Source organism: Equus caballus, chromosome 27 (genome assembly GCF_041296265.1).
Source record: "Equus caballus isolate H_3958 breed thoroughbred chromosome 27, TB-T2T, whole genome shotgun sequence".
NCBI classification, from domain to species: Eukaryota; Metazoa; Chordata; class Mammalia; order Perissodactyla; family Equidae; genus Equus; species Equus caballus.
Window position 1 is genome coordinate 28,941,034 of NC_091710.1, and position 121,896 is coordinate 29,062,929.

The 121,896-nt window shown below is 42.9% G+C and overlaps 4 protein-coding genes, 1 non-coding gene and 1 pseudogene across 8 annotated transcripts; 4 read left to right on the forward strand and 2 right to left on the reverse strand.

Moving 5' to 3' along the window:
• The first annotated feature begins 19,140 nt into the window (after positions 1 to 19,140).
• On the forward strand, positions 19,141 to 19,613 carry LOC102148687 (protein BUD31 homolog pseudogene; annotated as a pseudogene).
• Positions 19,614 to 53,395: 33,782 nt separating this feature from the next.
• DUSP26 (dual specificity phosphatase 26) lies at positions 53,396 to 59,370 on the forward strand. Of its 2 annotated transcripts, XM_005606332.4 has the most exons (5): positions 53,396 to 53,780; positions 55,583 to 55,654; positions 55,761 to 56,056; positions 57,536 to 57,750; positions 58,491 to 59,370. In XM_005606332.4, exons 3-5 carry the CDS (start codon positions 55,836 to 55,838, stop codon positions 58,688 to 58,690), a joined length of 636 nt encoding a protein of 211 aa, XP_005606389.1. In that variant the 5' UTR covers positions 53,396 to 53,780; positions 55,583 to 55,654; positions 55,761 to 55,835; the 3' UTR covers positions 58,691 to 59,370. The 2 variants fall into 2 exon arrangements, with proteins under 2 accessions (XP_005606389.1, XP_001494278.1); XM_001494228.6 differs by lacking the exon at positions 55,583 to 55,654 and having other exon boundaries at positions 53,405 to 53,780.
• An 11,072-nt stretch (positions 59,371 to 70,442) lies between these two features.
• RNF122 (ring finger protein 122) lies at positions 70,443 to 84,516 on the forward strand. 2 transcript variants are annotated; one of them, XM_001494293.5, is made up of 6 exons: positions 70,443 to 71,283; positions 76,296 to 76,452; positions 81,419 to 81,464; positions 81,774 to 81,815; positions 83,062 to 83,144; positions 83,424 to 84,516. In XM_001494293.5, the coding sequence occupies exons 1-6, from the start codon at positions 71,259 to 71,261 to the stop codon at positions 83,536 to 83,538; spliced, it is 468 nt and encodes a 155-aa protein (XP_001494343.1). In that variant the 5' UTR covers positions 70,443 to 71,258; the 3' UTR covers positions 83,539 to 84,516. The 2 variants fall into 2 exon arrangements, with proteins under 2 accessions (XP_001494343.1, XP_005606390.1); XM_005606333.4 differs by having other exon boundaries at positions 70,809 to 71,283; positions 83,065 to 83,144.
• Positions 84,517 to 101,997: 17,481 nt separating this feature from the next.
• TTI2 (TELO2 interacting protein 2) lies at positions 101,998 to 113,372 on the forward strand. Of its 2 annotated transcripts, XR_002804454.2 has the most exons (8): positions 102,179 to 104,266; positions 105,397 to 105,583; positions 106,112 to 106,204; positions 107,547 to 107,734; positions 107,813 to 107,956; positions 110,195 to 110,357; positions 111,300 to 111,482; positions 113,175 to 113,372. XR_002804454.2 is itself a non-coding variant. In XM_005606334.4 (7 exons), the coding sequence occupies exons 1-7, from the start codon at positions 103,620 to 103,622 to the stop codon at positions 111,402 to 111,404; spliced, it is 1,527 nt and encodes a 508-aa protein (XP_005606391.1). In that variant the 5' UTR covers positions 101,998 to 103,619; the 3' UTR covers positions 111,405 to 111,502. The 2 variants fall into 2 exon arrangements, 1 of the variants encoding a protein (XP_005606391.1); XM_005606334.4 differs by lacking the exon at positions 113,175 to 113,372 and having other exon boundaries at positions 101,998 to 104,266; positions 111,300 to 111,502.
• Positions 102,755 to 102,858, reverse strand: LOC111770981 (small nucleolar RNA U13). The gene has a single exon (XR_002804482.1). It is a non-coding gene; the product is annotated as a small nucleolar RNA U13 (small nucleolar RNA).
• Positions 109,435 to 121,351, reverse strand: MAK16 (MAK16 homolog). Its single transcript, XM_001494394.7, has 10 exons — positions 120,890 to 121,351; positions 118,493 to 118,542; positions 118,291 to 118,400; positions 118,120 to 118,184; positions 117,766 to 117,917; positions 116,962 to 117,016; positions 113,977 to 114,051; positions 113,143 to 113,256; positions 112,311 to 112,376; positions 109,435 to 112,120 (listed from the first exon to the last, which is right to left on the reverse strand). Exons 1-10 carry the CDS (start codon positions 120,902 to 120,904, stop codon positions 111,926 to 111,928), a joined length of 897 nt encoding a protein of 298 aa, XP_001494444.1. The 5' UTR covers positions 120,905 to 121,351; the 3' UTR covers positions 109,435 to 111,925.
• Positions 121,352 to 121,896: the final 545 nt, after the last annotated feature.

Sequence of the window (121,896 nt, forward strand, 5' to 3'; positions counted from 1 at the left end):
CTATTTTGACTGTGGGCAGGAATTTAAAAAATTCTTACCTCTGATTTTGAAAGAGCCACACAGAAGCTTACAACGCTGCTGCCATATTTGCCTGCTCTAGAGACATAGTGAAAATGTAAAATGATTGTAATAGCAATAAGAGTGGTCTTTCTTTTCTTAATGAAATTCTAAAGAGCTACAGTCTCCTGTAATGCAAACAAGCATTTCTGCCTTGGCAGATTCATCACACACTCAGCCAACCATGGCAGAGCAGGGATTGAGGCCGGCAATGCTGCCACCTGCAGTATGGAAGGGAAATCGCTTTCCTCGGAGGGAAAGAATAGAAAAATCCAATGGCATGACAAATCAGTGCTGCTCAGTTTAGGTAAATAGCTCTGTTCTCTGGGAAACTCAGCAGGTTACTGAAGTAGGTGACTCTTCGACCTAGCTAAACTCATGGTGCTGTTTGGCTAACTTACTCCTTTACTTACATTGTTTCACTAACTTGCCACATTATACAGCAACTTGGCTTTCTGATTTCTTCCATTTCATTGACTCAAGATGAATTACTTAGTGTTGAAACACTGTAGAGTCAGAATTTGTAATAATGAGCCTCATGGCTTCATATGTCAGGACAGCCTGTGTCCAAGGGAGCCAGAGAGATAACAAGTGCATAGCAGATCTCCCTTTCTTCTGGGAATATAAATATGCACACGTCACGCATCTCCTCTCAAGTTTTATATATGTACATATCAAGGCTTACTAACTAGGAGACTATTTTCTTTTAAATGCAGACACAAAAAGTATTTAGTTAAATATAGACATGTCAGACCCTCTATTACACCCAAAATGTATGCAAAAGGACCTCAGAGCCATTAAGTGAAAAAGAGATGGGGCCAGATTTCAATTTATGACATAAGTAAAGTAGATCTTTAGCATTCTGTTCACCTTTTAGAGATGTATTTTCCCTTTCCTTCTGCTTTCCACACCTACAACATTTGATGAGCTTTAGATGTCCAATTTACCCTTTCAAGAGATTCAGTGAAGCATATTGCAAAGCCTGGGACCTCCCAGATGTGGGACCTTTTTCGGTTTCTCCTCGACCACCACCCACCATCACCCCAACAAAACTTACTATTCCAGTTTTCTACTCCTGAATGATCTGGTTAATTATTTCTGGCAAATTACATAAACTGAGAGCCATGTCACTGTGGCTAATTATTTAATATATTAACTACCCTCAATGTTTGCATGTTGACAGAGGCTTCTGTCAGCCCATAACTTAATTAAAAGCATGGATAACTGGCAGGATTTTAGGCACCATGAATGTTGACAGAGCCAGAAGGGGAATATTTAGACGGGTCAGATGAGGGAAATTTTCAGCATCAGCCTTTAAATCGTAGTATAGAGGGAGCAGCCAGCTGATCTATCCACGTCTAGGGGTTCCTAAACACACACACATATCTTTATGCTGTATACCCATGCATATATATATATACACACACCTACACCTCTACACGTGCAAAGACTTCCCCAAGGAGAGAAAATGCCAGCCACCTATAAACACAAACATCCTAAGTATCTCTAGACACTCTTCACACAAGAGAAGGGAAGCAGTGACTGGTCCAGAATTCACATGCTCTTTCCATGACACCATAGCCACCTTACACCCACACAGTGGCTCAGGTAGCAAAGTGGGCAGACTTTCAGGGAAACACATCATTCTTGGCATGAAACGTCAGGTGAGCGCCTTCATCATCTTGGGTTAATGTTCTATAACTGTTTCTCAGAAGTTCCATGCTGAAAGCAGGAGGTCGTCCCTATGTGTCAATGTGCCCTTTTTAAAAGACTTATCCCATCCAGTTGAAGCAACCCCTGTAAGAAAAGAAACCCAAACTTTAATAGGAAAACTATGCAGAAGGATCCCTTGCCGGATAATTTGTCCTTGCAACCATGGCAGAAATCAATTAAATGATATCTCTTATCAAAATCATATCATAGTGTGTAATTTCAGAATTGCTTTTCCGAGCTCAGAGATTGATATTATTGCCATATTAGCGCTTAATATTTTCCCCTGGTAAGTAAACATTTGCTCACCAATTTGGAATAGATAAGGATAGGATTCCTATATTGGTTACGCAGCTGAAATAAAATCGTGTGCTCTGAGCTTTAACCATGGAGTCTTTGGTGCTCGAGAAGAAAGCATCGCTCCGCATACAGAAATATTTCAGACAACAACAACATGAACAAGAAAAATGTAAAACCCAAGGTGTGGATCTGGGCAATAATCTGTAACATTGTCTACTTGCTTTTCACATTCTCTTTGGTTTTGCTGCTGAGTTCAATGAGAGCAGGAGAATCTATTTCAATATGTATATGGCATTTATTATACATCTGCATTTCATGTGGGAAACACAAAGAAAAAGGAATGGAATCCTTGACTTCAAAGCACTTAGACTTGGTCTGGTAACCTATTTCCCTGGTCCTCATCAGGCCAAAATGTAAAATTCCAAGAATCACCCCTCACAGTCATGGTACATGTTTGACTCATGGCACCTGCCAGAAAAATCACAGCCCACTGATAACATCTCTCCTTCAGGGGTGCCCCATATTTTTTAATTCAGCCTTGTCTGGAAAATGTAACAGAAGCCAAAGGCTACAAAACCTAATTAGCAGTATAATGAAAACCCTTGAAAAGAACTGGAAGACTCTTGAATGGGAGCTTTGAGAAGACAAAGTATTCAACTAGACATTCCATCTTGTTAGATTTGAAAAAAGCTTAGTGAACATTCATATATCACAAAATTTAAGTTAAATGTAGATTTATTCGCTATCTTGTCAACATAAAGTTGAGTTTCTGTCTAAGAATGTTTACTAAGAATGGCAAAAACCTTTCCTGTAATATTGAAAGATTTGTTTCAATGGTCCCAAGGACTGTTGACTTCTAATTCTGATACTATGAGTAGTTATAGGAAACTACATTTGTCAAAATATTTACTATAATAAACTGTTAGATCACTAAGGTTGTGAACTATTTTTGTCACAGAAGCCTTATTTTAACCACCTACCTTGTAACAATTTACTCAATCTCTATGACCTCATTGTTTTATTACTTAATTTGTATATAAGTGAATCAACATGCCTTGCTACTCAAAACAATAACATCTTTTTTTTTTTAGGCTTTTTATCCTGCAATCCTTTTTGAACAAATCTTTTGTATTCTACAAGTTTTGTCTCTAAAACAGAACTTCAAGTATTTATATTTTTTAATTTCTATATTTTTGTTGTTATTTTCATCATGGCCTATATTACTGCTTTGGTAATATTCCCTTTAGTCCTCAAACTAATGAAAAGATATCACTCATCCCAAAAGACTAGGTAAATTAAGAGGTACTTGTTGACCACTGAGCAGATACTGTCTGAACATTTGTAATGATAAAAGTAAATTTTCTTTTGAACTTCAGACTCATGTACCAAGAGTTAATTTAATCATACTCTTCAGTTTGTCACACACTATCATAATTATCTATAAAAGCCTTCCTTTTTTACTTTATATTTACTTTTATTTCCATCCCCCACAAAGCAAATATTCTAAAGTGCTTGATATATATCCTTCTGTCTGAATGTAATCTAGCAAAAGATATATCATCATTATGTGTGTTTACAGAGATAGTATTTTATTCTATCTCATTGAGCTTCTTCCTTTCTTCACTCAGCACCTGGTTTAAATTCTGTCCATGTCGCTTTATCCACATCCTTTTTATGTATATAGTCCTTATATATATAGTCATATATGTATATAGTTTTTTGCTTCTAAACACCATATAGTAATTTGGTTTAAAAACCAAAAAATTACTTTTGAGTGTTTATCTATGGTGATGTGCTTAGATGTTCCCAAATCCACATCTGGGAAAACTCTGCCCTAGACTGATGGGTGGTGAGGAGAAGGTGGGGTACCATTATGTGGCAGGTTAGCATTCACACCAAGGGAGAGCTGATTCCCTCCCTCTCTGCTGAACCACTTCCCAGTGTGAAATATCTCATCTGGAAAGATTGGTAAGTTACGCTTTTAACTTACTTCTAAGTGGTAAGCTAAGCTGTAGATAACACAAAACCCATCTCAAACTGACTCAAGCTAAAGGGAGACTTTATTAGCTCATCTAGCTGGCATTGGGTAATGTCATCAGAAACTAGTTTCTCTCCATCTCTTGGCTGTAGAGTCAGCTTCATCTGCAGGCTTCATGTGGTAGTTTCTGGCAACTGCAGGATAACATCTACCCAAGTCTAAGTGCAACAGAAAAAGAAAAGAGTGTCTCTTTCTTATAGTTCTGCATACCTCCCGGGGTTAACTATGACTGGACCAATCTGAGATTGCTGAACCAATCACTGTGGCAAGGGAATGAAGCTTGCCCATTGGCCAGACCTAGGTCATATGTTCTCATTGACCAATCACTGGACTAAGGAATTTTGTGGCTCTAAATGTCAAGTTTTGGTAACATATTCTACTCCTGACATGGGGTGAATCCCACTCAAACCATGTGATCTGAAAATAGAGAAGGTTTGTATTCTTGAGAATAGAAAAGGAAATTTGGTATACTACTGCCATTTAAAAAAAAAAAAAAAAGAGGAATGAATTCAAGGCAACCAAACCAAACCGAACAATTATCCACAAAAACTGAGTAATGAGTGGAAAGATGAAATTTCTTTAAGCAGAATAATGCCATTCAAAGCCACAGTTAGACAATCACCATGAGGTCTCCAGGCTTAATGCTTTATTCTAATATTCCAATAATTATCATAATCATAATCAGCATTCTAGTAATTACCATACTGATATGGAATAGATTTTGTGATACATTGTCTCCTTTTATGTATATTAGTCTTGACGATTCATTTTTACTTTAAACTTTGCCATGCACTGCTTTTTGGTCCCTCACAAAGGCTGACGATCACATTCTTCTTTCCTTTAAAATATATTTTTTTGGGCTTGATAAATAGAAGAAAAAATATGGATCACTTCTAATACCATAATCAAAAGTGTATTTTAAGTATTTAAAGCCAGGGGCCAGGCCCAGGGCCGAGGAGTTAAGTTGGCACACTCTGCTTCAGCGACCCAGGGTTTCACTGGTTCGGATCCTGGAAACAGACTTGGCGCTGCTCATCAGGCCATGCTGAGGTGGCGTCCCACATAGCACAACCAGAGGCACTCACAACTAGAATACACAGCTATGTACCAGAGGGCTTTGGGGAGAAGAAGAAGAGGAAGAAAAAGAAGATTGGCAACAGATGCTAGCTCAGGTGCCAATCTTTAAAAAAAAAATTAAAAATAAATAAAATAAAACCAAACTATGAAAGTAAACGTATGTCAGAGGAAGATATGTGGCAGAATGTTTTGGAGAGTGAAAAACATTTAAATGAAACTTCTTTTTATGACGCCAAAAAAGAGGGTTTATTTTCAATAAAGTACATCAGGGGCAAAGTTTGCAGACAGGAGGAATATTGGGAGAAGATATTTGCAATGTCTAAAACTGACAAGGGAATGTTTTCTAGAATACACAAACAACTTCTACAATTCAACAAAAAAAATTATAAACACCAATAAAAGAAATGAGCAAAAAGGGGCCAGCCTGGTGGCACAGCGGTTAAGTTTGCACATTCTGCTTCGGCAGCCCAGGGTTCACTGGTTCGGATCCTGGGTGCGGACATGGCATCGCTTGGCAACCCATGCTGTGGTAGGCATCCCACATATAAAGTAGAGGAAGATGGGCATGGATGTTAGCTCAGGGCCAGTCTTCCTCAGCAAAAAAAGGAGGATTGGCAGCACATGTTAGCTCAGGGCTAATCAAAAAAAAAAAAAAAGAAAGAAATGAGCAAAAGATATGAAAAGGTAGTTCACAGAAGAGGAAACTCTGAGGGCCCAATAAGTGTTTGAAGAGACATTAGTAATCAAAGAAATGGAATTCAGAAAAATAAAGTACCACTCTGACATCATTGGACAAGAATTTGTCAGCTGAGTGGTCAAAAGTTGGTGGTCAGGTGAGACGCAAGTACCAATGTGCCCTGTTAGTGGAGGTATAGGCACGTGTAGTTATTTGAAAGAGCAGTCAGGAAGTATTTAGTTAAGTTAAATATTTACCCTATGATCTAGCAAGTCAAGTTTTGGGTATATATACCCAAATAAAACTTCAAGTCCATAAGGGCACATGTATAAAGATGTTTTTTGCACTGTCGTTTGGGAAGGTGGTACAGTCAGCCCTCCATATGGGCAGTTTCCAAATCCAAAAATTCAACCAACCTTGGACCAAAAGGCCTATATGGTTGCATCTATACTGAACACATACGGACTTTTTTTTCTTGTCATTATTCCCTAAACAATATCATATAACAACTATTTACATAGCATTTACATTGTATTAGGTATTATGAGTAATCTAGAGATGATTTAAAGCATACAGAAGGATGTGTGTGGGTCAAAAGTAAATACTATTCCATTTTATATGAGGACTTGAGTATCCACAGATTTTGGTATCCACAGGGGTCTTGGCACCGATCCCCAGCAGATACGGAGGGATGACTGTATATCAACCAGGGTCCAATCAGGAGAAAGAAACCACACAATAACTTGAGCAGGAAAACTGAATATAACGAATGATTGGTTATGACAGGGTATTGGAGTAATGTGGCATTGGTTAGTGTGAAGGAAAGAGAACTCTAAAGAATATAGGAGTAGCAGACATAAGGAGTAGCCGTGCCCCTAGCACTGAGACAGAGTACCCAAGGAACAGTCTTACCCTCCTCCAGGGTTAGGGTCCAGACCTTGTTGGAGACGGCAGGGTTGTGACTCACTGGATGACAGAGAAGCCATTGTGGTGCCATGCCAGTGCAACTTGCTAGAAATCCATCCTCTAGAGTTTGTCAGAAATTCACCATCTAGGGTGCTGGGGAAAGCTGTACATGGGGAAGTGTCTCACTAGAAACACTCAGACTACAAAACTGCATGAAGGAGGGTGCTAGCGAATGCTGCTGGGGGCTACTGGCTGCTGTGCACTGCAGAGCAGGGCCCTGGAGAGGCTGGAAGCACTGCAGGTTGCAGCTGTAAGCACGCTGCTGTGAAAGGACTTGATCGTAGCAGGAGGTGGTCCTGGGGACAGCTGTTGACCTCTGGGTGCAGCTGACTACTCTGGACTGCAGAAGCCCTGTACCCGAGAAGCTGCCTGTGCTCAGAAGCCTGAAGAAAGGTCACATCAGAGCCAGGCAAGAAACCCCTTCCTCCTGGGACGTGTTCAATTTCCTCTGCTGACAAAGCCTAACGCTGTATCAGCGGACAACAGAAAAATAGTAAAAGGGCGCATATTTGTTTCCGCAAAGCAGGCAATAAATTGATAACAGGTACAGATCAGGAGTTGAAAATAATCTGAGCATCACCGTGGAAGTGGATAAAAACTACCACATGAAGTCTGCAGATGAAGCTGATGATAGAGCCAAGAGATGGAGAGGAACTGATACCTGATGACATTACCTCAAGCCAGCTTTCCCTGGGATTTTCAGGTAGATGAGCTAATAAAGGCTCCCTTTTGCTTAAGTCAGTTTGAGATGGGTTTTGTGTTATCTACAGCTTAGCTTACCACTTAGAAGTGAGTTAGAGGCCTCATTTAGCAATCTTTCCAAATGAGATATTTCACACTGGGAAGTGGTTCAGCGGAGAGGGAGGGAATCAGGTCTCCCTTGGCGTGAATGCTAACCTGCCACATAATGGTACCCCACCTTCTCCTCACCACCCATCAGTCTAGGGCAGAGTTTTCCCAGATGTGGATTTGGGAACACCTAAGCACATCACCATAGAGAAAAGCTAAACACTCCCTTTAAAGTTTTTCTTAGGGTTTTTAAACTTTTCTTCCTCTTCTCTATCTCCCCTTCCTTGTTTGAAAATAAAGAGTGAAAGAGCCATTGCCCAGAAGGGCATTAAATAAAATGAAACAGAAAAAGGGAAAGAGACGGAAATCAAAGGGAGAAATTTAGTGCAACCAGCAAAGGCTTCATTAGGCTCACAACAAAGACAAGCTCAATTTCTTTCTTATTGACATTAACGAGTTTGATGTGAGTCCAACATAAAAGCCAGGCAAATCTGCCTGCTCTTACTGGGGTCCCAGGATCTCTGCAGCTGCTTGCAAATTGCTTAATTCCACGAAAGGTCATCTTTCTTGATTGGTTTTCATTCCTTTCTATGTCCAACCAATCAAGTGCTGGCCAAGCAGATGGCTCCAAGCCAGTCCTGATCGGCCAGGTCAGCAGCTGCAGCCTCATCCCGGAACTCATCCGCCCTCCCCATCATGGAATCCTTCTTCCAGCAGCAGCTCTTTAACTAGAAACCATAGGGACCCAACTTATATTTCCTGAATACACGTTACTGAATAAACTCTGTGCGTAGCACTGTGGTAGGGGCTGAGAGTGGAACAAAGAAATGTAACCCCAGGAATACAATAAAAACAGCTTATACAATTTTTGAAAATAACAAACACAGTCAGTAGCAGGGCTGAGATTCAAACTCCTATCTTTATATCCAGAGTTGTTTATTTCATTAACATGATGTCTGTCTGGGATGCAAAAGGGGCAAGAAAAGTGGAACCAAGCAAAGAGACAGAAAGAGAGAGAGTGGGGAGGAAGAATCAAGCATAGGATTCTTTGTTGATGTTCTTCTATGTGGCAAGCATTAAACCAGACCTCTCAGGTTAGATTTTATCTTACTCACTCTCTACAACAATCTGAAAGGTGGCCATTATTAACTCTATTTTTACTGGTAAGGATTCCAAAATTCAAAGAGGTTAAACAATTTTCCCAAGGTTATAAGACTTATTAAGTGTCAGAGCTAGAATTAAAACACAATTCCATCCAACTTCAAGATCCATTCCCCTTCAATGCCAGGTAAGACCATCTCTTCCCACTCAAGTGCACCAGAGACCTTAGTGTTGTATTTACTTTATGACAAAGACGTTGTGTCGATTCTTTACTACGTTTTTTGAAATTTTACAAATGTTGGTGTAAATATGATTTAATCATAGAGAAATAGATATTTACTTAGAATCTACTTTATTCTGGACAGGCATTCAGTAATTCAACAAACATTTACTAAAAGCTCGGCACTCTGTTAGGTCCTAAAGATGCAAAGACAATTAAGACATGGCCCATTTCCTCAAGGAGCTTGGAGACTACTGGGGAGAGCAGACAGAGAAATAGACAATTACAAAATAGTGTGCTTACCGCCCCTTAGTGTAGAAGTCTATACAGGCTGCCAAAGGGCTCAGAGGGAGGGAAATTAGCCTAAACTGAGTGAAGGAGAAAGTCAGGGAGTATTTCTTGGAAGAGGTGATGTATGAATTGAGTCCTGTTGAAGTGGGTGGGTGGGAGAATGGGGAAAGTGGTCCAGGCAGAGGGAATAGCGTATGCTGAAGCCCAGAGAGAAGATACTGCTTGTCAGGAAATTCAACATTCAGTATAGTTTAAGCATAGCCTATTTATAGGGAACCATCAAGGGATGGTGGGCTGAGATGACATGACAGCTAAGGACTGATTTATTTTGAAAGACATGGAAAACCATTAAAGGTGTTAATCAGGGAAGAAGCAGAGTCAGACTTGCTTATGAGAGACTACTCAGTGATCACTCCCTGTGGGAAAGGGCCTGGAGGGAGCCAGACCTGAAAGTGAATATGGTCGAGGGATTGGATTCTCTGATGCCCCCGAGGCCCAGGCCAAGCCAACTCCTGCCTATGCTACAGTGGGCTTTCTAGATGACGGGGTAGGAGGCAGTAACTGAGAGGGAGAAAGACCTAGGATTGGTTCGAGCTCTGCCACTTGCTAACTGTGGGTCTTTAAGCAAGTTTCTTAACCTCCTAAGCCTTTGTTTTATAATCTGGCATATTGATATAAGGATAGTACCCATCAAATAGAGTTGTTGCAAGGATAAAATGAGAAAATGCACATAAAGCATTTTGCATAGTGATACTTGGTGAGAGTTCAATAAATATTAATTATTGTTATCATCAATATCAGCAGCAGCTTAAAAATGAGGAAATTATGAATTAAGGGAAGTGAAAATGAAGAAAGACGAATCTACAAAAGATGAAGATGGATTGCGTGTGAAGAATCAGAAAGAGGAACTAAGGATGACCTCGGGCTCCTGGCTTTGGCAGTGGAAGGGTGTAGATGAGTAGTGGTTGCAGAAGTAGCTGGTTGGCTACATATTACCATTTTACCCTTCTTGCTTGGTAACAGAGCTTCAGTTTTATCCAGGGTGGCAATATATTCCATTAATGTTCATATATCTCAGTATCACATTCAGCTTTAGCTGACTTTCCTCATTTCCTCCTTCCTGCTGCCTAGAATCCCACACAATTGCAGGATCTCTAGCAGCTGTCTTGGACCATGAGGTGATCCTGATGACAGAGACCATGTTCTACAATGTTGGGGCAGAAAGATAGAAGTAGCCTGGATGTGACAGCTAGGAAGCCACCATACCAGCCTTGATTGGCCTAGCTCTGAATTTCTTTTCTGTGAGAGCCCAATGTCTATTTTAACCCACTGTTATTTGGAGTTTTCTGTTATTCAGTCCTATTCCTAGCTAATATAGGGTGGATGATGATGCTATTCACAAATAGACACTATAAGAGGAGAGAATTTTGTCTGGTAAAGGTGGGAGAAAAGATGGCTTCAGTTTAAGAGAAGTTCTTCTTAAGGTACCTGTGGGACCAAGTGGAAGATAAATGTTCATGAAGTAATAACAGTCATAGAGTCATGGATAAACACTGTGAAGAGGATCAGGATATGGTACCCCAAGATATGCCACGTTGGCGTAAGGCTTATTTTGAGCTGAAGGCAATTGAGAATCAATGGATGCAAGAAGGGCTCTTTCTCCTTCTTTATCTGCCTAAAAGCAGAGCATGTATTTCCCTCATGAAGGTATCCCTCTCTCCTGAACCATGAAGAGGAGAGCAACTCTTTATCTCTGGAGATGAAGATGAGTCAGTATAAACAAATCTCACTAAAATAATCCCCGTCTTCCATTAGCTTCCCCCATGTATTTCCTAGCCACTTCCCCTGGATTTACCATCCCTTAAAGCCCAAACCCACTTTCCTTTGTTAAAAATGGTATATAAGCCCCTAAGTCAAACCACGTCTTTGAATTTCACTTCTTTTCTGTGAACTGCCAGGCAAAAAATTAAAATTTTATTAAATTTTATGCAATAAATTTTTTACTTTTTACTTATCTTTATAGGCGGCATTTTTATATCTAGTAATAGTACATAGAAATAGTTAACTATTGTCAACATGAGTAAGGATGAGCTAAGCCTTAGCAGTCCCAGATAATCATGTTCTAAGGCTAATTAATGAGTACACATTTAGTTCGCCATAAGACAATCAGCCTTTTTCTGACTAATTATCACTATATCAAGTTAATGAGGTAGAGCTCAGATTTAAGTCCAGGGCATCCCGCAGTCGCCACCTCCAAGAAAATGATATTTTCATTGTGATAGTACTAAAAGGTTTTTAAAGGAATTATTGGTGTGCCTGAGATTTCACTTTTTTAATAAAAAAAATCAGCCAAAGCTTTTTTAATTTCTAATTCCGGCCACTTTAAGATTGTAGAAATAGAGTCTAGTCAAATAATATTAGTGGTATCATACAAATCTTTGGTATTAAAGCTTCTGTTGGGCATGCACATGTTGCACCCACGCACACTCCACTAGTCAATCCAAGGTACAAGGCCAAAACCAAAGCCTGAACTCTGCTCAAGGAAACATGGCAGGGGTGGAGAAAATAAATAACGTGGACAAATAAAACACTCTATTTATTAATTATAATGACCCTGAGTAATTTGAAATGGAACGCACTAGACTATTCTGGATAAAGTTCTAATTGAAGGCAAAGGCCAAGAAACACTCAGAAAGCAACCTGGACCTCACCAGGTTGACGGTAAAGGTTTTTTCAGATTCTAGAAACTTAATTACTTTTGCAACATCCACATTTGTTATCTCTGATTAGTTACCACCACAATCAGCATACTCGTTCGCTGGGCCCACCGTAACAAAGTCCTACAAACTGGGTGGCTTCAACAGAAATGGACTGTCTCACAATTCTGGAAGCTAGAAGTCCAAAAAGAAGGGGTCAGCAGGGTTGGTTCCTTCTGAGGACCAAGGGAAGGGTTGTCTAGGCTCTCTCCTTGGCTTCTAAACAGCCACCATTACCCGGCATTCTCCCTACCGGGTGTCTGTTTCCAAACATTTTTATTAAGGACTTTATAAAAGGTTACGTTTTATTAAGGGAATGCCCTACTCCAGTACGACTGCGTCTTAACTAATGATATCTGCAACGACCCCATTTCCAAATAAGGTCATATTCTCAAGTACTGTGGGGTTGAACTTCAATATATGAATTTGGGGGAACGTAATTCAACCTGTATTAGGCAACACTAAAATCCTTAGCAGACCTGGCTTGTTTTCATGAAACAGCAAGGAATTGGAGAGCTGCTCTCCCACTCTACAGCCTTTCTTGTCTAGAAAGGAAATCCAAGTAGTGAATTTTAGCAGCTTACAAAGGAGAACCATGAGCTGAGTCCCCTTAGCACACTATACTGAGAACTGACGTCCCCTGCCCACTGATAAGACCAGTGCACAGGACGTATCCAAATGAACAAGTTCTGTAGAGACACCGATATCTAGGAGGATTCACGCTCAAGGCAAATTCATTATCTAAGCTGAGTACTTGTAATTTACCTAAGCTCCCTCACATAGAGACCACATAGAATTTGTGCTGCATATTTTTTTTTTTTTTTTTGAGGAAGATTAGGCCCGAGCTAACATCTGCCATCAATCTTCCTCTTTTTTCTGAGGGCGACTGGCCCTGAGCTAATATCCGTGCCCATCTTCCTCTACTTTATATGTGGGACACCTGCCACAGCATGGCTTAACAAACGGTGCATAGGTCCACACCCGGGATCCCAACCAGCGAACCCCAGGCCACTGAAGCAGAACATGCGAACTTAACTGCTGCGCCACCGGGCTGGCCCTGCATATTTCTGACTAAACATGTAGTAGGCTGGTTCTCCATCCTGAATAGGCTGAAAGTGGGAGGGCAGGCGGCTTAGAGTGCTGGGCAGCCTGTTCCCACTCCTGGTGGTTCCAGAAGGAGCCAGCAGCCAATAGGTAAGGCCTCTGCTTCAGGGCACCGTGAACGATTTCACTAGAACTCTGCCTGCTCTCAACACCTGTCTTCCTTCGACCTTTCTTATTTTAATAAAAGCCACATTCTATCCGGCACTGCAGGGAGCAATACCTCTTCTTCCTCTTCCCTGGGTGAATCCGTTGCTCTCTAGAAAGGTTACTCCTTTCATAGTGAGACAATGTTAGATACCAGCTGACGCCCGCTGCCCTTTCCTAAAGTAAATTATCATTGTGCGCTTAGATAGGATTTACTGTCTCCTAGCTCTTTCTCTGTCTCTCTCTCATCCTTTTGATTCTTTTCATTTTCTTTATAAACCCTTGCCCTTCTCCCATGCCCACCCCCATCCCTACCCTGCCTCCTTCCTACACTCTCTCTCTCTCACACACACACACACAAACACACACACGTTTACAGATCTCTTACCTATAAAGCCTCAACCTGGCAGCTCAGAAAAGGAAGGGGGACGCTGCTGCATACAGCTTTTGTGTTCCCATTAAAAGTTATGAACTGATTGTAATAGACACCACTGTCACATTCCAAGCCCTGGCTTGAAGCAGAGCTGGAGTACAGATCCCTTCCCACATCAAACCTTTTCTCAGCATCAAAAGGCCCCATGACTCAGCCGCAGACACAGGCACAGGCACAGGCAGAATCTCGGCTGGGTCTGCCTGGAAGGGGTTAACTAGGGAATGACCACGGGTTCTATTCAAGTTTCTTGCAGCTGAGCTAAGCTCCTGACCCAGTGATGTTCATCAGTATCCATGCCCTGGTACAATATTAAGAAAGTATCTCAAACATCACCTCAGTCAAAGACTGTGCTGGGTTTATAGACAGCAAAGACTGGACAGTGCCTCTTGCACCCAGAGGTAAGGGACTCGTCTAAAACTCTATTAAATATAATATGAGGCTGGGGAGGGAGCCGAGACTCTGATGAGCCCACTTGCACTCCTAGGGCCCTCATCTCAATCTGCTTCCAGGTAAACCCTGAGTCAAGCTATCAAGTTTCCTTTCCAAGGTTTTCTACCCCCTGACAAAATCTAGAGGGAGGTAAATATTGTCCTTGGTACTTCTCCCCACAGCTTTTGCTCAAAATCATCTTAGGGGCCTAGGCAACACTCCTAAGCTCCAGGAAGACACACACAACTGCCAACTGGATCTATCCATTTCAGCATCATATGGAACCACAAACACCAGGTGTCAAAAACTAAACTGACTCCCACCCCCCAACAACATCACCCCAGCTTCCACCCACCCGGCCTCAAGCTCCTGCTCCATCACCCCTCACACCTCACAGCTTACACCTCACACCCAATGGACCCTCTCCTAAATGCTTTGGACTGTCCCTTCTTTGTCCCACCACCTTTTTGAAGCCTTCCTCATTGCGTGTTTAGACGAGATCATGAGGCAGTGGGCAGGCACTTGAACTAGGGAGACCTGTGCTCAGACCTGAATCTTTCCACTAACCTGCCAAGTGGTTTGGAACAAGGCAATAACTTGCTATCCTTAGTTTCCTCACGTCTAAAATAGGATCCAATTCCACCTTTGCAAGATGGTGGGAGGATTGATGAGGCAGTCTATGTAGAGAGGTGCTCTCAATCTCCTTGACTTCTGAATTCAGTTCTAGTGCCCTTCACATTATATTTCATGGGAATAGTGCCCCCTGGGGGCCAGTGACCCTGTGTGCCTGACCCTTAAACAATAATATGGATTCTCAAACTTTAAGATTTATTCAAATTATTTCACTATTTTACTTAACCTATGATATTTAAGTGATTTTATGTAGAAAGAATATTATTTTAGATCTATATATCTAGAAAGATTGTATTGTAAAGTTTATACTAATATAATCTTAATATATATTCATTTACTCAATAAATATGGATTGAGGCCATAAGCTGTGCCAGGTACTGTTCTGATTCATAAAGGCACATCTTAATTTATTCTCATTTAATAAGAGAGATGTTGTTTAATTTATCCTAAATTGTTGACATATAAAAAATGTTTTCATTGACAAAAGTAAAATCCAAGCTGGCATCATATCACATGATTTGAAGACTGAATTTATACCAAAATATGTAGTCAAATCAACCCTATGTTAAGCCATTAAGTCTAGGCAAAAATTGCTTTTACTACCTAAACTTATGAATTCACTCATTTTGCATTAAAATATGAAGGGATTTAACATTTGTATATTTTATTTCTTATTGACAAGATGAGCAAAGTTTGTATTTGCAAGCACTTCTCTGCAAATGACCTATCTTGGGTATGGATGGCCTTTACTCACATTAAATGAAAAGGAAAACTAGTATATAAACACCACTCTGTTTTCTCTTTTTTTTATATTTTAGGCCAGAGACATTCAACGTGTCACTAAAACATTTGATCAGTGGAAGATAACTCAAACCAACGATAAAGATCTACCTGAAGGAAATTTGCAGAAATATTTTCGATTTCTACTCCTAACTTGTTATGTTTTAAAAATCTGTGCTCCTTACACTTCCTTTCTTCAAACCACAGCACATTATAAGAATATGTTGAACAATAATTGGCTGAGAGTAAGAACTGAAAGCATATGGAGATCATCATGGTAGCTCCTGGCATTCAGCTGAGCGGTAACCGTTCTCCAAATGAGGGAATCACAAGGCACTCATTTAGAACACACTCAGAAGATCTCATGTTGTTCCCTTTTTAAAGGACAAAAAAATACTCAAATACCATTATATGCATTTGTTCATAGAAACTGAAATCCCCTGCTGCTGCCTCTAGCGATGTGGTCACCCTGGACACCTTTGCAAACCAAGCACCTAGGAGCACTTAGCAGGTGGTAGATCTCACTGTTTCCTGTCGCCCATTCAGTAGATGTTTTGAGCACATCCTGTTGCCTAAGATAACATCCATTCCATCCATTCTAAAATCTAAATTGATATCATTGCTCCCGTCTAAAACCTTTCATTAGCTCTCCAGAGATTTGGGGATGAAACCCAAATGCCTTTGCAAGACATACACACCACCACACACCACCTAAGCACAGCCATTCCGTCCATGCTTTTTATAGACACCATTCCACTGTGCACTTCCCTACTTTTCCCAGAATGTGTCCCCTACTCTCTGCTGGGAAGTCTCACCCACTTTCCACTCAGCTAGCACCTTCACAACCTCCTAAAACTTCAAAGTTGACTCTTAGAAGGAACCTCCCTGACCAAAATGGCTGTCTTTCCTCCACTCCCACACATGCTTCATTTTCTGAAGATTCATTCACAACACCACTACGATTCTTGCCTTAACACGTAAGGTAACTGAGATGTGATGAGGGATGCCTCCCTTCTGACCTTCCCTTCACTCTCACTTAATTATAGAGCTCTTAATTATAACAACCAACCCGAGAACCGCAAAGGCTGAGATCCATAGAGATTGTTCTTACTGCTCGTCAGTGGAGTACTGGCCGTGGCTTCACTTCTTGTCTTCTGGAGTCCAGGTCAGAGGAACCGTCCCCATCTGAGACTTACTTATCCCTTAGCAGAAAGAGAGAAGCAGGAAAGCTGGAGAAATATTCTGATGGTTCCTAAAGCTTCTCCTGGGAACTGGCATACTGCCCTTTCCAACCATACTGGCCAAATCAAATCATATGGCTAAGCCCGATATAGGTGAGGTGGGGAAGCATACTCCTCCCATGGCAGGCATGGTAAATCTCATGACAACAGGCAGAAATGAATACTCATCTTACAGGAGGGAAAGAGAACATAATCAGGCGCAATAATGCAATCTGCTCCAGGCGAAGAGCTTTCCTCTTCCATCTTCACTAATAGAAATGATGTCCGTGTATGGTTGTGCCGTGCCAATAGGGCAGAGCCCCTCGGCACCCATCTCGGGGTATGCAGCAGCTCCAGGTTTCCTATTTTCTTGTGTTGAGCCCCAAGGACTTCCATCTATTTTTTCCAATCCCGCTTCAAAACTGCCGGCTCAATTTTATTTCATAGGGTTCTATTCCCTACTTCTCCCAAGACTTAGTGTGTAAAAGAATTCGTTGTTCTCATCAAGTTCCTTCTTTACACTCTCCACCAAAACAAACACACAAGCCCTTCTCCTATTCTTGCTCAGCGTGAAAGTCAACACAGCAGTGACAAAATGGCCAAAGTGAGAAACTGCTAAGGCTCAGTGAGCCCCCCAAAGGCCCCTCACTCATACCTGACAGCCTTTCTTAGCAAAAATGTGGGAGCTCCAGAATACCCTTTTGAAGATGGACTCTCTCACCCTCTTCAATCTCTCACTTCACCTATCTTCAGTCCTGTAGGGCCTGGGCCTTGCTTGCTCAGCAAGAACCCACAAGCCCACTGCAACCATGTGTCCTTCCAGCCCCCTTCTGGGCAGGATGCCAAACTTCTGGGCATGATGCCCAGCTGCTGGGATTTGTAATGATCCAGGACCTGGCCAGCCAGGATCTTATCTTATCTCACTCAAAGAACATCACGTCTTAAAGGAACACAGAGCCCCTCCACATGAGCTACTGTTCCTGGGAATGCGGGCCATACCAGGGACAGCCCCTCTTGGCAAGCACACAGCCTTTGTGCCCCCCTGCCTATATAAGCAGCCCCTTCTTGCGGTGCACAGCTCCGTGCAGCCGGCCAACACTGGATGCTCCCCATAAGTCACTCCCAATAAACCTGTAAGTCTCATTTGCCGTCTCCAGATCTTTTCTTTAGTCTCCACAACCCATCCCACACTGCTTATCCAACTGGATGTATGGCCAGACAAGTCCAAAGGCTTAAAATACAAAAACAGTTGAATTTGGTGTGAAGCTAATAAAACTTAATCTTCAGGGTTGTGTTATTTTCCTATGCTGCCGCAATAAATTACCACAAACTTGGCAGCTTAAAACAACAGATTTTTATTCTATCACAGTTCTGGAGCCAAAAGTCTGAAATCAGTATCACTGGGCTCAAATCAAGGTGTTGGCAGGGCCGCACTCCTTCCACGAGATCTAGGGGACAGCCGTTCCTTGCCTCTCCCAGTTTCCGGTGGCTCCCAGCTTCCTTGATTTGTGGCCATGTCACTCCAGTCTCTGCCTCCATAGTCAGATTGCCTTCTCCTCTTCTGCCAGTGTCGAATCTCCCTCTGCCTCCGTCTTATGAAGAAACAAGTGATGGCATTTAGAGCCGGTCCAGACAATCCAAGATAACCTCCCCATCTCAAGATCCTTAACTTAATGACATCTGCAAAGATCCTTTTCCCATTTAAGGTGACATTCACAGGCTCCAGGGATTAGGAGATGAGTGTCTTTTAGGGGGCCATTTTCAACCTACCACAAGGGCCCTCACCTGCTTAAGTTCTTCTCTATAACTGGGAGAGAGGGTTGCAAGAGGTTCTCCCAGCAGCTGGCACCTGCTCGGCCAGAAGCCATGAAGGAGCCTAAGAAGGGACACCACCAATGAGGGCTTATGAAGCTGAAAGGAACTTTTTTAAATGACCAACCATAGAGAACTCACTGGGATCAACTGTGCTAGAGAAAATGCTGAATTAATGTTCTACCCATATTATAGGAAATATGACATCGTTCTTGCTATATAAAGAGGCAATTAACCTAGCAAGAGCCAAATCTTGCAAACATTTTCAGTCCATCATTTAGTTAAATTCATAACAATAGTATTTATATTCTGGATTGGTGAATGATTTCAATTACAGTTTTGAGATGATCTGGGCTTTGTTGTGATCCTTGTTCTCCAGATGGTCCATAGGACACCATCTCCCAGTTACCCAATCAAACCCTAGCTGAGTTGCAACTGTGAAATCATTTGGCAGACGTAAACGAAGTCCCAAATCCTTGAGTTAATCAAGAGGAATAAGGTGCTGGTTGGGCATGACTCAATCAAGTGGAAGCCCTTTACATAGCCCACGGACCCTCACGGAGGTTCCGGGACTGCAGGCAGCCGAGGGGAAAGGACACAGAAAATGAGTTCTACATTCCCTGAGGCTCAGCTTAATTCAAGCAGCCTACACATAGAAAATGAAAAGAAGCCGGAACATTCCCCTGATGGCTGGGAGCTGACTGAGCCAACACTGGTGAGTTGGATCGGAAAATGCAGGAAGCTGAGAGAGAACTTCATGGAGGAAAGAGAAAAGCAGGATCTGTCTGGCCCATCTTGACCATCAGCAATCCTGCTACATCTTCAAACTGTTTCATAAGCAGAGAGCCATCAGCCGAGAACTGTATGAATATTGCCTGAAAGAAGGCTACGCAGATCCAAACCTGATTGCCAAGTGGAAAACACGTGGTCATGACAATTTGTGTTGCCTACAGTGTATTTGGATTCTGGGATGCAAACTTTGGAAGAAATTGCACCTCCCAGGTTTCCTAAAGCCAGCAGGAAGCAGGCAGACTGGTGGAGGGTGTGCCCTGTGGTTGCAGGGGCTGTTCTGGTTGAGGTGGCTGTCGCCGGGACTCTTACTCTGCCCTGGACTTTGAACTTCGACAGTGGCCGAGATGGCACAAAAGCTCTGCTCCCCTGAAACTGGTGTACGTTGAGGTCATCAGGATCTTCCTGGGTGCTCTGCACTCTGAACCCTCTGTAGTCTCTCCATGCCCGTTTCCTGGTTTCTCCCAACACACCCCCCCCCCCCAGCCCTCCCCAGCAGTAGTGGTGGACCTCTGCTGCCCCTGAACCAGATCCAGAACTTCAAGACAATTGGAACCTTCATCTCAATCCCATTTGAAAGACAAGGGGGTATCTCAGTTCCATATACTCATGACTACTTCCTTTTCCTAAACCCAATGTCATGGACATAAAATTGAAAAACTAAACAAATGAATAAATAGTCACTAGAAAGGAAACTGACTCCCGCCACCTTAGGGTACTTCACGTGCAGGAAGACAGCAATCAGGGGACTTTGAGCAAATGGCCTCAAATGTCAAAGGGAGGAAAAATGCAGCCTCGTGCTTTCAGATTCTCTCCACCAGGGGGCGAGTGGTGAGCCTTTGAAAAAACAAAAATCAAAGATTTTGCATACGTGACTTGTATTTCCTTCCAAGTACGAGCCGGAACTTTGCTCTCTAGGAATGTGAGGTTAAGCCCAGGAAAAAGGAAATAGAATTCAGCTCCAAGATTATGGAAGGATTTCTTTTGGCCAGACTCCTGCCTTCTATTTTCTCTCTGGAGCTATAACTGCTGAACCGGAAGCAGAGATTTTCCCCAACCCTTCCTGGTCAATAAACGGTTGTTAAGCTTTTCAGCAATAAGTCCCCTGTGTTCTTCATGTCCTTAAATGTGGGTGGGGGAACTACTGTCCACTCTTAAGAGGTAAAAGTTTACTGCTCTTATGAGCCTGAAATATTCATGCTTGAAACAGAAAGCATTGCCCAAAATCTTGACTTACACTTTACCACATAAAAATAGCATTGATTGCCTTGTATTGTAAGGTGCTTAACAATTTAAAAAATAAGAAGAGACATTGGAGTCAGAAATCCTGAACTTCCATGCTGGCTTCAACTCTTAAAATGTGAAACTTTGGTCAAGTTGCAGTGCGTAAGAGCTTCAGTTTCAATGTCTACAAAATGATACTAATGATTGTCTGGGAAACTAAGTGAGAAGATGCATATAAAATCCCAAGGCCTGGGATGCTCAACATCACAGTCATTAGGAAAATGCAAATCGAAATCACAATAAGATACTACTCAACATCCATTAGGATGGCTATTATCAAAAAAACAGAAAATAACAAACGTTGGTGAGAATGCGGAGAAATTGGAATCTTTGTGCATTGCTGGTGGGAATGTGAAATCGTGCAGCTGCTGTGAAAGGCACTTTGGCAGTTCTTCAAAAAGCTAAATATAGAATTTTCATATGATCTAACAATTCCAATTTCACTCCTAGGTATATACTCAAAGGAATTGAAAGCAAGAATTCAAGCAGATACTTGTACACCAATGTTCACAGCAGCACTATTCACAATAGCCAAAAGTGGGAACAACCCAAGTGTCCATCAACAGATGAATGGATAAACAAAATGTGGTATATCCATGTGATGGAATAGTATTTAGCCATAAAAAGGAATAAAGTTCTGACAAATATTATACATAAATGAACCTTGAAAACATTATACTAAGTGAAATAAGCCAGACACAAAAAGACAAATACTGTATGATTCCATTATCTGAGGTATCTATGAGGTACCTAGAATAGGCAAATTCATAGAGACAGAAAATAGATTAGAGGTTACCAGAAGCTGGGGGGAGGGGAGAAATGGGAAGTTATTGCTTAACAGTTATAGAGTCTTTTGGGGGGTAACAAAAAAAAGTCTTGGAAAAAGATACTAATGATGGTAGCACAACATGGTGAATGTAATTAACACTGCTAAATTTTACATAATTTTATGTTATGTATATTTTACCACAATAAATAAATTTTAAAAATAGTAGTAATTGGGTGGATTTAGAACAATTTAGCATGCCAAATGAAGAACAGATTTGTAAGTGGCATTTTCTAAGTGACTGCATTTGGTGATTAAATTTCCTTTTCCACAAAAAAAAAAATCCCAAGGCCTGCCACATAACTCATTCAAATCACATCTGTATTCAGCTCCCATGTGTTGAGTTTCTTCTGGCCCACTTGATCTTCCCAGAAATCCTGCGAGGAACCCAAGAAGCATGGCCAAGACACCTGCTGTCCCGGCACAGTATCCTCCAGAGTCCCCTCTAGATGCAAATAATCACTTAGTCTCAGGCAGAGAGGACAGGAGCAGAAAGAACACAGTGAAGGGAGAGACAGCAGAAGAGAACATTCAGTGAGCGAGTGCCCTGTGTGCCAAGTATGTTACATGTGTTCTTGACCCCTCCTTGAAGCCCGAATTCTACCTCTGTGTCTTTCCAGACCCCTCAGTCAGAATGAATTTATATGCAATGTTCTCAAGCCTCTTTAAGACAGTTCCACAATCTGCCCTCATGTAAGGCTTATGTTTGCACAGGTCTCATTTAGCATGTTCTGAGGACCTAAAAGGCAGGGGCCTTTCTCTTTCCCCTCCCCTGCCCCTCCCGTCGTCCCTCCTTCACTCCCACCCATCTGCAAGAGTCTTAGGAAACGTTTGCCAGACCCACCGACCAAGCTCTCTCCAATTTGACAGCAGACTGGCTTTGCCAAGTATTTTTCACCACAAGCAATTGCTTCTCATCTGTTTTATTTACTGTACTCTCAGCTGTTATCAATTCCTCTCCCTGCCACAAGAGATCCACACATCATCACCACAAAACCCCAAACATAAGCACACACTAACAAATCCTGAAAAGGATAAGAAGCACATGGCACAAAAGAGGAGACAATCTGAACGAAGGCACTGTGAAAACAGCCTGGATTCAGGCTTCAACTCAATATAGCACCAAACTTATAAAAAAGATTAATAACATACGGTCCCTGTTCCTCCAGGAGACAGCAATTGTCTTTGCACAAGAATCTTTCACTTAAAAGAGCCCCTAACTGTAGAATATATTCCCCCATTGGACAAGACAAAGTCAGGAACCAACTGGATTGATAGACTTTTCACACATTATCTCATTTAAATTTTACATCAGCCTAGCGAAGTCCTTCTCAGTCTGACTTCTGCTTACCTCTCTAGCCTCTCTCATCAGTCTCTACCTAGCACTCTATTCTCCAGCCTGGCAGAACCAGCTTCAATTGCCCAAACCTCTCCAATCCTCTATAAAGGGTGTTTCTTCTGCCTGGACTGTCTGCATCTGTCACCACCCCGACCCCCAACATTCTCCTAGCTGATGTCTACTCATCTCTCAGGTGCTATCTCAGAAGTCTCTTCCTCCTGAAAACTTTCCATTCCCCTCATGCTCCCAAACTAATTAGCTACCAGTCCTTCAAGATCCCATAGAACCCAATTATTATCTCCGTGGTGGAACTGATCAGACTCTTAAAATGAAAGTTGGTGTTAACTTGCCAGTTTCCTCCACTAAGCTGAAAGGTCCATAAGGATAGGGACCATTTGTATACCCAGAACCTCGCTTATTATAGGCACATGCTAATCACTCAACAAACATCTGTTCAATGGCTATGATAGATATTCTTTTCCTATATTTTAGAGAAGATGAAGTTGGAGCTAAGGAGGTGTGGGACTGTTTCCAGAGACACAGAGCTTGGAGGCCAGACACCTAGATTTGAGCCCCGATCCTTCCAGCTCAATAGCCCACATTATAAGCACATCCCTCTGCCAACATATGTGAAAATTTAAATTAATCAAGGACTATTCGAAATATCCCATTGGAATCCTCAGTTCTTCTTTTATTTTACCATAAGGCTCCACCAGAACTCCTCCTCACTATCCAGTGAAAATCTTTACAGTTCATACTTAATGAACATAAATCAAAGACAGGGCTGTATGTATAAGATGTGGGGCAAGGGAAGTTTAAGAAAAGGTGGCATTTCCTTTTCCTAATAATTTTTTTTTCCTCTTGCAATTGCATATGTTTTGAGGGCCCTAACATCAAATACTAAGGCCTGAGAACTTTGCTGGAAACCCTCCCTTTTTGCTGATATAGAAAAACAGCCAATACAATGGACTGGTTGAGTTACCCACCTAATTAGTCTGTGCCTGGAGCTCTGTAGGACCTTTGAGGTGACTATAACAGCCACAGTTACATTTCAGGATAAGGGCATTTTCATAAGAACTGGAAAAATTTCTAGGCATGGGGATTCTCAGCGATGCCTGCCAGAAAGCAGCCTTGCTTCAATGGAAGGAGCCCAAAGTGATGTTAGCCTTGCCCATTGCATACTTATATACTGCTGTGTAACAAACAATTCCAAAATTAAAAGCTTACAACAGCAAACTTTTATTATGTCACAGTTTCTGTGGGTCAGGAACTCACAAGTGCCTTAGCTGGATGGATGGCTCTGGCACAGAGTCTCTCAAGAGGTGGCAGTCGGGATGTTGGCTGGGGTTGCAGTCATCTGAAGGCTTGACTGGGCTGGAGGATCCACTTCTCAGCTGGCTCGCTCACCTGGCTGTTATCAAGAGGCCTCAGCTCCTTGCTGGCTTTTAGCAGGAGGCTTCAGATGCTCGCCATTTGGGTTCCTCCACAGAGTTGCGGGAGTGTCCTCACTACAATTCTGATACCAATTCCAATGTGTAGGTTCTTTCCTCACACCAATAAATTCTTCAACACCAGCTAGGTGTCCTACAATTCAACTGAATTCTGACACTACCTACCTGGATTTAGCATCAGATCACATAGGTTAAGAGCTTAGTCCTACAAGACTGTTCCCACTTCATATGCTAATGACAAGTCCAAGTTGTTACTTGTGCTTCGACCCACTGGCTATAAATCATAGGTTCCCACAACCCCCTCCTTGGGTTTGATTAATTTGCTAGAGTGGCTCACAGAACTCAGGAAACCAGTTTACTCACTAGATTACTGGTTTATTACAAAGGATATTAAAGGATACAAATCAATAGCCAGATGAAGAGATACACAGGCAACAAATGCGGGAAGGGGAGCAGAGCTTCCATGCTCTCTGAGTGTGCCACTCTCCCAGCACCTCCACGTGTTCACCAACCTGGAAGCTCTCCAAACCCCATACTTACAGGTTTTTACGAGGCTTCACTACTTAGACATAATTGATTAAATCATTGACCATTGGTGATTGAACTCCATCTCCACTCCCCCTCCTCTCCGTGGAGGTTTGGAGGTAGGACTAAAAGTCCCAACCCTCTAATTACCTCGTTGGTTCCCTTGGCCACCATCCCACCTCCTTACGTGACCCAGGGGCTTTCCAAAAGTCACTTCATTAAGAAAGCAAGACACCTTTATCATTGTCATCACAGGAATTTCCAAGGGTTTTAGGAGCTCTGTGCCAGGAACAGGGACAAGGACCAAATATATATATTCTTTATTATAAATCACAATATCACACTTACAGCATGGCAGCTGGTTTCCCTAAAGAAAGTCATCCAAAAGAGATAACAAGGAGGAAGCCACAGTGGCTTTTATGACCTAGTCTAAGAAGTCACACACCACCACTTCTACCACATTTTATTCATTAAAAATCAGTGAGCACAGCCCACATTCAAGGGGAGGAGATGAGGCTCCACTTTTTAAAGGCAGAAGTAGCAAAACAATTTATGAACATATTTTAATACCACTGTACCTATCAACTGAAGACAGAATTAATTTTAAAACACACACCTCTTCCTTCCTCTTGGGGGAGATGCCAGGGAAGTGAACTCTCAGGTAAATGTCCCAACATGGCCCAGGTTCTGAGTAGTTCCCGCACATCAGTTATTCTTGACTCTAATGTGTGTTTATGAATGGTGTGAGCCCTTTCTCAGCCCAAAGTATCAATTATTCACTAATGAGTAAAATACTTACTGAGCACCCTCTATGCCCCAAGTACCGAGCAGCTGGAGAAGGTGCAGAGATAAAAGATGGCTCTGAGTTGAGTGTAGGTGAGAAATAGTAACCAGGTATTGCACTGCAGTGGGCTAAGTACTATGATAGAATTATGTTTCTGGGGCACATAAAAGGGATAATTATATCGGATTGGAGAGCGAGAAGAGGGAGAGAAATACTTAGCAGGTGAGATAAAGTTGGAGATGAGTTTTAAATAATGAGTAAACACAGCTAAGCGAAAAAGAAGGGAGAACAAATGAAGAGATCCTGGACTGGTACAAAGGCAGGAAGATGAGAAAGAACATGGAATACATTGGAACTTGCCCATGGTTTCTTAGGACTGGTGTGCAACAGGATTCAGAATGGGAAACAGCAAAAAATGAGGTTAGACATGGGCCACTATGTTAAGGGGTTTAGATTTTCTCTAAAGCCAGTGGGGAGCCATCAAAGTACTTCAAGCAACGGGGACAAAAGGAAGCATGGACTTCAAAAAATCACTACTCAGCTGGCAATGAAGAAAATATACTTGGGGTGAATTCTAAAAGGAGAGTGGGAGAGCAGTGTGGAGACTCTTAGGGTAGTGCAAGTAAGCAATGAGGACCAACCCAAGAAGACAGTGATGGTAGAGGAGAGGCGTGATTTGAAAGATTGAGGATGAAGAATTGACATAATTTGGTTACCTATTGAATCAGGTGGTAGTGGGATAGGAACCAAGGACGCCAAGGAGTTTAGGCTTCAGTACGGGGCAACTGGAAGAAAGAGAGCCACACTCCTAATAAGATAGGAAGTGAAGAAAGAGTGGTGAGAAGAAAGAAATCAATGTGGTTTGACGTATACTGGGTTAGAGTGCTTGTAGGAAAAATACTAATCAAAAAGCCCCTCATTAGTTTGGGCTCATTGGGCAGAGACTAATTTGAGTTCATAGAAAAATAAATTACAGACTTTATGTGAAAAATTATGTTCTTGTTTTTGTTCTGTTTTGCTTTATTTTCTTTTTACTATTATTTTTATTTTGCTTTGTTTTTATTTTTACTGTCTCCTATTTGATCTGCCTTATTGAATCTCCTTTTGCCATACAAGAATTGTATCATTGTTTGGGTTGAAATGATTATTTCCCAAATGCTTAAAGGTACTAAAAAACTTCTTTTCCTGCATATTCTTTTAAATGTCCCTTTCTAGTTGACAGTAGAAAATTCCCTTTCTGATTCTAACCACAATGCATTCATACAATGAAATACTGTGCAATCATTTAAAATGGTTTGTATTAAAAAATATTTAATGAATGGGGAAATAATCATGAAATATTCCTAAGTGAAAAAGAGCAGGTTATAAAATAGTGCATATGATTCTAATTTTCATAAAAATAGGTGTATATCTACACTGAGGGAAAAATGGAAGGTAAAACAGCAAAATATCATTCTGTCGGTCTCCGAGTGTTGGAATTTTGGAATGATCTTTAATTTTCTTATTGTGCCTTTATGCATTTGCCAAATTCAAAACAATGAATATTTAATACACTAGAGTTTAAAAATTAATATTCTCTCCAAATGTTTTGTCTTATAAATACATTCTATACCTACAGTGTCAACCCTTAAAACTGAAAATAAACTCACCAAATCAGCAGAAGTTATCTTTGGATTGTGCGTATATGAGTAATATATTTTCTTTATAGTTTTTTTTTTTTGGCATTTTTTCCCATAATAGAAATGTTTATAATTAGAAACAGGTTTTTAGAAGGAAATAGATTTATTTCCTTCCTCTGTCTCAAAAAGTTCACTATCAGGAAAGGACCTGATGTCAGTCATTTGCAACTCAGTGTGAATTTGACATCCTCCCCAAGGGGTATTTACGTTGCCATTATGTTCTCTGATTAGGAGGAAATCTAAGTTCTATAAAGTTCATAAGTCATGTGGCTTAGCTGACCTACTGCCCCACCGGACTTTCATAAATCACTGTTCTGTCCTCAAAGGAGACGCCCTCTTCATGAATCGTCCCTCTCCTGCCAGGGACGAATAGCTCTGTGTCTGCAGTTTCCTCCTTTGATCCTATTTCCCTCATATTTTGGCTCTTCAGGGTTCAGTGTGAGGTTCCTTGGCCAGGAAAGCATGTGGGCTGCATGGAACCTCTGATAAGAAAAACCAGAGCAGCCTCCAGTGGCTGAAGAGGTGAATTCCTCTTAGGTCTCTTTCTTTTTCCCAACCCCGAGCCCCTTCTTTTTGCTTTTTTCTCCCAGTTCCCTTGCCCCTACAACAAGTCCCAGATTTTCCAAGGCAACCCAACTACAAACCTCCTGTCCCATGATCCCCTCATGTACACTTGTGTCTTCGTCAGACCGTGCGTTCTGATTCTTGCTTCAGAAAATGTGGTCACCAGAGAGGTCCTCCTTAAATTATCCCTAATACTTCTCTCGCTTTTTTTGTGCCTACTTGAATTAGAGAACACTCAAGCAAGACATTATACAAACACACATATATATATATGAAAAATAAATATAGGAATAAATGGACAAATAAAGTCCTTACAAGGGAGGAGTTAGTATATGCTTTTCATACAGTGGAATAATAATAATAGCTATTTGCTGAGTGCTTACTGTGAACCACTTGCCGTGGAAGTGACTTACGTACTTTAGCTCCTTCAATCCTCACAGCAAATCAAGTCACAGTATAAATGAGCCAACTGAGATTTAGGGACTTTAAGTAACCTGTCCAGATCACTCAGGCAGAAAGCCAGGGTTCACACCCAGGTATCTGATGCCAAAGCCCATGCCCTTAGTAAATATGTCCTACCTCCCTCGTGGGGTGATTTTGGAGGAGTCTAGGAAAGGCTTCCTAGCTCCACCATTCAACTTGAAAATAACCCCTTCAATTCACATCACACTTTATAGGGGAGTGTGTGTGTGCGCACGGGCACGCACGAAATCTACAAGCCTCACAACAGCCCTGTGAGGTCAACAGGGCAGGGGAGAGATACTCACCCCCATCTACACGTGAGGAGCTGAGGCTCAGTGAGAACGATTTGCCACAGGCAGTGAAAAAAGGCCTAGAACCAATACTCAGACCCTGGGTTCTTTGATTCACTCATGCTTTCCTATGCTCTGAAATTCCCTTACTAGATGCCAAACCTTTCATCCCATCGTTAGAAAGAAGTCCTAGATGCCAGTGAACGTGAAAGAAATGACTCATCATGAACAGCTGAGTTTTCTAGATAGCTGAGGGCTTGCTTCCCTATCACCCACTTCCACTGCTTCCCCCTCCATTTATCCCGCTTCCTCCCTTCTGTCCCCCTACTTGCTTTCAAACCATGTGGGATGGTCTATATATGGCTGCCTTTGCATGTGAGCTAATAGTCCCCACTCTGTCCACATGGCTATTCCAGCCACGGGGGCAGGTTCCCGGCAGAACACACTGCATAAGTTAGAGCAGCTGGGTGGGGGCAGGGGAAACAACTGGGTCTACGTTTCTCAAGAGCACAGGGGAGGCAATGAGGTTTCATTCTCTCCTCCAAAAGTTCACCCAGCACTATAGATGGCAAAGTTTCTTGTCTTCCTAGAAAAAGAGTTTGAATATCTCTACCACGTCCTGTGTGTGACAAGAATATCACGATAAGCCTAATAATAGCTAATATTTATTTTGCACTTATCATGTGCCAGACACTGTTCTAATTGCTTTACATATATGAATTCATTAACCAGTATCAACTCATACATCCAATTATTTTGCAATCACGGAAAACAGGGCTACTGGGGACTACTTGTCTCTACATTTTTTAGTTCTTGGATTTTTCTCATTTCCTGCACCTCCCATTGCTATTAACCTGCTAAATATCACCACTCTAGATTTCTGATTTGCCTCCTTTAGTCTCCTACAGATTTAAAGGGATAGACCAATCATGTTGGAACCACATCCAGAGCAAGGGAAATATGCTTTGATAAGGGCATGTAAGTAAAATATATTAACAATAATGCATGTGTGACGCCCAGATAGAAATAGAATCCAGGGGCTGGTCCGGTGGGGCAGCGGTTAAGTGGGCTCGTTGGCCCGGGGTTTGCCGGTTCGGATCCCGGGTGCAGACATGGCACCACTTGGCAAAAGCCATGCTGTGGTAGGTGTCCCACATATAAAGTGGAGGAAGATGGGCACGGATGTTAGCTCAGGGCCAGTCTTCCTCAGCAAAAGGAGGAGGACTGGCAGTAGTTAGCTCAGGGCTAATCTTTCTCAAAATAAAAAAAAGAAAGAAATAGAATCCATATATCTAGCTCATTCATTTTAAGCACCAGAAGCTTTATTTTTAACTTTTCATATTAAAATAATTTTATGTTTACAGAAAAGTTGCAAGAGTAGTACAAGGAACTTCCATATACCCTTCACTAACTCTAGCTGGAAGAATCCCAATGAGTTCATGCGATACACTTTCTCAGAACCACTAGTAAAAAACGCAGCCATTTATTGCTTAGTCTGTCACACATTCAACTTTTCCTCCCCCCATGGATAATTAAGATTTGGCTAAACTAATTTTTGTTACTTATTTTGAGCCTGGAATCAGAAGTACGGAAAAGCCCTAAAGATACCCCTGAGACCATTGACCTGACACACTATAGAAGTTAACTTAAACCATTTCAGATTGAAGAAAATTAATCTTGGCTTGAAACTGTATTAATTATTTACTCTTTGCAAATATTTATTGCTAGGAACATTTTGTAACAGACATAAGACTGTTAGAAGTCCTTTTAATCTACTCTTACCCTCTAATATGAAGGCACATCTGACCTCGAGGATGGAGAATACACTAATAAACTAAAGAAGAAAACTCTTAATTTCTCTCCAGTCTTCCCTTCTGCAGCCAAATTACAGGTAATATAAGCTTTTCTTCAGTGATCATATTTTCTAACCTCTGGAATCTGTATTGTTGAAATGAATGAAGGAGACTGACAGGTAGGGACTGTGTCTTACACACAATAGACTTTCAGAGCTCAATGCTGAATGAAACACGAGGCTGAATTAAACAGCAGGGGGGTTTGACCACTGGTGAGAAAAATGTCAAGATGATCTTCCTCAAGGTCTCTCTGGAGCACGCTCCCCTTCACGCAACTCAGCTCTGGGCATTCCTTTCAAATTTGTACTCATTCATTCATTCAAAATTTGTATGCCAGGCCATCTGTTCTCTTGTTAAAAAAAAAAAAAAAAAAACTGTCTTGCGACCATAACCTATGATTTGAGCACATACTCAAATCTTACCACTCCTACCCAGGTAAAAACACATAGACATGTTTAATAAAACATAAAATTATATTTTAAAAGCATATAGCCATTTCCAATGTGTTATAATATCAAGTACACAGTACCACTTATCAAGTGTTCTTGTCAAAAATGTTTGACTAATCACAGCCTTTGACATAACTCTAAGTTTACAGGAAATACATGAATAGAGAAAAACTTTAAATGACACTATGAAAAAACAGTCAAACAAGTCCAGTATGTGGGACATCCATTAAGACAACTGGCCTGGTGTGTCTAATAAGCTAACTTAATGGGGACGGGGGGAGACATGGTGGAGGAGTTATATTCTAAGTTCAAAAGGCATAAAAAACAGTGTAATTCATGAACCTTGGTTGGATCATTGGTTAAAAAAATAAGCTATAAAAATTTCTCCTCAGTTGGAGAAAATTGCGTATGGGCTGTGTATTAAAGATATTAAAGAATTATTGTCAATTTCCCTAGGTGTCATAATGGCACTGTGGTTATATATGAGAATGTGCTTATTTTTAGGAGATACATGCTAAAGTATTTGGGGTGAAAGTATTTTGGAGTCTGTGAATTAGTTATATATACAAAAATATATATAATTAATTTATGTATAATATAAATACATATAATAACAATATATATAATCACAGCAGGAAATAAAGAAATAAACCATACACATATTTATATAAATATAGGTTTATAATATACATACACATACACAAATAGAGAGAAAAAACAAATGTGGCAAAATGTTCACAATTGTAAATCTAGGTGGTGAATAGATAGCATGTGTTCCACCATATTTTCAAATTTTCTTTGAGTTTGACATTTTTAAGTATAAAATGTTGATGAGAAAAATACATAGCAATAGGAAAGGAAACCTCTATATACCAAAAACTAGAAGAGCGGTAAGAAGGAGCTGAAGCTAAGGGCCCCACAGTGGGGCCAAGACCAGAACTAGACCACACAGGCTGGGTTTTCAATGTCTGCGTAGAAACAAGAGCTGAGACCACAGGCACATCAGCTCCTGTGGAGAAATGGTAAAGGACCAGGAGCTGGGAGTCAACTTCCTGCCTGTGAACAGAAACTGCCACCTTATACCTGAAGCCAGAGTGAATTCTTCACCCCTGACTGTTGCTGTCAACAGAAGCAGCCATGTAAGATGAGAACCCTGAGTTTGCACAACATGTTGGTCCTGGACACAGTTGTGAACTTTCTTCTGAGAACAAAACCCTGAGACAGGGTCTTGGCTAAACTGAACTAAGCTACCATTCCACAATTCAACGGACTGAAACCCACTGTCCACAATTTTTTTTTTTTTTAAAGATTTTATTTTTTCCTTTTTCTCCCCAAAGCCCCCCGGTACATAGCTGTGTATTCTTCGTTGTGGGTTCCTCTAGTTGTGGCATGTGGGATGCTGCCTCAGCGTGGTCTGACGAGCAGTGCCTTGTCCGTGCCCAGGATTCGAACCGACGAAACACTGGGCCGCCTGCAGCAGAGCGCGCGAACTTAACCACTCGGCCACGGGGCCAGCCCCACTGTCCACAATTTTTAATAACATCAGAAGAAATTCATTGCAGCAGTGTTTATAGTAGCAAGACATTGAAAACAAGCCATATGCCCATCAGTGGAGTATTGGTTGAATATCCTATGGTATCACTACACAATAGAATAAGGAGTATATTTTATACTACAAATAAATGATCTCCAGGACATATTGTTAAGTTTAAGAAAAAAAATATTTTGGAGAAAGCATAATTAACAAGCTACAATTTATCAAAAAAAAAAAAGAAAAGATGGAGGAAGTAAATTTTTTTTCTTATATTAAACAATGGAAAAATAAACTATAATTTTTTAAATCATTAGACATAGTGGGAGGCGGCAAAATGGAGGACGATAGAAGCCAGACTTCCCTGAATGTGGTGGTTTTGAAAGTACATCCACAAGTTCTTTGATACACCTCCCTTCATGAGGTGGAAATTAATTCCCTCCCATTCAGTATAGACTGGACTTAATGACTCTCTTTAAAATGTATTCAATTTGTGGGATATCTCTTCCAATATTAGATTATAAAAAGACCATGACTTCCATTTCAGGTAATCTCTCTCTCTCTCTCTCTCTCCCTTCCACCACTTGCTCTAGGGGAAGCCAGCTCCCATATCTTGGGGACACTCAGGCTTGCATCAGATCACATCTAAATATTTCTTAAGAAAACTACAGAACATCAAGAATGAGAAATAAAATCACCTGCTTCCACATAGCTTAGTCACTGAGAACCTAAACCATCTGCTCTTACACAGCTTACTGTCTACATTAACATGACTTTACTTTTCCTTTTCTTCATTAGTGTAACTTTGCTATCCCAGGTGATTCTCTTCAAAGGAGGAAAAAGTTACAAATAACTTTATAGTTCATCATAGGAACTTGTAAAAAGGTCTGGCAACTCTAGAAAGTATCAACACATAGTTTATATCCCAAGATCCATTGAACTTTTCGTTTCGTTTCAAAATCCTCACCTGCTGTTTCCACAAATCCTAACCTATCATATCACTTACTCAGTTGTAATCAAGGCCCCAAATGGAAAGATCCACCTTGAACCAGACGTCAAAATCTCCATTAATTCAACTTTCTCCTTCCCCTTAAGAGACCATAGCCGATTCTGTCCACGCAGCATACTTCCTTATCATGGTTAAGCAATAAATCCAGCGTTGTCTTATTCTGATGATAGTTATAACCTGGCATTTGACAGTCTTGGTGCCCCCACTGAGATCTAGTCAAGATCAAGATGTCTTTTCCACCAAGGTCCAAGACCTTGAACTTGGAAATAGCACATCCCTTGAGGCCCCCACTGGGTGGCCTTCTGACTGCAATGGAGGGGTGAGTAGGTCTGGGTAGAACTCCAATTTCTTTTTGTTGAGCTCCCCAAATGCTGAATTTATTTTGTCTCCTGAGAGTAAGAATCCATTTTAAGCAATCCTTTGGTTATATGATTAAATTAGAAAAAACTTATTTTGGTGGAAATCTGCTTTGTAACAACACTAATATTCATCTCTGTCACTATTTTGTTGTGCATCTATTAGAGAAAGGTTCACAGGGAAAGGATGGGCATAAGTCCCATAATAAAGTTATTCATCAAACTAGCCCTGGAGACTGAGTTGTGTGGAAAGTTTCTTCTCAGATCAGTAATCTGTAGACAAACTTTGCCCTGAGTCATTCATCAAACTGTTTAGAGAACTTTCCTCAGTCTTGTCTTGTTTTGTCCATGATAGTCTAGATCTGGAAGACTTCCTTTCCAAAACTCCCCTGCTCTCCTGGCACTATAAACCTTGTCAGGGTTTGTAGTTAGATGGCCTGGTCATTAGGTTGGCACCCGAACATGAGGCAGGAAAATAATATTGTGAACTGAGCCTGGACTCTGATGGGTTTGTCTCAGTATAAACCCAAGTCTGCAATCCCCTGGCCCAGATTTCTGTTACTTCCATGTATATATATGCATAACTCACATTGGAATACTTATCTTTGTAAATGGCATAATTTCAACAAAGACAATTTAGAATTATAGTGGCCAATCCAGGAAAATTCTATATGAACAAAATTGATTGAGAGGCACATTAGAATAAAAATGTTAAACATCCAGTGGTCTGCATTTTTTCATTGTTATGAGAAAATGCCTAACAGAAATTCATATCCCAAAATTGCTTCCTTAAGATATTCCTAGGCCAAGAGAAAAGGAAAATGTGAACAACAAAATAATCTCTCTTTTTAGATCCCACTAAATCACAACTCCGAACCTTAAAGCCTTTATCTTACTATTCCTCTTCCCAAATTCTATGTTCCTCAATTTCCTTCTGTCCCTGTCTCTTCCTCTGATCTGTTCCCCTTCCCTCTTGGTTGGCGAGAAACCCTCAAAGCTTAATTACCTCTTGAAAACAAACTTTTCTTTGAACTAGGATAAGTCCTTATAACTGACTTGAAGGTCTCATCTTGCCCTTGGCTGTGAGCCACTGTGAAAAACTTTAGAAAGCCTATACAGGATAGAGACAAATTTGCAGAGGAAAAAAAATTACCTGATATGGTGTTTCCAACCTGGAGAATTCCAACTTATCTCTCTAGCGACAGAGGAACTCATTTTACTGGGACTGTTATTAGACCATTATTAAAGAGCTTGGCAAAGCCCTGCCACACTCAGATACTTCATTGTCCATATCACCCCAATAGTCAGGAAAGATAGAAAAAGTGGAATCCTAAAACTCAAATTAGCAAAATTCTTGGAGACTCTCAAATTTCTATGGCCTAAGGTATGCCCATTGGCTTTAATGATAATGAGATCAACTACTTCTAGGGCTCATCAACTCTCTCTTCCCATGAGTTAGTAACAGTCTGGACCACAAGTCAAGAAATATCACCTCTAAGTCGAGACTTCACCTATTACGAGTAGACATGTTCAAATATTTCAAGGGACTCATGCAATATACCCAGTCTTATCATCAACAGGTAGAAGCAGCCTCTCTTCAAGATAGCCCTAAACAATCCTTGCATGACTTAAAATAGGGAGACCTGATCTTTTGAAACAGACATCAGAGAAAGACAGTTTTTAAACTATTATGGAAAGAACCCTATCAGGTATTCTTAAACAACTAGCACAGAAGGGAAACTGTACAGAGTTGATTCTTGGATTCATCTCTGTAGCCTCCCAAAGGTGTCCACATCCTAATTCCAGAAGTCTGTGAATGTTTCCTTACATGGCAAAAGGGACTTTGTAGATATGATTAAGCTAAGGATCTTGAGATTAGGGGATTGTCCTGGATTTTCCAGGTGGACACAATGTGTTCACAAGCATCCTTATAAGAAAAAAGAGGGTCACAGACAGAGGAAAAGCAATGTGATGCCAGAAGCAGAGAGAGAAAGACTTGAAAATCTTTCTGGCTTTAAAATAGAGGACTGGGCCATAAGCCAAGCAATACAGGCAGCCTCCAGAAGCTAGAAAAGGCAAACAACAGATTCTCTTCTCCAGATGTAGATGGATTTTAGACTTCTGACCTGCAGAACTGTAAGAAAATAAATTTATGTTGTTTTAAGCCATATGTTTGTGAGAATTTGTTGTAGCAGCAATATGAAACTAATTTACATCTCTCAATTACAGAGACAAACTATCCTAGATCACTGGAATACTGTCCCTATTGGAAAGCTGAGCATTCTTAGGAAGCTGCAGGAACAGTCTTTGGGAAAATGCAGCATTGACCCAAGAACTTTGGACCAAGATGATAACGGTGGGAGATGTAGACAGCTCCCACCCGAGGTCCATGCAACAAAACCAGAGTGTCACTCTTTAATATGCATTCCTTTGTTCTCTGTTTTCCTAGCTTTTTTCTTTTCTCTGTTGCTGAGTTAAGGATATTTTAAACTGTTTTATGCATTAGACCTCTATTCTTAATATTGCTTTTGGCATCCTTAGACATTCCTTAATGTGAGTCCAATACCTTTCATAATTTACTCGAGAACTGCCTAAAGCATACAACCAAGCTGACTGTTGAGCTTGCACTCTTCTCCTGTAAGAGCCACCCAGTTCTCCTTAGTTCCAGGTCCTTGTTTTTTTGTTTTTGGGGGGTTTTTTTGAGGAAGATTTACCCTGAGCTAACCACTGCCAATCCTCCTCTTCTTGCTGAGGAACACTGGCCCTGAGCTAACATCCATGTCCATCTTCCTCTACTTTATACGTGGGACACCTACCACAGCATGGTTTTTGCCAAATGGTGTCATGTCCACATCCCAGATCCAAACCAGCGAACCCTGGGCCGCCTAGAAGTGGAACATGTGAACTTAACCGCTGCACCACCAGGCCAGCCCCCAGGTCCTTGTAATAAATCAGTTGGGTTCCTGAGTAACTGAACTCAACCAGTAAGTGACTGTTCAGATGGCACACTCCACAATAGCCCAGACATCTAGAAATCTAAAACCCCTATCATGTCATACCTAGAAAAGAAAGTTCCTATCTCCACCAAGACTATACTCAGCAACGTTTTGTTGGAGCTATCTTTTATAACTAAATTTCCTTGAAATAGAATTTGGAAGGGGACTAGAGAATAGACAGTGCATATTTGGAAGCTGTCTCAGTTTCACAAATCTTCCAAGAAGAGCATATTCCTTTCATTTTGCTTTAGACCAGTGGTACTCTACTGGGGACAATTTTTCTCCCTATGGGATATTTGGCAACGTCTAGAGATGTTTCTGGTTATCACACTGTGCGGGGTGGGGAGGGGGCACAGGGGTACTACTGACATCTAGTGTGTAGAAGCCAGGCATGCTGCCAAACATCTTACAATTCACAGGAGATCCCTCCATTTGGTACCAACCCCAACCGAGGTACTGCAATACAATTCTGACACTAACTCCCTAGATTGAATGCAGACATCACAGGTTAGGGGCAAAGTCCTCCACAAGACTGCCCTCACTTTAGACACCATCTTTAAGTCTCAGGGGTCCCTAGGCTACCTGAACTTATAACTAACTGGCTATAAATCTTAGAACTCTCTCAACCCCCTCAGGTTTGATAATTTGTTAGAACAACTCACAGAAGTCACCGAAAATGCTATATTTACAATTAGTTTTATTATAAAGGATACACACAGGGCAAGGTCTGGGAAGGGGCACTGAGCTTCCATGTCCTCTCCCCCATGGAGGCAGGGCACATCAACCTCCAGACACATCATTGTGTTCACCAACCAGGAAGCTTCTCTGAGCTTTGGTGTCCAGAGGTATTATTGAAGTTTTATTGTGTAGGCATGATTGATTAACGTGAATGACCTCAATTTCCAGGTCCCTTCCAAAACTCAAAGGTTGAATGCCTGAAAGTTCCAAACTTCTAATCATGCGTTTGGTCTTTCTGGTGACCAGCCCTGATCCTGAAGTATCTAGGAACCCAGCATGAACCACCTCAATCACATATCAAAGACACTCCTATCACTGTGAAATTCCAAGGATTTAGAGCTTCCATTCCAGGCACCAGGGATAAAGGCCAGTCAAATTCTTTATTATACAACACCTACACACAAAAATTATCTGGCTTAAAATATCAACAGTGCAGAGTTTGAGAAATCTACCTAGTGATCTTGATACTACAGATTTCCTTACCTGATGCCAAATTATTCTTGATGAGTGGTACCAAAACTGTACAACCATTAGACAATCTCATAGGGTTATCTTGGCCAATAATAGATCATTGGATATCCTCCAATGACTATATTGGATTTGTGGAAAAAAGACCTAACACTACTCTCTTTAAGCTGGACAGGAACAGGTTACCTTGGTTAACCAATGCCTGCTTCCAGGTGGGTCACCAATGTCACCCAGGGTCCATTTTGGCCCCTCAGTTTCTCCTCTAGGAAAAAAAGATCATTAGATGACTTAATTCAAGTAGGAGAAAAACTGGCCCTTGAGTTGACTTTAAAACCTAAATCCTACTGAAGGGGTTCAGGACATGCTACCCTAAAATGTAGGATGGTGGCACATTGAACACTTCAAGCTGAAGGAATTTGAGAAATAGCAGGTGCGGGAAGGATTTTTCTGAGCTCCCAAAGCAGGGCATCAGACCCTCATGTAAGAGGTGCCCTCTCTATATCCAGAGGAAAGGAGCACCCTTATCTCCAAAGACATCAAAAGGGCACCAAGGGGAATCTGAAAGAACAGGCCTTGCTGTTTCCTCCATTTTACTACTCAGCTCATACTCTTTTTGTCCTATGACATTTGTCACATTTTTTCACAACTCTCCACTCTTCATCAAATCTAGCATTAAAATGCTCAGGTTTAATCATTTCTTCGGGTCTTCACTTCCTTATGAAGGTTCCCATGTCGCATAAAGCTTATACTAAATACATTTGTACGCTTTTCTCTTGTTAATCTGTCTTTTGTTATAAGACCCCCAGCCAAGAACTTAGAAGGGTTAAGGAAAAATATCCTCCTCTACCCTACCCATTCAAGGGGCATTCCAGGTTGCTTTTTTTCCTCCCCAAACCTCTTCACTTCATGCTTTACAAGAGGTCTGAGAAGTAAAATGAATCCTAGAGAATAGCAGATGAGCTAGACAGTGCCACCAAGTCTATGGCATTTCTCACCTGAGAGGTTCATGAAATTAGACAGGCAGTGGTGCAGAATGGAGTGGTCTTTGATCTGACATGCCCCTCATGGAGGAATAGGTATTCTTTTAGAGGAAGAATGTCATACTTACATCTTTACAGGTGTCTCCAGAATTTTTATTGTTACTAAAAAGATCTAAAAGGCAAACAAAGAAATCAGAAAATTAGACAATTTGGCTAATAATACCAAGTCTGATTTTAGATATTCATGTTAGGGATGTGAGCTATCGTCTTGATTTAATTTGGGCACTCTTGGCTCTCAGTGAGAAGTGGACTATGAACTCTGAACATAATCCTTCTCTTAGTATATCTGTCTGTGCTGCAGTATTCAGAAGGGTGATCTCCAGAGTCTTAAACACAACAGCTGTCCCATCAAATAATTCAACAAATAATCATCCAACAAAAAGAGCAGGAAAATCTGATGCTTATGGAGGTTGAAACAAATACCCTCAGAACCTTGGACGTTGAACCAACCATTTCCAGAAATTTGGTACATGACTGCAATACCTCAAATAGCAAGGAAGTTCTAGATTGATCACACAGCCAGATACTAATGGCCTACTATCCTTCATCTCAGACTGAAAAATGGCCACAAGGGAGGACAATGAAAATCAAAACTGTCTGCCCTCACCTAGTTTGATGTCTGCATTAATATGACTTCACTATTCCATTGTGTTCATTAGCATAATTTTTCTACCCTGGGTGACTCTTGCCCAAGAAGGTGAAAGTTGTAAATAACTTCCTAATTCATCATAGGAACTTATCAAAAGACCCAGCAACTCAAGCAAGTATCAACATACAGTTTAAATTCCAACTCTTTAAATGCCTCATCTCAAAATCCTCATCTTGCTGTTTCCACAAATCCTAAACTCTTATACCATAATAATTACCCAATTCCAGTCAAGTCCCTGCACTGAAAGGCCCACCTTAAACCAGACTTCAAAATCTCAATAAATCAGGCCTTCCAGTTCCTTCTCAGAGATGCTTGCCATCAAATTAGCATTCTTACTTACTCTAATAAGCAATAAATTCAGTTATCTGTTACCAAGAAGTTATTTGGGTAATATTTGGGAAGCAAGCATTCTACAAGGACAAAGAGAAAACCGTAAAGCCAACAAAGAAAAAAGGCAGATTACACTAAAGTAATGGCAAGAACACTGAGAAAAAGACTTCTATTTGCAAAAATAAACGCTGGAAGACAATGAAGTAATATTTTTGATGTGCTGAGGAAACAGAACTAAGAACCAAATTTCTAAAGCCAGGCAAAACATCACTTACAAGTCAAAGAAAATTAGAGATTTTTCAACATTCAAGCACTTAGAAATCTACTAGTACTAATAGTCCCTTACAAAAAGAATTGGTAAATAAGAAAGAATGAACCTAGAAGGGGTGAATAGGATAAAGAAGCAAGAGTATGCAAAAGAATTGTTAAAATATGCTGGTAAGTCTAAATAAATATTGAATGTGAAAAAAATTAGAATATCAATAATTTTTGCCTGTTTTCAAAAGCCAGCTGGCATTCCCTGTTAAAGATAGCATATTAAAAACAAGCATTTAAGTCTGCTTCTTCTTGAAACCCCACAAAAATGACAGTCAAAAGACTTTTTAAAAACAGAAAACCCACCAGAATGAAAAGAATGGGAAATATTTCAATAGCAACAAAACGTTGGATACTGAAAAGTAGAAGGCAAGTCCACTGAGGAATATTGGTGATCAATCTGATTTACACCACAGAGCAACCAAAAGTCCAGAAAAATCGCAACGCTAGCTATCTCTGGAAGTATGAAAATGAACAAAAACATAGACTTGATTGGAAGTTTATCTAAGTTAAACTCAACAGGCCTCCTATCATTGCACAGTCAGGCAACTTCTCCTTCCCTCCCCAGCATAAGATTGAAGGCTTAATTTCTGAAGAAGTGAAAAAGGGGGTCTCTTGACTGGAGGGATATCAGGAATAATTGAGCATGGTGGTATTATACCAAAAGTAGAGGATGCCCAGGAAACAGAGCTTCCAGAGGAAAAGGAATTCCCAGCTTGCAAATGAAAGAAGATCCCAGGGTACCAGTGTAGAAAGCAATAAGTATACCAGAGTAAAGAGCAAATGATTCAGATGGGGATAAGTCAGAAGGTTCCAGAAAAGACTTATGGATAAAAATTATCCTGAGAAAATAACTGATATGTTTACTGACAGGAGATTTAGGAAAATGGGAAAAGGTATGGGGCTGAATTAGTGAGACATTCATTGAAAATTAAGCAACCAACCAAACAAACAAAAAGTAATTATTAAATGAAAGGAAAAAAGAAAGTCATGCAAGAAAGGAAAAGTCATCATAGCAAACAACATGATTCAACTGTGAATAATAATTATATACTTGTAGATTGGAGGTCAAAATGGTGGCAGAGGCAGACTCTGAACTCACCTCCTCCCATGGACACAGCAAGTTTACAACTACTCTTGGAACAATTACCCCTGAGAGAGAACTGAAAACTGGATAAAAAGAACGTCCACAACAAGGGACAGTCCTGACTGAGATGGAAGAGGCAGAAATTCTGGAGAGAAAAAAAATGCCACCTTCACAAGCCACGGTGATTCATGGCCAGCTGGGAGCAATCCTAAATACGCAGCTTTCCCTGGGGGAGTGGAGGACCTGAGTGGGGGGAACGTTACTGCTATAAGCATCCTTTCTACACAGCACAACCAAGACGAGTGTCATAACATCTGGCTTTGCTGGCTACTAACTACAATAGGAAATACCCCCAGAAAAACTATGGGACATAAGGGAAAAATATCTAGCTCTTAAAGGGCCCATACACAAATTCACTCATTTCAGAAAGCAAACTAAAATCATCAGAAAGAAAAGTGCACAGCCCTTTGCTGAAAAGAGACTCATCTGATAACCTCTGGGTGCATCTCGGTGAGAGGTGAGACCTCTCCAGGGACTGAGACATTGGCAACAGCTATTATTGTACAGGCGTGTTGATACAGATGCTGGTTGATGCCCTTGGAGTTCTTCCCCTGGCCTGCTAGCACAGGATCTGCGCCAATCACTAGAACACCAATTTAATCCAGCTCAGCCAGGGCAGGCAGCTCTCCACTGGGACTGGCCCCACCTAACAGCAAGCCCTCAGGTAACTTGTGAGACTGTAGGCTGGATGCCTGCATCCTCTGCAGCTGGATGTATGGGTCCACCTCTGCAGGGCAGGGCATGCGTGAGCAGCAGGTGGAGTGTGTGAGGCATGGGTGGAGTGTGTGGGTCCTTTGTAGTGGGGCAACTGGGTCCACTGCAAGGGGTTGGGGCATGCGCACAGGGCAAGACCATGCTGATGAGATGTGTGGCCCTGTGGGCAATGGGGCTTGTCACCTGCAGAAGACTTGTGCTTCTCAAACAGCCACATAGTGGATTGGCCCACCTTCAAAAGCTGGAGGAAACAAGTGAGTGATCCTCTGCCTGGGGCCAGCTCCACTCAGCTGCAATCCTGAGAGAGCTAACAGCCTTGCAGGCAGGAGGCCTATATCAATTGTAAGCCCCTGAGCCTAGCAACCAGCCACGCTAGGGGCCTACTCACTTAACAGAAAAACTGCAACAAAAATATGCTATTAGACCTTGCAGCCAAATGTGCTGGGGCTCCCCACACCCAGTAAAGTGACTGAAGTGTCCATAGCAGCCACATGTAGCTGAGCATTACAACCAGCCGGCCATGGGTATGGTCTATCCTCCCTGGGCACCTGCAGCAAGAGCAAGCCTGCCATAACAGAAGGACACATGTAGGCCACACAACAGTCACTCCTAGAACATTTGGAACTGGTGATGAGAGGGAAGCACACTGCTGGCCTCATAAGGCATCTCTTACATAAGACCACCTCTCCAAGATCAGGAGATATGGCTGACCCACTGAATACATAGATATAAGCACAGAGAAAGAGGCAAATGAGGAGGCAAAAGAATATGCTCCAAGTAAGGGAACAGGACAAAACCCAAGAAAAAGAACTAAATGAAACAGAAATAAACAATCTACCTGACAAAGAGTTCAAACAAAAAGTCATAAGGATGCTCACTGATCTTGGGAGAAGAATGGATGAACTCAGTGAAAAAGTCAAGAAAGAATTGGAAACTATAAAAAAGAACCAATCAGAAATGAAGAATACAATACTGAAAATGAAAAATTCGCTAGAGGGACTCAATAGCAGAGTAGATGATACGGAAGAATGCATCAGCAAGCTGGATGAAAGACTAGAGGAAATCACCCAAGCTGAACAGATAAAAGAAAAAAGAATTAAAAATCATGAGAACAGCCTAGGAGACCTCTGGGACAACACCAAGTTCACTAACATTTGTATTATAGGTGTCCTAGAAGGAGAAGAGAGAGACAAAGGGGCAGAGAATCTATCTGAAGAAATAATAGTTGAAAATTTTCCTAACCTAATGAAGGAAACAGACATCCAAGTACAGGAAGCACAGAGATCAGCAAACAAGACAAACCCATAGAGACCCACACCAAGACACATTATAATTAAAATGTCAAGAATTAAAGATAAAGAGAGAATCCTAAAAGCCACAAGAGAAAGGCATCAAGTTACATACAAAGGAAATCCCATAACGCTATCAGCTGACTTCTCAGCAGAAACCTTACAGGCTAGAAGGGAGTGGCATGAGCTATTTAAACTGCTGAAAGGAAACAACCTACAGACAAGAACACTCTACCTGGGGGCCAGCCTGGTGGCACAGTGGTTAAGTTTGTATGTTCTGCAGTCTTCCTCAGCAAAAAGAGGAGGATTGGCAGCAGATGTTAGCTCAAGGCTAATCTTCCTCAAAACCAAAAAAAAAATACTCTACGTGGCAAGGTAACCATTCAGAATGGACGGAGAGATAAAGAGTTTCCCAGACAAGCAAAAATTAAAGGAGTTTATCACCAAGAAACTAGTCTTACAAGAAAGGCTAGAGGGACTTATTTAAGTGGGAAAGAGAAGACCACAAATAGGAATAAGAAAATTATCAAAAGAAAATCAATATAATCATTGGCAAAGGCAAAAATACAGTAAAGGTAGCAGATCAACTATCTATGAAGAAAATATGTAGGTCAAAAGACAAAAGTACTAAAATTACTTATTTCCATGATAACAGGGTAATAAATACACACACACATAAAGAGGTTAGATATGATATCAAAAACATAAAATGTAGGAGGAGGAGAGTAAAAGAGTAGCGCTTTTAGAAAGAGGTCAAACTAAAGAGACCATCAACTTAATATAGATTGCTATATATGTAGGTTATTATATATGAACCTCATGGCAATCAGAAACCAATAATAAATACACAAAAAATTGAGAAAGGAACCCAACATATTACTAAAGAAAGCCATCCAACCACAAGGGAAGAGAGCAAGAGAAGAAAGGAACTGAGAAGAATTACTAAAACACCCAGAAAAAAGTAACAAAATGGCAATACGCACATTCTTATCAACAGCTACTTTAAACATCAATGGACTAAATGCTCCAATCAAATGCCATAGGGTGGCTGATTGGATAAAAAAACAAGATCCATATATATGCTGCCTACAAGAGACACACTTCAGACCTAAAGACACTCACAAACTGAAAGTGAAAGGATGGAAAAAGATACTCCATGCAAATGGCAAAGAAAACAAAGCAAGCACAGCAATACTTATATCAGACAAAATAGACTTTAAAACAAAAACTGTAACAAGAGACAAAGAAGGGCACTACATAATGATAAAGGGAACAATCCAACAAGAGGATATAAACATCTATGTACTCAACATAGGAGCACCTAAATATATAAAGCAATTATTAACAGACAGAAAAGGAGAAATAGACAGTAACACAATAATAGTAGGGGGCTTTAACACTCTACTTACACCAATGGATAGATCATCCAAACAGAGGATCAATAAGGAAACATTGGCCTTAAACAACACATTAAAGCAGATGTAGATATATAAAGAACACTCCATCCAAAAACAGCAGAATACACATTCTTTTCAAATGCACATGGAACATTCTCCAGGATTGATCACATATTAGGCCACAAAACAAGTCTCAATAAATACAAGAAGATTGAAATAATACCAAGCATCTTTTCTGACCACAGCGGTATGAACCTGGAAATCAACTACAGGAAGAAAATCAGAAAAGCTACAAATATGTGGAGATTAAACAAAATGCTACTGAACAACGATTGGGTCCATGAAGAAATCAAAAACTACCTAGACACAAATGAAAATGAAAATATGACATGCCAAAAATTATGGGATACAACAAAAGTGCTTCTAAGAGGGAAGGTTATAGCAACACAGGCCTACCTCAAGAAACAGGAAAAATCTCAAATAAACAGTCTAACAGTGCATCTAAAGGAAATGGAAAGAGAAGAACAAATAAAGCCTAAAGTCAGTAAAAGGAAAGAAATAATAAAAATCAGAGCAGAAATAAATGAAATAGAAACTAAAAAAAAATAGAAAAAAATCAATGAAACCAAGAAGTTGTTCTTTGAAAAGATAAACAAAATTGACAAACCTGTAGATAGACTTACCAAGAAAAAAAGAGGGAAGGCTCAAATAAATAAAATCAGAAATGAAAGAGGAGAAATTACAACAGACACCTCAGAAACACAAAAGATTAGAAGAGAATACTACAAAAAGCTATATGCCAACAAATTGGATAATCTAGAATAAATTCTTAGAATCATACAACCTTACAAAACTGAATCAAGAAGACATAGCAAATTTGAATATACCAATCACAAGTAAGGACATCGAAACAGTAATCCAAAACCTCCCCAAAAATACAAGTCCAGGAACATATGGCTTCCCTGGTGAATTCTACCAAACACTCAAAGAAGACTCATACCTATCCTTCTCAAACTCTTCCAAAAAATTAAAGCAGAGGGAAAGTTTCCTAACTCATTCTACAAAGCCAACATTAACCTGATACCAAAACCAGACAAGGTCAACACACACAAAACAAAATATGAAGCCAATATTACTGATGAACATCGATGCAAAAATCCTCAACAAAATACTAGCAAATCGAATATAACAATACATTAAAAAGATCATACACCATGATCAAACTGGATTTATTCCAAGGATGCAGGAATGGTTGAATATCCACAAATCAATCAATATAATACACCACATTAACAAAACAAAGAATAAAAATCGTATGGTCATCTCAATAGATGCAGAGAAAGCATATTTGACAAGTACAGCATCCATTTGTGATAAAAAAAAAAAAAACTCTGAATAAAATGGGTATAGAAGGAAAGTAGCTCAACATAATGAAGGCCATATACAAGAAACTCACAGCTAATATCATTCTCAATGGAGTCAAACTGAAAGTTATCCCTCTAAGAACAGGAAACAGACAAGGATGACCACTTTGACCACTTTATTTAACGTAGTATTGGAAGTCCTAGCCAGAGCAATCAAGCAAGAAAAAGAAATGAAATGGATCCAAATTGTAAAGGAAGAAGTGAAACTGTCATTATTTGCAGATAACATGATTTTATATATAGAGAACCCTAAAGAATCCACCAAAAAACTTTTAGAAATAATAAATGAATATGGTAAAGTTACAGGATACAAAATCAACACACACAAATCAGTTCCATTTCTATATACTAACTATGAAGTAGCAAAAAGAAAAGTTAAGAATATAACACTACTTATAATTGCAACAAAAAGAATAAAATACCCAGGAATAAACTTAACCAAAGAGGTGAAAGATCTGTACACTGAAAACCATACAGCTTTGTTGAAAGAAACTGAAGAAGACACAAAGATATTCCATGCTCTTGGATCGGAAGAATTAACATAGTTAAAATGTCCATACTTCCTAAAGCAACCTACAGATTCAATGCAATCCCTATCAAAGTTCCAACAACATTTTTCACAGAAATAGAAAAAACAATCCTAGAATTTATATGGAACAACAAAAGACCCCAAATAGCCAAAGGAATCCTGAGAAAAAAGAATACAACTGGAGATATCACATTCCCTGATTTCAAAATATACTACAAAGGTTTAGTAACCAAAACAGCATGGTACTGGCACAAAAACAGACACACAGATCAATGGAACATAATTGAGAGCCCAGAAATAAACTTATTCATCTATGGACAGCTAATTTTCAACAAGGGAGTCAAGAACATACAATGGAGAAAGGAAAGTCTCTTCAATAAATGGTATTGAGAAAACTGGACAGCCACATGCAAAAGAATGAAAGTAGACCATTATCTTACACCATACACAAAAATTAACTCAAAATGGATTAAAGATTTGAATATAAGACTTGAAACCATGAAACTTCTAGAAGAAAACATAGGCAGTACACTCTTCAACATCGGTCTTAGCAAAATATTTGCAACTACCATGTCTGACCAGGCAAGGGAAACAATAGAAAAAACAAACAAATGGGACCACATCAAACTAAAATGCAAAGGAAACCATCAAAAAGAAAAGTCAGCCTAACAATTTGGAGCTGATATTTGCAAACCATTTATCTGATAAGGGGTTAATATCCAAAATATATAAAGAACACATACATTGCAACAATAAAAAAAAAAACAATAACCAATTAAAAGATGGGCAAAAGATCTGAACAGACATTTCTCCAAAGAAGATATACAGATGGCCAACAGGGACATGAAAAGATGTTCAACATCATTAACTTTCAGGGAAATGCAAATCAAAACTACAACGAGATATCACCTCACTCTTTTCAGAATAGCTATAATTAACACGACAGGAAACAACAAGTGTTGGAGAGGATGTGGAGAGAAGGGAACTCTCATACACTGCTGGTGGGAGTGCAAACTGGTACAGCCACTATGGAAAACAGTATGGAGATTCCTCAAAAAATTAAGAATAGAACTACCATACAATCCAGCTAGTCTACTGCTGGGTGTTTATCCAAATATGATAACATAAATGCATAAAGATACATGCACCCCTATGTTCATTGCAGCATTATTTACAATAACCAAGACTTGGAAGCAACCTAGGTGCCCATTAAGGGACGAATGGATAAAGATGTGGTATATATACACAATGGACTACTACTCAGCCACTGGAAATGATGAAATTCAGCCGTTTGTGACAACATGGATGGACCTTAAGAGTATTATGCTGTGCTAAATAAGTCAGAGGGAGAAAGTCAAATACTATATGACCTCACTCATAAACAGAAGGTAAAAACAACAAACAATCACAGAGACAGAGATTGGATTGGTGGTAACCAGAGAGTAAGGGGGAGGGATGAGGACAAAAGGGGTATTAGGCACATGTGTGTGGTGATGGATTATAGTTAGTCTTTGGGTGGTGAACATGATGTAACCTACACAGGAATCGAAATATAACGATGTACAACTGAAACTTATATAACGTTATAAACCAATGTTACCGCAATAAAATTAAAACAATTACATAGTTGTAGTATCTTAAACACTGAATACTTATATAACAAAATTATAATACAACTGTATAAGAAAAATGCATAGAGAGGGGATGTTTACATATATCTTGGAGAGGATGGAATAAAAGAGAAATAAACCCTCAGCATTCAGAGTGAAAAATTAATAGATAACGCCTAAAACTGAAAAATCAAGAAATACCAATATTTACATATTGAGAGATGTAAAATTTTTAAAATACCTGAAATTGTTCAATATGTTTGCGTGGGACATGGATGGAGGACAGGAGGCAGAGGGCCACTATTTTTGTATAAGTATTACAGAATGCATTGATTTTTTCTTCTTTTTTCATTGAGGTAAAATTGGTGTAATATACATCATTGCATTTCGACTTCTGTGAAGACTACATCATGTTCACTACCTAAACTGTAATTGCCGTCTGCCATCATACACATATGACCTGTTACCCCTTTCGCCCTCCCCTGCCCCCTGCCCCTCTGGAGTCCCCAAAAAATTAAGAATAGAACTACCATATGATCCAGCTGTACTACTTCTGTGTGTTTATCCAAAGAATACAAAAACACTAATTTGAGAAGATATTTGCACTCTTGAGTTCATTGCAGCATTATTCATAATAGCTAAGGCTCAGAAACAACCTAAGTGCCTATCAACAGATGAATGAATGGATAAAGCAGCAGCACAAAGCATCGAGTCTTTAAACTATATGCATTACGTCACGGATGACTATTAAAACAAGTTTTTTATAAGCTGGATTCAAAGTACTGGATAATGATAATAAAGAAGATAGGAGAGAAAGTATTTCTGAGGGAAATTAAAACTAAAATCCTTGTCCTATTCAGGGAGAGAGTAAAAGTACCAGTTAAATATAGACTTTGTTTAACTTCCAAATCAACAGAGCTCAATAAAGAGAATAAAGAACACAAGATAAATTCAACCAAACAAAGGAAAGGAGAAAAGAAAGGGAAAGCTTGATGAAGAGAAAACACAAAAGAAGATGGCAGAAATAATTTTTAAAATACCAGTAAACACAATAAATATAAAAAGAGACTCATTGATTAAAATAGATTAATTTTTTAATCAAACAATAAACAGTTTATAGGTTACTCTTAAATAGAAGAAAGATATATATATATTATATAATATACATATACAAAAGACATATTTTTAAAAAGAGTCTTAGAGACTGTCTATTGACAAAAAAAAAAAAAAAAAAAGAATGTTTAAGAACCTGTGAACTTTATGTACCGTAATAACACAGCCTGGTACTGTCCCAAACAAAAAGTGACAGAATTAGAGAAAGAAATTAACAAGCCAGCAAACAGGTGCAAAATTTTAACCCCTCTCTCCAAAGCTGGTAAAACAAAACCAAACAATTAAGAATTTAGAATATTTGAAAACCTGATATCAAAGAGAAATAAAGACAGAAATTTGCATCCCAAAACAGATTGAATATTCTCTTTAAGCATGTGTGGGACATTTACTAAAACTGGCCACATATGAAGCCAGGAAGAAGTCTCAACCAGTTTCACAGAACTGACATACTTAAAATTAATTCATACTCATTGCAGAAAATTTGGGAAGTGTAGATAGTTTAAAGCAGAAGATAAAAAGTATCTGTAATCCCACTCTGGCTAGAGTTTAACTTTTTTTTTTTTTTTTGTAATAGTAAAATTTACGGCATATTTCCTTTGCACTCTGTTTTATTTGCAATGCACCTGGTGTATTTCCGCTATAGGAGCACTAGCCTCCGTGGAGTTTATTTTCCTTACGGAGTCAGCCTCATGGAAAGAATACCTGCTCCTTGCGGTAATGTGTGGTTCTTAGAAGAAAATTAATATTCACAGCGCTAATATGTGTTTACCCCTAGGTAAATCAGAGGAAAGAGGAATGAATGCACTGGCAGAGAGGCAAAGAAGAAAGGTATTTGAGATGAAGCAAAAATCAGATTCGCACTCTACTCAAAGGTCCCACGTGCCTTCCTCCCCAGTTCGGTGCCCACAGGAGCCCGCAGGGATAATCCGCATCAACACCTGGATAACGCCTGGGAGGATAGGAACACACATCGCAAGCGGGGACCTGGGGCAGAGGAGGTGCTAAGCAGGGGCCGCGGAAGAAGCTACAGGACTGGGAGGATGGTGATATAGAAGAAAAAGTCAGTATCAATACGGGGCACCCTCAAAGGACTTGAGTCTTCCTCTGCCCCGCCTCCCGGCTCCACATCCCCATGCTCAATAAAGTCACAACTGTCGGCCCTCTGCTACTTGAACCTTTAGGAGAAGGCGCTGTTTAAACCTGCAGCCAAGCAGTCCAAGGACAGTCTAGCCAGGGAAAGATGGGCGTGGCGGCACTCAGGGCGCGGTTGGGAGGAAACAAGGCTCTGCTCTTTCTGCGTCACTCTGTGGAGGGGAAATGATTACCGAGCAGCAGGAGGCGCCCCGGCTCTGAAAGGCCGCTGCTCCCAACCACCAGCAGCACACACACGTCACAAGTCACAGAAGCTACCACACTCTTTAAGGGACAAGGTGGGGGTGGGGCCTTGCGAATGCCTTTCTCCTGATTCTTGTGAGAAATTCATGGAATTTCTGCTAAATGCCTGGCACACAGTAGGGCTTGATACATTTTAACTACTATTATTTTCATTTAAGTATACTTAACTACAGTGGTTTGAGGCACAGGCTTTGATTTAAAACAGTTCTAGATTTAAATTCATGCTCAAATCCCACTTATTAGCTATTTGGCTGCTGCAAAGTGGGTTTACCACCACTCTAAGCCTGTAAACCTTTAAACCTCAACTGTCAAATGAAGTTAATAATACCTACTTTACGGGATTAAAGTAGCTAATATACCTAACGCGCTTAGCACAGTGCCCAGCCCATAGATAATGGTAGCAGTTAGAATTCCATTTAACACATATTTGTTGGTCTTTCCTAGGGTTTTTTCCCCATTCTATTCTTACTGAACTTCTTCCCCTTCTGTCTCTACCTAATTATTTTGGTGCGGGGGCACTTCTTTTGATACCATTTGGAAACCTTCCTATCTTTCAGTAGCCTCATTTTTCCATCTCTGCCCTGTTCATTCCAGTGTAGGGTGTCCATCATGACTTCTAGTATTGGGAACAGAGATTTAAATAAATGTAGAAATAAGTGAAGTAAAATATAGCTCCTAGGTCCTTTGGTAGAAGTCTACATGAGCACAAAGAAGGAAATGGACAAATAAGAGTGGATCCAGAAAGACTTTATCGAGGAAGTGACTCTTCAGCCTAATCCTGAAGTATGAAAGTTTGGAAGCAGAGAGCCCTGGGTTTGGAGCCATGCTCTCCCACTCACTAGCTGTGGGTGGGTTAACTAATCTGGTTAAGTGTCAGTCTTCATGTCGTCAACAGGATAATAATGCCCACCTAAACGGTGGGTGGGATTAAATGAGCTGATAAATTTGAAAGCCCAAGGAATTGACAGATAATAAATTATCAATACATACTATTTCTCTTTCCTTCCTCCCCTTTCCTGTCCAACCTTGTCTACTGCCTTCTCCCTGCTAACTCTTTCCTCCATTCTCCCTCCTCCTCGCCATCCTTAGTGTAGTTTGTTGTCACCGGGAAACACAATAAACTTCCTAGTTATGAAGAAAAATATGAAGCCACTTGAGTTGTAGGTTGACCCCTGGAATGGTTCTGATGAAGATGTTGTCCGTGGACAGTTTCCCTGGCTACCCCTAAACATCTACCCATATTGTCCACAGTATGCTTTAAAGCGTATTTTCCCAACTTTTTGAGAAAAGTACAAGGCAGGGTTGAAACAGGAGTCTTGCTAAAGATTGAGATCAAGTTCATCTACGTCTTCTCAAACTACCAAACTTTAAGACTCTGTCACTTAAAATGAGGTTAGTATGATACATGCCCTTTCACAATTTGATTTGTGACAATTTTTCACCTGGGTTTTCCCGGATCTACCAACTAAAGTTTCTAATTTCCCAGGGAAATTTTTTGTTTTGAATTATCAAGACTTCATGTCTTCGTATAACTGATATAAACAAGAAGGCACACGGAAAATGGAAAGGAATTGCATTTGCTTCTCTAGAGAGGAAAAGGTTAGGAGGAGAGAAAATAATCTTTCGAGGGCAGCCTGTGATGGAACCTCCTCTCCAGCACAGAGCTGACCTGGGGATTGTGTCACTTTCTCTGACCCAGAGATCAAAGCCTGATCTGGATCCCCTGCTGGGAATGTGGTCAATCCTGATTTCAGCCGAAGCTGATACCATCTTCTCATCCTACACCAGGTCCAACCTTATCTATTTCCTCCTTCCTCCTGGAGACAGCTCTCCTGGAGTCCAGGTCCCCCTGATTCTCAACATCATCTGATGACATTCATTATGGCCGCCACCTCCCCCATCACAGGAGCTAGGCACTGGGGAAGGCAACATAGCCTTTGCCTTCAAAGTGTTTACAGTCTTGGAGCTGACAAGGTGCTGGCAGTAGAAAAGTAGTGAAGCTAAACATCACTAGAAGGCAGCAGAGGGGAAGAGGTATGGACATGAATTTCTTGAGAAGTCAGGGAAAGTGGAGTTCACTATGAGCTGAGCTGGTAAAATGGCTTCCCGGTAGAAATCATTCTCCATTGTGTGAGAGGCACCGGTTTACAAAGCCATTATGGATACAAACTTCTGAGCCAGACTGCCAGGGTTTCAAGCTGGATCTGGCAACGACTAGGGTGTGTCCTGGGCAAATTATTTAAGCCTCTCTGTGCCTCAGTCTCCTCCTCCGAAAATGGAAATAATACTACCTACCTCATAGACTTGTAGTGAGGATAAGATGAGTGAAGATAGGTGAAATACATGGTGTACAGTAAATACTAATAAAGATTACTGACTTTTGTTATTTATGACACGGTGTTCTCGAGACTGAGAAATACACAAGTGTACATAATCGTGCCTGTGTAATTAATGTCGGGGAGGAGCGTGTGTGTTTAAGACACTATCTGGGACGACTTGTATAATGTCATCTTTAGGCAAAATGCCTCGTTATTGGCGCAGCTCGAGAAAACACACATCCACACGAGCCTGCATGTGAGGCGGGGCTTCTCCGGCTGCGCGGTGTGTCTGGTCTGTAAACACCGCCGGCTCGGAGCTGGGCGGGCCAGCCCACGCTGCGTGTCCACGCCGACCCCGGGGTGTGAGACTGTGTCCCTGTGTGTCATCGACTGATGTGAGCCCTGCTTCGACGTGCGTGTCATGGCTTAAAAATAGATGCTAATCCGTCAACCGGTCTGGCGGTGGCAGCGCGGCGGCGGGGCGGGGGCAGCACAGCGCGGCGGCGGCAGGAGAGTCATGGCCGTGGGGCTGCCGGCCGCCGCGATCCGCCTCCGGGACTGAGACCCCACCGCGCGCAGAGGTAGAGGGGCTGCGGCGGGTGGGCGCCCTACACCCCCTCCCCCGGGGGGAGGCGTGCAGATCGCGGCTGTGGGGAGCGCAGGGACAGGGACGGGGGCCTGGGAGCCAAGCAAGCTGCGCTCTCCTGGGCTCCCTCCCTCCACGCTCAGCGCCAGGCTGTCTGGGTTGGCAAGGGCTGGGCCGACAGCCATGAACCTGTTACAACCGCGACAACAGACGGAGGGAGGGGGGCTGTAGACCCGGGCCCCTGAAAGCCGGCGGATGGCATTGGAGAATGTCGAGGGGTGTATCCCGGGACAGAATGGGGCTTCTCCACCCCGAAGAGAAAGGTTGTCCCACGGATCTCCTTCCTACACGTAGTCTCTTCCCGCTTCCCTTTACCTTTAAGCATCACCCAGGCAGCAGAAGCTGTTTCCAGAAAAGGTTGTTTTGGAATAAAGTGATGGGATCTTTAGGCCTAAGGAGACAAGGGAGATGATGAGGATGATGGTGATGATGATGGTGGTGATAATGAGGAGGAGGAGGAGGAGGATGGCTGTGGTGCTGTATTTCTTTGCCCCTTCTGATCTAGCCATTGGAAAAACATTTCTCCCTAAACCCCCTAAGATCTAGTCTCCCCTCACCAGTGCTGATCCTAATGCCCCCGCTTCTTAAGCTCTATAAACTGCTGGGTCTCTCCTGGCCTGGGGGAAAGGGAGAGCTGCGCCCTGGCTCAGAGAGTGGGACAGGGACTCAGAGTAGGGGCAGGACAAAGATGGCCTCTCACTGCTGGAGTTTCAGTTGAGGTCCCAGGGGCAGGAGACTTGAGGGGTGGGGGGCGGGTTTCTTTGGCCAGCCCACCGTCTCAGACATGCAGGACCATAGCATGAGGGTGTGGGGGAGTGCTCTTGCTGGAGTCCCCTCTCTGCCTGAGGGTCCCAGGGCAAGTCTCAAGGCTGGCCCTTCCCCGCTCTGCAGTTCTACACTTGGTCCCGTTTTCAGAAGGACCAGCTGTCCGCAGAGAGTCAGAGATTCTCCTGCTACACCCCTCATTGCCAACCCCTTGTGCTTTGTAGGGTCACTTGACTCCAACAGCAACACATGGGTGGCACTTCCAGCCTCCGAGCCCCTGGGCCTGGCAGAATCCCTCCTCCTTTGCCTTCCTCCCCGCTCTCCAGTGCCCCACCCTCTGCCTCGCCTGCACAGGCACACATAGACACAATACTCCAGCCCTGCCTCGACTCAGAAATCCCCACATTAAAGATGAGATTTAAGCCATCATTTCTTTATGTGATCAAAGGAGGGTGGTTGCCTGTTGTGCACATAGATTGGCACCTTCTTTCATTAGCTCATGCATTCAGCAAGTATTTTTTGAAAACTTACACTTCCTCTGTATTGCTCTTCCCCACTCACCACATCCCCCAACATACGCTTACCACAGCAGGCTTCTCTCTGAGGCGGTGGGAGGGCAGGAAGGGGTTAAGGCAGCCTATCTCTCTGGCACTGAGGAGGCAGGCTTGGCCTAGGCCATGGCCTCAGCTGCTAGTCTCCCTGCTAATTCTCTCCGGATGGCTCCAAAGCCACCCCACCCCCCATCCCAGCTCCCTAGCCTCTCTGCCTGTCGCCCCAGGCAGATGAGACCCAGACTTGGGCTGGCAAGAGCTCCAGCAGTGGGCACTGCCACCCAAATACCAAATGTTTGTTTGTGTTTATGCATGTATGTTGGGAGTGGGGGTGGGGTGGTGGAGCAGAAACCCAGCAGCTGGGCTGCTCCCTCTCCCCGTAAACAAGGACATGTGACTCTCCCACCTCCTTGCATGGCAGAGCCGAAGAGCAGGGAGAAAGGAGCTGCCGCAGCTGAAGAAGATAATCCTGAAGGCCCCACCAGGGCCAGAGGTAGCTTCCTTGCGAATCTTCTCCCCAGGGTGCAGCCCAGTTGGCAGGAAGGGAAGCAGCCACTCTGGACTCACTCAGGTGTATCTCACATCCCTGCCTCTTCCAGCAACAGCTACCTGGAGACTGACCCACCATCACCGCAACCACCCCTGCAGCTGCCACGGTTTCTGCCACCTCTAAGATGTGCCCTGGTAACTGGCTCTGGGCCTCCATGACTTTTATGGCTCGCTTCTCCCGGAGTAGCTCAAGGTCTCCTGTCCGCACTAGAGGGGCCCTGGAGGAGATGCCAACTGTTCAACATCCCTTTCTCAATGTCTTTGAGTTGGAGAGGCTCCTCTACACAGGCAAGACAGCCTGTAACCATGCAGATGAGGTCTGGCCAGGCCTCTACCTCGGAGACCAGTATGTACCTGGCAGACTGGGACCATGGCTGAGTGTGTGTGTGCATGTGTGTGCACGTGTACGTGTGCATGTATGTGTGTGCATGTGTGTGTGCATGCAAGAAGAAAAGAGAAGGGTGGCAGAGAGGGTGGGTTGCGTTGTTGATTCCAGGTTGAGGATGGGGTGGAGGGGGCTTGGGCAGAGAATGGAGGCTGGAGGGTTTGGGGGAATTTGAACACGATGGTTGATATACCCATCTCTTGACAGAAAGACTATGTTTGAGTAAGAATATCATTCATTTAGCAAGTATTTATTGTTGAGTGCTAATGCTATGTCCCAGATGTAATAGATGACTTCTCTGACCTTCCATCTATTGTGCTATGGCTCAGAAAAAAGTAGTCACTGGGAACCAGGTACAGTGGGTAGAAAGCCAAAGGGTTGACCAAGCAAAGCCGCAGTGTGTGCAGAGGTTCTGCAAGAAGGGGGCTGTGGCAAGAAGAGCGTCGAAGGAAGAGTGGTCCCCACTTCTCACTCTCAAGGGCTTTATAGTACACACGGAGTTTTTCACATGCATTTTCTCTCTTAATCTTCGCAACAGCCTTGTGAGGTAGGTACCACTACCCCCAGGCTACAGATGAGGAAACTGAAGCTCAGAGAAGTTGTGACTGGCCCAAGGTCACACGGGTCGTAAGTAGCAGAGCCAGGACTTGAAGGTTCAAGTTCAGTGCTCTTTCTACTTGAGGAGTTTGCACTGGACAGGGCGTTTGCCCTGAGTATGACCATGTTGCCTGAGAGGTGTCTACCACTAAGCTGAGAGGTGTGGGCCACCTGAACCCCTGAAGGTGACATCATCAAACAGGGTAAATGTGAGCAAGGAATAACTGGTAAAACACAAGAAGCTTCTGGGTGTCCAAGAGAGTATATGGTACCGAGGCAGTTAGGCGTGGGAACAAGTGTCAGAATCGTATCGTCTCAAGGTTCGTGGGGATGTTAAATGTGAGTGCGTCCAGCAGCCCAGCTGATGTCCACATCCCCCACTGCATCCATGCCTACACATTGACCTCCTCTCTGCCTGAATACCCTGGGACAAGAACTCACTCTCTTTCTCAAGGTGCTCCAATCTTTCTTCAGCTAGATCCCACTGTTAGAATGTACTTCCTCACATGAAGTACAGATCCAGCAAATGCTTCCTATAGATCAAGCAAAATTCTGCTGTCTCAGCGCACTCTTTCAGTATTTCACTATGACTATTGTCCACCCACCCCCTTAGTCTTTTCTTCTCCAGGTAAAACCTCCCCAGTACTTTCCACCCTTGCTCAAGGACCAGACTCCAGGTCATTGCCCATCTTGGTTCCTCCCTTATGGGTCATCAGTAAGGAAAGCAGAGGCCTGGAGCCGATGATATTAGCTAGGCAGTGGACAGGGTAGGGACAAGGGCTTCTCTCTCCATGGCCTAACTTCCCCACTCTTCCTCTAACCTCTAACCTCTACTCGATGCAGGGACATAGCTAACAACCGCCGCGAGCTCCGCCGCCTGGGCATCACCCACGTCCTCAATGCCTCACACAGCAAGTGGCGAGGCACACCCGAGGCCTATGAGGGGCTGGGCATCCGCTACCTGGGTGTCGAGGCCCATGACTCGCCAGCCTTCGACATGAGCATCCACTTCCAGACGGCTGCCGACTTCATCCACCGGGCGCTGAGCCAGCCGGGAGGTAGGAGGGAAAGCAAGAAAGAGGGAAGGAGCGATGGACGTTGAGTTAGGGAACAGCCCAAGGGCTCAAGAACGAAGAGAGAGAGACTTTAATGACATGACAAAATGCTCGGGCAAGAAAAATACTCTCTCAACCATTTTTTAAAGGCAATACATAAATAGACGAGAAGGAAATAATCCAAAATGTTAAGAGAGGGGCAAGTTGCTCCTGGATGGTGAGATTATGGGTGATATATTTTTCAATTTTTTGCCTCTTTACATATTTCTATACTTTCCAATTATTTCTACCTTGAGTATGTCTTGCTTCAGTGATGAGAAAATATATATATATATAAATAAAAATATATTAAACACTACCCCAATAAATGGTTGATAGAAACAGCAAGATAGAAGGGTGGGGGAGATGAGGAAGGGCCAGGTTAGAGACAGGGCGTTTTCCCCGGATGCACTTGGCAAATATACACTGAGTCCCTGCTCTGGGAGAAGCTCGGTTTTACGTTAGTGATGAGTCTCTTGAAGCCCTTTTGGGGGTTCATGGACGCTGAGCTGCTGCCTGTTCTCCATCTCATTCATCCATTTGCCGGGATCTGCATTCTCATCCCCCTTGACTGCACCCCCTCCCATCTCCATGCACCTCTGCTCACCTGTCTTCTTCCTCACCTGTCTGTGTAGCCCTCTCCCTAGTCTCTTCCAACCCACCACAAACAGTCCCCCAGCTGTCTCTTGTGTCTGTCCTCACAGGGAAGATCCTGGTACACTGTGCTGTGGGAGTGAGCCGATCTGCCACCCTGGTGCTGGCCTACCTCATGCTGTACCACCACCTCACCCTCGTGGAGGCCATCAAGAAGGTCAAGGACCACCGAGGCATCATCCCCAACCGGGGCTTCTTGAGGCAGCTCCTGGCCCTGGACCGCAGGCTGCGGCAGGGTCTGGAGGCATGAGGGGAGGGGAGGGAGGTCAGGCCAGGTGTGTGGGTCCCTGGTCCCCAGCTGGAGAGAGGAGGCTCAGGTGGCAGGTAGTAGGAAGCCCAGATAACCCTCCTCTCCTGTAAGCAGGAGAGCGAGAGGGCTTGGATGCGGCCCCAGGCCACTGTTGCTATTTGTTGGGAGGGCATAGGGAGTGAGGTTGGGCAGGGTGGTGGGCACCCAGGAGGGAGCTGACCAGGGAGAGGAGCAGTTAGGCTATAGGTCAAAGTGGTCCCAGGATTTGGACACCGCTGGATTCCAGCCAGGTTGCTCCAGGAGTTCACGGTCCCTTCCCCTCTTTGTGCTCAAGTGTTCCCCTCTCTCACTTATTAAAACAAAAAGGCCGACCCTGTCCTGTGCCTGTGAAGGGAGTCAGGGATGCGGCCAGCATGAATGTGATGGTGTAGATTTGTGTGGAGACAGTAGTGTAGAGACAGACGGTGCAGAGATGCTGTGAAAGCTGTGAAACCAGAGGGAGAAACCTACAGACTTGTTACTCCAAGCCCGGGAAGAGGAGGTGTGGGAGGGTTGGCACTGTGCCCGTGGGTGCTGGTCATGGCCAATTACTGCAGAGGTGCGTGACTGAGAGTCTCTAGATGATCACTCGCTTGCTAGATCCAAGTGTTCCAAGGAAAAATAAAGATGGTGGACACGAAGGCGCCTCTTGAAGTCATTGACAGCTTGAATGCGTTCCCCACCTATCTTCAGAGAACCCCAGCCTTGCTGGTGTTAGCAACAGTTCCTGACTCCCTCATGTTGGCCATAAGCCCCTACTAACCTTTAAGTCTCCCCCAGTGCTTGTGGGGAGTTTTCTCCCGAGTCCAATTTGACGCTCCTGCGACAAGTGAAATCTCGAACTGTTATTTCCAGCTATGTCCACACAGGGGCAGCAGAGGACCAAAAACTTGAGGTTTGCAACCACTTTTGTGCAGTGGCTCAAAAGGGACAGCCTCCATCTCCCAAGCTTAAAATAGGTCTCTGTTCACAAGCTCAGATGTGTAAGAAATATAACTTTATTTTCAAAGAGTCAACCTAATTCCTCTGTCAAGTCCCCATTCTGGTGGGATAGCAGAATATTGTCTTAAATCAATTCCAGCCCCAAATCCTACAATCAGAGGTTAGGTTTAGCCTAATACCAAGGAATTGGAGGGGAGGAAAGAAGGGTAATTATAACTGCTTCCTCTTTCTAATCTTTCCAGGTTTGCCTCAGAGGAAGGTAATATAATCTCCTTAGTAAACTTAGTCAAAAATTCTACTCAACGACCAGAGGGAATAGCACAGTCTTTCTGTTACCCAACCGCCAAACTGCCAAACACCACATTCCTCCTTTTAAACAAGACATGTTCCCAGAACAGGATAGCTGCCTGAGTGGGAGAAGAGGATGGGATGGAAGAGAAAGTGAAAAATACGGGGGGAAAATCACTTAATATATCTAAGGTATATATCCTATCCCAAAGTACGGAAACTCAGAATCTCAAAGCTGGAAGCTGCCTTCTTAGGTGATCCATGTCTACTCTCTGACAAGGTATAAATAAATCACCTTTTCAATATCTTTGATGATAGTCATCAAGCATTTGCTTGGACACCTTTGTTGGGAGGGAACACTATATAACTCCCACACCATTTTTCCAGCTCTCAATATGGGAAAGCTCTAATGTTACAAGTGCATCATGCAGTCATGTTACAGTGGTAGTGAGATGAGGCTGAAAGACCTGGCAGCCTAGGATCCCTGGCCCAGCTGGAGTACACAGCAGTCAGGGCACTGCATGGTTACATGCAGTAGTGCTGTCTACTTCTACAGGGTTGCCACGGGCATTTGCTTAGACATGAGATATAAAGCTCCGAGCACAGCCAGTAGCTAATAAGTCTTCTTCCTCTTGCTCCTGCTCTCATGACAGCCCTTCCCATGGTTGGGAGCCAGCTCTCCTGTGTCCTCCTACTTTCAGCCTAATGGCTCTGACTGTTTCCAAGAGTCTGCATTTGTCATGTTCCAAGTTTCCTCCCCAGTCTTGCCAATATTGGCAGCTCTTTCTCATGGTGGCAACCAGAGCTGGTCTTAACGCTTCCAGATGGAAGATGGAAGGCCAGCAAGACCTATTGACTTCAGTCTCAAACTTTGGTTACTGTTGAGGGACAAATTTATCTAAAGGATAGAGTGAGGTCTTCATTAGGAATGTTGATTCTAAATAAAATGCACTGATTCCCCGTGCAGACCATAGGAGAGAGCACTTATGTATAACTGAAAAAACAGAAACAAAAATAACTCAAGTTCCTAGAGGGACTGACGTAGCTAATGATCTGACCAGTAGAGAATACAGTAGAACTGTCACCTCTCGTTTTCCGGTCTAGAAAATATATTACTTCTAATGTAACCTACAGCCACAACCATATTTGCACGGTCTGAATGTGCCTCAGCTACATCCACTAGACTTCTTTCAAGTTGAATAATTTGAGAATTTAATTCTAACTTCTAGTAGAGAGATATTGCTACTACAGTATATTTGACCAAAGAACAGGCTTCCAGATTATCCTCACAGAGCAGATTAGGTATTTTTATTCTTTTGTGTGTATGAGGAAGATGCTCCCTGAGTTACCGTCTGTTGCCAATCTTCCTCTTTTTCCTAAGGAAGATTGTCGCTGAGCTAACATCCGTGCCAGTCTTCCTCTATTTTGTATGTGGGATGCCACCACTGCATGGCTGATGAGCAGTGTGTCGCTCCATGCCCAGGATCCAAACCCACAAACCCCAGGCAGCCGAATTGGAGTGCAGGAACTTAACCACTATGCCACTGGGCCAGCCCCTATATTTTTATTATTTAAGAAAGCCATATTATGACTATGCCCAGGCACTCTTCCATCTTTACAGATATCAACTTACTGAATCCTCATCAAAACCCCATGAAATAAGTGTAATTGCCATTGCTTAGGAAGAGGGCGATTGAAGTGAAGTAATTTTCCCAAGGACACATAAATAGTAAGGGGAAGAGCCAGGATCCGAACCTGATGCTCTGGCTCCAGAATCTGTGTGTGTAACCGTCATGCTGCTGTGCCTCACCTCCCTCTAACTCCACCATTTGAGACTGTAAGTGTGCGTGTGTGTGCACACACACGCACATGACGGGGACCTAGATGATTCAAGGGAGAGAAGGGGGGCCACAGCCTGGTCATTGCACAGATAGAATCAGACCTATCCTCCAAAGGGGCTGAGGGTGACACCTGTCACAGGTGGGTCTCGCTCTGACCTGCCAAAACCAAGGTTGAAAGTCCAGTCTCCCACATTTTGCTCTGGGGCAGTTGACTGTTTGAACCCAAGCAAAGGAGTTGAAAATGAAGAGGAATAAATGTGCTCTTGTTAAATGCAGCCTGTGTTTCCAGCCAGCTGAGCCTCGCCCCTTGGGAGCTGCGACCCAAAGCAATCTTGTCATCCTGCCCTGCTCCTGCCCTTTACCGCCTCCAGCCTCGGCTCTATGATTTGACTCAAACCCTTGTGGCAGGCCCGGGAGCCTTGCCACCTCTGGGAGATGGAGGAATGTTCACCAGCCCTTCATCCCTGTAACTAATCCTGGCTGAGGAGTTCCACAGGGAGAGGCAGCTGAGAGAAGACTGCCGCCTCTGAGCCCCAAGGTAACAGATGGAGCTGCAACCAGGGACGTGGCTGAGAATTCTACTGGCTAGAGAGGGCTCAAGGCGGCTGCACCCAAGGACCCCCGCTAGAAACGACCCCTTAAAGAAAAGGCAGCCTGAAGAGAGGGAGAGTGGGCCAGGTGAGAAGGGAAGATAAACCCTGTTTGTCATAGGTTTCTGTCCTCAGAGGAAGGAGGAAGAGCAAAAGATCCAAAAGTTTTGGGGAGAGCCCTGTTCATACCCTAATGCCTGGAACCCAAGCTGTTACCTCATGTGGCAAAAGGGATTTTGCAAATGGGATTAAAACCACAACCTGGAGATTGGAGGTGACACTGGATTCTCTGGGGAGCACAGTCATGTGAATCCTAAAAGCAGAGAACCTTTTCAAATTGTACTGAGAGATTTGTTGTGAGGACTGGCCTCGGATGCTGGCTTTCAAGACAAGGAAGAGGGCCGTGAACTAAGGAATGCGGGCAGCCTCTAGAAGCTGGAAAAGGCAAGAAAGTGGATTCTTCCCTCGAAACTGCAGAAGGAAACGCAGCCCTGCTGACGGGGCTTGTTTTTAGCCCAGTGAGACCCACGTCAGATTTCTGATTTACACAAGATAATAAATTTCCATTGTTTAAGGCATTAAGTTTACGTGATTTGTCCCAACAGGGATAGGAAACTAATGAAGCCAGGTTCCTGAGGGGTACTGTAAATATTCAGTAAGAACATGTTTCCCCTTTGACCTTGTTCCCAACACAGACACTGATGAAAAGAAGTTAATCCATGCATCATTATCAGTTTTTTAACTTGCCATTTTCTTGTTTAACCTGAGGGTTGACTCAAGAGTCACAAGGATTTATGAGCTTGTTTTGCAGAAGAAAAAGAAGGCGTTTAAGAAAGCTACAACCACCAGATAACCAGCCCCCAGATGCTGATGATACCCAGAAGTCTGCTTCTCCAAGGGCTTATCTGGAGTGAAAGAAATACGGACTTCCCCTTTGTTTCTCTGAAACTCCTCCTCTCAAACCCCTCAGCTCTATAAAGACCCCCTACTTTCTTCTTTCATTAAGGTGGATTTGAGAGAACCTGTCTTCCTGCCTTCTCATTTTGGCCAATTGGAATAAACCTTTCTCTACCTCCAAGCACCAGTGTCTCAGTGATTGGGTTACTGCGAATTGGGCACATGAATTTGAGATTAAGAGGTTTGGTATCACTAATACAAGCCCCTTGACTCACCATGAAGACCTTTCCCCATGAATATCTAGCCACTGGCTAAGAATGCCACAATTAATCTCTAACGTGGTTTTAAAAATTGAGAACTGGGGCTAGCTGAGTGGTGTAGTGGTTAAGTTGGCGCACTCCACTTCAGCAACCTACAGTTCATGGGTTCAGATCCCGGGCACAGACCTACGTCAAGCCATGCTGTTGCAGCATCCCATGCAGAAGAACTAGAAGGACTTACAACTAGGATATACAACTATGTACTGGGACTTTGGGGAGAAAAAAATTGAGAACTGGTGATGCACAGTACACGGAGGAAGATTCATCTGGCAAGGGCTTTACATCAGGGTAGCAAACAGGGAACCTGGGAGCAAAACTCCCCAGCGGAGGATGTTCTGTTTTCCTGCAATGTTTCGATACCAGGAAACGTTAAACAAAATGTGCATTTTCAGTTTCTCTTAAAAAATTGAAAGGGAGAGTGAGTCCACATTCACACATGACAATAGTCTGCGTAGGGTCTGCCTCATTTAGATAAGGTAATGCCTGCTCTCCAGTTCATCACGACCCATCACTGTCTGTTTTCTTACACTGGACCTGCTTCACTCCTTAAGATTATTTACCTACAAGCCCTGGGATAAATCAACCCCCCACCACTGTATCCTAAAGTCTTACCCAGAAATGTAACATACTCCTCATCCTAAGAAGCCCAGAGTCCTAAGAAGTCCACTTCTCCATCTTGTCCCAATCCCCACCCCATCCCTGGCCATTCTTAGAATGTTCTGTTTATGGGCGGTGGTCACTGGCCTTCAAAATGGCCTGGGATTGTTCCCCTGATTTGGCAGACACTTAAGCCCTCTGCCAGATTCCTATTCAGCATCTGGAGCTGGCCTGAGAGAAGGTGGCTGGCACACTCTCTCAGGAAGGAACCTTGGAAGCAAGTGAAAGAGGCCCAGCCCTGTCCTCGGGAAGCAGGGAGGGGGGTGTTTATCAGTGCGGGAGCCAGCTTCTGAGTCCGCAGACTCACAGAAAGGAACCCTCTCCTCTAGGTAACTTCCCTGAGGCAGTTTGTGTTTTTGAGAATTCTGAGATTGATTTGGGTAGGGAAAAGTCAGAGGGGAGAGGCCTCTCCTCCCTGGTCCCTGGGGTTGACTCACAAACTGGGTCAGGACTGGGCAAGTCCACATTCCCCATCTATGGCCTTGACAGAGCCTGAGCTCCTAATTCCAGTTGAGGCCAGTGGCAGCCCAGAAGAGGACAAAGCAAGAGAGTTGGTAAGAATATCAACCTGGGGAGTCTGCTCCAAGAATCTCCACGTCCCCACCTGAGGGGTGGACCATGAGTCTAAGTTGTACTGGCCAATCAGAACACTCCTTCCTGGCCCCATGCCGGCACCTCGGCCCTTGGTCCAGGGATGGAGGGACCCTCACTTGCATCAAGAAAAAAGAAAGCTATGTCACAAGACGAGGAAAGGGGTGAAAGGAAGTGAGGTGAGGCTGGACACCCCAGGCAAAGGCTCATTCCACTTTTCTCTGACAATAGATGTTAGGTAAAATAAGCTCTCAGCTGCCAGGCAAGACAAGGCTGTGATCCAGCCCAGCTCAGGGCACAGGTGAATGATTGCAACCTCAAAAATACCAGAACTGGAAGGGATCCAGGAACTTCTCATTCAGTGATTTTCCGATCGTGCTTCACGGAGCCCTAGCATTTCACATAGCTTTCATGGGGCCACAGACGTGCAGGGGGCATGGGGTGACAAACCCCACGGTGATTCAAAAAGAGCGGCTCTGTTTTTATTTCTTTTATACACACAGGTTCTGTTTTTAAATATTATTTAATACAACATTCTGCTACTAAAAAAAAAAGGTTTGGAAACCACGAGTCTTATCCAATCTTTCACTTTATAATTGAAAAAACTGAGCCCTGGAGAGGTGAATAACTGGAAGTCACAGAGGAGGCACTAACAACAGGACTGAGGAATGGGGAGACTGCTTGGCGTCCACCAGATTCCATTCTCCACTTCTTCTTGTTATTAATAGAACTGCCCTCAGCCTATTCCGACTCATGACTGTCCAGCTAGAGACCGTTCCCCAGCCTCCTCTGCAGACAGGTGTGACCATGTGACTAAGTTCTCACCAGGGGAATGGAAACAAAAGTAATGCTCTATTTCTTACCAAAAAGTGCTGTCCCCCACTCCCTTGGGGTTGGAACAAAAGATATGTAACTGATAAGCCAGCTTCTACTGTATGAACAAGGAACACATCTTAGGACAGGGCCAAGCAGCCAGAGAAAAGAACCTGGGTCTTTGGGTGGCTTCATGAAGCAGAACCACCTCCTTCCTTTGGAATATTCATGAGACAGAAATAAACTCAATTGTCTGAGCCTCTGTATTTTTATGTCTGTTTGTGCAGTGGCGGTATTATTTATCTATTGCTAAATAACAAATTATCCCAAAACTCAGTGGTTTAAAACAATAAACATCTGTTGTCTCCAAGTTTCTGTGGGTCAGGAATTCAGGGGCAGCTTAACTGTGTGGTTTTGTCTCAGGGTCTCATGAGGTTGCGGCCAGGGTGCTGGCAGGGCCTCGTCACTGAAGCATGACTAAGGCTGAAATACCCACTTCCGAGCTTCTCCAAAGGTGAGTGTCTTTGTCACAAAACTCCTGGCTTCCCTAGAGCAAGTGATCTGAGAGAGAGAGAAGGAAACCGCAGGACATTTTTGTGACCCAGTCTTCAGAGTCAAGCACCGTCACCTCCCATTCTATTTGTTAGGAGTCTGAAAGTCCAACCCAGTCTTAAGGGAATGGGAACTAGGCTTCACCCCTTGAAGGGGGAATATCAAAGAACTTGTAGGCATGTTCCCAAAACCACCATAGTGGCTTAGCTTGTATCCTAATTAATACATTAGATCTACTGGCTCCTAGTCCTGTGCTCCTTCTGAGCCATGACACTTCATAATGTAGTTCAACGACAACTATAACTAACATTTATTGGTACAAGCCCTAATTTTCCAGGTGGCAAAACTAAGGTTTAACATTGTTATTACCATGCCAGACTCTACAGCGGGAGCATGTTTTGTGGAAAGAGACCAAGTTTGGTTGAAATTCTGTCACCAACACTTAAAGAGCTACGTGATTCTGGGGAAGACCTAAACTTCTTGGGCTTCCATTTTATCATACAGGAAAGTAGAAAATAATAACACCTGAAGGGTTATGGTGAGGGATAAATGAAAATATGGGACGTGCTGAGCACAGGGCGTGGCCTGCAGTGGGCAGTCAGTAAAAGACGGTACTCTCCCCTCCTCTGCTTTTTTCTTGAATCTCCACTCTCATAAATGAAACCATTCAGCTCCAGCCTTGAGGATTGGTTTCATTCCAGAAATCCAAAGACACGGGAGGACTGTGAAGAATTCCTGAGAACTAGGTTAGCCTGAACCCCATAGCCTCTGTTTCTTTCCAGGTTCCCCATACTTAGAGAGCATCAGGGGATGCTTAAGAGATACTCAGGGAAAAGCCCCAGACATTATCCCAGAACTGACCCAACCTCTGGAGCAAGAGAGAAAGATTTGCCTCTGAGTCACACCAATGCCTTTTTCTCCTATTGGACTTCCCATGTGGGTTGGGAGCTAGGGTAGGGAGTGGGGAAATTGCTACCTCTCTTTCTTAGAGAACACAGACCAGAACCTGGGGGCCTTGCTGGGCAAATAATGAACAACACCCTTGGCAAAGAGTTACATCAATTCCCTAAAAGCATCCTGGTACTGAGACCTCCATGGTATATGGTGAGAGGAAGGCCAAATCTTTTAAGAATTTTAAAATGAGTGAAGGGCCTCATTTGCCCAAATATGCTATGAACAACTTTCAACCCTTTCAAAGAATTGCATGTTCCTCTCATAAAAACTCTTTTCTTAAGAAATGAAAGTTGGGGGAAATGTCACAACAAGAGAAATAACATTCTCTTCCCTATTTTAGGGCAGGATTTTGGGGCCCATGGAAGAGGGAGTCTCTTACTAAAGGTGAAATGAGGTGATGAAGGCTTCTGGCCCCACGCTCCTCCACTGAATTAGCTGTCTCTCCCCGAAGTGTTTCTCTAGTGTTTGCAAGCCATAAAATGAGGGGGCTCAGGGGGTGGACTAGAGGATGTTAGGGTGGGGCAGTGGAAATAAAGAGAATCCCTGACTCCCAAGAAGTTTTTCTGGATGCCTCGTATTACCTTTCCCTCTTTCCATGGGAGACGTAGGAACGTAATTCTATTTCAGATTTCTCAAGCGGCTTTGAATGTATTTCTCTAGTGTTTCAGTTTCTTCCTCAGTAAAATAACCAGACTTGTTTTCCTGACTCATAGGAAGCAAGAAGCTGGGGGTATGAACCATCATGTCACTGGCGGGGGTGTTGAGTTATCTGAACTGTATTGACATAATGTGAGAAATCAGCTTGTCTTTGATAGCACCTTCAGCCTAGGAAAATGCTGGGATTGAATGAACCTTTTCAGGGATGCCCAAGACCAATGTCCTTCAAACTCTACCTCCCAAACTCAGCTGTCTTCTCGGGGGCTGCCCTATGGCCACAACGGCCAAGAGGGATGAAGGTGTGAGATTGGGAAGGGATGCGTTGGGTTTTCCAAATTAGAGTCCTTCAGTGCCTCAGGAGACCCTACTGAATGCTTAAAATGTCGGGCTTAAAACATAAATTGTGGGCCGGCCCTGTGGCCGAGTGGTTAAGTTTGCACGCTCTGCTGCGGTGGCCCAGGGTTTCGCTGGTTCAGATCCTGGGCGCGGACACAGCACCGCTCGTCAGGCCACATTGAGGCGGCGTCCCACATCCCACAACTAGAAGGACATGCAACTAAGATATACAACTATGTACCAGGGGTGATTTGGGGAGATAAAGCAGAAAAAAAAAAAACAACCCATAAATTGTTATAGAACATTCTGTCTAATGACTGTCCTCATGGTCCAGGTAGGTGCCACTCGAGATATTCAGTGTCCTAATTGATCAGCTCTATCTCCAGGAGAACTTTCATTGTTCCTACCTTCAAGGCGTCTTCACACCTGGGGTCCTTAGTCTAAGTACAGGGGTGAGGGAAGAGGTATTCCTCATTTCCTGTCAATGTTCCCGTCAAAGGCTCTCCCTCTTTCGCAGTTGTGCCCTGCAGGTCCCTAGCAGGAACTCCATAATGCAATTAGGCTCACCTATCAACACCTCTCCCCTGAGCCAATGAATAGAAAGAACTATTGGCTAAGTAATAATTATACATATTTTTTAATCCTCTACCCTGTACTTAGAACATGGCTTCAATTGTATGGTAATTTATACACAGGCATGTACATACATCCATTCCAAAAATACTTAATGAACCAGACCCTGGAACCACCACAAAAGTGGTTCATACTCTTGAAAAATCACTTAAGAGGAGGGCTCATGAAGGGATCAAATTCAGGAAATCACATAATTATCTTTATCATCCCACAGCACACTACACTGTACATGCAACACGTTGAAAGAGATGCAGAGAGGGAAAAGATGACAATGGTGAGCCTCAGAAGAGGTGAATTTTTAGGCGAATCTTACCAAATGTCAGGCACAGAAAGTAAATAGGGCATTCCAAACATAAGAAATACTACGTACAAAATCACAGTCCAGAGGGAATATACTGTGTTCAAGAAACAATAGCAGAAGCTTCATAGCTGATGAACAGCGTGTAGGGTAGAAGAGTGCACTGGTGTTAGAAAACAGGCCGAGGCCAGACTGGAACGATTTGAACACCACAATCTAGAGTTTCACTTTACCCTGTAAACACCAGGGACCAATAGTTATTAAGCAAGGGAAATAAATGATCAAATTGATGTTTTAGAAACATAAGTCTGGAGCCAGCAGAGAGGACGGACTTGAGAGGAAGATCAGAGCATTATTCCTCTCAGCATAACTGCCTGAGAATTTTGGGGGACAAGCCATGTTCAATGAACATTTCTGGGCCTCACCTTTAATACTGAATCTGAATCTCTAAGCTCCAGGCCTTGAATTTGCATATGTAACACCTCTAACATAACAGTCATTCTCGTGGACTCTAAGGTCTGAGACATGGATTAAAATCAGAAAGGCCACTTAGGAAGCTTTTGCAGTCTTCCACCTAAGAGGTTTTGCAATCATCCACTTAGGAGATGAAATGAGTTGGATCTGTACAAGATGCCCTTTCAGACTAGCTCACTAAGAAAAACAATGGTTTTAAGACAATTACATAATGAAATGCTAAACAATTTGTTGCAGACTGCTATGTGATGTTGGGCAAGTCACCTGATGCCTTAACCATCACGCTTTTAAGTGACAAAGCACTCATATGCATAATCTTATTTAAGAGTTAGGGAAAGTATTTATCACCTTCAACTAACAGGTTAAGTTTAACAGGAAGATTAGACTGAGTCATTCTTATTCGTTTGCTTGCTTGATTACTGTCTCCTCACACAATGTAAACCCCAGGAGAGTAGAAACTGCTGACTCCGAGACGTTTATGGGTCTCCGGTGCAACGGTACTTGACACAAAGCAGGCTCGCGGGGAATGTATTCTAATAAATGAAACACAGAAAAACAGACAAAAAGAAAAAGAAATAAGGAAACGATGCAACGTCAGGTAAAAGAAAGCATTTTGGACGGGTAATTAAGAGATTCAGTCTTTCTTCCAACTACTATCTATTCAACACCTTCGCGGTGCTAGATGCCGAAGATACTGCTCTAAAGGTGGTGCCAGTATCGATTTCTGGGTTTGATTCTGCTAGTCAGGAGCGTGGAGGCCTGACAAGTCAACCTTAAGCTGAAGCGTCAGACCTTAGTTCCTTGTCTGTGAAATGAGGGGCTGGCCAGATCTCACTTTTGTAATTCATCTGCTCTACCGTCTTGCTTCAGTTTCCCCTTTCGCACAGAGCAAAGGCACGTGCTAGCCGCCACCCAGGACCAAGTCCTTGCCCACCGAGCAGAAATGGAACGCCTCCCCAGAACTGGCTTCTCAAAGAGCTATAGAAATGCTAAGCAGTCAAAGATCTGGAGGAGGAAAACAATGTGGCACTAATTGTTCGGCGTCCTCCAGGTCTTGGGCGGAGGAGGCTGGCCCCCGCCTGCTCCGGCCATCGCCCGGCACAGCGCGCTCCTGGGCGGACTTAAGTTTCCCGAGGACTGGGAAGGTGAAGAGGGAGGCGCCCCGGAGCAAAGACGCTCCCCCTCTGTAGGGGGGCGGATCTGCAAATAATACCCGGGGCCAGGAGGAAGGCTCCCATTGGCCAGAGGGCGGGTGACGGGCAGGGGCGGAGTTTCCCGGGGCCAGGGGGGACTCTCGGGGAGGGGGTGTGCGCGGCTCGTGTCAGTTTCGGAGTCTTCTGCCGCGCACCTTCGCGCCCTGGGACCTGAGCGGAGCCGCCCGCCAAGGCTTTTCCCTCCTCCGCGGAGCGAAAGCTTGTGGGCGCCCCGCATCTCCCCCAGCCCCGGGGTCTCTCCTGCATTTCCTCTGTGCTGCTTTGATCAGGGGGACTTTGGGTTTGTTTGTTTGTTTTCTCCTCTTTCCTCTTTGTTGCTCTAAAACCGGTCTTGCCGAAGCCCCGCACTCCGGAGGGAGTTCGACTTCTCGAGAAAGGCGGCTGCCGCGGACCCACAAGCCGGTGCCCACCCCGCCCGCCTTACCCGCTGCCTGCGTTCGTTCGCCCGAGGAAGCCAGCCGAGAGGTCATTGATGCACCCATTCCAGTGGTGTAACGGTGAGTCCCCGGGCGGGAGGGCGAGCGGGCGCTGGGCTGGCTGGAGAGGCGGAGGGGTGCGCAAGCCTGAAGATCAGACTGAGGGCTCTTTCTCCCTCTTGAGCCAAGTTTCTCATGAAATGGGACGGGCGAGAAGGCGTCCTTGGCGCCCAACTGTGCTATGCACAGCGCGGATTTTGAAAAAAATCCAGGTTTAACTCAGGGCCGGAAAGGGTCTCTGAACGTGCGGCGGGCGGGGGGCGTGGGAGCCGAGGGGTCCGCGGCCTTTGTGTGGCGGCTTCGCTCTTCTACCCCCTTCCCTTGCCTTTGTGCGCTCAAACTCTGCTCTTTGTTGTGGTTGTCGGAGGAGAATTAAATCCGCGCTCGGGCTGGGATCTCCTAGAGGGAGCTCAAGTTCCCGGCCTGAAACTTTGCAGGCTATTTTAAATATGTATACAATGCAGCGTACGGGACGGGGCGTGGGGGCGCCGTCCCCGCGTCTTTGTTGCCTTCGTGCTGACTGTTAGGGGGCTTTGTGCCTGTCGAAGACGCCGGATTAAAGAGCGTGGCTTTATTAAACTGATAAAGCCTTGCAGATATCTCGGCGCCCGGCTCCCCTTGGGTGCAGGGCTCGCCTGGCGGGGGCTGTGCTTTCTGACCCCAAGACCAGACTACAGTACTAGCTCCCGAGGTCGGTGGTAGCAGCACCTCCAGACCCATTCACCACTCCCACCCCATTCCCTCCCCTCCCTCCGGCCTGGGTGATGCCAAATTCATCTCACCTGAGGCTTTTTGGCGGTTCAGGTGACACAGGTTGGGTTTGGGTCTGATTCCTCACCCAGGCTACCTGAAAGGAGTGCCTTTCTGAGTTGGTCAGTTTAAAACTTTGGGTACTGAGACCGTCCAATGGCTCTACGGTCTTGACCGCATAGTTCTAACGCCTGGAGAGTTTCTGGAGAAGAGGGTGGGGGGAGGGAAGCAGCTGGCCTTATCTTCGAGTATGGCAGGCTGGCTGTTGGGGGTGGGGGGAGAATCCATTCTTGAGAGCAGACTCCTGCCAGATCTTGGATTAATTATTTCAAGAGGCTTTTGTTTTAAGGCAGAGTTTGGGCAGCATGTGTATGAAGTGTCCTCCACCCCCCCTCTTCCTCTTGGCTGGTAGGATCTAATTTCCTGAAAATGAACCAAGCTGTGTGTGATAGCCCCGCATTGCGGGAGGGGGAGGAGGATGGAGGGTGAGGAAGGACCGTGCATCCCAGCATCTGGGAGAGATTCCCGTTGACTGGGAAAGAGAAGCGTTTCCCAGATCCACTGGTCTTTTTTGGCCAGCCCTTCTCTTGACGTCATTCCTGCTCCCAGCCGGCTCACGGAGAGGAGACGTTCTGATGTCAAGGCTCTCATAGGTCGGCTGAGACAATGGAACAGAGACTTCAGGAGAAGAACCGAGGCCGCTGTCAGAAACACTGGCCTTTCTTCTGGGCAGCCCTCTTTCATGAGGTTTTTAGACTAGCAGAGGACTTGCTGCTTTATGTTTTCACTACTTAAAGCCACTAAGAGATCCTGTTCCTTGACTCCAAATGAGGAAGCAATCCCTCCCCCACCCCTTTCTGAAAAATATCTGGAGCCCCCCTTTCCTGGGGTTGGTATTCTGTCCTTGTAAGTTTTAGAGGAAGAACGACTCCACTTTCAGTTTTTAGCCAATATATTTTGCCATGTCTTTTTAATTGTAATACAAGCAAATAGACCATCTCCTCGTGGCTATGAAACTCCTCTCATTCCCACTTCTTTATCCCATAAAGTCCCAAGTTCATTGGCTCTATCCTGGAGCCCCAGGGAAAGCGTCTATCAGACAAGATAAGATGGACAGGATAAACTGATCAGAGGACTGCTGAGGCCATAGTGCCTGCAGAATGCGTGCACATACCCTCTGCAAACCCACTGTCACTGCTCTGCGACATCTCAGAACAGGAAACCAAATGAGGTTCTTTGGGACCCTGAAGATACCAGGCTCCAGCTCATGAAAGGTGCATGGAGAGCCAAGGCAGTTTGGGGGTTCGACCCTCTTGGAGCATCAAATATTGCTGAGGCAGGGGTTGGGGAGATGTGCCTGGTGGGGAGGAAGACCTCCCAGGCATTGACACAGTTCCTGGAAGGGAGTCATGAGGCCCTTTTCCAGAGCAGACTGGAAGTTGTTCCTCTCTAGCCAGGCCACCATGATGTCTTCATGGAAAATTGATCCCCTTTGGCCTACGGAGAGCAAATATTTGAGCGGAGGGTGGAGAGGTGGTAAAAACTTTTTTTCTAATCCCTGCTGGAGCCTAGAAGCCAGGGCTTCCTGTTAGGCATAGCAAAGTTTAGTAGCTAGTTATTTAATTTTTTTCAACTTAATCAAAAAGTCTTTCAGGACAAGAACTGCTACTTTCACTTTTTCTTTCCCGACAATGTCTAGGTCAGTGCATAAGTCAGGCCCTCAACAACAGTTGTTAGTTGACTGGTCATCCGTTAGCCAAGGACAGTTTTAGGCAATTTTCCCCGACATCAGTTTCCTTACTTTGCCAAGGGTATCAGGTTGTGTGGAGAAAACCAGTTATCTGTTAACTAGTTATCAAAAACAAGCCAAATACTAGGCAAGGCACTGGAGCATATAGAAAAGTCCAAGTTGCTGTCCTTAGACTGAGGGGCATTCAGGCTTGTTAGGGCTCTCATCTCTGATCTCAGGATTATAGTCACACCTCTGCTATGCTGCCTCACTCAAGATGGTGAAACCTTTGTGTCTGCCTTCTCTAGATGGCAAAATCAGCCAGTCATTCTTCTTTGCTTTTTTTATCTGCAGTGTTCAGTGTCTCTTTTGGCACTTGTCATATAATCAGTGCTTAATGCATGTTTGAGTTAAATGAAGTTAATGCTAGGAACACCTAGGCCGTGTAAGACAGTTGCTGACTATGCAAGAGCCAGAATATGTGGTATAGGCTGTGAGCACTATAGAATTCAAGGAAGAAAGAGGTCACTGGGTTATCACAAAACCAGGCTTGGTGGAGATGGGGAAGGGAGAGAGTTCCAGGCAGGTAAAGCTGCATGAACAGAGGTGACAGACAGGTGAGGACAAGGTTGGGCAAGACATAGTGAGGAGACTGGTCCACATGGGGTGATGCAGGAGGACATTGAGCAGGGGAGGTTGAGAGAGGGGACCCAGTTCATGCCTATTTCAGAGGACTTGAGGCCAGTCATGAGTTTGGGAAACAGATCCTGGAAACCAAGTGGGAGGATATGTCAGACATGTGGGCTAAATTAGAGGAGGGATCAGATATCAATTAGGTGTCTGCAATAGGGACTTGGAATAGAATTGGGCCCAAAATCTGTTTGAAATAGGGACTTGGCAATAGAATTGGGCACCAAATCTGAAACAGGTTTGGAGGGAGGCTCATTATACGGCCACTGGATTGATCTGGGGGATGAAGAGGAATGAGATGTACATTGTCAAAGATGACTCCCAGTCTTCTGCTGAGTTGTGGTAGCATTGGGAATTATAACATAGAATTCCGAAGTACGTTAATGGGTTCTGGCTCCTAACCAAGATGTCAGGAAACTGCCTAAAACCCATGCTGCTGAAGCCTTGAATACAGAGTCCTTTGGAGCCAGGCCTTAGCTGTTTGACTGCAGATGGGTTATTTAATGATTGAGCCTGTCTTCCCATTGGTGGGAGAAGAGCCGTTTTACTGTGGCATTACAAAGATTGAATTGGTAGCATGAGAATGTGCTTGAGATGTAGCAGGTATATGGTAAATTCTAGTTTTCTCGTCTCACCACTTTCTGTAGTCCAAGAGTTTTATGCTTACTTTTGAGTCACTATCATATTTTTCCCTGCAAGCAGGAAAAAACACTCAACTGGTTTATTGTTTATATCCTTTTGTTTCTTTATTGCTAAACATTACAGAAAATTTACTAAGTCTTAGAACTAGTAATCCCAAAATGGAGAGTGCCTCCAGGATTAGTTAATCCAGCAACTCAACTGGAATATTCTCTCCTCTTTCCGCCTCTCTCCATGGCCCCTCTGCCACCCTCAGCCATTGGCTTTATATTGAACTGCTCTCTTTCCAGCTAAAACTTGGCTGCCACCATTCCAGGTGTTTCAGGGAGATGTAACAAAAAAAGAAAAGTCTTTCCTTTTCCTGCAGATCTTCTCTTTGTTTCTTTGGCCATAACCCTGTCACATACCTTTCTCAATGCCAAACCCTGGCAAGGGGAAGGTGACTACCCCGAATGGTAGGCCAATCAGGATCAAGCCCTGATTCATGTGAGAAAGGAAAGCATCTAGTAGCTAGCCAGTGCTTCCCACGCTGAATGCTTAGGAATCTGCTGAGGACCTTGTTAAAATGTGTATTCTGATTCATTTTCATCAGGGGTGGGCCTGAGATTCTGCATTTCTAACAAGTTCCAGGAGATGCCACTGCCACTGTGGGACTGCACGTAGTCCAGGCTTTGAGTAGAAAGAGGGAAGGTGGCCAGTAAAAGTAAGCTGCAGCTGCCCTTCCCCCCAGCTCCCCTGCCACTCTCTGGAATGCTGGCCCAGCCTTGGAGTGAACAATTTCTATTCTGGTCCTAGTGCAGCTTTTCTTCTGAGCAGGTGGCTTAATAATGACAAATGACCTTTGCAACTCCACTTTGCAATTTACAAAGCATGTTTCTTACACCATCATTTTCAGTGGTCTCTGTGTTTTGCTTGTTTTCATACGCAAAGTGAGGCTTAGATTGGTAATTTCTTAAAGGTCACATAGCCAGGGAGAGGAGGAGTTGGAACACAAATATACTTTTACTCACCTCAGCCTCTTCATTTTGCTACTACACTATATGGGCTTCTACCTGATGGAATTGAGTTTTCCATTTTCTGCCCATTGCCTGGATCCTGGATCTAGTTTAGTTTAGGAGCCCAGAACTTGCCGTTTCTCCCTACATCCTTGCTGCCACAGGGTACCATCAGCTCCAGTGGTAAATTTCCACCCGTAATGTAATTTTTCCTTCCCCTTTCTTTGCAGGGTGTTTCTGCGGCCTGGGACTGGTTAGTACCAACAAGTCCTGCTCAATGCCACCCATCAGTTTCCAAGACCTTCCTCTCAACATCTACATGGTCATCTTTGGCACAGGCATCTTTATCTTCATGCTCAGCCTCATCTTTTGCTGCTATTTTATCAGGTGGGTGGCTCACTGGCTGAGCTGGGATTGGGAGTCAGGAAGGGGCAGGCCACAGGTAGAGTGAGCCGTGTGAGGCTCCCACAGCAGGGTCACTAGCCTCCCACTGGGGCACAGGGCTTAGCCTGCCCTTCCCTGGGCCCCTGAGGCCTGGTGTTTCTATTTACATCAGCCTATCAAGTTGTCCCAGAGCATATAAGGTCACCATGGGTTGAGCTACATCCTACTCCTTGGCCAGTATTCTGAGGTTGCCTAGAATTACCGTCTGACCAAATAATATCACTGGTTGTCCCGTAACCATCTCTACTCCCCACTCACGCCTCTGGGTGGCCAGGGATAGATGGGCATCAGTTACGTGAGGGGCATGTTCTTCTGCCCTTCTGGGAAATCCTTTTGTCAGCCTGCCAGATACTAATATTAGCAAACTGTTATCTGGAGAGCTGCTTGTTTACTCTGCCTTGTAAGTTCTTATTTTTGAGAGTGAAAAGTCTAAAAACATCACTTATTCTTACTGTGTAGGAATCCAGGGAAGGACTTGAGTTTGGCAGGGCCAGCCAAGCTCCAGGAACTGTTTCTTCACTTCCTGTTGAAAGACATGGGAGCTGGTGCTGTTTTCTGCCAAAAATTTGGGACAGGACTGGTCTTTAGGGTAGTGTTTCTGACTTGGGTGCGCTGTTGGTATTAACAATTCCTCATTGCATGGGTCTGTCCTGGATGTTGGGCAGTGTTGAGCATTCCTGACCAGTGGAACATATAGTGGTCCCTAGAGCCACCGTGATGACCAAGCCCGCACCATACACATATTACCTGGTGCCTGAGTAGACGTCAGCTAGGGTCTAGGCTAGTGTCTGATCAAATCATTTAAGAAAAGTAAATGAAGATGAAAGAAAAAGAAGTTCTGGCTGCCTACAGAGATGTCCTGGTCAGTGTGAGTGCTTCACCTGGAAGGAGGCCGGAGGGAAGGCAGACAATTGTCCATATTCCTGAGGCTGGAAGACTCCCTCTAAAAAGAGGAAGTGCCCTCAGGCCCTGCTCCCCACTGCTCCCAGCCACTGCCTTGGGCCTCTTCTTTTTCAGAACTTTGAAAAATCCCTAGGACTGAAATTTCCACTTAAAAATCTGCAGAGAAGATAGTAGTTGATTTTTCCCTCTTGTACGGTGGAGTCTAAAATTTGCATCTATATTAAGTAGGGGTGAGGGTAGATTTCTGGTGTCCCTGCACCCCTTCCCCAAGCCTAAGTTTTCTTCCTCAAACTCAGGTTCTTCTACCACCAACCGCCCCCATTTCCCCATCTCAAGCAATTTATGCAGTTCCCAGAGACAGAAGATAGAGACACACCAAATACCAAAGATTTATGTGTGATGCTGGGAGGAGTCTGTAAAACCAACTCTATTTGGTCCTGTCACACACACATGCACACACACACACAGGCACACACGCTCAGGAACACACATGCACAGGCACACATGCCGATCTGCAAAGGGGGTCAAGTGAAGAAAATCTAGAAAATCATTCTGGGCCCATAAGTGGGTGACCAGGGTTCATTTCCTAAATCTGCCACTAATACGTGTAATCTTTAGTTTTTAGCTACTCTTACCAAGTGCCTCTGTGTGCCAGGCGTTGAGGTCAGCATTTTGTAAAACATTTAACTCACTTAGTGCTCAGAACATCCCTCCCATTTCGGGCTTAAGCCACTTTATAAATGAGGAACTTCATGCTCAGGCAGTTAAAGGATTTGCCCAAGGTCATACATCAAGGAAGAGAGAGAGGTGGGCTAGTCTGGTGACAATTAGCTAGTCTATCAGATTCCATACATTTGCCTTCTCTGATTCTTATTCCATGAACGGGAAGTGGAGGAGCAGCTGTGGCATCTGTGGCCACCCCCTTGCAGTTAGACATTGGGGTCCCGCAGAAAGACAGGCTGGCTGATTTATTTTCGTTTGGCCAGAGTAAAAGAGCAGAGCGGGAACCACATGATGCCAAAAGCCTTCCCCACGGTGGGGCTGCTCGGCACCACCTGTCCCTTCTGCAGTAGCCTGCTCCCTCACCACCCTGCCCTCTGTTCTGCAGCCTGCCCAAAGCCTGTCGACCCTGGAGTTTCATGGTTCCAGAGGCTCGCTGGTGTGTGGCAGCCTGTGAGTGTCTATATATAGAAAGACACACAAGCACAGAAGCCACTTCCTCTCCCTGCTTCTTGGTTTCCTCCTCAGCCAAAATAGGCCCATGACCGGCCCCCACTCCTGACCTCGTGAGCTCATCAGCCAAGGCCAGCCTCCACTCCCCAGCTGCCCCTCGCTCATTCTCCCCCAACCCCCAACAGGCGACCTCTGCCCCACACAGGATGGAGGGGCCAGGGAAGTACAAATAGGCAGGAAAGGAACAATTATTTTCAGGACCTGGCTGCATTGTTTGTTCCAAAAGGGAAAAGAAGTAAGGGAGAGCCCGCTGGCAGTGGCTAGAAATGGTCTCATTGAAATCAGGATATTTTTAGTTGCTTTGCTCACCCAACAGCTGAGAAGGCCACCTGTCCGGAGTTGTTGGCACTACCTCCCCTGCTGGGATGGCCCAGGGTCCTTGCTTTTTGCTTTGTTTCCCTTGCAACCTTTTTGGCTGCATTTCTTCAGAATGTATACTTTCCTGATCTGGAAATCTACATGCAGGGTGAAGGTGCAGCCCTAAAGCACTTCACTGTCCCCATAGTCCTGGGCTCTGAGAGTGAAGCTTCTGGAGGATCCTGGGGTAAGACCATTAAAGGGAGCCAGGCAGACAAAAAGGATGAGGGTGGGGAAGGAGGGCACCCCTGGCATCCTAGACAGCAAGCAGAAAGGTGCTGTACACACTATGTAGTTATAGCCGCCTTGCAGGTGAGGCAGTTGATGCTCAAAAGATGCGTGGCATCCGCTCATTCTCTGAGTTAAGAAGTGGGCTCCTCACCACTTCCTTGTTTACTCTGTACATACTGGTAACAGCAACAGCGTCACCCTCAGAAGGCAGCTGTGAGCAATAAGAACACTTTCTTCCTTCCCCAGCTTAACTCCATGTCCGTCAGGTAACAGTTGTTCATTTAAGCTTTGGATGCATCCTTCCCTGCCCCCCTCATTTGAAAGTGGGGACAGAGATGTGTGTGTATTTATGAACGTGCCATGTTAAGGATGGGACAGTGGGAGCCCTGGTTAGGCCTTTAGTCCAACCCTCCAGTGACCAGAAACCCTCCAATGAGGGAAGAGGAAGGGGACCAGTGGATGTGCTGTCCAGGCCTCAACCTCATGGCAGGAGTCCACTTGGACCGGAGTTCCTAGGAGGCTCCGGGCATAGATGGCCTTGCCAGGTCCCCTGACTTCCTGTTAGGAACGATGGAGGTGGCTGGCAGACTTATCTTTCTTATCTGCTCCCTGGGTGTGCTTTGGGCATGGCTCTGCCCCACCTTCTGCATCTTCTACCACTCTGGTGGCAGTTTCTGCTTCTCTGTGATGCCCATGGAGCGTCTTATCTCACTCCCTTTGGTTGAGGCTTATGATGTGAGACTTTCCCCCTCTAACTCAGGTCAGCAATCTTTTGCTGCAAGATACTTTAGGCTTTGCGGTCGTACGATCTCTATCTCAACTACCCACCCCTACTGTGCAAAAGCAGCTGTAGACAATATGTAAACTGTGAGCATGGCTGTATTTCAATAAAGTTTTATGGACACTGAAAGTTGAGTTTCACGTAATTTTCACATAATATGAAATAGTCCTTTGATTTCTGCTTTCAACCATCTAAGAATAGAAGCCATTCTTAGCTTACAGGCCCTATAAAACAAGTGGTTAGCTGGATTTGGTACTCAGGCCAATATCCCAGACCTGTGATAGAATGGTCAGTGAGAGAGAAAGCCCCATCCGGCTTCTGCATATGCGACGCCATAGAGCTGCCTGCAGAATTCAGAAGGTTTCACTTCACTGAAAATAAGACAGCTATATATGCGTATGCATATGTGGTCCCAGCCATTTGCATAGCAAGCCATTCAGAGAGTTGCAGTTGCTGATTGAAAGGGTGTTTCCCAAGACCAGGTCATATTCTCAGGACCATGATGTTAGTTCTACCTAATTGGTGAAGCAAGCCACATTGTGTGTTAAAGAGCTCAGGCTCTATAATAAGATAGACTTTGATTCAAATCCAGACTCTGCTGCCAACTGGCTCTGACGTTTGGGCAGGTTACTTAACTTCTTTGGACTTCATTTTCCTCCTCTGTGAAAAGGAGAGTATCTCCCTCTTAGCAGTGTTTGGGATCGATGAGAACGTATGTGAGTACATTAGTGCGGGGGTCCATGCATAGCGAGTCCTCAATAACTAGTACACTGTTGCCATTAGTAACAACATGCCATGTTTCGGCTATTGAGAGTTAGGCTGTATGCAGGCCACCGGCTTGAAACGAAAAGAAGAAAACAAAAAAGGGATCGTCTGTGCTTGCCTGGCAGTGTGAAGGGAAGAGTGTGCTTTGCTTCTAGAATACTTGTGTTCTCTGGGTGGAAAATTCCCCGGGTTCAACAGAGACTTAGTTATCCTGCTACCCTGACTTAATGGTGTATCCCTTTTAAGAATATCTAACTTCTTCTGTACGCTCAGTAAGCAACTGTCGATCTGTGTAGATTGGGAGCCTGTAGGAATTTACCTTCTGGGAAATGGCAGGGTGAGTGAATGAACTATTCGGGGTGCTCTGCCACTGAATTCCCCAATCCGTGGGACCTGGCAGTAAGTTTTGAGGTGGTTGAGCCTGAGTAAGAGTCTGAGTCCTTACTCCACTCTGGGTGTCCTGCATAGGTCCAAACCATACCCCATAGCATCCAGGGCAAGACATCCCTGTGGGAGCACCCCTCCCCACCCCCAGAAGAATCCCCAAGCAGCCAGCCTGCCTGCCTTTCCTACTTTGAATGGCTCTGTTTGTACAGAAGCACAGTAACCTCTTCTCTCCCCTTTTTCTTTCTCCCCCAGCAAGCTCCGGAACCAGGCACAGAGTGAACGATACGGATATAAGGAGGTAAATTGTCACGTCTTTCCCTGAGACTTCCTCCTCTTCCACTTGCCCTGCAAGAAAGGAAAGGATGGCAAGCAAGCGTCAGCTGGCCTGGCCTGGCATCCCCCTTGGCTTCACCTCTGGCCCTGTCTGAGGCTAACTCCTTTCACGTCCTCAAGTCTGCCTTGAGCCAGGCAGTGCCCAAAGCCCTGCCCATCACTGGAGGGAGAGGGAGGGACTCCTGTGCAGGACTGGGGATCCCTTCATTGGTTGATACCACCTAGCCCCTGTGGTTGGTTCCTTCTGACACCATGCCTCCTTCTTTCTTCCCAGGTGGTGCTTAAAGGTGATGCTAAGAAGTTACAGTTATATGGGGTGAGTGTCTGGGGCAGCACGTGGGAGGGCCCCAGCGGGGTAGGGCAAGTGCCACCTTCTCTAGCTCTCAGCCTGGACCCTTTCAGGAACCTTTTAAGTCCCTGCTTCGTATCTCCTTGAGCCAAATAAAAGGACTTGTCCCAGCAGGTGATCAATGTGTAGAATTCATTGTGTCTGGAACCAGCTCAGGCAGAAAACAGGATCATGGAAGTGTTTGAGTAAGTGGTGACACAGGGCCCCAGGAAGCCTGCTAGGCATAAGATTTAAGAGGAGGATGGTCATACCACTCCATGCAGATTTCAGCTAACTTTCCCCATTTCAGACCCCATGTCTTGGTTTTTCACTAAAGAAGTTACCCTTGAATGTACACTATCCTAGCAGACTATGGGACTAACTCGTGTCTCCATCGCTGTGGGTCTTCTCTGTTCCCCCCTAACCCTCACCCCAACCCCGACTCCTTGGGTCCCTTCAACACTGACTCTTTAGGAATAGGCCATTTCCTCTTGCTTCCCCACCTGTGCCTTTGAGGTCACCTAACTCATTTCCCAAGGCTTCCTTCCGTAACCACAGATGACTGTCTTGCACAATGTGCTTGTGGTTGTCTGCATGCCTGAGGAGCACAGGTATCGCTAGACATGAGACTGCCTAGACATGGCCTCATTTCGCCTCTTTTTGATGTCCGCTATTACATCTCCACAAGTTCAGATGTTTCCTAAGCCCTGCTCTGGAAGAGTAATCCAGCTGAGATAGAGGGGATTACTATAGAGGGACGCAGAGCTGGATTTAAAGAAAGTAAACTATATACCATACCGCTATCCTTACCTCTAGTTACTGATAAATGCCCCCTTGCCAAATGTTCTAGGATAGAAAGGATTAAAAAACATTCTTTTAGAACAACACTGCCCAGTGGAAATTTCTGTGACGACAGAAATGTTCTCTATCTGCCCTGTCCATTATGGAAGCCACTAGCCACATGTGCCTACTGAGCACTTGAATTGTGGCTAGTGCCATTGAGGAAGTAAATTTAATTTCTTCTTATTATGGTCAGTTTACCTTTAAAACAGTCACGTGGTTAATGGCTACCATGCTGTCAGTGTAGTTTTATGAAATGACTCAAGTTTCTCTGGCTGTTAACGAGATTGTGCTAGAGTTATTTTTCTTGGATAGGGAGGAGATAATGGCTTTCGGCGTGAGTGAAGGAGAGTCTTCCCCATCTCCTCTCACACTGCCCCCTTTCTTTCCACAGCAGACCTGTGCAGTCTGTCTGGAAGACTTCAAGGGGAAGGACGAGCTAGGTGTGCTCCCATGCCAACATGCCTTTCACCGGAAGTAAGTGTCCACACTGGGGATGTGTATCCAGGGGTGCCTTTTGAAAGCAATAAGCAGGGAGCATCTTCTAGAACTTCCAAATCCCTACCCCCTCCCATCTACCCCTTGCCAGCAATGCCCTGCATCCTGTCCAGACACCAAGCAAGCCAGAGGGGTTAGATGGGGGCAAGGATAGGGATGTTCTTGTTTTGAGAAGCAGCTGGGCTCTATGAATAAGAGACAGCTGGAGCAGGTTGGGGAATCTTCTTAGGGGAAAAACAGGTCTTCTTTTGCCCGCAGATGTCTGGTGAAGTGGCTGGAAGTACGCTGTGTCTGCCCTATGTGTAACAAGCCCATTGCTGGTCCCTCAGAGGCCGCTCAGAGCATCGGGATCCTATTGGATGAGCTGGTGTGAGTGCTGTCTCTACACCAAGGCCTGCAGAAGACCTCTTGCCTCATGGATGCCTGGTCCCTCTGCATAGCTGCAGTGAACAAGACTGTTGGGTGGTGACGGTCATGCTCACCTGAAGGGGAGGTAGTGCAGGGCTGGTCTCCCACCATCAGGGTGAGACTGTCTTGCCCCACCTTTCTGCCTCCTAAGTCTTCTTCCCTGCTACTCAGTACTGATGGCATTGCCCTTCAAAACCACTGTATCCTGGTACTGGACTATCTACCTGCCTTGTCCCTGCTCTGGGGAAAGAAAGCCACCTCTATCTGGCCAAGAACTTGGAGTACACCTCTTGAGAGTTCCCCTTGTGAGGACAAGCTGCCCTGACCTAAAAGAGGGGATGAGATGGGCTCTGCCCCACCCGTGACCTCCCCTCCCCTCCCCACTCCTTCCGTAAGAAAGTTAGAAGGGAAAGAAGGAAAGATGGAGGAACCAAGTGCCTCCAGTGGAAGTGAGGGAGGCCGGGTAGGAAATCAGGAGGAACAGAGACATATAAAAGGAAAGTCAATGTTTACATGGGACCTATCGAAACAAAGGCTGGCCGGCCGGCCTGCTGACTACGGGGTGATAGAGGGCAGATCCCCTCCCCCTGCTAGGATCTGAGGTGCTTATCCATTCCCTGTCTTCCTCAGCTAATCTCAGAGCTTCCTACTCCATGTTGGGGTTTGAGAGCCCCCCTAGAGGAAGGGCTTGTTCTACACTCAAGTGGATACCCAGGAGCAAAAGGGGCCTGGGGATGGGGGTGTCTGAAGGTTAAGGTAGCAACAGATACCTTCTTCCCCTTTGTAAATAGTATTTTTATACTGCATCCTCACCATCTCAGGCTTTATACACATGATCCCCTGGGTGGAGGGGGTGGGGGTTTTCCGTTCCTCCCTGGAGTGGGTGAGGGTGGGAGAAAGGTATGTATTTAAGAAAATTAAATTTAATAACAAGTTTCTCTAATCTTTGCCTCTGGTTGTGGCCCATGTCTGCTGCCCTTTTCTGCCAAGAAAGGGAACAAAGTTCTCTAACTGCCTCTCCCGACTTCCCCATACTCAGATCAAACACACACAAAAGTTCCTAATCTCTAAAATGAAAAGTTGGTATTAGATTATTGCTTGTAAAACATGGGGTAAGACTAACATCAGTGTATTCTAAGACTGGACTAAGCCAGGCTCATTCATCTGATTTCTAGAATATTTTTAAGGGAAGCTGGTGTATGCCACCACAGCATTCCATTAACTGAGACTTGAAGTTAATAGAATTCTACTTGTAATTCAAGCAATTGTGCTCTTAACATAACTGAAGGTCCAGGTTGCTACCACAGAGGCTTGCTATCTTTTCCCTCATATTTTTTTCTTACATACTAGCTGACAATCACTAACACGTGCTACCTTCCTAAGCCACATCTGGAAGTGTTGCATTGTTAACATTTTTTGCCCGTATGTGCACTCAGATCTTGCACCCATGTCCTCCAGCTTTGCTCTGTCAATGTCCCAAGGGGCTGCTGAATCGATGGGTATGCAAAGTGGATTGAGAGCACCGGGAACAATTTTCCTGGCCATCATAAGCACTGAGCGTCTGGGCTGTGGTTGCCCCCTGCTCCGTGGAAGAGGGCAGTGCCAGTGGTCATCCCAGGGGCAAGCCCTAGGTGCTGTGCACAGGAGGAGCATTTGTTGAGCAAAGTATAGTGTAGTGGTGGGTCACAGACATACAAGAGATGCCCGTGCACCCAGAGGAGCCAGGCTTAACAGGGAGGTGTGGTGCCCTCCCACCCCTGCAATTGTGCCATGGAGGCTGACATCACAGTTGGTACTCATGCTGGACAGACCTGAGGTGCAGCTGGGGCACCTAATGGTCCTGGTGAAGTTGTCAGCACCTGTCTCGGTGGGGTCCTTTGCCTAGGGGTGCACCTCTTCTTGACACCACCTCCTCCTTCACTCTCTGAGGGATAACTCCTGCTACCCCTCAAAGCCTGTACCCCTTGCTGCTGCCAGCCGTACAATGCCTGGTCTTTTCTTTATCAGGGGCACTGCTGCTTCCTCTTGTACTGCCAGCTTGCTTTAGTGTAGGGAATAAAATGCATTTCCTAAGCAAAACGAGGAGCCCTCCCTCCAGCTCCTGCTGTGACCATATGGTGGATGCATGACTGGGATGAGGTGGGGAAGGCAGGTGGTCCACAGGTAGGCTTCAACATCTACATGTTCCTACCTCCCCATCTCCCTTCCTCTTAAGGAAAATTCATCAGCGTTGGCATATTCTCATTAAAATGTTGGCTCTAAGATCTCTGTATGCAAACTTGAATAGCATCGTCTTGAAGTCAAAATGACGGGGTAAAAATGCCTTGTATTTCAGTGCTTCTGTACACCTAGGTGGAATGTACTACAGCACGTTGAGAAGGGAAAATGGTATTTTTTAGCTGATAGATGTGAATTGGCACCAGCTGATCACAAGTTAAATAGTCACAAGTCCCAGATTTGTAGTCGTTGGTGTGGTCTAGTTACTCAAGGCAGCGTTCCTGGAGTGACTCCCCGCTCCCCCTCCACCTGGGCCAGCCACTGTGCCAGGCGCTGAGAGGCAGGGTGGCCTTGCCTTGGGAAAAGGTAAACACACTGTCATTTTGGGGGCACAAGCTTGTATGGCAGAGAGACCCTTAGCTCAACTGGTGTGGAAGTGACGACAACAAGGATGCCTCCAGTGAGATGATACCTGAGCTGTGTCTTGGGACAGTAACACGGACAAAAACATTCAAGGATTCACCGGCCTGTCGGGTGCCAGGGAGTAGACAATTCAGTATGAAGTGAAGGTGGGGAAAGGCTGAGGGGGATAGTCCTGTGTGGTGCCAGGAACCTGGCATTTTATGGTGAAGTGCGAATCCTGACGTTTCTTTAGATAGTACTTTTAAAAGATCTGGGCATCATTTGGGAGCTAAGCCAATGCTTTTTTCCTCTGTGCATAAAATATTCATAGGCAACTACAGTGTTCTTCCTACTATTCCTTTTACTGAAGAATTTGTCCCTTAGTATGTTTCAAAGAGTAAAAAACTGAAGGAAGCTGGGTGATAATCGTACATACCAGGATTCCAACTTTAAGGATCTAATCTATGGCAAGAAAATATGTTCGATCCATTGAGAGATAGTGAACACTTACCACCAAGTTCTTTCACAGATACAGTTTGCTTTCCTTTCTGTATATACCACTCTGAGTCTGGGATTAGAAAAGAGGGTCGAGAGAAGCAAAAAAATGGCTTAACGGTAGATACACAGATAATAAACGTCTGGACCAAGGCACCGACTCAGATCATACAGATCTAAGTTCATCATTGGCTTCATTGCCCCATATAGCTTTGGAGGCAGATTGCTTCCCATGAAGACACCCAAAATAGCAGGTGCTATTTATCAGCTCGTGGGTTGATGCAGTCTGGGAAGACAAAAAACCCAGATAACTGTCAAATGAGTTGTGTGCTTGCCATTTTCTAGAACCAATGGGTTGTGTTTTTTTTTTAACTCTACGGTGGATTACTTCTCTTAAAGAAAACTTACGTGGATCCACCATAAGTGGGGGTGAGAAACTCAGAGCGGAATTTGAAAATCACTGACTTCAATAGATTGGGTGCCTTGAATGAGTGCCTTGAAGAATCGTGGCTTCCCATTCCTCCTTCTCTCCCATCAGTCCTTCTGTCCGAACTCTAAGTCACCCATGCCCCACCGGGGCTTTTCCCATTCTCACCAGGGCCTTTTATGCCTCCCCAATATTGCCATATTTTACCTGATAAGCATAACCCAACCTCTGCCTCCCCTTCTACCATCCTTGTCGGTCTCTCTGGGTGTCAGAATAACATCTTGGGTGCCCTTGACTGTATCACTCACAGATGAATCTTCTATTAAAGCCATATGCACAGATTCAGAGCAACAGATGTGATCAAATTGGAGCAAGAAGGACAAACTGATGACCAGTCATGCAGGCTTGTACAACAAAGCCATTCATGAGGAAAAACTCAAGCTGTTTACTATGCCCTGGACTATCAACAGCATTGGATTGCTACCAGTGCCAATCCCATTTTTTAAAGCATCATGCCCATTTAGTTTCCTTCTCCAATAAACTGGCAGACTGTGTAGACAGGGAGGACATGACCGATGTCACCTTTGTGCTTTTGCATGGCACTTGATTCTGCCTCTATGTGACAGTCTCACCAATAAACTAGGGGCTGTGCTCTGTAGATGAGAGAGAAACAACAGCACCAGGAGGCACAAGAAGACATTTGTGATGGCTCCTGAGCACTCTTCATAGTCTTTATCACCTCTCCACCAGTGCCATAACTTGGCACACTTTTCTTATCCATCTTCCCTTCTCTCTCATTCCTTCTTTTTCCCCTCTTCCTTACTTTTCCCTTCTTTTCTTCCCCCAGCCTGCTCTCAAATATTATTGAGAGCACCAAAGCCATTGCAGAGTCCTCCTAATGGACCAGAATTATCATGAATTGTTCAAAATATACACCAATTACTAAGAGTTTACATCCAAATGATTGTGTAAGCAACCACGGGGACCAGCTCTGAGTTTCCGAATGTTTAAGATTATATATGTTCATAAACTCTCAAGAAGGTGGCTAATATCCTCAAAGACAGGAATAGAATCCATGGTGACTTTGATATATTAAAGACACAATGCGATATAAGAGAGGCCAATAAATCCAAACCCAAAAGAAGGAAAAACTAGGTTTGCTTCAGTGTGGGAGAAATTGATTTGGAACCATAGTGCATGTCAATTTGGGCATAAGTCTAAAAATTCAAACAAATCCAAAATGCAACAGCACAACTATACCCAGCCGGAAAGTCATTCTCTCTGCCTTCCTCAGTACTGACCAAATTTCTGTTGGATTATTTCACTCAGATTTTACGTCTGCAGAAAACTAGAGAAGCTATAAAATTCCCATGAGAAAGAAACTGGAGTATTTTAAATCTGGATAAAGACCAAGGGGCAAGAACTTAGTGATGGTCTTCAATGTTATGTTGCAAGCACGAATCTCCATCACAAACTCAAACGTTCCAGAAATGCATTGTTTTCTTCCCTTTAAATTGCCTTTGACCGAGTTGCCAACTCTCTCCACATCTACAGTGTTTGCCTTTCTCCCAGAATTATTCACAAGTCTGAGTCTTATACAGATCAACCCTCTCCCCCATCCTTCTGTACACACTACTTAACCACTGAGCTATCTGTTCTCTTGCATCATCCTTGGTGCCTAGTGTGGAGTAGGGGCAGCTTGCTGAGGTGTCAAGGGCCCAGCTTATCCAGGTTCCACACAGCTGCCTCCACTGGGACCATCTCCTGGATGCTTCCTGGGAGCTAAGGGGCAGGTCTCCTCTAACCTTGGGACCTGCTTCCTTGACCCTTTTCAGGTTGAAGAGTTGTAAAGTGAACCTCTTGGATTCTACAATGAACATTTTGCTATACTGTCATGCACCGCATAAGGACATTTTGGCCAACGACTGGACCGCATATATGATGGTGGTCCCATAAGATTAGTACCATATAGCCTAGATGTATAGTAGGCTATACCATCTAGGTTTGTGTAAGTACACTCTATGATGTTCACATAACGATGAAATTGCCTAACAGCACGTTTCTCAGGACCAAGCCGTCGTTAAGTGGTGCATGATTGTATTTGTTTTATCCCATATCTATCCATCTGTCCATAATCACTGTATTTTTCAATGCATTTCAAGGCAAGCTTCAGATACTAGTACACTTTTTAAATTAAATTTTACAGCTATCTTCTCTTTTTGCAAGTGGACTGAGAATGACCAAAAATCTGCCTTGAATATGAAGTAAGCATTTTCTGATAACTTGCGGATAAATTTTGAAGAATAGCTCTGACTTCGGGTGGTTTTAGACATAACTAAGATGTGAAATCATTTTATATTTAAAATGTAGTGATGGTGGTAAAGGGGTTCTTCACTGTTTCAGGTAACTTTTAACCTCGCTAAATTATATGTTGTGTGTCGAGGCAAAGAGAAAGAGAGAAAGAAAGAGAGAGATGCATCAGGAGTGTAGGACATCCTCCCCTTACTACACATATTAACATTTCTCGCACAATTACCCATGGAATATTCTCCTTTTGGACTTTTTCCACACCCTAAATTTAGCAAGCTAGAATTATCTTTTAAGCACCAATTTAAGCAAACTTTTTTGAAAGGAAGAATGCCTATGAGGGGGAAATCTGCATTTCTTTGTGGTTAGAATGCAATGTCCTCAATTTGATTATTCTGCAAAGAAGCAGATTCCTCCTTTATTATATATTGAGCATATAGCAAAGACAGTAATCCAGCAAATGCATTACAGATTTGTAAAATTAAAAACTTCTAGGGGCTGGCCCCGTGGCCGAGTGGTTAAGTTCGCGCGCTCCGCTGCAGGCGGCCCAGTGTTTCGTCAGTTCGAATCCTGGGCGCGGACATGGCACTGCTCATCAGACCACGCTGAGGCAGCGTCCCACATGCCACAACTAGAAGAACCCACAACGAAGAATACACAACTATGTACCAGGGGGCTTTGGGGAGAAAAGGGAAAAAATAAAATCTTTAAAAAAAAAAAAATTAAAAACTTCTACATTCAGATTGAGAAACAGGCCATGCATTACAGACATCCCTGCTTTCTGTGTTCTGGTAATCCTGCACATTGAATTGAATAATTGCCTTAACTGTGCCAGGTGGATTTCATTATTTAAAGGAATTCTGTGCTGGGTCTTTTTATGACAAAAGAAGTCTTTTAAATGAGATCTATGGACTTTTCACTTTTTAATTTATAAACTTTGACATGCTAAAATCTTTGTATAAAACCAGTTTTTCTTAAAGTGAGCTGTGCCTGTAGACTAAAACCATTAGAAGCAATTTCTTTAAAGTCTGATTTGCAAAGAGAAATGCATGAAGCTAGCACAGTTGAAGAAAGAGCAGTTTGAATGAATGATTTTTGTTTGTAGTTATTGGTTTTAAAAGGGGGAAGGGCTCAGTATTTGAGAAACAAAAGTTTTGTTGGCAAGAGTCAGCGATGAACTGTGGCTGTGTTTTAGGAAATCATGGGCACTTTCCCTTCTGCTCCTCATTATGAGATTAATTTGTATACTGGAATATACAAAACTAGCACTGGAATCCAAACAATGGGCTTTATGTCCAGTTTGCATCTAATTAGTTGGGACACCGTGGCCTTGGCCTCACTCTTCTCCGCTGTAAAATGGAGATAATGGTAACTGCCTTAACCAGAGAATGGTTAAGAAGAGTACATAAAAGAATGTATGATAAAAACTCAAAGCTATATTCAAATATAGGCTGTTTTTGTTTCTAAGGTCATAGGGATTTAGTCCCCCCAATAAGGGGACTACATGAGAAGTCTGTAATAAATAAGAAAGCTTGTATATTTCCCCCAATCATCCTAATCGATACAGCATTCTTTATTGAGCATACAGTATGTCACAAGTGCTGCACTCAGGATTTGCTTTACTTTATTGAGCATAGCTGATATCCATTGAATTTGCCATTTGTAGAGAAGTCTGATATGGACAATTCTACTTAGAGTCAAATATTGAAAAATACATATCTAAAACTTTTTGAATTTATTCATCAGCCAATGCATATTAATTAAGTGCCTACTATGTTCCAACCACTGTGTCAATGTGGTCCCTACTCCCAAGATGTTTATAGTCCAATGAGAGAGACAGATACTAAACAAACATAACATATACGTGTACCAACCGTGACAAAGCAGTGCCTAGCTAAATTAAACTTGGGGGTAGGCAAGAAAGGCCTTTCTGAGCAAGACGCATTTAAGCTGAGACCAGAAGATGACCAGAGTTGGGGGAAGACCAGACAGAAGAGTATACGTGAGTTCTTCGAGGCAAGATAGAGCTTGGTTTATTGGCGAACAAATCTTGTGTGACTGGAGTTAGTGAGAGAGGTGAAAGAGTGGTACATGATGAGGTTGAAGGGACACAGGGATTGGATCATGTAGAGCCTAGTAGCCATTGTAAGGAGTTTTAATTTATAACAATGGGGTTTAACAAGAGAAGGGACATTATTTGAATTAACCGTTTAATGGAGATGGGATGGTGAACCAGAATGGAAGAAACAAGAGGCCAGTTAGGACAATGGAGTGGTTCAGGTGAGGTGGACTTGGACTGAGATGGTGATAACGGCAGCAAAGAAAAATGGAAGAATTCAAGATATATTTTTGCCGTAAAATCAGTAGGACTTGCTAATAGATTGCATGTGGGCTGGGAAGGAATAGCAAGGATGACAGTCAGGTTTATGGCTAAATGTCTTGGTGAATGAAAGGATTATTCAATAATAATGAGATTATAGAAAGAAATGTTTTGGAGGGGAAGATGTACATTTCAGTTCAGAAATATTAAATTTACCCATGGAACATACAAAAGGAGATAGGTAGGAATTCGAATGTATGATTCTGAAACTCAGTATTGGGTATGAGCTGGACATCCACAGTGGGGTGAACATATTGATGATGTTAAAGGCCATGGGAAGCACGAGGTCATCTTGAGAGAGAAGGCTGGCAGTGAGAACAGGATCCATGACTAGTCCTGAGGAACTACAACCTTTCAAGACCAGGAGAAAGCAGAGGATCTGGGAAAAGAGAAGGAATGACAAAGAGGTGGAAGGAGAACGAGGGAGGGTGGGCTCACCACAAGCAGAGAAGAGGTTTTAAGGAGAGAAAGATCAAGAGTCAGATGTTCCTTAGAGAGTAAATAAGAGGAACTTAAAAGTGTCCACTGAATTTGGCAATAAGGAGGCTTTTGGTGACCTGAACAAGAGCGGGTTAGCTGGATTGGTGGGGTGGAGGCAGAGTTGAGTGTGTTGAAAAGTGAATGAGAAGAGAGAAAGAAGCCATGCCTAAAAAACTGAAAAGAAACAAAAATAAGTGAGTCTAAATGTATATCAAGTTAGTTACATAGCCATAAAGAAAAAAAAAATTATTTCAAGTGACTCGAAACGTAGCATTTGATTGTAATTATTTACCAGATATATCCTAAAGACAAAAAAGAACAGCAAAGAAATCTTCAACTGTGTTCAGTAATCTTATAGTATTTAATAATTGACGCGGGGTTGGTGAGCCGAGGAGTCGAAAGAAAGATTTCTTGGGCTCTCAAGATCTGGCAGTAGTGCTCTTTTATTTAGAGAATAGTGTGGAATAGCATGGGGACAGGACCCATGGGCAGTCAGAGCTTCTGCTGCCGCCGCTTCTGCTGCAAACATGGGTGGAGTAAGGCTAAATTTAAGGCATAGGTATGTGAGCCATCTCTTTACAAGACAAAGGAGAGAACATGTAAAAAAGTTAAAATGGTATCAGTGCAGGTGGGGTCTGGCCATTGGGTGGTCCCACAACTTTTAGATAAGAATCAAATCAGATTAAGTAAAGGCCAGAAGCCACCACCCTAAATCAGTTACATTAGGTTGTCAGACAGTAACCAACTTAAGTCCTTGCCTTCCCCATTAAGAGTTTCCAGAGATAAGGCCATCCTGCCTTCCTCCCGGTGCAGAGGGAGAGGCATGGAGATTTCCTTCACAAATGCAAACGTCTCTCAAAGGGCAAGCAAACTCTGCTCCTTGGAGCCTGCTTCTCATCTGCAGTTTTAAAATTAACCGGCTTAAAATCCTCATCATCAACAACACAATTGATATTTTAATACCCTATGTGTATATTTATGATAAAGAAAGTAAGAAATTATGTTAATATTATTAGGAAGCAAGATTTTCCCTGAAAGAGAAGAGAGGAAGATTTAAAAAGTATAAGCCTGAAATCTTACATTTGAATTGGAAATATCCATATGAATTCATGGTTTATTTTTTCTTTCTAAGGAACACATATTTCCTAGATGTGCCTGCTGAGCCTGGAAGCCTAGAATCAATAAAAACTCAGGAGCAATGGCATCCCACTGTTTGGACTGTAGCCTTTAAATAACATTTCCCCTTAGAAGAAACCAGGGGCCTTTGGAGAAACGGTTGATTCAATCTTGCCATTCTAGAAAGCAAGGAAGCAATCCAAGCCTACAGGGTCATGTCAAAAAGACACAGGAGCCAAAATGAAAAGACTCCCGTTGAGCTACACATGTGTGGGAGCAGGCAATATATGGGAAACCTCCGTACCTTCCACTCAATTTTGTTGTGAGTCTAAAACTGCTCTAAAAAATAAATTGCATTTAACAAAAATTTTTTTAGGACTCCCATTGGCAAAAGATAGGACAATTTGAGTATGAAAAGAATGACAGTGGAATAAAGCTCATCAAATCTATAAAATTCCTTGAGATGGTATGAAACTAACAAGAACAACAGCAGAATATCAGGTATTCATCGAAGGCTGCTAGGGCGCTAAACTCATTATTCTAAAAATTGGTACATAAAGGGGAAGATTCAAGCACACTTCCTGCTTTTCTTGTACAGACTATACTTGTACAGGGTGATCAAATAACTAGTCATTGATGGAATGTTCTTTTTAAAGCAGAGTCCCAGGTAAAAGATGTGAAAAGAAATAACAGAATTAGAAAATCGTCATTTGTAATCCTTAATGAACTAACACAATTAAGCAATGACCATCTGTGGCTGCTAAAGCCACCAGGAGAAAGATCAGTGGGGAACTTTGTATCAGAAATATCTCTCTTCTCATCAATAACAGTGGGACAACACGTGCCTCCTGGGATACAGTCAGAAGTACACAGCCCCGTCCTCTAGGGTAGATGCTAAATTTCATCCTGCCTCTAGAATGAACTAGCTCTTTACAGGAAATGGGTGGATAGAGGAACAAATTAAATGACACCGAGAAGAAGCACTCTGTGAAATCCAGAGTTTTAGTCATTTTACAGGACAAATGGCCTTGTTTCTTCATTGGCATTTTCAAAAAGGGAAGCTATAAGAAAGTTTTAAAATCTTAAAAGAGAGAATCAGGTGCAAAGTAATAATTTTTCTGTAATAAAAAATATTCTAAGTGAATGATAGATGGGGAGTTGGAGACAACATGTATGGGTTTGTTTTGTTTTAAAACATTTTGCTGGGCAGAGAAATAGGATGATGGCTGCCGACGAATATGGCATCAGGAAGAACATTTTAAGGGTGGAATAGAGGGAGAATTTTGGAGAGCTAATGGGAATGCCATTGAATGATGGTCCTCAAGGAAAAAATGTGAGCAGGACCCACCCCTTGGGTAAGACGTTCTTAGATCATATACTACCTTAATAAAAAATACATGTATAAATATTACACTGAAGACACAGACATGAAAAGGAAGCTAAGCGAACCTAGAATTTTAGATGGGAGAAAGGTATATTGCAGACGTAGTGGACTTATATCATAGTGAAAACTGACTCGTTTAGTCAAATTTTCAACATTACTATGACTCTTGTTATATTGATGTATATTCCATGTTAACGAGATTCTTTTGTTTATAGCTCTCTTTATACTCTTTCAAAGAATTCTATTAAGAGCCCTTTGGTGCTTGTTGTACAAATTTTATGAACATGTGAACCTTCAAAATAATTAGTATACTCTTTAGCCCAAACTAGCCTTCATAATCAATGTTAAAAAAAATTTGTAGCCTCGTATGCAAAAGGATATAGTGCTTGCCTCATTTTCCACAGACATTCAAGGGTTGTAAATATTGTACTACCATTTTTCCATTTGGCCTGTAATCAGAAAAATAGCTCTGCTGCAAGCAGTAATTATCTTACAGTGTGTTTCAAAATCTTATTATTAACCACGTTTAGACCATATGAATGGGAAGACATAGCTGGAATACTTTGATGCTTAATCACATTAGTTTTTACTTTCAGGAGAATGAAAGGGAACAAACACTTTTTTTTTACTTTCTCGCACTTTTGTTTTTCCTTATAAAGAGGTTTCTACCCCAAATCGTTAATAATATGGTCTTTGAAAAACTGAGAGGTATTGCTAAAAGTTTAGCCTCAAAATCTCTGGAATTTATTGCATTCTTCCATTTCTCCTTAAAGGAAATATTTTAAAATTTAATCTCTTTATACATAACCACATTCATACATAAGTATATAAATATAATCATATGTCTGCTTTGTAAAAAGGTATTGTCATTTTTTCTTTCCATTTTTTTTGTTTGCTAAGCTCCTCCATCTTCCTCTCTTCCTCCTTTTCCCCACATCAGCACCCAAGATCATCTGAGAATCTGGAAAGTATCCTCCCATATTTTCTCCTTACTCAAGTATTCTTAGACCTACATACATATGTATGTATGGCTCTAAATATACAAACGTTCGTTTTTTTAAAGCATTGTCTTATAAACAGGAGATCATAGCTTCTCTTGCATCTTAGATTCACCGTTGAACAACATCTTGTGGAAACCCCTCCTAGTCCCCTGGTTTAGCTCCACTTCATTTTTTGATAAATGGCTGGTGAATTCCCCAGTATGGATGTGCCATTGACGAGCCTTCACTTCATTTTCAGGTGTTTGCCCTGTGAGCACTCACGCAATGAATCCACTTGTTTATCCTTGTGGTCTTGAACCTGTATCTTTACACATGGTTATTCGTATTTGATAGATTCTCAGGAGTACAGTTGTCACTGAATTCATCTATTCTTTTAAGAGGTGTTGCCAGATTGCTTTCCAAAAACTGGAGGAAGACAAAGAGTCAAGGAGAGGAAGGCAAATATGGATAAGATGTCTGCTCCATCAATTTAAATTATGTGGATTGAAGGAGGGGACAGGTGCAGGGTGGAGACCAATGCAGTTGACATAATTTTTAAAGACTGTCGGCTCTCCTAGGTCACTGCCTGGGCCTCTGTTGAGGGGGGCCATTCACAAGGTATCAGTGAGAGTGACGTTCTGGGATTGTGTACCTGGAGGATTTGGAAAGGAAGGGTAGAGCTGTGAAGAGCACAGGCTTGGGGAGTCAGACGCGCTGAGCTTTAAGTCGCAGCTCTACCACTTTTGGCTGTCAGCTCTTGGGCACGTTACTCAACTTCTCAGAGCTTCGGTTTCCTCATCTGCAGATTGGAGATAATGACGCTAGCCTCCTTCCCAACAACGCCCTATCACTGTGTCCCCTGGCAGATGAAAACCTGTTGAAGGCAGGAACTATATCTAATTCATCTTTGCATCTTCATATACCCAATCCCTAAATCGGTTTTCCCGCCTGCCAACTCCCGCAAGGCATTTTGCTCAAACTAGCGTTGATTAAAAGTAAGAAGAGAAACTATTTTTTATTATGGAAAATTTTGGACTTACAGTAAAATAGACTAATATAAAGAACATCCATGATCCACTACCCAGATTCAATATTGTCGACATGTTCATAATTTTATTTCATCCATCCTCTATCACTCCTTCCCACCACCCCTGCCATGGAGTATCTTAAAGTGAATCCCAGATATCACGTCAATTGTTAATATTGTGTGATTGGGGCCGGCCCCGTGGCCAAGTGGTTAAGTTGGTGCACTCCGCTTTGGTGGCCCAGGGTTTCGCCGGTTCAGATCCTGGGCGCTCATCAGGCCATGGTGAGGCAGCATCCCACATGCCACAACTAGAGGGGCCCACAACTAAAATATACAACTATATACTGGGGTTATTTGGGGAGAAAAAAGCAGGAAAAAAAAAGAGAAGATTGGCAACAGTTGTTAGCTCAGGTGCCAAGCTTTAAAAAATATATATATATTGAGTGAATTTCTTGTAGCAGTTCTCAAAGTGTGGTCTGGGACCCTGACAGTTTCCAAGACCCTATCAGGAGGTCTGCCAGATCAAAACTATTTTTATAATAATATTAATATATTGCTTGTCCTTTTCATTCTTGTTCTTTCATGAATGTACCATGGAGCTTTCCAACACAGATTGAATGCGGCAGCAGATCTGAGAATCCAGCTGTCTCCTACTAAACCACATATGAAAGAGAGTTGCAAATTTTCACAAATCTGTTTACAAAAATGTAAAACAATGCCATTCTTCTTTAATTTTTTTGTTTTGGAAAATATAGTTGTCATAAAAATAAGTTTTTAGGGGGCCAGAGCCGTGGCCGAGTGGTTAAGTTTGCGGGCTCTGCTTTGGCAGCCCAGGGTTTCACCAGTTCGAATCCTGGGTGTGGACATGGCTGTGCTCATCAAGCCATGCTGTGGCGGCATCCCACATGCCACAACTAGAAGGACCCACAGCTAAAAACACACAACTATGTAGCAGGGGACTTTAGGAGAAAAAAAGGGAAAATAAAACCTTTACAAAGAAAAATAAGTTTTTAGTTAATGTGCAATGAGTTTATTGTCACTATGTTTAAAAGAATTTAATGGATATTTTAAAAATCTGTCAGTTTTAAAACCTAATATGGAAAAAAATCTATCTATCTAAATATCTATCTCATGTAAGGAAAAGCTCTCTGGGGTCCTCAATCCTTTTTTAAATTAGTTTTTTAATTGAGATTTAATTTACATACCATAGGATTCACCATTTTAAAGTATACAATTCAGCAGGTTTTCGTATATTTACAAGTTGGGTAACCATCACCACTAGCTCGTTCCCAATCATTTTTATCACCTGGAAAAGAAACCCCACACCAGTTGGCAGTCACTCCCACTTCTCCTCTCTCGCTATGCCCTTTCAGACTCCACTGATTTGCTATTCTGGACATTTCATATAAATGGAATCTTTTGTGTCTGACCTATCTCATTTGGCATAATGTTGTTAAGGTTCACACATACTGTAGCATATATCAGAATCTCATTCCTTTTTATGGTTGAACAACACTCTATTGTACCTACCAACCACATTTTGTTTATCCATTCATCAGTTGACGGGCTTTCAGGTTGTTTCACTTTTGACTATTATGAATAATGCTGCTATGAACGTTTGTGTCCAACTTTTTGTATGAAATGTGTTTTTAGTTCTCTTGGCTATATACCTAGGAATAGAATCGCTGGGTCATATGTTTAACTCTGTGTTACTCTATGTTTACCTTTTTGAGAAACTGTCAAACTGTTTTCCACAGCAGCTGCACCATTTCACATTTCAGCCGCCAAAGTAGGAGTGTTCCAGTTTCTCCATATCTTTGCCAAAATTCGCTACTTTCGGTGTTCTTGATTCTAGCTATCCTTGTATGACTCAATAATATTTAAGAGTGTAAAAAGTTTTGAGGCTAAAAAGTTTGAGAATTGCTTTTCTAACTAATAGCTTACAAATATAAACATTAAAAAAAACATAAAAACATTGAAAAAAGAGAGAGCACTCAGAGATACAGAGGACAAATTGGTGGTTGCCACAGACTGGGGGAGAAGGGAGTAGAAGGAGGGGAGAAATGGGAGAAGGTGGTCAAAAAGTACAAACGTATAAAATAAATGCACCCTGGGGATGTAATGTACGGCATGGTGACTATAATTAATAATACTATGTTGTACACTTGAAAGTTGCTACAAGAGTAGATCTTAAAATTTCTCATCACAAGTAAAAAAATTTGTAACTGTGTGGTGATGGATATTAACTAGACATCGTGTTGATCATTTCGCAACATATACATATATTGAATCATTAGGCTGTACACCTAACACTAATGTAATGTAAAAAACTAAACAATAACATTATCAAATTAACAATAATTCTACAAAGTTGTGAATACCAGGGTAATCAAGTTTGCCTGAGGCAGTCCAATTTACACCTTTGTATCAGCATCATTAATAGGGTCTCCTTTAACACTCAACATGCCCTGTTTAGATGCCAAATTATGTGAACACCCTAATAATAGATCTATGTTCAAATTTCCCCAATTACCTTAAATATATCTTTTTACCATTTGTTTACTGAAAACAAGATCCAACATTGCATTGGACTGAGATGTTGTTAAAAACTTTATATTAGTTCTCTCGCCACCCCATTTCTTTCATGCTAGTTATTTATCGAAAAAACTGGGTAATTTGTGGAATTTCCCACATGCTTAGCTTGGCTGACTATACCGCCTTGGTGTCTTTTAATCTGTTTCTTTGTCCTCCATATTTCTCACCATTTGGTAGTTAGATCTAGAAGTTTGATTAGATTTGGGGTCAATTTTTGTGCAAGAATATTTCATAGATGGTGTGTACTTCCTATTGCTGTGCGTCAGGAAGCACATGATATCTGCTTGTCTCACTTTTAGCGGTAAGATAAATTAGTGGGTTCGGGTTTTGTTAGCTCCATCCAACCATTATAAAATTTCCCGTCAACATTCCACCCCATAATTTGAATAGCCCTGGATGATAGTGGCCTGGTCTCAGCACTTCATTAGAAGTTGTGAATAGTGTCTTTCCAATTCTACCAGTTCTGTTGTATTTGTCACCCCAACAAACTACTTGGGTCCCCTGAAATATATAGCAGAGAAGATACTTGACTTTTTCCTCTTATTTACCAGTTTTCAAAATAAAGAGTTGCTTCCTTAGGTGATCCAAGAGTGAATGATGAGGGATTTTTTTCTTTTATTATTACCGTGAATTCATGGATTTGCATGTATTTGACACGTTTCAATCCACTAGTTATTATTCATTTTTAAGTCGAAATCGTTTCATCTTTGGCCAAAGGGTGTCCCTTCATCTTTGCTCTTGGGTTCTTTTGACATAACCTCAGTAGTGTTTGAAAGCCACTTGCTTTCTGGCATAATAAAATGCCACAGGCTCCTCTTACACAATCTCTGCCCCAGTTCTGAAATCAGTCATTTCCTAAAGGAGTCCTGGTTCCTCTTAGTGGGCAACGGCATTTAGATCATGAATTTGGACAGTAGCGTTGCTCATTGCCATTGGATTGTCATTGCTTCTTGGCCTTTTTGGTGAACACAGCTAGGATATATGTATATATTTTGGAGAAAAAATAAAAATTAATCATGAACTCATACTACCATTGCCAATTCAAATTTTCAATTATAGACCTAACTTCATTGACTGCATACTTGTATCTCTTTTATCTTTCATTGAAGACCCTGGTTTCTAACATTAAGATAGTTATTTGCTCTTTTATATACATAATACGTACAACAGCATCTAAATAACAATAGCAGTGTTATTACTAACACATATTATTACTAAATGCAGTTTGATTTCTTTACCATTCCTTTTTGTCCTTAGGATACGTCACATTAAGGATATACAGTCAAAGTAATGCGTTTTAAAGTCAGTTTCTTATTGCTCCTTGTGGTTATGCCAGTAACTCAATATATACTTCGATCAATGGCTTTTTTTTTCTCTGAGGAAATGCTTTGTTATTTTCTTTAAAAGAATAATCATGTAAAACAGTTATATGACTCCAAAGTCAAAAATACAAAACACAGTATATGAAAAGAAGTCTAGATTCCATCCCCCTTTCTTTCATCCTGTTCTTTTTTATGGGTAGCCATTTTTATTAGTTTGTAATTTATACTTCCATTGCTGCTGCTTTAAAATGTAAGCAAAGGCACACATCTTTCTTAGAAGAAAGGCGACACATACACGGTCTCAGCCTTGCTTTTTTCACTTAACAATACATCCTGGAGTTCCACGGCCTCCACAGAGATGGTCTTCATTGCTTTGTCCAGCTGCACAGAACTGCATTGTGTGGTGTACCCTGGTTTATTCAGCCAGTCCTCTGTGGATGGGCATGTGGGCCCAACAAACATTTATTACATGACTTAAGTGTGCCAGGCACTGGGGATAAAGACATGGCCTCCCGCCTCAGGAAACTCCTAGGGAAGGGGGCGAGACCTCGGTAATACAAGTACTTTCCTCATAAGGGAGAGAGATCTTGGATCCACTTAGCACAAGGGGCACGTGGAACAGGAAAGACAGGCTCACACACAGGAGGGATACAATAACTGTCTGTGGATTGGCATCTATGCTCCCACACGGGCCTTAATATGGGAGAATATCCTTGGGAGAAAACGGTTTTTATCAATGTTTGAAATTGCTTAGAAAATCATGAGTGCCACCAATTGGTCAAGGAAGGGAAGACCAAATGAAACCGGCAGAGAGGAAGGGTCCTAACCCCAAAATTCCTCCGAAAAGAGGAAATGTAAGTTAATACAGAAACTACGAATTAACAACAAGAGCTAACACCTGTATAGAACTTCCCACTGACCAGATAGCTCTAAGCAGTTTACATATATTTAACTCCTTTATTTCTCATAGCAATCCTAGCTAGGAACTATTATTACCTACATTTTACCGTTAAAGAAAGGAAGGCACAGAGAGGTTACCGAACTTTTTTGCCCAAGGTCACACAGCGAACCAGGGAGGGAGGGGGCAAGGAAGGAATCGCAGTAGGATACGCAGATAGGATATTTGAAAGGGTACATCTTGAAGATGGGACGAAGTGCTGTAAGTCTCCCTGCACCGTGAACCACCACCCCTGGGAGGAGACCCTACTCCTGACATCTCCCTCCTTACGCACACACATGCGCGCGCGCACGCCAAGATCAGGAGATTCCCGCAGGGCTTTCTCTTGACTCCTGGGGACCCTGAGACCGGAGAAATCCCCAGGCCAGCAGGCGACCGGCTGAACGCACCGTCGGGCTGAGCCCACCCGCCGGGCAGCGCAGGTCTGAGCGGCGGCGGCGAGGAGGCGCGGGGCTTCCGGCTGAGGGTCCCTCCCCGCGACGCCGGCTCTCCGACCCTCCCCGCGCCGGACGCGCGTTGCTCTGCGCTCCTGCCCACGCCTTGGCGCGAAGGGAGCGTGCTTCCCGGGCTCCCACGACGCAGTCGGAGCTATGTGAAGTCACGGACACAGTCCCACAGGTGGCCAGCCACCGTGACCGGCCCCTGGGGAACCCAAGGTCGTTTGACCCAGCCCCACCCTCAGGGAACCCGCAGCGAGGGGGACAAGCAGTGCAGACGTCGCAGGAGACGGGCTGGGGCAACGGGGCCGCAACCTCAGCCCCGCGCGGCTGCCCGGGAACACGTGGCCCCAGCCGGCTCCCCAGACCGGAGCGCCCACCACCTCCCAAGAAGCCCCGCGACGAAGGGGCCACAGGCGGGTTAGCGATTCGACGCTTAACGCAGGTGGATCTTTAAATGCCTGCGTCTACACACTTAGAGAAGCTAACTCCAAAGAAAACCCACTGAAATCTGGGCAACCTAGACGTTAAAAAAAACCAACAGACAAAGCTAACAGGAAAACACAAAAGCAACAACAAAAGAACAGCAACAACCAACTTAAAACAAACACTAACAAAAACGACGATGATAATGATGACGATCCTTCTAGTTCACGTCAGATGGGTAATGTGCCCACGTCGTAACAAGGTTTGTGGGTGGCACATGTCACACAGCCGCGTGAACACCCAATCATCACGCTCATGAACTACAAAAGGATCACAATAAGGTTGCTGTCACAGAACCCTGGGGATGGCCCACGGACTTTTAAGAAAGGGTGACAGATGTCGTCCATATATATTCAGACTTCACGTATAAGAAGATCCTGTACATTTTTAAGACTATCTCCAATATTCCGTGATTTCTCTTGTGTTTCTACCTTAAAAGTGAAAGCACAAAACAAATCAGCGAGCGGATTATTGTCTATGCAAATTTTCTCCATAGCTCCACCTTTTTTGAACCTGGATCTCTACGGCTTTACGACACTAGGTCGTGAAATGACGAAGCGTTGCCGCCACTATTGGCGGAAGCTAGCCTTATGCTTTGCGGCAACGGCGTTAGCGAGGTTCGGGTGTTGTTAGGCACGTTGTGCGGGAAGGGCTGCGGGAACCGGTGACCGTGTTCGTGTCGTGCCTTCATGCTTTAGGGATTTATTTCTTGAACTCTTTTTTTTTTTTGAGTCCTCAAAAAGGCAAGAGTAGTTTCTTCGCTTCGCTGTTGGGAGGCTGCGATTCCGTTACTCCCAAAGAGGACTCTTTCTTGCAAGCGTTCCCTTGCACGCACTTTACTCTTAGGCTGGTGAGACTCGCCCTCCCTCCTCCAAGACGTCTCGCTGTTTTGTTTGGTTTTAGTTTTGTTCTTTGAGAGGATTCCATCCTCCGGCTTTCCTTCCCTATTTTTCCTTCCTTCCTTCGCGCATCCCCGCCCGCCCCCATCCCCCTCCTCTGGGAGAGACCAGCCCTCACCGCCGCCGGCTGAGGAATGGAGCCTCACGGCTGTCGGGAGTGCCCATCGCGGGAAGGCTCGTCCTTGCCTGGAGAGCGGGCTTCCTCCGACCTCGGACAGGCCTTGTCCCAGATTTTGCACCATCTTAGCGGCCTGGATTCCCGACGTGGCAAGGCCAGAAATGCAGCTCTGCAGGACCTCAGTGCTCTGATAGAAGCCACAGAGGGTGATGAACTGTTTGGGGGGAGTGGCACATCGCTCCGCGGAATGCCCGAGATGCTGGGGCAGGTGGCAAAAGCCCTGGAGAAGTATGCAGCCCCACCCAAGGAGCAGGGAGGTGGAAGCGATGCTCACTCTGAAGTGGCCGAGAAAGCGGCAGCGGTTGGGTTACTGTTTCTTAAGCTATTGAGGAAAGTTGGGGCTGCCGAGAATTCCTTGGTTTGCCCTGCCCGGAAGGCATGCCTCCGTCTCTTGGCGGGACCCATCTATATTTTTGCCGTCTCGCACAGCTTGGAGCAAGCATGGACCAGCCCAAGATCGCAGGACGTTGCTGGACAGGTGCTCGCCTTACTGCTTCAAGTTACTGAGTGTGCTTCTGTGGCGGGATTCCTCCACGGAGAAAATGAGGATGAGAAAGGGAGATTTACTCTGATAATGGGACTTCTCAAACCCGATTTGAATAAGTGAGTATCCCTGCCGAAAGGGCCACCGGCTTGAGCTTCAGCCCACTGTTTTGGAATGTGAGAGCTCAGAGGAACCTTAGTTTCTTTATGAGTAAGATAAAGGTGTTCTAATAGCTGATCTCTTAAGGCCCAGAAGGTTATGATTTGCTGTAAGTGACAACTAGATAATGGCAAATTCGACATTAGAACCCGGCGCTTCAGACTCCATTTTCTAGTGCTCTTTCCAGTCCTTATTTCGACTGCCCTGGCAATTGGAAGTTCTGTCCCATTTATTTAGACGTACCTTTCTTGAGTTAGGTGAGGATGGGATTTGGGGGAGGATTTAAACTTAGGGTTTGAATTTAAACTTAGAGATCTTGAAACTCAGCGCTAGTTATTAGATAGGGATAGTTATTAGATACGGAAGCAATGTTTGGGATGTAAAAATGAAAGCCCTTTAGATTGCTGTCAGCTAAAGTATTTTCTGTGAGTTTCCACTTGCTACTTTGTTAGTATTTGTAACGCTGGAGTGATTAGAAAAAAAACGTGTACTTAACTGTCATTTTACCAGGAACTTGGAGTTAAAATTTAAGGCTCAGTTTTGAGGCAGTCTGGGGCTTCTTGTTATTGCTTCTGAGGAGGACCGGGTCAGACAGCCTCTCTGAACCTCAGTTTCATTATTTGTAATATGAAGATAATTTTACCTATTACACAGTTATTTTGAAGATTGAGTAATGTGTGTAAACTCACTTTATAAGCTGTAAATTGCTCTTCAAATATTGATTCATTTGCTCTCTTGATAATAATAATACTGAAGGCATTTCCTTTACTCCTCTCTCCTTCCTCAACATGTCCTCACTGTAACCACCACTACCAGCACCACAGATCCTTTACATAGCTGTGGTTATAAATTGCTACTTCTCATTGGATGAGCTTTAGACAGAGCCCTGGGTGATTCTTAAATGCATTTAGTGTAAGTTCTTTGAATTATTTTGATCTAAATCTTAAAATCTATGTTATAATATCGAGTTATCTTATGTGGGATGTGTTGTTTTTCAAGGATAAGAAAGTGCTCTGTTAAGCTTCAACTGGTTAATTTTCTTTGCTAGTTAACACCATGTCACTTAATGTAGTTTCACATTTCCATTTAGGGAAACCTGGAAGAATAACCCTGCCACCAAACATGTTTTCTCGTGGACTCTGCAACAGGTCACTCGACCCTGGCTGAACCAGCATCTGGAAAGGATACTTCCCCCATCATTGCTCATCTCAGATGACTATCAAACTGAGAACAAAATCCTGGGTGTACACTGCCTCCATCACATTGTGCTTAACGTGGTGAGCAGCCTCTGCTCTCTGTCATCTGGATGGATGGGACAAACTGCCTCATCAGGGCCGTTCTCATTCATGATATCACTATTTTATTGTTGCTTATGTTAATATCTTTTATTAACTGGCTTTCTATTCATGCTGTTGTGTAACTAAATTCACTTATTTATGTTTTTTTCTCTTTATATTTTTCCTCTGCCAACCTGGTAGAGGTTGTATCTCATAGGTAATACATATGAGAAACATGGGCCATTATTATGCACATAAGGCATGGGGCATTGTCAAACTGAATAATTCGACCTTGAGTAATTAACAATTGACCTTCAAGGAGCAAAAAAAAAAAATCAGAAACTGAAAGGGATTATACCCAAATGTCCAAGCTATTACTCAAGGAAACTTTTTTTTAAACTGTGTACAGAGAAGTAGAGAGAATGGTATAATAAATCCCATGTGCCCATAATTCAATTTCAGAAATTACTCAACATTTTGCCAACCTTAGGAAACTTTCTTTTCATTGGGCGATTTGTCTGATTGCAGCCAGCTGCTGATTTGCTTCAGTATAACAGGGCCCAGGTCGTATACCATGCCCTTTTCAACCACCTGTACACACCGGAGCACCACCTCATCCAGGTAATTGTCGGATCCGTTCATGACTGTGAGTCTGAGTTCTCACGTTTGAGTAGAAGGTGGCGTTATGTGAATCAGAATACTTGAGAAACCTTTTCCTCTCTTGGAAAGTGAGGCTGACAACTAAAAGCCCTTGCCAAGCTGAAACTGTGGAGGTGGCAAGTGACTAGTGAAGATATCTCAGTACCAAGCAGGCATCCACATTCTTGAATCTCTACAGAAAAGCCAGTGTTTTGTCCTCATCTGGGTCAGTTACGTATCACTCAGGGGCAGCTTTATGTCTGGAAAAGTTCTATTTTTATTTATTTAAGTGTCCTTCTTTCTGGGCTGCTTTATATTGAAAAACACACTTAAAACTCCTTGTGTGTTGGATATTTTAGTGTCATGTATTCTTTCATCCAGTAGACATTGAGTACCTACTGTGTGCCAGTAACCATTGTAGGTTCCGAGAGTGAATGAATCAGACAAGGTTTCTGCCTTTAAGAAACCCCTTGGAGAGACATTTATGTAAATATATGTACTGTATATGTAAATACAGTAGGGAGTGATAGGTCTGTAGAAAGAGGGTTGTGTCAGTGCGGTGGGTGTCCAGCAGTAGGCATGTAACCAGCTTTGGTGTTGGGGTGGAGGATTCGGGAAGGAGGTGATATTTGCTTATGAAGGATGAAAAGGAGTTTCTTAGGAGGGGAAAGAACATTCTGAAGACAGAAGAAACAAGTTATATAAAATTAGAGGTAGAAATAACCTTGATTCTTATTTTATGCCTGCCTCTCCCACACCTCACCCTGCCACCTTCCTTTTTTAAATAATATTTTAGGTTTGAGTATCCAGGTACTAAGAGCCAAAGGGTTAGGGCTCTTGAGATGGTAATTTAAAAAAAAAAAAACTAAGAGAAAACCCAAAGATCTCAGGAGAGCTAACGGGGATCACCTACACTCTGAAGCTTCAGATAGGATGGTCAAATTGGATACAAATTAGGACCCTCTTAGACTATTTGGGAGCAGTTTTATTGTAAGTACATGTAAATATCACTTAGATTTAGTAATTCTTAGACTCCTAAAATTTGAGTTAAAGTTTCAGCTCTGCCATTCTTCCCATTTTAAAGATTAGCAAAGAACAGTCTGGAGGAGAAGGTATTAACTTACTTGAGACTGTCAGATGGAGATAAAGAATGTAAAAAGAAAATTGAAAATATAAAGTAATATACAGTCATTATTGTGAGTATCTTTTAGAATTCTATGACATGGACCCCAAGGAGAGTAGATTAATGAAGTTACTGGAAAAATCAGTAAGTGTTGTGAATACAAATCGATGACTACAGTTCCCTGCCATTACTTCCTCCTAGGCTGTGCTCCTGTGTCTGTTGGATTTATTCCCTGTCCTGGAGAAAGGCCTCCACTGGAAGGGAGATGCAGCTCGACCCACCACACACTGTGATGAGGTACTGCAGCTGATCCTGACCCACATGGAGCCAGAGCACCGCCTCCTCTTACGCAGGACCTACGCGAGAAACCTACCAGCCTTTGTGAAGAGGCGAGTCCCTGGGCTGCTGGTCTGGCTGTACTCCTCAACTTCATCTCTGTGGGATTACATTTTCTCTGTTGTTTCTAGGTTGGGGATCCTAACTGTCCGGCACTTGAAGAGGCTGCAACGAGTCATCATTGGTTATCTGGAGGTTTATGATGGACCAGAGGAGGAGGCTAGATTGAAGATACTGGAAACCCTAAAACTTCTCATGCAGTATACATGGCCCAGGTATACCAACCAAGCAGAGAGTTGTGCTAAGAGGGGCAAAACTCAGCCAATTTTCTCTTCAGAACTTGCCCAGATATACTTTCAGTACAAAGTATTAAGGACATGCCATATATTTGAATACCTCCTATTTTTACACACCTGTTGGATTTTGAATAGAAAGTGGCATTTAAATGATAAAATATACCTGTAGTTACTTCAGGTGTATATCGCTCTAGATTTGTAATACATATTAGCATTTTAAAGGACATTTAGGAGAGTTACCATAGACTTGCTTAACTTCGTTCATCCCAGTGTTTCTTCAGTCTGATTGAGAATGGAATACTTTATAGCACATTATTGAACATCTGCAAAGCACTGATTAGGAGAGTACTAATTTAGGGTATGATTGCTTAGAAAGCATGTCAGCTCTGGCTTGAGGTAGGTGTCAGGATCAGTAAACTGGAACCCAAACGTATTGAGTCAGCAAAAGGCTTTCTTGCATGAAATAACGAAGTCTAATTCAGCTGGAGAGTCCAGTGCCTCAACAACATACGTACACAAATAGTCCCCGACTTACTATGGTTTGACTTAATGATTTTTTGACTTTGCAGTGGTGCAAAAGCTGTGCACATTCACTAGAAACTGTATTTCGAATTTTGAAGTTTGATCTTTTCCCGGGCTAGTGCTGTGCAATAGGATCCTATCTCGTGAGGCTGGGCAGTGAGCTGCAGCCCTTAGTCAGCCCCATGATCACAAGGGTGAACAACCCATACACTTGGAAGCATTCTGTACCCACACCACCATTCTGTTTTTCACTGTCAGTACAGTAGTCAATAAATTACATGGTATTCAACACTTTTTATAAATAGGCTTTGTGGTAGATTATTTTGCCCAACCGTAGGCTAATGTAAACATTCTGAGATCATCCAAGGTAGGCTAGGTGTATTAAATGCATTTTCAACTTGATATTTTCAGTTCAATGGATTTATCAAGCTGTAACTCCATTCTAAGTTGAGGAAGATCTACATATCTGTTCTTAACTGTATTCTCTCATTTCCTTATAATGTACCTGACAGTCACATTTGTAACTAGGTTGCATTTAGTTAGTTACTGTCTTTCTCCCCTACTGAACCATATGCTCCAGGAGGATGGAAGACCACATTGGTATACTGAGAATACTCAAGTTTACTCAGTACCTGGTATTAAGTACACAAATATTTGAGAAATGAATAGACTGGATTAGAACGAATAGATGGATGAATGAAATTGATTCTGATTAATACTGTCAGTCCTTTAAGAGCAGAGACGAAGATTCCAAGTACAGATCAGTGAGCAAATGTAGGGAGGTTAGAAGATGGATGTCATCTATGGAGGGGGCGGGGCCTAGGGAGTGGGAAACAGTGGATTGTATGTTGAATGATGACAGGTGGAGGGCTTAGTGGCACACAAATTATAGAATGCTGCTTGGTATCTTTTAGATCAAGATAAAGGACGCCAACTTTTCCCAGTCACATTTCTGTCCAGAAATGTGGTTTATTATGTATATTTTCACATTACAAGTTATTTTTCATCTTCTATTAAGGCTTTGTTTTTTATTGTGATTAAAAAAATACAAAATTTACCATTTTAAAGTATACAGTTCTGTGGCATTAAATACATTCACAATTTTGTGCAACAATCACCCCTATTTTGATTCTGAAAAAGTCCATTTCCAGAACTTTTTCATCCATATAGAAACTTTTAGAAAGACTAAGTAGAACAGGCTGGGCTTAACTGATGGTAATCTAGGATCTGGAATTAAAATGACAGAAAATTCAAATTGACAGTTAAGTCCCAGAAGCCACGGTTATTTCCCTCACTCTATTTTTAACTTCCAGGCCTGAGACTGCATAAAAGTTGAAGGACTATGGGCCATCTCCTGTTCTTTGGCTGAAAGTACAGGCAGGCCCCTGGTAAGGGAAAGTCCCAGTTCTCCCTTTCCAGGGGAGACTGTTTCCTTCCAGTAGAACCGAGCTTCTGGAGGGAAGCAGTGTATTCCTTGACAGGCCAGTGGTTCTGTATGTGGGTAATCTTGTAGAAAAACATAGAGGGCTTGAAACTAAGAAATCTGGAGTCTGGTCTCTAGTTCTGCTTTCAGCTCTGTGGTCTTCAGTTCCTTCATTTATGAAATGAGGACTTTTATACTAGATGGCCTTTGAAGTCTCTTTTAGACTTAATATCCTGATTTAGAGTTTGAATAGTTTTTCTTTTTGATTCCAGAGTTTCCTGTAGACTTGTGGTCTTATTGAAGGCTCTCTTGAAACTGCTATGTGATGTAGCAAGGGATCCAAGTCTCACACCTGAGCCTATTAAGAGCGCCTTGTTAGAGGAGGCCACAGACTGCCTGATTCTCCTGGACCACTGCTCTCAAGGGCGGGTGAAGGTAAGGGACAGTCTGCAGCTCCATTCTCGTTAGGTCTCATTATCCTTAGGTGATTCTTACGATTGATTATAATTTACTCTTTATGTGCCTGACCAAGTCTGTAAATGAACATGGAGGGTTCAGGTCTCCACCCCTGAGCCCTCTACCGTTCAGAAGTTCGATCAATACCTATTCTTCCTTTAAGGCTATTCAGAACCATTTAGACCAAAGGGCAAGAGGATCAGCAGATGTCTCTGGGGAGAGGACAGAGAATGGGCAAAAGGATCATGATCAAGAGTTTATAAAATTTAAGTTCTGTTCTAGTTGTCTGAATAATAATAATAATAAAAAGATGAAATAATGGGCTATAAGCCACCAAGGAGTAACAATATAAATAGATTAGCTCAGATACCAGAAATGTTTCCTGTTTTTCAGGGGCAACTATGTTTTCCCATATTTTTTTTGTTCATATGAGAATTCTTCCTTTGGTCTCATATGCCACAAAAGTTAACTTCTCAAAGCCATCGCATATAATAGCTATGTGTGTATTTATATATACTTAATAAACTATTGCCACATTTCTTATCCCACTGAGAAATCTTCAATTGAAAGTTATAAAGCAGCATGAAAAGAAATTCGTATCTTCAAAATATTTTGAGATAATATAGTTTGTTGTGTTATTAGTTTATTCAAATTATTTCATCTTGGCTCTTGAATCTCAGGCAGTTTTCAGGCCCTAAATCCTCTCTCATCCACTTTGGCTGGTATTGAGCTGCTGCTTCATGAACCAGCAGGACATTTCCAAGCATGCCAGCAGTTTTTAAAGTTACAGCTGTTCTGTGAGCTGTCCCCTAGTGTCATGTATTCTGTCCTTTTGAGTATGGTACCAAGAAAGAAGAACCAAGGTAAAAGGGAAGGAAGTAGCAAAACAACAATCAAACCCTGCTTGGTTTCATGTTTCAGGGTCTCCTGGCCAAAATTCTCCAAAGCTGTGAGGACAGTAAGGTGGTGACCTGTCTCAGAAAAGTGCAGCAGGCTTCGGAAGGCGCTCCCGGCGATGGAACTTAACATTTGTACGAATTTCCTGAAGAGGAAAGGATTTTCTTTCTATTCCAGTTGTATAAATGTGATTATTTAAGGAAAAAGGTATTTTTATACAAACAGTATAATTTAGATCTGTGTCCTTTTTTCCTTTTACTCTCAAAGAAGTAGGGAAAGGAGAACAAGAAAAAATTGAAATCCAGACATTTCTAAATAAAGTTCGGGGGGAAGACAGCAAGGAAAGAGGGGGAGTGGGTAGCATTTAGAATTTAAAAATATTTACACCCACAAACTCATCTGTTAAGCTTCTTGGGTTCAAGCTGTTACTTCAACACATATGCCAATGCTATAAAAATACTGTGTTCACAATTTAAGGCTTTCCTCCACTCTTTCAGATTTCTTGCCAGAAGTGGCATAAATATTAAAAACACAAATACTGTGTTAAATACAACATAAAGAGCAAAATCTGGAGGTGTGTATGTGCTTAAGATAAAAGAAAGGAAGAAGTTCAAAATGTTCAGTCCTGTTTATAAATGTCTGACAGGAAATCACGTGGTTTTGGCCTTGTCCACAGGCTCTGTCTCCTGTTCATACTCTATCTCTACGTATGCTCGTTTTCTCCGCAAAGGTCCTTTCAAAGGCGTTTTGCCTTTGTGTTTGGCATCAAGGGCCTTTTCTTCTTCCTCACTGGAGGATTTATCATCCTGATCTTCATCACTGCTGGCATCCAGTTTATCCATATCCTAATGTGGGGAGGGAAAAAATAAAACAGGAGAAGATGCTAGATTCATCCCCCAAACTTCATTATCCTCTCAATTTAGAACAAACTAGAGAATTTATCTGCCTCTGTGTGTTCAGAAACCCTCATTATTTTGGGGTGTTTTAGTTTTTTTGCTGAAGGCCAAAGGACAATTTTTTACCCATAAATCTCACCTCAAAATCACTTATGTCACTCTCATCAACCTCATCATCTTCCACAAACTCTCTCTTTCCCACCTCCTAAAATAAAACATATTGTTAGGTTCAAAACACCTAATGAATTCAGCTTAGACATAGGGTTCTATTCTTTGATAAATAAGTGCATAAGTAACACAAACAGAATCAGAGTCTACTTACAAGGCAACTAGAATCTACTTATTTCCAAGTTTAATACTGTTGAATTAAAAACACTGTAGGGATATCAGTTCTCATGCCTGATTTAAATCATTGCAGGTGAGACATCTTCATTTTAATTGGTTAAAATCAGTATACAGGAAGGGATTTATAAACAGTTCTCTGTAAATTCAACTAAAACTATAATTTTAAAAATCGAAAATAGTTTACTAATAGGACAACTACACCTATGCACCTATGTGAGTGTACCACGTTGATTAAGTACCTACTTACTAAATCTGCCCTTTTCCTAAAAATACTATCACTCAGGTACTTCTCCTATATTAATAGTAAGATTAAACTCTTTGTAAATTTCAGTAGGTTCCTTACAGTATATTCCATCAGCCAATGAGGAGTCTTCATTTGTCATCTTGCAGGAAAAATTTTAGAATGCCAATAAATAAGATTAAAATTGTCAATGCAGAGTTTGTTGGCTGAACGTGGAGAACAAAGCAGCCACTACTGAACCAAAATTAATCTCATGATAGGAAAAAATGACCAATTAATTATTTTTGGTTAGGGGACAGAAAATGATATTCTGTCTCAATTACATAAAAATAGATCTAGTCTTATAGATTACTGCTTGACAAAGCAAAACACAAACAAGGCTTACTTCATCATCATCTTCATCATCTTTTTCCTCAGCATCCGAAGAGTCACTCCCTGCCTCCTGCTGCTCCAGGGCCTTGTCAAAGGCATGAATGGGGAAGTTGTAGATGTCGCCATACTGAAGAATGTAAACAGAGACTGGCTTTAACTACATTTGGATCATACACTTAAAGTCCACTGTCTGACAAGCATATTACTTTTATCTCAGTGATTAAATGAGAATAGTTAAATTGAGTAATATTTCTATATTGTTTTCAAGCCTAGAGCTGGCAATGTCTTAAAAAGCCCATTTTGACATTTAGTTGTTACTGGTTAACACCAAACAGGTAACTTCTATGAAGGATAGAAACAGATCACTTAAAATTTAGCAGTCTATAAAACCCGTGGATTGGAACAAATATAATTTTGCTGACCAAGAGGAAACAATAAGGAAAAAGTAAACTTTATTCATGTTTTCTCTGTAAAGGACACATTCTTAGAATAAAACTTACTTTAAAGAAACTTAAAAGACTAGGATAATAGGAGGATCAAAACTGTATGGCTTTTATACAGACATCTGGAATTGCTGCATTTGGGGACAGGAGTTGGGAATAAGGGCAAAAGGGCAAGGTCTCCTATACTGAATGGAGTAACAGGGCAGCCAAGGCAAGTCAGGTACTTGCGCCAGTGAAGCAATGTGAGGAAGCCAGGGCCTATATGATAGTTATTTTATTCCAGAAATAAAATCAAGGTGAAGATCTTTAAGAATAAAACACATTTCCCACTATTCCACATTTCTTAGCATGATACTACCACCTAAAAAATAAAATTTGTACCCTAAGGCTCCTAACTTTCTCACCGTATCTTGTTTCAGCCTCTCCAGCAATTCCTTCTCAATGGCATTGTCCAGCTGAGCAGCGATTAATGCCTTTTCCTACAAGACAAAAAAGAGCAAACCCATTTACTTCATTAGGACTCATGTTTTGGCCTGTTTAAGTGGAAGAAACCAAGTTTTGATAAGAAAGAAAATATAATCACCTTTTCCCTCCTGCTCTTGGGCTTCTGCCTCTCCAACCAGATATATTTCTTCTTTTCCCCCCCTCAAACTTTGTTGTGAAGCTTTGAATTTTAAAGATCCCTATGGTTTTATAAACAGCATTCTAAATTAACTTCTAACAAAGCCTTTGATCAACATACAAAGCAGGTAGGCCTATATACATTTAAGTGTCTCAGAAAAGTAGCAATCCTGAAGCAGACTTTGTAAAAGCTGAGAAAAGGGAGCAGAGACTTTTACTCATTTATATTTTCTAAAACCATTAGATTCCATGTGATAGAAAGAGGAAAAATCTCTTCCTTCAATGATCTCTCATGGGAGATGACACATGGCATCAACCTGTACCACCCACAACCAAAACATAAAAATCTATACCTTTCTAGCCTAAGATTGTGCAGCAATTTGATAGTGAAAATCCTAGAGGATTTTTACAGTGCTACATGTTGAAGCTACGTGAGAATGATGAACAGTGTGTGGGCTAAGTCGCAGTGCAGGGAGATGGGGCACACAGATCAGTTAAAAGGCTACTGCGATGTTCCTTATTCTCTACAGTGGGTGCTTACCCTCAACGGTCATCCACTGAGATTTAGCAAGAAAATACTCAAAACTACTTTTTCCTTTAGAAATTAAGTGTTACAAATATTTTTTATGCCTACTGACATTGGTGCCTTGACTCTGTCCATAAAGCCAATAGTTGTGTGTCAGATACAGTGACCAAGATATCCCGAGGGAGAAATAGTGCACCAAGTTTGACAGTGGTGATCTCACTCCTTTATTCAGAATATTACAACATGTAGCTATTTGTTTCCTTGTTTATGTGGATTTAGAGATGATACTGAATAGTTTGTAATAAGATAGGGAGTAGTTACAAAGGTGTGCTGGTTATTTAATGGTTTAGTAATTAAAAACAGCTGTGAACTTAAAGAACCATCCATTTTTCACGAAAAAATGTTCCATATTTGCCACCCTCTTCTAAGATGACAAATCGATGTCAGTGGTATGTAATATAGCAGAAGTTTTAAAAAATAAACACTCTGTTCTTTCAAGAGAGAGACAATATTTTAATAGGCTGAAAGAAATTGTTTTTTTGAAGAAAAAAAAAAAAGACCTGTTCTATGGATAGAACATTTTAAGAGCAAGTGATTACATCTATATGTGACATTGCTGAAAACATGTGTCTCTTGTAAAAACTGCAATCACATACTTAAACAATTTGGAAATAGAATTTTCCAACCCATTTAAAAATCTTCCAAATCTACTTTCTTTTTTTTGAGGAAGATTAGCCCTGAACTAACATCTGCTGCCAATCCTCCTCTTTTTGCTGAGGAAGACTGGCCCTGTGCTAACATCTGTGCCCATCTTCCTCTACTTTATATGTGGGATGCCTGCCACAGCATGGCTTGACAAGTGGTGCGTAGGTCTGCACCTGGGATCTGAACCAGCAAACCCTGGACCAAAGCAGAACATGCAAACTTAACCGTGGCACAAATCTACATTTTTCAGAGGGCTTCAAACTTATTTGGTAAAAATAAAAAATTTAATTTCTTCTGAAAGGTTTGGAAGAACAGCAGCTTGACAGTCAAGGAAGATGAAAACTCACTAGGCAGATTTGAACAAAAACATCTGTGTAACAGGTGGTGGAGAAGGAAAAATGAAAAGCAAGCGCTTAATGCAAGCACTCCAGAGCGCACTGCTCTATGTATCTCAGACATCTGTCACTTATCATGGCCCTTAAAGAGAAATTTATACTCGGCAAAAACAAAATGTTCATTTCACATCACAAACTATTATTTATAGTATACCTATTAGTGCAAGTAGACATGTATAATAACATTTATAAATAATATATTGGGGAATATGTCTAAAAATTTTATTGATTGTGGAGTATCAAAAAAGTTTCAAGACCAATGATATAACAGATTTACAATACAGAAATCTATGTGATTAATGGGAACAAAAGCATCAAGATTATTAAGGTCACTTCTTGATAGGATATGACAAATGGTCACGCAGATGTCTGTTGGTGGAAGGGAGGTAAGCAAAGCAAATCCCTAGAATCTATGACTGAAAATCTGAACTTGTCAGGAAGAGCTAATTCCTGGGTCTTGAAAAGCATAAGAAAGTTCAGGTTAAGTGAGGTCCCAGTGAGGCAGAGAGGCAGGCTTGCTTTCTGAGACAAGGGCTGGAGTTTCCTCACAAGATTTTCCAGGGATAGCACAATATTAGCACACTACTCATTACTTTAGTAACACCACCACCCAGTTTACTTAAAGAAACAAATGATCCTGATCGATTCCTTACCAGCTACTTCAAAATCCAAAAAACTCAGTTTAGTGGCGAGTATGACCTGAATTGACATGAGGCTACTTAAAAACAGTTTTTAAAAATTCCATCTAGTGTGAACATTCTTGTATTTCACTGAGGAACTACTAGCGTGTTTGATTAGAATGCTCAGACTCTGCTGAGGGTAATACATAATATGTAACATAGGCAACACATTAAATCTGAATTCTGAAACATCTGACCTCCAGAATTTCAGACAAGGAGCTGTGGATCTCTATTTAAGGTATTCTTTCTGCTCTCTATTACATATATCCCTAAAACACCCGTATTTTAACCTGCCCTGAAAGTCATAATCTTAAGATATGGAAAATCAGATATCTTATTCATTAGTTAACCGCTACCCAGAGCAGTTCATAGACAATGATGACTGAGTCTTTCTCATTGGCCCTGCCTACCAGCTTTACCCTCAATGAAAACAGAGACGCTATAAATATCAGAGTAAGTTACCTCTCTTCTTTTTTCCCTCCGCTCCACCTTTTTACTCAAAGGAACGAGTTTCCTCCTATGGGAAATAAAACACATCATCAGAGAATCCAAGTACATGTGCTTTGTGTTCCTTTAAAAAAAACTAGACGAAGAAAGGATTGTAATCAATTTCGTAGGGCTCAATACAGCAAGATTATATAGTTAAAATTTTCTAGAAATTTAATGCTATAAGCAGTCAGACATTCTTACATATATTTTAACGTGGCTGGTTTCATTTTCTTTGGTCATTCTGAGACTTGCGAGGGCATCCATTATGCTAAGAGGAATGCTTCAGTGAACTACGAAAAAGGAATTTTCTGTAGAAGACTGACATCTTTAGCATTCTATGCAGGTCACAATGGAAAATATTAGAGCCTAATGCTCCTCAAGAAGGTATTTAATTAATTCTGTGGATTTCTTACCATTTTTAAAAATTAGCTTTCAATGAACCTAGAGTAAAGTTCTTACATTCCTGTTTATTCACATTTTATAGGTCATTTTCAGATCCCTAATTTTAAGATTCCTTCAGGGGGTTATAAATGAAATTTTCTGAAGCTGATTTTCAGACAGGGAGGGAAAATCAAGTTGTACTAAACTGTTTTAAAAATCCTGGAAAATCAAAGGGCACGACTTTAATCAAAAAAGTTTCTTCTTAGCATGTCATGAAAGATTATCCAAAATTGAATTTAACAGAAAGCATTACTAGAGGTTTCACAATCTCTCAGCTTCATAACATGATCCATAGAAAGATAGATTTAGAAATAAATGAATGATCCAAATACTTACTGTCGCTTTAGTGTAAGTTTTCGAATTCGAATTAGGTACTGGGTGATCTTGGTGAATCTTTGCTTACATTTGTGTCGAATGAAACGAGGCCAATAAATCAGATTTTCATCTATTTGCTCCAGTGCTTTCTCATAGTTTTTATGAAGCCGGACCTATCAAATGGAAAAAGGAAGCTTGAAGGGCGAGGGTAAATGATCAGGTCTTCACTGTTAACGACACCTATGGGGCCTTATGAGGATGGCTTCCACAGTTCAATCTACGTGTGGTCAAGGAGGAGAGACGAGCATGTGGCATTTGTGCTCCTGATCAATATAACCATTGTATGGACATGTAGTTGTATGTCCCAAGTCTTACCCGTTCCCAGAGACGCCTAGGAAAAGCTGCTCGTTCTATAACCTTCATATACAAGTAGCACTGTCCTGGAGGATGAAGTAAATACCTTTATTATTATTTACAGAGAGACCAAAGAATATCCTTTTAAAAGCTGTTGAGTAGTTCCCATGCAAGTTAAAACTGGGGAGTCACCTTTCTCTTCTTTGACAGTAGCATACTGACTGTTTGCCAGGGGACAGGATGACCGATTACACAGTCCAGTCAGGCTGTATTCATTTCTGCAAAAGCCCTGAGTCTTGGTTCTAGAATGGGAGGAAAAAAGCAAAAATTCTAAGATGGGTTACCAAGAGGGCAACTGAAGAACTCTTTGTCCAAGATGCATATTTAGACTCGCCTTATTTTGAAGGAACAAAATTGCTTGTTTCCTAGTGTATCCCAGATAACCTGCAAGACAAAGGAAAAACACACTTCAATTGCTCTGACGCAAACTGGCATATTAATCCAAGAAAATAATGCCCTAGGGCAGTGCCCTGCTTTACTGAAGGAAGGAGTCTTTGAGGAATGAGACAAGGAAGAAACGTTTTGTAAACAGTATGACATGTTTTCCTTTCTTTACAAATAACAGATTCTTGTAGAAAAAGTAAATACAAATTAGCAATAACCATAACCCCCATTACCCAAAGATAAAATTTCATTAGTGTTTTGTAAATATTTTTTGATACGTAGGTACGTTCCACCAGTATGCCTGTGAATATTTTTAGCAAAAATGAGATCATATTATATACATTTTCTAACTTTCCTTTTTTACTTACTATTTTCATTATCCATTGTTGAAGGCTACACGCAGTACTAGATTTTTGGATATACATACCATAATTTTATCTCATTAAGGGCAAGGAAAATCAACTATTGCTATCCTCCACTAACCAATATGCTCTATTCATTTAGCACTTATTCTAACTTAATTTATGTAAGGCACTGACATCCCTAAGTCCTGACACACAAGAGGCACCCAAGTATTTGTTGAATGAAGGAAGGTATAGTCCTTAAAGAGTTTTATCTGTCTGGTTAAGGAGAAAAATACGTAAGCAAAGCATCGCAAAGCAGCAGTCTAAGTGCCACAACAGAGGCATGTAAGAGTCCGAGAGCCTTTGAGACAGCTGCTTCGAGGAACCAGGAGAGGCTTTCAAGCAGTTAAAGGGAAAAATACACAGAAGTGTGAAAAATGGGGCAGCATTTTGGGAATTTTGTAAGATATGTGTTGGGGGGGTAGTGGGGTGGAGGATGGTAGGAAATAGCTAAGAGGAAATGAAACGGGAAAAGCAGGAGCTCATTCTGGCTTGCAGCTTTAAATCTCATCTCTACGTTGATGACTCCCAAACTGTCATCTCCCGAGCACTAGACTCGTGTATACACACCTAGAGGCCTACTTGACATCTCCACTTGGATGTCTAAAAGGCACCATGCACACTAACACGTCCAAACGGAGTCCTCAACTTCACACCTCTCCAAAGAATACCGTGTTCCTCCCCCAGTATTCCCGTCTCAATTAATGAAACCACCTTTGGACTATTTGTTCAAACCCAAAATCCTTTGATTTCTCCTTTTTCATCTTCACTTAATCCGTCACCACGTCTTGCTGGTGATCCTGATAAAACAGACCACTAACCATCCACTGCTTTTCATCTCCACCATTACACCTTAGCTGAAGCTACTTTCATCATCCTCTAGTCTCCTTGCTTTCATCCTTTCTCTCCTTCAGAAGCCTCTCACACAACTATAGAACTTTTCACAAACATAAATCAGATGTCATTTCCCATTAAAAGCCCTAAAAACGCTTCCCGTAGTCTACATGACCTTGCCCTGGCAAGCACATCCAACTTCATTACCTCTCTCTCTTCCCTTGATTCCTCTAGCACAGCCACACTGGTGTCTTCTATCATATTCCCTCCTCTCTTACCTCCAGATCTTTGTACTTTACTCTTCCTGACAGGATTGACTGCTTTTCCCTCAGCCCCTCAGTGGCTGATTCGTTCTCATCATCTAGGTCAGCTCAAATAACTTCTATTCGGAGAAGCCTTCCCTGATCAGCCCCATCTGAAGGGGTGTCTCCCAATTACTCTCTGTCATCACCCCTGGTCTTTCCTTTACAGTATTATTACAAAGTGCCATTGTTTTTATCTGTTCACTTGTTTACTAACTGTAAACAAGGAGACATCCCCACGAGAGCGCTCCAGGAAAGCAGAGGTCTTTGGTCCGGCTTATTAACAACCTAATCTCCAGTAATTACCACGATGCACACTGCAAGCACTTAAATATTTCTCCAACAAATAACTTAGTGAAGGAATCTAAGATGCTTCTGAAATTTTGACTGGGGCAGACAGCAGAGCAAACGTAAAGAAAAATCTAACAGAAAAAGCAGATAGAAAAGTAACGTGCAAATGGATGAAAAGGATCCTTAATTTGACGTCTAAACCTCGCCGTACCGCCCCCACCCCCGCCTCCCGAGTCCCCAAGTCCACATTCAAAGTCCCTCACTGCCAGGCACGAAGGACTGGACACGCCGACCCTGTCACGGAGGTGGCGGTGGGCTGGCCCCTGAGCCCCGCTCGGGCAGCGGGCTGGAGGGCCCGGGGAGACACGTGAGAGCCCCACGCTCGGGGTTCTGGAAGCCTCGCTTCCGGAGCGACACGAGGCAAATGACCAGCTGAGTATGTGGCTCCTGAGTCGCCTAAGTGGGCGAGACACTCTGCGTAAACCCCGGGTGGCACAGCAAAAGGAAGAGACTCACATCATCAGACTGCATGCTGTCGGCGCTTCAGCGTGCAGCTCCGAGCCAGGTTCCGGGAACAGCCATGCTTCTTCCGGAGAATCACTTCCGGGAAGCCTCGTCTCACCTATCGCGAGAATTCTGATTGCCCAGCCGTGCACAGCGCCTCCTGGCGGTCTAACTCCCGCCGCGCTTCCGCGTTTTCCGCCAAGTCCGGGCAGTCCCCGGGCGCCCGCGCAGCGTGGGGCTTGTCCCCGAGCTCATTCTGGGAGTGTACACCCGGTTGATGGTGCCGTACGGCCCCGTGCTGAGTCGGCTGAGTCCCGGAGCCCCGAGGCCGAGGACGCCGGTGTGGCCGGTGACGGTCCCTGTGTACTGGCGGCCTGGCTCTCCCGGCGGCCTCTTCCCTGCCGGGCGGGGCGCGCGGGGCGGCGCGGCTTGGCTCCCGCGGCCGGTCGGTGCCGCCCAGACTCGGTCCCTTCTAACCCGGGCCCCCCACTCCCGCCCCGCTCCTCCCCCTCCCCCCGCAGACACTCGTGTTTGTGCAGTGTTGGGTCCTGGCTTTTGAAATTCATCCATCAGACAATATTTCAAAAGACTTTCTGAAAGACTGTCAGCTTTTTCCTGCTTATTTTGACAGGGGAAAAAGAAAACCTTTACTAGCTCATATCGTTTTTCAAAAGAAAGGCGACTTTATTTAATACCAAAAGAGTAAGAGAGGCACAATCTCAGAATAAGGATGGACCCTTAATTTGCATATCACATTATAAAATAATTCAGTACATCATAAATGTAATTTTGCTGCATGCAGGTGAAAACTACGAATTAGAACCACCCTGGTGGAAAGCACTGATTTAGCACTGGTTTTTGGAGCCAAATTTAGGTTATAAAAACCAACTGTGGTTTACTAAATATCTTTGGGCAAGTCACTTAATCTTTATCAAACTGTTTCCCATTTGAAAAATGCGGGTATGGGAGGACTAGAGGTATATTAAATGCATAGTTTATTTTGCTTCAAATGGCAAATA

Coding starts and splice junctions, on each gene's coding strand:
- DUSP26 (XM_005606332.4), top strand. CDS start 55,836: ATGTGCCCTGGTAACTGGCTCTGGGCCTCCATGACTTTTATGGCTCGC. Junction 56,057..57,535: donor GGCCTCTACCTCGGAGACCA/GTATGTACCTGG, acceptor TACTCGATGCAG/GGACATAGCTAACAACCGCC. Junction 57,751..58,490: donor GGCGCTGAGCCAGCCGGGAG/GTAGGAGGGAAA, acceptor CTGTCCTCACAG/GGAAGATCCTGGTACACTGT.
- TTI2 (XM_005606334.4), top strand. CDS start 103,620: ATGGAGCCTCACGGCTGTCGGGAGTGCCCATCGCGGGAAGGCTCGTCC. Junction 106,205..107,546: donor CGGAGCACCACCTCATCCAG/GTAATTGTCGGA, acceptor ACTTCCTCCTAG/GCTGTGCTCCTGTGTCTGTT. Junction 107,957..110,194: donor ATGCAGTATACATGGCCCAG/GTATACCAACCA, acceptor TTTTGATTCCAG/AGTTTCCTGTAGACTTGTGG.
- RNF122 (XM_001494293.5), top strand. CDS start 71,259: ATGCACCCATTCCAGTGGTGTAACG. Junction 81,465..81,773: donor AACGATACGGATATAAGGAG/GTAAATTGTCAC, acceptor CTTTCTTCCCAG/GTGGTGCTTAAAGGTGATGC. Junction 83,145..83,423: donor CAACATGCCTTTCACCGGAA/GTAAGTGTCCAC, acceptor TTTTGCCCGCAG/ATGTCTGGTGAAGTGGCTGG.
- MAK16 (XM_001494394.7), bottom strand. Junction 117,017..117,765: donor AAACTTACACTAAAGCGACA/GTAAGTATTTGG, acceptor TATTTCCCATAG/GAGGAAACTCGTTCCTTTGA. Junction 114,052..116,961: donor GGAGGGAAAAAAGAAGAGAG/GTAACTTACTCT, acceptor TTTGTCTTGTAG/GAAAAGGCATTAATCGCTGC.